Source organism: Coregonus lavaretus, assembly GCF_964263955.1.
Source record: "Coregonus lavaretus genome assembly, chromosome: 15".
Taxonomy (NCBI): Eukaryota; Metazoa; Chordata; class Actinopteri; order Salmoniformes; family Salmonidae; genus Coregonus; species Coregonus lavaretus.
Genome location: NC_140002.1, coordinates 43780382 through 43924560, shown reverse-complemented (window position 1 = coordinate 43924560; position 144179 = coordinate 43780382). Strand labels below are relative to the sequence as shown.

Here is a 144179-nt window from a genome sequence, read left to right as displayed (position 1 = left end):
AATCCTGGGATGTTTCTTCTCACCTATTGTCTTTTTCACACTGTAATGCTACCACCTAGTGGTCAAGTCTGATACTAAAGTAATGTGAACATGGGTATGATACAATATCAAAATACAGGTAAAAAAACAACAACACTATATCTCTCCTCTCTAGTCTCTACTATTAACTATTTGTATTAAAAAAGAAATATACCACAAAATATTATACTATCATTGCATAAACACAACATCATTAATTGTTGATTATGATCAGTCAATATGGTACATAATTGCATATTTCATATTGTAAAATAGATGCTATTGAAATATAATGCCATAAACACATTCGGAATTTCTCAATGATACCATGTTCTTCATACATAGATATCATTATCTTCCAAATCCAGTGATAGTCTTCGCCTTCTCTGGCTTGAAGCGGGTGCAATAGGTCTGCAGAATACTGTTGTGAGACAATTTCACAATCTTACAAAATATACTTTTAGAATCTTCAAGTGGTGATACTTATTACTGTGCACTTAAAATATGATGGCAATGTACTGTGTGTCATTCTCTGCTGTGAGTTACCATATTGGGAGGTGTCTTGGTCTGGGTTGGTCTTGGTCTCCTCCTGCGGCGGTAAATACGTGTGCATCTCAACATAGTTGTTATCCTCCACATCTAAAAACACATCAGTGCAGTTTGGGAAATAGAATGTTTAATGTGAACGTTCCATAGTTTTGCAACAAAAATACAAACGTTTGATGAGATTAATTGTACCTTTTTTCTTTGTAACCTGACACCTCTTTTTCAACTTCAGAATGGCGACAGCCAGTGTCATCAGTGCAAGTGCAAAGAGTCCAAATGCAGCTACAGTTGAAATGTGACCTCTTTCTAAAACAAATGCCACAGTTGATTTGTGCATACAGTGCCTTCAGAAAGTATTCACACCCCTTGACTTTTTTCACATTTTATTGTGTTACAGCCTGAATTTAAAATGGATACAATTTAGTTTTTTTTTTGTCACTTTTTGTCACATTTAGGTTTTAATGTCAAAGTGGAATTATGTTTTTTTAACATTTGTAAAAATTAATTAAAAATGAAAAGCTAAAATGTCAATAAGTATTCAACCCATTTGTTATGGCAAGCATAAATAAGTTCAGGACTAAAAATGTGCTTAATAAGTCACATAATAAGTTGCATGGACTCACTCTGTGTGCAATAATAGTGTTTAACATGATTGGTGCTTCTCAGGGGTGTGAATACCTATGTAAATGATATATTTCTGTATTTCATTTTCAATAAATTAGCCAAAATGTCTAAAAACATGTTTTCACATTGTCATTATGGGGTGTGTAGATGGGTGAGAAGAAAAAAAGTATTTATAAATGTTGAATTCAGACTGTAACACAACAAAATGTGGAATAAGTCAAGGGGTATGAATACTTTCTGAAGGCACTCATGAATATTACAAGGTACTTTGTTCTGTACCCTATCCCCTTATTGATATTTGAGCCCTCAAAGCTTGTCTCAATACATACTGTGCTACCCGGACAAGTATTGGGCAGGTCTACTTTACGGAGAGTGGTTCTGGATCAATATTATGCAGAAAGTGCATGAGAAAGTTACTGTACCTCCGCCTGTAAAAAAAATGTAAACTGATCAAAATCATTCACTTAAATCATCATAGACAGGTACACTCATGCTAAAACTTCTATGTCAAATCGAAAAAAAATGTCAATGTAGATTATAGAGCAGATTATGTCAAATATGCAACAATTGCAAACTACTCACCTAGAATACTTAGCTCAATGTGCCGCTTGGATATAAGTTCTCCATCATCATTAAATAGTTCCACTGTGTAATATCCACTGTCTGTTTTCAGTCCTTCATAAAACTTCAGTGAACCATTTAGAAATAACTTACACCTATCCATTAAATTAGTTAATTTGCCCTTTTTAGCTATATACATATTTGCATGTTTCCATGTCATGTCAGGGATCTTGGCTTGTAAGTCAATTTCAGGGTGAAGGAATATAGAGTCTCCTATGCGTCCAACCACTCTGGTGATGTCCTCTGCAACAACTGAAATTAAAGATTTGCAATGCTTTAGAATAGATTAGCAGTAATTATATTGTGTTAGACTTAAAAAGATATACAAATACTATTAACATATTCAACCTACCATAGCTTATGTAAAGATGTATCATCCATATTGGAAGCCCACCACTAGATGTTAAAACTCTCAGAGTCTGAGGAGAGGACATGTTTGTAAACTAGAAAGTTTGTCAAGACATTATGGTTTAGTTTTCATTACACCCATACAGTTATGTTTCCTGTTTTGGGGAAATGGCCCCTCTCTAATGTGATTAACTTCAGAAGCACATGAAACCACAGCATATGGGTTTGACATGTGCCATTTGTCAAACAGTGATGCATGGTCTTTGCATTGTACAAGATTGACACACTGAACAGAGAAATAGAAAATAAATGTGTGCATTAGCAAATGGATGATGCATTAGCATCATCCATATTGGAAGCCCACCACTAGATGTTAAAACTCTCAGAGTCTGAGGAGAGGACATGTTTGTAAACTAGAAAGTTTGTCAAGACATTATGGTTTAGTTTTCATTACACCCATACAGTTATGTTTCCTGTTTTGGGGAAATGGCCCCTCTCTAATGTGATTAACTTCAGAAGCACATGAAACCACAGCATATGGGTTTGACATGTGCCATTTGTCAAACAGTGATGCATGGTCTTTGCATTGTACAAGATTGACACACTGAACAGAGAAATAGAAAATAAATGTGTGCATTAGCAAATCTACAACCTCAACTGGCTACGAGACGAGCACTGCATAGTCCGACAACCCACAGTGTAAACCACCTCCACTCACAACCAACATTTCCTCTAATCTTTTTCAGCACTGAGAAAATTTCAGGTCTGCTGAGCGCAAACGTGAAAGTTGTGAAAAGTCTGTGCAACTTCCAGCGTGCATTTACTGTGAACACTGAGGCTGTACCCGCTTTAAGTTACAGTTTTAACAGTGGCCATGTAGGCCACTGTGGCTATTTGATCATAATGTAGGCCTACCAGAGTGGCCTACCATCTAAAACAATGGAGAAAATTCATCCCATAACATTTTAACATGGAAATAGCTGTTCTATCATTCATCCTACATTAGCAGCCAATGTGTGGTGTTACATTTTACATGTTAGTCATTTAGCAGACGCTCTTATCCAGAGCGACTTACAGTTAGTGAGTGCATACATTTTCAATGTAGTCCTACATTCCATGAGACTTAAAAATAAAAAACATGCAGGACTTGACATTAACCTGTTTATCCACTTGTCCTTCAGACAAGGAGGTGACTGAAGATGTTGTTGTGTTGTTTGATGCAAGAAGCCACTTTACAAAAATAAAATGCATTATTATACCCATACCATTTTTACAGAGAATCAGACAAATTATGCTACACTGCCTATTGGCTACTTATCTTATTCAAGCCTGACTCAAAATACAACACTGCCCCTTTAAGACAAAATAAAAAGCTCTTTACCTGACTCGCTTTTCAAAGATGCCTAGAAATGTACACGTTTTGTGCTCTTGTAGGAATCAATCACTCCCCTATTATGGACTACAAATGATCTATAACTGAGCTAATAACTCACTAACTAGCAAAGGATTTTAACAAAATGTGCACACGTGGCTACACGCAGCTCTCGCTTTGATCTCAAAACAAGCGCATCTAATCACGACCGCTCATGCTGTAAACACAGTCCAGTTCAAATATGGCAATGGTCTATTTGCATATTGGCCTACTGCAGCTCTGATTATTTATGCCGCACTGGTCTGTGTAGAGTACGGGCTGAGTAGTGCGTGTCAATGCAATAGAATCCTACTCCGATGCGTTCTGCCTATAAGAAAATCTCTTGCATAGTTAGTTTTGTTTCGGCATGTTGCGTATCCTTACTTCAGGTCCTGAGCTACAGGCAGTTAGATTTGGGTATGTCATTTTAGGTGAAAATTGAAAAAAAGGGTCAGATCCTTAAAAGGTTAAAGGGAAACGTTAGTAGTGTTAACAGGGAAAACTCTACAACAGTGGTCAGCATCCTTTTTTGAGTCAAGATAACTTTGAGTCAAAATGCAAGCCGAGATCTACCACTCAGATTTTTTAAAATATGAAAAACGTAAGCCTATACAACATTAACCAATTAAAAACAGTACTGCAGAAATGAGGTTTGTGCAGTAAGCTATAGGCCTAATACATTATCACCGCACACTGGCTTTGCTTGAATTGCCCTACCAATGCATTGTTGTTTGGGCCATTTTTTAAAATTATATAACAAATGTTGAGGTAGGCTATATGATCACATCGGTAATAGATCTGTTGCTGTATGACTTATTTTATTGGGGTGATGGTGCCTGCATCTGATGGTCAGTCTCAGCAGAGGGTGTAAGGATTGGTGTGAGGTGTGACCCAGGTGCGTTGCAGGATAGACAGTAGGCAAGGATGGTGAAACAAGGATCTTAACTGGTGGTCCAAAAGCCAGGATACAAAACAATGGACTATTCACGAAAACAAATGAGGAGCACATAGGTCTCCAAAAAACAGGCTGACAGCAAACAATACGAAATACTAACTCTGACTGGAAAACACAATGACACAGAGAGAACACTTCTCGAGTAACTGTAACTCCGTCACGTGATCCGACACTGATACGTACTGCTTGTCATCAAGGAACTAGCAGAGAAAACGGAGCAAGGGAACACAGGGAAGTGAGGGCATAAATACACAGGTGAATCAGATAGACACAGGTGACACCAATAGGCAGATAATTAGTCCCGACTGTGAGTGAGGAGGTGCCTAAGGTTGTCGGAGGATGACACCTAGTGGGTCGCTCCGGAACTGCGACCCACTCCTGTAACAAAGGCAGAGAGCAGCAGACTGAGGGTCCGCCTCTCAACATCCCTCCGCTCTCCCTTTCCTCCGCTGACACTGACCACAAAGGGACACCGTCCTCCAGATGACGGCAAAACTCGAGTCGCACCAAATTATTTCATATCATGCACAAATTCATGTTGTAACTCCTATGAACAGAGAAAGTGAAATATTCCTTGATATTAAAAAAGACCCAAGCCGCTAATAATAACAACAACGCAAGCTTGTTGTAGCACTGAGTGGAAATAGGAAGAACGCGCATTTTATGGCTTATATATGTGTTGAATACAAACTGTTGACAGTGCTGAGTAAGAACTTAAACATGAACTCACTAATAAAAACAGCATCTCTTTGCAGTATGTGTTGACAGTCTCTCTCTGGTCATGGTTTTAAACGGTTTGAAATCTCACAGTATCAACTTTGCTGTAGCTTTCTTTCCTGCTTGCTACATTACTGCAGACACGGTCATCTGAGCAATCCGATTGGCCAGCGGTACGCCTATAGTGCACTTGATTTGGTCTTTGGGCCCGCAGGGAAGGCAGAGTTTGTACCTTCAGACACATGAAAGGGTTCAAAATGACAACAGTTCACCTACCCAGCACACAGGGCAGCTGAATCGGATGCACCTACTGTCAAGAGAGAGGAATAACAAAAAATAGGAACACAAGCCTTTATCGTTGGGTTTTGTACAGAAACGTTTGGCGATCGACTAGGAATGACTTGGAGATCGACTAGTCGACCGCGATCGACTGGTTGGTGACCACTCCTCTAGAAAGTTGAGTGAAGTTCAACCTTGTTTTTCTCTCTGTGGGCTGATATTTCTGCCCTGCCCGCACAGTTTAGAGAGAACATTGCTCAGAACCATGTCCTGCTCACCAGGGCCGGATTAAGAAATCATAGGCCACCATCATTTTCTGTATGTAAATCTGTGCACCAAGATGTAATTCGATACGTGGTAAATTTACAGTTGAAGAAAAAGCCCCTTTATAATAAAACCATAATAACATTTGCGATGAGGCATAAACTACAGTTGAGGATTTCCCCCAGTGGCTGTCGGTGCCATTTAAGATGAGGGAGGACGATTTTTTTTTTTTATGAGCATGGCCTTATTTCTATTGCAGCATATTGTATGACTGTCAATCATATTCCATTCACCCAGTTCAATGTAACAGCGATAGGTTTAGGCTACTACATGATACTCAAATTGTCCATACACCCATCATGAGGTTGCTACAACCTAGCCTATGATTGAAAGTTTACAACGTAGGTGCATACAGGTCAAGAGAAAGATTTGAGGTGACAGACAGTGACACATGGACAGACAGTGGCACATTCAATACCGCCTTGCACACTCTTGTCTGCATCTAGCTGATATACTGTGTAATTATTAGTCCAACAGTTGCAAACGAGAGTTTCTATTGGTATTCAGGTATGTTTATCCCCGTTTCATTCCTTTTGCTTCCGTTTAAGAAACCTTTTTTCAACAGAATCGGCAGAATGAATACACCCCGATCACGCGTAAACACAGTTCACTTTCATAGCAGCCACGTTGTATTCCTTCTCGCATCTATGCGCTCTCCTCCTCTCACCTTTTCCCTTCGCTTGTGGACTTCAATGCACAACACATCAGCTGTATGTGACCAGGCGAAAAAACCTTTACAAGTCAAACCATATCATAACCGCTACACATAGCCTACATCGTCACCACATTAGCTAAAGTAACGTCATAGTCAACATAGCTAATAGAACTAACGCATTAGTAAACCCTCTACAATCATGCAGTAACGTTACAGTGTACAGTCAGTAAGCAGTTTAGCACTTACACCGGCGGGCCAGGTGGCAATAAATTTATAAAACCAAAAGCTTACCTTGACTTGGAAGAGTGCCAGTGTTGTGATGGATAGTCATAGCCAGCTAGCTAACATAGTTGAGCAGGGTGTTTGAGTAGGCTAAACTAGCTAGCTGCATTTGCTAGCTAAGTAAGTGAAACTGAAAGTGAAAAAAAAATGACGAAATCTCTCTATCGATTTTTCTATTGCTTCTCCTTCATTTTGGAATAAATTAATTTGTTCAGAACTGTTCAAATATTGTCTCTCTCTCTTTGAGTCAACTACTCACCAGATTTTATGCACTGCAGTGCTAGCTAGCTGTAACTTATGCTTTCAGTACTAGATTAATTCTCTGATTGTGGTGATGTGATTTGTCAAGCGCAGGAGGGTAAATCACAGAATAACAGGTTTATTCCGTTGACACAGCGGTACGCAGCAATGCGTCAAATGGCTACACCATGGTGTTACCCTACAGAGTGCTGTTGAGGCTACTGTAGCCCTTCATTGCAAAACAATGTGTTTTAATCAATTATTTGGTGACGTGAATATATTTTGTATAGTTTTATCTAAAAAGCATAACTTTTGAAATGTTTTACAATTTACATTTTTATGAAATTCAGTGAGGAGGATGTTCCTCCCCTTCCTCATTTAGGGAGGCTCCACTGGTTTCATTTACAGAGGGACTTTACAGTTAGTGCATACATATATATACACAGTGGGGAGAACAAGTATTTGATACACTGCCGATTTTGCAGGTTTTCCTACTTACAAAGCATGTAGAGGTCTGTACTTTTTATCATAGGTACACTTCAACTGTGAGAGATGGAATCTAAAACAAAAATCCAGAAAATCACATTGTATGATTTTTAAGTAATTAATTTGCATTTTATTGCATGACATAAGTATTTGATCACCTACCAACCAGTAAGAATTCCGGCTCTCACAGACCTGTTAGTTTTTCTATAAGAAGCCCTCCTGTTCTCCACTCATTACCTGTATTAACTGCACCTGTTTGAACTCGTTACCTGTATAAAAGACACCTGTCCACACACTCAATCAAACAGACTCCAACCTCTCCACAATGGCCAAGACCAGAGAGCTGTGTAAGGACATCAGGGATAAAATTATTAGAAAATGGAAGAAGTTCAAGAGGACGGTCAATCACCCTCGGTCTGGGGCTCCATGCAAGATCTCACCTCGTGGGGCATCAATGATCATGAGGAAGGTGAGGGATCAGCCCAGAACTACACGGCAGGACCTGGTCAATGACCTGAAGAGAGCTGGGACCACAGTCTCAAAGAAAACCATTAGTAACACACTACGCCATCATGGATTCAAATCCTGCAATGCACGCAAGGTCCCCCTGCTCAAGCCAGCGCATGTCCAGGCCCGTCTGAAGTTTGCCAATGACCATCTGGATGATCCAGAGGAGGAATGGGAGAAGGTAATGTGGTCTGATGAGACAAAAATATAGCTTTTTGGTCTAAACTCCACTCAACGTGTTTGGAGGAAGAAGAAGGATGAGTACAACCCCAAGAACACCATCCCAACCGTGAAGCACTGAGGTGAAAACATCATTCTTTGGGGATGCTTTTCTGCAAAGGGGACAGGACGACTGCACCGTATTGAGGGGAGGATGGATGGGGCCATGTATCGCAAGATCTTGGCCAACAACCTCCTTCCCTCAGTAAGAGCATTGAAGATGGGTCGTGGCTGGGTCTTCCAGCATGACAACGACCCGAAACACACAGCCAGGGCAACTAAGGAGTGGCTCCATAAGAAGCATCTCAAGGTCCTGGAGTGGCCTAGCCAGTCTCCAGACCTGAACCCAATAGAAAATCTTTGGAGGGAGCTGAAAGTCCGTATTGCCCAGCGACAGCCCCGAAACCTGAAGGATCTGGAGAAAGTCTGTATGGAGGAGTGGGCCAAAATCCCTGCTGCAGTGTGTGCAAACCTGCTCAAGACCTACAGGAAACGTATGATCTCTGTAATTACAAACAAAGGTTTCTGTACCAAATATTAAGTTCTGCTTTTCTGATGTATCAAATACTTATGTCATGCAATAAAATGCAAATTAATTACTTAAAAATCATACAATGTGATTTTCTGGATTTTTGTTTAAGATTCCGTCTCTCACAGTTGAAGTGTACCTATGATAAAAATTACAGACCTCTACATGCTTTGTAAGTAGGAAAACCTGCAAAATCGGCAGTGTATCAAATACTTGTTCTCCCCACTGTATATATATATATATATATATATATATATATATATATATATATATTAATACTTTCCACACAGGGGGAACATTTGTTAGCATTCCTGAAAAAAACTATGCCTTTTAAAAAGGCATTTCATGCAATTCTAAGTCATTTACATGATAGAAGACATTAGCTTAATCTTTTTTAATACCAAACAAATGACTGAAATAAATGGCTACTCTGACACTGACAACCTGAGATCAATCTGGTCTTGAATTCAAATAAACAATAGCTCAGGCCATATATATATATATATATATATATATATATAAATATATACAGAGTGAGGGAAAAAAGCATTTGATCCCCTGCTGATTTTGTACGTTTACCCACTGACAAAGAAATGATCAGTCTATAATTTTAATGGTAGGTTTATTTGAACAGTAACAGACAGAATAACAACAAAAAAATCCAGGATAACGCATGTCAAAAATGTTATAAATTGATTTGCATTTTAATGAGGGAAATAAGTATTTGACCCCCTCTCAATCAGAAAGATTTCTGGCTCCCAGGTGTCTTTTATACAGGTAATGAGCTGAGATTAGGAGCACACTCTTAAAGGGAGTGCTCCGAATCTCAGCTTGTTACCTGTATAAAAGACACCTGTCCACAGAAGTAATCAATCAATCAGATTCCAAACTCTCCACCATGGCCAAGACCAAAGAGCTCTCCAAGGATGTCAGGGACAAGATTGTAGACCTACACAAGGCTGGAATGGGCTACAAGACAATCGCCAAGCAGCTTGGTGAGAAGGTGACAACCGTTGGTGCGATTATTCGCAAATGGAAGAAACACAAAATAACTGTCAATCTCCCTCGGCCTGGGGCTCCATTGAAGATCTCACCTCGTGGAGTTGCAATGATCATGAGAACAGTGAGGAATCAGCCCAGAACTACATGGGAGGATCTTGTCAATGATCTCAAGGCAGCTGGGACCATAGTCACCAAGAAAACAATTGGTAACACACTACGCCGTGAAGGACTGAAATCCTGCAGCGCCCGCAAGGTCCCCCTGCTCAAGAAAGCACATATACAGGGCCGTCTGAAGTTTGCCAATGAACATCTGAATGATTCATAGGAGAACTGGGTGAAAGTTTTGTGGTCAGATGAGACCAAAATCGAGCTCTTTGGCATCAACTCAACTCGTCGTGTTTGGAGGAGGAGGAATGCTGCCAATGACCCCAAGAACACCATCCCCACCGTCAAACATGGAGGTGGAAACATTATGCTTTGGGGGTGTTTTTCTGCTAAGGGGACAGGACAACTTCACCGCATCAAAGGGACATCAAATCTTGGGTGAGAACCTCCTTCCCTCAGCCAGGGCATTGAAAATGGGTCGTGGATGGGTATTCCAGCATGACAATGACCCAAAACACACGGCCAAGGCAACAAAGGAGTGGCACAAGAAGAAGCACATTAAGGTCCTGGAGTGGCCTAGCCAGTCTCCAGACCTTAATCCCATAGAAAATCTGAGGAGGGAGCTGAAGGTTCGGATTGCCAAACGTCAGGCTCGAAACCTTAATGACTTGGATAAGATCTGCAAAGAGGAGTGGGACAAAATCCCTCCTGAGATGTGTGCAAACCTGGTGGCCAACTACAAGAAACGTCTGACCTCTGTGATTGCCAACAAGGGTTTTGCCACCAAGTACTAAGTCATGTTTTGCAGAGGGGTCAAATACTTATTTCCCTCATTAAAATGCAAATCAATTCATAACATTTTTGACATACGTTTTTCTGGATTTTTTTGTTGCTATTCTGTCTCTCACTGTTCAAATAAACCTACCATTAAAATTATAGACTGATCATGTCTTTGTCAGTGGGCAAACCTACAAAATCAGCAGGGCATCAAATACTTTTTTCCCTCACTGTATATATAAAAATTGGAATTTGAACATATGGAATCATGTAGTAACCAAAAAAGTGTTAAACATATCAGAATATATTTTATATTTGAATTTCTTCAAAGTAGCCACCCTTTGCCTTGATGACAGCTTTGCACACTCTTGGCATTCTCACAACCAGCTTCATGAGGTAGTCACCTGGAATGTTCTTATTTTCCAAGATAATCCATCCACATGACAGGTGTGGCATATCAAGAAGCTGATTAAAAAGCACAATCATTACACAGGTGCACCTTGTGCTGGGGACAATAAAAGGCCACTCTAAAATGTGCAGTTTTGTCACACAACACAATGCCACAGATATTTCAAGTTTCAATTGGTATGCTGACTGCAGGAATGTCCACCAGAGCTGTTGCCAGATAATTGAATGTTAATTTCTCTACCATAAACAACCAATGTTGTTTTAGAGAATTTGGCAGTACGTCCAACTGGCCTCACAACCGCAGACCATGTGTATGGTGTTGTGTGGGTGTACAGTTTGCTGATGTCAACGTTGTGAACAGAGTGGCTCATGGTGGCAGTGGGGTTATGGTATGGACAGGCATAAGCTACGGACAACGAACACAAAGTACTGAGTAAAGGGTCTGAATACTTACGTAAATGTGATATTTCAGTTTTTTATTTTTAATACATTTGAAAACATTTCTAAAAACCTGTGTTTGCTTTGTCATTATGGGGTATTGTGTGTAGATTGATGAGGGAAAAAAAAACAATTTAATCAATTTTAGAATAAGGCTGTTATGTAACAAAATGTGGAAAAGGTCAAGGGATCTGAATACTTTCTGAATGCACTGTATGTCACCCTTTGAGCATGTTTGGGATGCTCTGAATCGACGTGTACAACAGCGTGTTCCAGTTCCTGCCAATATTCAGCAATTTCGCACAGCCATTAAAGAGGAGGGGGACAACATTCCACAGGCCACAACCAACAGCCTGATCAACTCTATGTGCAGGAGATGTGTCACACTGCATGAGGCAAATGGTGGTCACACCAGATACTGACTGGTTTTCTGATCCATGCCACTACCTTTTTTTGAAGGTATCTGTGACCAACAGATCTGTATTCCCAGTCTTGTGAAATCCATAGATTAGGGCCTAATGAATTTATTTCAATTGACTGATTTCCTTATACTTACATTTTAGTCATTTAGCAGACGCTCTTATCCAGAGCAACTTACAGTTAGTGAGTGCATACATTTTTCATACTGGCCCCCCGTGGGAATCGAACCCACAACCCTGGCGTTGCAAGCGCCATGCTCTACCAACTGAGCTACAGGAGGGCCAGTATAAACTGTTATATAAACTGTAACTCTGTAAAATCTTTGAAATTGTTGCATGTTGTGTTTATAATTTTGTTCAGTATATTATAGGCTACAATAGGCTACTAAATAACATTTCCAGTGGCACACTGACTCACCTAATAATGAAGATGAAGCCATAGGCTACTACTCACGGTGATGGCCGATGCACGGGTCTTGGCAGTAGCCTATCTCAATATGAGTTAGGCTACTTTGAAAAACAGTGCTGCTGTTCACAAAAAAATGGGAGTTGTTGAGAAATTGTTTTTCTATTGGTTCTATAGACAGATTAGCCTTCTCTTTTCAGCAGTAGGCATTTGCTTTCCGAACTGTACGTTTTACCCGCGATTGTATTTTGACAATTGCAAAAGGCAAAAAGACAGCAGCAACCAACCCTAGAAATATAATCCATAGATGGCAGTTCCCATTCACGTCAGGACTGGCAGCCATTGCTAGCTACCTAGGGTAAGAGGTTCCAAAACCCTTCTATGGATTATATGTCCATGGCCACAACGCAACAAGCTGTATATTTGGCACACATGCTGGCCAAATTGCAGCCTTCCCGACTGTAGGTAACCGGTAACTGCCAAAATAAAGGAAACACTTGAGTAAAGGAGGGATACAAATAGTGTGTTATGGCAGGGTTCTTCAATTCCGGTCCTGGAGGGGCGAAACACTTCAGTTTTTTATTTCTACCTGGTAGTTAATTGCACTCACCTGGTGTCCCAGGTCTGAATTAGCCCCTGATTAGAAGGAGAGGATGAAAAACAGAGGTGTTTCGGCCCTCCAGGACCGGAATTGAAGAACCCTGTGTTATGGTGTGGGGTGCATTTTCCTGGGATGGTTTAGGTCCACTTGTAGAATCTATCCCGAGGCGCATTGAAGCTGTTCTGGCAGCTCGTGGTGGCCAAACACCCTTTTAAGACACTATGTTGGTGTTTCCCTTATTTTGGCAGTTACCTGTATGTGGTTGTGATAAACTTTTATCCACAGTTATTTTTTATAAACTATTGATCCTCTGTGGCTAAATTATGCTTTCTGGTTTATTTTGAACATTGAGAGCGGGCTCCTGTGGTTGGACAAATTTATTTTTTATTATGTATTATCTTTTTCTATTTCTTGCCTCTTGGGCCCTCTATGTGCTTGGGCCAAGCCCCAGACTCACACAATTGATCAGTCACATTTATTTATTATGCAGTTAATGTATTTATTTTTTATTAATCAGTTACCCAATTACGGCAGGGCCCCCCAGTTACCCAAGTGGGCCCCCTACCTCCTCTCCTCCCCCCATCTGATGATTAGCACAGCGGCAGCAGGCAGCAGCAGGCTGTCTACACTCATTGAGAGCGGGCTCCTGAATCCTCCTGTGGTTGGCAGTTGCAGTAAAAAATATATATATATATATATAATGGGACCCATGTCGTCCAAAAAGTTATACTTTTGAATCATTTGTCCATAGAACATTCTTCCAAGAGTCTTGATGATCATCCAGGTGCTTCCAGGTGCTTTTGACAAACTTGAGTCAACCTTTTGGACATGGGTCCCATTATACCTGGCGAAAACCAAAGACTGCATTCTACAGTAAGAACCTCATGCCAACGGTCAAGCATGGTGGTGGTGTGATGGTTTGGGGGATGCTTTGCTGCCTCAGGACCTGGATGACTTGCCTTCATAGAAGGAACCATGAATTCTGCTCTGTATCAGAGAATTCTACTGGAGAATGTCACGCCACCCATCTGTGAGCTGAAGCTGAAACGCAGCTGGGTCATGCAGCAAGTCAATGATCCAAAACACACAATCAAGTCTACAAGAAAATGGCTAAAAAGCAACATTTGAAGTTCTGGAATGGCCCAGTCAAGGTCCAGACCTAATCCCAATTGAGATGTTGTGGCAGGACTTGAAACGAGCAGTTCATGCTTGAAAACCCACAAATGTCTCTGAGTTAAAGCAGTTCTGCATGCAAGAGTGGGCCAAAATTCCTCCACAGCGATGTTTGAGACTGATCAACAACTACAGGAAATATTTGGTTGCAGTCATTGCAGCTAAAGGTGGCACAACCAGTTATTGAGTGTAAGCAGGAAATTACTTTTTCACACAGGGGAATTGTGTTGCATAACTTTGTTAATTAAGGCCTTCCGAGTGGCGCAGCGGTCTAACTCACTGCATTGCAGTGCTTGAGGCGTCAATACAGCCCTGGGTTCAATCCCAGGCAGTGTCACAGCCAGCTGTGACGGGGAGACCGATGAGGCGGCGCACAATTGGCCCAGCATCGTTCGGGTTAGGGGAGGGTTTGGCAGGCCAGGATGTCCTTGTCCCATTGCGCTGTAGCAACTCATTGTGGCGGGCCGGGCGCCTGCAAGCTGACTTTGGCTCCAGCTGTACAGTGTTTCCTCTGACACATTGGTGTGGCTGGCTTCTGGGTTAAGCAAGCAGGGTTGTGCGTACAGGAGCTACAGTGATGGGACAAGACTGTAACTACCAATTGGATATTACGAAAAACGTCTTAATTAAATAAGTATATATATTTTTTGTTATTTGTAAACTCAGGTTACCTTTATCTAATATTAGGTTTTGGTTGAAGATCTGATAACATTGAGTATCAATAATTTGCAAAAATAGAGAAAATCAGAAAGGGGGCAAATACTGTATATATTTCCTTTTTTTGATTCCTCTTGGGCCCCCACACAGGCCTGGGCCCAGGAGTTTCAGCCCCGGTAAGCCCCTGCATAAGCCTGCCCTGCTGCTCAGCTCACCTTTCACTTCTTCTCTCCATAATGAGCAGGCTGACCACAAGCCAGGCCTAGCTGAGCTTCTGAGCTTTAGAAACAGCTATATTAAAAGCTGTGGTGTGGCAGAGGGACACTGCTCATGTAGTTCTGTTTCGTTTTGAGTCACTCTGCAAAACATTAACTCATTAACCACTCAAATATAGAATAACCTGCTAAGCCATGCAATGCATTTTACACTCTGGGCCTAGTTTAGCTAGTGTGGTTTCCCTTGCACTGATGAAGCGCATCAGATGTTTAATTTTTACATCAGAAGTGAATCACCTCGGACACTTTTACAACATCTTGCTATAACAGTGAACTTGCAGTGCAAAGTATCGTTACCTTTTTCTGATGCATATGATTCAAAATGAAAGTCATTTCTGAAAAGACAATTAACGGTGCAATGGAAGGCATTTTATTTTCTTAAACGTAATAGTCTGGCTACTGTACAACTGAGGTGCAACCAAACTGTTTACAGCAATGGGTTGCAAACTGGTAAAGTGTATTAAGCAATTATAGTAGCCAATATGCTGTGAGACATGAGGTAACCTGTATATGTGTTTTTCGGAGGTTATGAGGTCATGATGATTCATTACTGAAGGAAACACTTCTCCTTCTAACTTTACTGTAACCTGACTAATGTATTTCCAGTACAATAGCAGGATGTGTGAACATGGTAGCTTAGTGGTTAAGAGCGTTGTGCCAGTAACCGAAAGGTCGCTGGTTCTAATCCACCGAGCCGACTAGGTGAAAAATCTGTCGATGTGCCCTTGAGCAAGGCACTTAACCCTAATTGCTCCTGTAAGTCGCTCTGGATAAGAGCGTCTGCTAAATGACTTAAATGTAAAACAGAACTGCGTTGTTATTCATAGAGAAACTGAGGGAGACGATTTATAAAGCAACAGTATTTATTAAAGTATATGTACATATGAATCATGTAAAAAGGGTTTTCAAGTTGAAAAAGTTTGATATGTTAGAAAATATTACAGCAATTTTGAAAATGTCATACTTATGCTATTTTGACAATCATCTGATACAGCGTTTGAACAAAGTAATTTTCACAATCTCAAAACATGGTTCTTGCAAAAAAAAGATAATGCAAAATTCATGCAAAGTTGGAAAGAGACAGATTTCTGTAAGGATAATTAAATGTGTGTATGAAAAGTTGGGCTCATGTAAATATACAAATTATCATTAAAATGATCTAATCAGGCAAGTCGCAAAATAGGAATGAAGTCAACTGTGTTGACATGTTAAATCAAAGTGCTTTGTAACATTATAACTAGTGGCAACTGAGCTGCTACCACCTTAAAGGAGACGAAACCTTAACTTTGCTGGAGTATTGAAACATGGTTGTGAGGATATTGGGACAGATTTAAAGTGTACTGAAATATTCATCCTGAGGTGTTCTGAAACATATGGTTTGTTGTAACACCACTGAAGAGTTGCGCACTAACCTGGAAAAGGTTGAAAACACTATTATAGTTTTGAGTCCTGTGTAGTGCAGAATTAATCACTTCTCTTTTGGTGTTGCCACTCAAAAGCTGCTAAACACTATGATGGTGTTTTGAATCCTGTCTAGTGCAGAATTAGATCCCTTCTTCTGGAGTTTCCAAATACTGTAAATGGGAGTCCCTCTTATTGTATATTCCCTGTTCTTATGTGGTGTGTTGATTAACCCATCATTGGACAAATGTACAGTATTATGCTCAAACAAAGGACACAAGAAAATATAGTTTTGTAAAAGTAAGTTAATAAATTTGTCCAGGATAGTACAAAATTACTTTTTCAAGACATGATTAAAGCTTCAAATACTTTATTTTATTTGCAAATTATTAAATAACAAAACATTAACAGGTCTTTAACATATTTATATTGATAAAGACATTTCAAAGATCAATAAGGTATTTATATTATTCTGAAAAATCAACAGAAATGTGGCGTTATATTTCACATTCATGGGGGAAAAAATGGAGGCAATGACTGCTAATGTAAGAAGTAGCACTCATAAATAACTGGTACAAAACTTCAGCCCAGGGCTCAATGCGATCCACCAGTCATCATTATGCTAATGTCCTGACCTGAGTCTTTACATTCATATGATGGTACAGTATATGGCATTGCAGATTCATCAGATTAATTGAATCACAGTACAGTTGAGTTGGCATTAGTCTGTGATCCTGGCGCCGACGAAGATGGCGGCCTCGCGACTAGCTCTTAGGAAACTTTGCAGTATTTTGTTTTTTTATGTAAATGTTTTTACATTATTAGCTCAGAAAGTGTTTTGCATCATTACATACAGCCAGGAAAAACTATTGGATATCAGAGCGGCGGTAACTCACCAGCATTACGACCAGGAATACGACTTTCCCGAAGCAGATCCTTTGTTTGCTCTCCCCAGGGCAACTGAACTGATTCCAGCGGCTGACCCAAAACATCGCCGGCGGAGGAGAGGCACTCGGAGCGGCCTGCTGGTTCGACTTAGGAGGCGCGCACACCACCCACCGCTTCCGAGTATATTGTTCAATCTTTGGTAAACAAACTCGATGAACTCCGGGCAAGGATTTCTTTCCAGAGAGACATCAAGGCCTGTAACATACTCTGTTTCACGGAAACATGGCTTTCTTGGGATATTCTGTTGGAATCGGTCTAGCCAGACGGGTTCTCAGTTCATCGCGCAGACAGGAATAAATATTTCTCCGGGAAGCAGAAGGGCGAAGGTGTGTGCTTCATGATTAACGACTCATGGTGTAATTGTAGCAACATACAGGAACTCGAGTCCTTCTGTTCACCCGACCTAGAATATCTCACAATGAAATGCCGACCATATTATCTCCCAAGATAATTTTCTTCGGTTATAGTCACGGCCGTGTATATCCCCCCTCAAGCTGATACCACGACGGCCCTCAAAGAACTTCACTGGACCTTATGCAAACTGGAAACCACATATCCTGAGGCTGCATTTATTGTTGCCAGGGATTTTAGCAAAGCAAATTTGAGGACTAGGCTGCCGAAGTTTATCAACATATCGACTGTTGCACTCGCGCTGCCAAAATCCTCGACCATTGCTATTCGAACTTCCGGGATTGTTATAAGGCCCTCCCCCGCCCTCTTTTCGGCAAATCTGACCATGACTCCATTTTGCTTCTCCCTTCCTATAGGCAGAAACTCAAACAGGAAGTACCCATGCTAAGGACTACTCAACGCTGGTCAATGAAGTGCTTTGAGAGACTAGTCAAGGATCATATCACCTCTACCTTACCTGTCACCCTAGACCCACTCCAATTTGCTTACCGCCCCCAATAGATCCACAGACGATGCAATCGCCATCACACTGCACACTGCCCTATCCCATCTGGACAAGAGGAATACCTATGTAAGAATGCTGTTCATTGACTACAGCTCAGCATTCAACACAATAGTACCCTCCAAGCTCATCATTAAGCTAGAGGCCCTGGGTCTGAACCCCGCCCTATGCAACTGGGTCCTGGACTTCCTGATGGGCTGCCCCCAGGTGGTGAAGGTAGGAATCAACATCTCCACTTCGCTGATCCTCAACACTGGGGCCCCACAAGGGTGCGTGCTCAGCCCCCTCCTGTACTCTCTGTTCACCCATGACTGCGTGGCAAAGCACGCCTCCAACTCAATCCTCAAGTTTGCAGACGACACAACAGTAGTAGGCTTGATTACCAACAATGACGAGACCGCCTACAGGGAGGAGGTGAGGGATCTGGGAGTGTGGTGCTAGGAAACTAACCTCTCACTCAACATTAACAAAACAAAGGAGATGATCGTGGACTTCAGGAAACAGCAGAGGGTGCACCCCCTATCCTCATCGACAGGACCACAGTGGAGAAGGTGGAAAGCTTCAACTTACTTGGCGCACACATCACCGACAAACTGAAATGGTCCACCCACGCAGACAGTGTGGTGAAGAAGGCGCAACAGAGCCTCTTCAACCTCAGGAGGCTGAAGAAATTCGGCTTAGCACCTATAACCCTCACAAACTTTTACAGATGCACAATTGAGAGCATCCTGTCGGGCTGTGTCACCGCCTAGTACGGCAACTGCACCACCCGCAACCGCAGGGCTCTCCAGAGGGTGGTGCGGTCTGCCGAACGCATTACCGGGGGCAAACTACCCGCCCTCCAAGACACATACAGCACCCAATGTCACTTGAAGGCCAAAAAGATAATCAAGGACATCAACCACCCGAGCCACTGCCTGTTCACCCCGCTATCATCCAGAAGGCGAGGTCAGTACAGGTGCATCAAAGCTGGGACCGAGAGAATGAAAAACAGCTTCTATCTCAAGGCCATCAGACTGTTAAATAGCCATCACTAGCACATTAGAGGCTATTGAATCACTGGCCACTTTAAGAAATGGAACACTAGTCACTTTAATCATGTTTACATATCTTGCACTACTCATCTCATATGTATATACTGTATTCTATTCTATAATATTCTACTGTATCTTAGTCCATGCCACTCTGTCATTGTTTGTCCATATATGTATATATTCTGAAATTCCATTCCTTACTAGTTTTGTGTGTTTTAGGTATATGTTGTGAAATTGTTAGATATTACTTGTTAGATATTACTGCACTGTCGGAGCTAGAAGCACAAGCATTTCGCTACACCCGCTATAACATCTGCTAAACACATGTATGTGACAAATAACATTTGATTTGATTTGATTCTATTTGATCCCGGTCGGCTTTGGTTAGGATTGGCCAGCCTATGGGTAATGTAGTATGCATGTATTTTTTTCTGCAGGGAGACAGAAATTGCTAATAATAACAAGCAATAATGATAGTACATAAGTGCATAATTACATTATCAAAAGCTATAACATTAATACATTGCAATATGAATAGAATTACTAAACATATCAATACCAATATGCAAAAAGCATACACGTGATTAAGCTATGCAAATATAGCATCAAGATAACAAAATTAATCTCAAAAGTGGGATGCAATAACATGTGGTGTGGTAGGCCAATGCTAGAGCAGGCTAAAATGGCAGTGGCTATTTAGTGTAGCATATAGCATGTGGGGTATGCATCAAACAGTAGATAAAACATATATAATTAGGAGGCAAACAAGCCAGCAGTATTAACTAAAAAGCAGGCCTTCATTTGCATAAAAGTGCACGAAGGTGCACACAATGAAGTGTCAATTAACTACAGTAAATGTAGCATCAAGAAAACTGATCAATGAATAAAAATGGCTGTTTTGGTTGGACTATTAGCATTAGCGTCCAAAATGCTACACAAAAGAAATGTTCTTATTGAGTGAATTCCATTTCCTTCAATCTGATAACATTTTGCAGTGTTTTCATTGACGCATACCTTCTTTCATCTGACGTTTGGTGTGATCTCATCTGTCTGAGTTCATGAAGGACCCGAATACAGGGAAGAGTTTGCTAGAGGGTACACCTGCCACGAATAGGGCATCCACCTCCATGCCGCAGACTGGGGGGATTATGAACAGTACAGGAGCACAATGTTTGAAGTTCACATTTTGCCTTTAATCTAAACATGTGTCTTCTGATATGAAGGTATGAAAAAATAAAGGTGGAATTTCACAGAATAACATTCTCCTTAGGCCCTATTCAGACTTGAAATAAGTTGATTTAACATGGACATAATAAGTAACTTTTTGGATGACCGACCAAATTCACATAGAATGTGAATTATAGATCTGTCATTCTCATTGAAAGCAAGTCTAAGAAGCGGTAGATCTGTTCTATGTGCACTATTTATGTGCTTCCCGTTCTTAAGTTTAGTTTTTGCTTCTTTTACTTTCGGTTTTGTACACCAGCTTCAAAAAGCTGAAATTACAATATTTTTGGTTATGGAAAAGATATTTCACAACGGTTTAGATGGTACAATGATTCTCTACACTATACTTGCTTGTTTTGTCACATAAACTGAAATTACGCGAACTATTAGAATTTTAGCACCCAGGAAATGGCGGTGTGATTTCTGCTTAGTGCATCTTTAAGTCTACTTATCTCAAATCGAAATGGTGCCCCATGTGATCAGCGTAACAAGGGTGGTTCAGCACAACACTTTAGTCCTAAAGAATGACTGAGTGGACTGAGGCAGTGTTTTGACAAGCAGGAAACCCGGGTTCACATCCACCTCACATGAATACTAGTGATAATGGCCCACTTTATAAATGTGACCTCTGCCATAACTTACATAGCCCTAAACATTTTGATTGTAACATTATTTATAAATGCTTGGCAACTGTAGCCTATAATTAGCGCCAAAGTCTACCCTAGGAAAAGTATTCAATTCCCAGCACCTTCTTTAAAATGTTCATCAAAATATTGACAGAAAATGTAATCAATATTTATAACCAATCAATATTTATGCTATAAATCATTTGCAATTACAAATAATTGATTTTATGAGAGACACAGTCTGCCAAAATATTATTTTTGTGTTTTGATGCTGCCTTTTACATGCACTGAAACACCAGAAGTTGTTTCCACAACACTCTCTTAAAAAACACAATTATTCAGATTGAAGAGCCACTTTGGGTGTTTCAGAGTACTTCCATTCTGTTTTGAAATACATTCAGTGTATCATAACACTTACATTGGGTTTACATTCAAACACCCTCCAAACACTATATCTCAGCTAAGGTGCATTACCTTTCATGGTTTTACTACACAATGATGGTGTTTTGTGTCTTTCTATTTTAATAGTTTACCTGGGCAGGCCAGGAGTTGAATAGGGGAGTTGCTGCTGCTAACTTCGTTCTGAACCTTACTGGTCAGCTCCTGTCGTATCACTCTTCGGTGTGATGACACTGCTCTGGTAGTGGTCATCATAGGTTACACTCCTGGTCAGTGTCAAATACACTTATGGTATTTTAATACTGTAGATATAATACTGGCAGTTAAGTTTTAATTATCTCCCTCACTAGGATGCATGAGATTTTGTATATCAAAGGTTCTGTACCTTGTATCTCAAGTTGCAATATCTGGTGAGCTAGTCCCAGACTGTTTGTGTGTGGTGGAGAGTGGAGGGCGGATTTGAAAGTGAAGATTGAACGTTATTGCTGTAGCGCTAGTGGTGTAGTTGCTGGTGTTTGTGTGTGTGTGTGTGTGTGTCTGTGTGTGTGTGTGTGTTTGGCTAGTGAGTGAGCACTGTGAGCGATAGTGTTAGGCTGGTTTTGAGGGTTATTCGTCGACACCCTTATTGGACATTATAGCCTGTTAAACAATTGTTGTTGAGTGATTGTGGAACGCCATTGTCACGCCCTGACTCTGAGGACTTGTATTTGTTGAGTCAGGGTGTGTATTTTCCGTGTTGTGTGTATCTATGTTGATTTCTATGTTTTAGATCTAGTATGTGCAGATTTATGTTGGCCAGGGTGGTTCCCAATCAGAGGCAGCTGTGGCTCGTTGTCTCTGATTGGGGACCATACTTAGGCAGCCTTTTGGCACCTGTTAGTTGTGGGATCTTGTTCCATGTGAGGTATGTTTGTGTGCTGCCTTGGACTTCACGTTTCGTTTGTTGTTTTTGTTGTGGGTTTATTTGTGTAAATAAACATGTATGCTTATCACGCTGCGCCTTGGTCCTTCTCGTTCGTAAACGATCGTGACAGCCATACTGTCACCAGTTCTCTCTGTCTTGCAGTTCTTATGTGGACGTTTCCGTGTGGAATTGACGCTACTCCCCTACATGCTTAGAAAAAAGGGCTCGAAAAGGGTTCTGCAGCTGTCCCTATAGAAAAACCCTTTTTGGTTCCAGGTAGAATATTTTGGGTTCCATGTAGAACCCTCTGTGGAAGATAGCACCTTTTTTTCAAAGAGTTTAGAAGTCTGAACCAGTGCCACAGCCCATTCCTGGACTGAGTAAACCAACCTGGGCCTACAGATTACAGTGGGGGTGTCATAAAGGGGGTGTCGTTATATTGTTCTTTTTCTGTGTTTCTTTGTTCAAATACTTGGATTATTTGCAACTATTTTATAAGAGACAAGTGTCCACAATACAATTAGTAACCTGGTTCTGTGTGAACCAGGTTGCAAGCTCCCACCAAATTGTAAAGTACCTGTGTGCTGTTATTGTATGGAAAGAGTTCCTAACTCTTGGCAAACTTAAGTGGCGTAGTGTTGGCTACACTTATTTCTCTACCGCCTCACATTCTGCTGATTTAAAATGTTACATTTGATTAACTTATAGTAGGTTAGATTTTGTAAACTTTTTTTTAACAACTAAAATATAGTTTTGTCTTAACTTTTATTATCATACGAATATAATCTTGTACCGTTATCACTGCAAAAATATACGTAAGAAAACACAAATGATATGAATAGCTCTAAAAACGTTAAACACTGTAAAAGATGTACAATGTATTTATTTATCTACAGCCCCTCATTAACAATATATTATATAACAATTGTAAATAAGTGTTTTAACACAAATAAACGTTGGTACAACAATGTGGTTGCCTCAAAATAAGTAAAGGATTACATTTACAGTATTATGTTGCGGCTCAGTTTACAAGAAATGTTCAGATGCTTTCTCTCAAGCAATGAAGCTCTCCAGCACCCTAGTCGGGATCCATTCAAACATTGAAATACAGGCAAATTGATAGCATGGTTTTAAGGAAACATTTCTAAATACTTAAAAATTGGCATACCATTGTACCATACAATAGAAAAGTTTATACTTATTCATCTTAACAAACTCACAAAATGACATGCAGTGCGTCTTTCTGGTTGACGTCTCTTTATGTTCACTAGTTCAATGGTCTGTCTGATCAACTCAACCAGGGCATGCATGCACAGAATGTTCAGTCAACCCTTGTCTTAGTTCTGCTTTATAAAGTTACGTGTGGTTAAAATGTCTACCCTTGAGTCTATGGGCTGCCTGCCACATCCGGGTTCCCAGCCATTTCGATCTGTCCACACTCCACCATCTCTGTGGCAGGGGGCTTCTGCTTCCTTTGCTTGTCTATTGTCACATTAGCGTATACAAGATCCTCAGCCTCGTTAATGCTTTCTGAAAAATGGAAGGAAGAGGAAAGCTGTTGTACAATCTGGACATGTTGTATGTTCTGCACAAAAGTACAACTTTTTTTTATTTTACCTGAAGTATCATATCTGGATCGTAGTTTCTTGCATAGATGGTTAATACCGACATACAGTGCAAGAAGTAGTGTGAGAGTTCCAACAGTCAAAGCCACAGCCACTTTCACAGCTACAAAAGGAAACTGTGAAGAGACAACTAGAAAGAAAACATCAGTACATGTTTGCATGATTCATGCAAATGAAATGATTTGTACTCTTAATTCAAAAGGTGGGAATGAAGTCAATTGTCCTGACATTACCTGGGCAGGCCGGGAGATCAATTGTAGAGTTGCTTCTGCTAACATTATTATGAACAATGCAGGTCAATTCTGCCATATCACTGCTCTTCAGTGTGACAGCATTGTAGGCTACACTCAGAGTCTGGCTGTTCATGGTCCAGCTGTACTGAAGACCATCTCCTTCTGAGGAGCATGTGACCATGGTCTCTCCATGAGGCAGACAGTAGTGAGACAACACTGGCACTGACACTGGGGCTGACAGACACAAACACAGAGACACTATATAATCTACTGATTCATACAAAATGTATATCTAAAGCAGTACAGTATATGTCTTAACAATATCCTCTTCTGTGTAGTATTACTGCTGCCAAGTATGCAGTATAAACCTATTGAAGTACTGACATCCTGGCGACCTTTCAGAAATCCCCCTCACCAGGAAAAGGATGCATTAAGTATTTAGGCCTAACTAAAAAACAAAAAGGTTTTGTACCTTGTATCTGAAGTCGAATGTTGAACCAACGCAACAGTGATCCCCTTGAGTTATATATTTCCATTTGGTAATCTCCAGAGTCATTTTCCAAGACTCTGTCCAGCCTCAATGTTCCATTATTAAAGAACTCAGTGCGATTCACAAACTCCGAGTGCAATTTTGATTTCCAGCCTTTACCAATATTGTATTGCAGAATGAGTTTATCACCTTTCTTCAATCGTATTTCTTCAATACTACAGTCTACAGCCAGGTGAAAGGACAAAGCTTCTCCCAAAGCCCCATAGCATTGATGAGTTCCATTCCCGTGAGAGACATTACAGGCCGTGGCACCAACTGTGGAGTAATTATTTTAGGTCAGCATGTTAGTGCATGTCTGTTTGCATGAATGTACTGTAAGTCTGAAGGTAAATTTAAGTGGAAAATATTTAAAAATATATAAAAATCAAAATATAACAATAGCACAATACAAAATATTCATATTTATGTTAAGCAAATATTTTATACACAGTGCCTTCAGAAAGTATTCACACCCCTTGACTTTTTCCACATTTTGTTGAGTTACAGTCTGAATTTAAAATGGATTAAATTTAGATTTTGTGCCTACACACAACACTCCATAACGTCAAGGTGGAATTATGTTTTTAGACATTTTTACAAATTAATTAAAATGAAAAGCTGAAAAGTCTTAAGTCAATAAGTATTCAACCGTCACACCCTGATCTGTTTTTGTGCTTGTCTCCACCCTCCACCAGGTGTCTCCTATTTCCCCCATTATCCCCTGTGTATTTATACCTGCGTTTTCTGTTTGTCTGTTGCCAGTTCGTCTTGTCCTGTCAAGTCCTACCAGCGTGTTTCCCGTGTTTCCAGTGCTCTAGTTTTGGTTTTTCCTAGTCTTCCCAGTTCTAACCTTTCTGCCTGTCCTGACCCTGATCCTGCCTGCTGTCCTGTACCTGCCTGACTCTGATTTGGATTACGACTCTTTGCCTGCCTTGACTTACCTTTTTGCCTGCCCCTTGTACTATAATAAACTCTGAGACTCGTACTATCCGCCTCCTGTGTCTGCATCTGGGTCTTAGCCTGAGCCTTGATATTCAACCCCTTTTTTATGGCAAGCCTAAATAAGTTCAGGAGTAAAAATGTGCTTAACAAGTCACATAATAAGTTGCATGGACTCACTCTGTGTGCAATAATAGGCTTTAAGCTTTAACATGATTTTTGAATGACTACCCCTTCTCTGTACCCCACACATACAATTATACGTAAGGTCCCTCAGTCAAGAAGTTAATTTCAAACACAGATTCAACCACAAAGACCAGGGAGGTTTTCCAATGCCTCGCAAAGAAGGGCACCAATTGGTAGATGGGTAAACATTTAAAAAGCAGATATTGAATATCCCTTTGAGTATGGTGAAGTTATTAATTACATTATGGATGGTGTATCAATACACCCAGTCACTGCAAAAATACGGGCGTCCTTCCTAACTCACTTGCCGGAGAGGAAGGAAACCACTCAGGGATTTCACCATGAGGCCAATGGTGACTTTAAAACAGTTACGGAGTTTAACGGCTGTGATAGGAGAAAGCTGTAGTTACTCCACAATACTAACCTAAATGTCCGAGTGAAAAGAAGGAAGCATGTACAGAATCAAAATATTCCAAAACATGCATCCTGTTTGCAATAAGGCACTAAAGAAAAACTGCAAAAAAAAACGTGGCAATAAATTAACTTTATGTCCTGAATACAAAGTGTTATGTTTGGGGCAAATCTAATACAACACATCATTGAGTACCACTCTTCATATTTTCAAGACTGGTGGTGGCTGCATCATGTTATGGGTATGCTGGTCATCGGCAAGGAGTAGGGAGTTTTTAAGGATAAAAAGAAACGGAATAGAGCTAAGCACAGGCCAAATCCTAGAGGAAAACCTGGTTCAGTCTGCTGCTTTCCAACAGACACTAGGAGACAAATTCACATATTAGCAGGACAATAACCTTAAACACATGGCCAAATATACACTGGAGTTGCTTACCAAGACGACATTGAATGTTTCTGAGTGTCCTAGTTTTGACTTACATTGGCTTGAAAATCTATTGCAAGACTTGAAAATGACTGTCTAGCAATGATCAACAATCAACATGACAGAGATTTGATAATTTTTTTAAAGAATAATGTTCAAATATTGTACAATCCAGATGTGCAAAGCTCTTAGCGACTTACCCAGAAAGAGTCGCAGCTGTAATCGCTGCCAAAGGTGATTGATTCAGGGGTGTGAATACTTATGTAAATGACATATTTCTGTATTTAATTTCCAATAAATTTGCAAAAATGTCTAATAACATGTTTTCACTTTGTCATTATGGGGTATTGTGTGTAGATGGGTGAGGAATTCAGGCTGTAACATAACAAAATGTGGAATAAGTCAAGGGGTATGAATACTTTCTGAAGACACACAGTTATTGATTATTTATTTAACAGTGAACCCACTCTTATAGATATGTGCTGCTTTTTCTTTTATATATATTTTTAAATTTGGTAATCATAGAAACTGGATTAGCAGAACATTGGATTAGCAGAACATTTTCAACAATTAGCATAATTTGCAGATTGTTTTGGTTTGTTTGATTGTTATTATGGCTTGGCTAGGCCTTATACTCTGTTCTGTAATATAATGTCTTACCTTGTGTTGCTGCTGTCACTACCAGAACTATAATTATCAGGGGATCCATTTCTCTTTTGCCTGCACGAAATTAAGAGGAGTGAAATTAAGCATAAATCTCAGAGGAGAAATTAGCTTCAGAAAGGTGTCATTTGACTTAAACTGATCAACATGTGATGAAACTCTACAAATCAAAGACAGGCTTGTAGACAAGACAACGTGCTTGTTTGTCAGGGCGACAGACAGACTTTGCCCGTGCACATGCATGCTTGATGTGAATAGCAAACCATAAGTAGCCTACTGTGCTTGCTTGCAAACTTTGTATTTTATTCCACTTAACATGGTTAGGCATTTATAACATATTCTTTAATGCCGATTGTCTAAAACATAATCCAAGGAACACAATCACTGTGCTGCCATATTTATAGACCTATCGAAGGCCTTTGATATTGTCGACCATTCACTACTCATTCGAAGGTTGTCTGAAATGGGCCTCAACCAGGAGTCTTGCAAGTGGTTTGGGAACTATCTGTCAGACAGGACACAGTGTGTGCTTTCTGATGGTTTCAAGTCAAGTTACCTTAAGTTATATTTCTAAAGGTGTCCCGCAGGGGTCGATTTTTTACTATTAATATTAATAATATTGATCTATCTGCAAAAACTGCTGACCAGGCTATGTTAGACCTGCAATGTGATTTTGTTGCCTTGCAGAAAGCCCTTATTGATTTAAAATTGGTACTTAATGCGGGACAAACTAAATGTATGTTGTTTTCTAATTCTCATAGAAATATTTCAGATGGTTTACACATTTATGCATTGGATGGTTTTCTCATTGAGCAGGTTCCCTCCTCTAAATATCTGGGCTTTTTGATTGACAAAAATGTGACATTTAAAAAACATACGGATAAGCTAGTTAAGAAGCTGAGATTTAAAGTAGGCTTCTTTTATAGCAATAGATCATGCCTCTCCCTAAACAGCAGGAAGCAGGTTGTACAGGCAGCCTTCCTGCCAGCTCTTGATTATGGTGACACCATTTATCAGAATGCAGAAGCCACTACTCTAAAACCCTTGGATGCAGTGTACCATAGTGTGCTACGCTTAATCACAGGTGACAGGTGTAATACTCATCACTGCATCCTTTATCAGTCGGTCGGCTGGACCGCTCTAAATTCCCGTAGATCACTTAACTTCTCCCTTTTTGTTTACAAAGCTCTGCTGCGCAAGCATCCAACATGTCTCACTTCTCTGTTAAATTAGAAAAATACGAGGCACCAAACCTGCTCACAGGGTTGGTTAACTCTTGAGGTCCCGTGTGTCTCTACCAACCTAGGTAAATCAGCCTTTAGCGTCAATGCTCCTATGTTTGGAATCATTTACAAACCTCATTACATTTTGAATCCCTTGTGCCAATAGGGCAATTTAGAACGTGGATGATGGATGAATTCACTGAGGTTTGTGTGGAAACTATACATAGAAAATGTTTCAGCTGCCCACGAGGCCTTAAGACATACAGGCAACAATCTGGTCACTGGCTAGTATGAGCGGATGTCAAGCATCACACACTGTTGCTGTATCTTGTAGTTTATTTTTGCTGTTTTATTGCATTATCAAGTTGATTTGTGAATTGTTTGTTCTCAGGGCACAATTGAGAATGAGACCCTGGTCTCAGTTGGGCTCCCCTGAATAAATACAAGTTACTTAATTTCTAGGCAAATGGTCCAGCATCGGCTGCCAAACTTTAGTATAAATGTTTTAATTTCCTTTCATCCTAGCGCAAAATCCATAGCCAAAACCTTAAAAATCTCCTGATACCACTGTGTAATCCCAGATTTTTAAAACATGGTCTATATTGTGTTTTTCCCAAGTGCATTGGTTGGTTTTTTAATCCAAATTAAATAACTGTTACTGTTTTTTCTTAATAAAGATTTTTTAAATTAGCAATGGTACCTTGGGAAGGTTAATTCTGTATGGGACAGTTTCCTGAACCGAGAGTAATCCTAGTCCAAAGCATTATCAATAAAGAATGTCCATTGAAATAGCTTTTCAGTCCAGGACTAATGTGTCCGGAAAACCGGGAAAGCATTCATATATATATTCAACCAAATAATGTCCCATTGTATTTGCAAATTATGATTAATTGCATGCATTTTATAGTAGCCTGGATCCTACATTATCATAGATTTCAGATAGACCAGTCTTTTTCCTCAAGTTTCAACTGACATATCCATATAACTCATGCAGTAACTGTATAACTCATTAGATAGAGAAAATGCATACACATTTACTGACCAGAATACCTTACCAAAGTCAAAATGGCAAAAAGTCCTGGAGAAAGTGAGCAAAATGTATGGTACCATAGAGAATTGTTATGCTCTTTGAATAGCTATCATCTCTTCTACAGTGTGAAAATAAATGTGTGACGCTTGACATCCGCTCATACTAGCCAGTGACCAGATTGTGGCCAAATTTGCTGCCTGTATGTCTAAAGGCCTAATGGGCAGCTGAAACATTTTCTATGTATAGTTTCCACACAAAAAAGAGATCATAAAAGTCCAAATATACAGTTAAACAGATCTTTCCATTTGTAAGGTGTTTCTTAAGTTAAGTTAGGTGTCCTCAGGATTATTTTGAGTTAGACAAAACACAAATGAAACAAAACGTTAATGAAACTAGTTTCATGCAAGGTAACAATACATCTTCATGCAAGCCTATGTCAAGCACACAGTTAGATTTAGTGGTATCCTGGTCTTTTGGGGAAAAAAGACTGGGATTCCACAAAAAGACCGGGATACCACATATAAATGATTAGACAGACTTTGTGGATTACAGATGGAATAGCATGCTTTGATTAATATTGTGCTTTGTTGAAAAACACCATTAAAGTTAAAGTGAATAAAATCTGGACTAGTTCTGTGTTAGATGTGCAGTCCTATACACAACAAGGACTCTAATGTACGCATGTAATAACAAGATGCTCTACTTTATGGCGCTTCATTCAAAAACAACATTAACTTTCATCTGGCTCTCAATAGAGGAAGGAAACCAGATACCGTAGGCCTAAACATGAAAACAGAGTGGGAGGAGCACCAAAGTGTAACTGGAGTGATGGGTCTCATTTTCCATCTCTCAGAAGTGGTTTCATAAAACTCGCCCTGCTCAAAGCGTGGAGCAGTTTGAAAAGAAATGGCATCCTGCTTTGAGAAAATAGGTCACACTCAATCGCCTTAAGGTCAAAGTTTCTAAGAAAGATCAAAGAAAGTAACATTATTCCACAGCAACAGGAAAGTGTCTTGATAATCAAATCAATGAAATTCATTAAAATAATACTATGATTGAAGGCCTATAGATCACATTACTAAAACGCTGATCACTTAAAACACTGTAAAAGATGTGCAATACATTTACATTATAATATGCTTTTATTTACAGCCCCACATTCACAATATATTATATAACAATTGCAAATTACTACTTTGACCCTTTAGAAAATGTATTTTTCTAAACACACACATCAACTTCAGTACATTTCAAACTTGCATGCCTCAAAAGAATGAAAGTGTCACTTATCCAGAATAATAAAAAGCATACTAATATGGCGTGCTCCTATACAGTGCTCCTGTCAATGGTGCGAGGAAAGAAACAACAGCAACATCAGAGCAACAGTGTGATGGAAGTTCTTATGCTGTATTAAAGCGGCAGTAGGCCTGGCCATTATCACAATAAGAATAAACTACTGTATAAAACAAGTATACAATCTGTAGAATCAGTTCTAGAAAAGACACAGAGAATTTGGCTTTTGGGGTTCTTGGAGTATCCAAATATTTTGAGGAAAACGTGTCATATTCAGCAAATTTGTTCACAAATTGCTTTACAGTACAAAGTGTGATATAAATCTATATTGAACTGCCAATAGTATACAACTTTGAAAAAAATTATCAAAATTCAATTCTGGCAGTTTTTCACAGCACTATCAAACATTCTGTGAGGAATTCATTATTAGCACATAGGGAAACAAATACTGTAGCTTATAGAGTTTATATAACTTTCAAAATTGTCCAATTTTTACATTCTTCTGACAGTAAAAAGATAAAATAATTGTAAAATCTCTGAGAGTACATCTGAAATGTCACATTTAACAAATTTGAGGACTAGATACCCAAGCAGAGAGAACCAATGCTCATTTTACACTTGCATGCAATATACTGTGATATTAACACTGGAGAGTAAAGACATAGAAGGAATGGAACACATCAACAAAACAAAGTCACTTAAAATCATCGCCATTTTAAAATCCACACCAAATCTTTATCAGAACACGCTATTCAGTATTTTAAAAAACAATCTAACTTATTGCAGAAAATCCTGGGGTAGTGTTAGTGGTCTTTTGCAAATTGCTTCTTACTTTGGACTGTAGTAGGCAGAATACTGTACTTTACACTGTCCGTTGCAAGTAAGTTAAACTGCTCTAACAAGCAAGAGGGTTTGTATTGATAACACTAAAAGGTATGGGAAGATCTATATACCCACAGTCCTCATTGGAAGAACCTAAAGAAGTGCTTTGATATTACTTCCACATACAGTACTCTACCCATGTTAAATATAGCTGTTTCTGTAGATGTGAAGATGTGTTTGTGTATAGTATTGAAGCACAGAAATTGCAGTTTGTTGCCCTAGTAATATAATCACATGAGGTGAGTGGCTATTCAGACCAGCGGTCCACCATTTAACCATTTAAACCTGTGAGGGGAAAGTATGGTTTCCTCTGTTGTCTACGTTAGATGTGGTCGAGGCACCATGATCATGGGGTGGTGGATTATCAACTGTGGAATACACCATGAGACATTCATAATCTAAAGGAACATTTCACTGTCTGTGAACGCTTGCCCACTACTCATAATCCAATCCATGTCAAGTTAACAAACATATACAGTAGATATTTTGGCTTCAATGATACAGGGTACATCTTTAATGTTTCCATCATAGCTTTCAAGTCTGGGTTCAGAGAATTGCATTGCTGTGGGTAACGGTATGGTGTAAGTGCAACTGCATTGAAAAGGTCAAGTCACGTGTAAAAAAATCTAGGTGGCGATTACGGCAACTGCTTTAGAGATTCAATCCTACTCATATATCCATTTGTACTAATTGTGCCTCTGCCAAGAAATATGACAAGAAAAAAAGAAAGTCAGAGCAGAGACAGAATTACAAGGGCTGAGATGTTCCTGAAACGCACAGCATATATACATACATGAGAGCCTGACATGGTGTGACATTTATGCGATTTGCTTGTGACGAAGTTGAGAGGAGTAAACTGATTTCAAGTAAAGAGATGAGATGCAGTGGGCTCGTGGTTCCTCAGGCCGGTCAGTGGGCGTCCCTCTGTGTCCCCACGCAGCCAGCTGGTTCCCCACCAGTGTCACTCAGAGAGACGTCTCACTCAAACCCTCCCTCTCTGGAGCTCAGCTGGGCACAAGGGGATAGACAGATAAATGAGAGGTTAAACTTACCTCATTCAAAAACAAATAGGAGGGAATAGAATATATGAAAAAGAAACATTGAAAACATATTACAGTAGTCTATGCCTGTCTAGCTAACGTATCTCTGACATTGAGTAATAGTAGGCCTGCATGAAATTGCTACAGCTCCCACCAGATGGCAGGCACTGATCTGAGATGAGTGTCTCCAGTACAGACAGTAGACACTCACCAGACTGACTTACTTGGTGATGGCGGAGGGTGATCCGGAGCGGTGGAAGTGGACTATCTGCCACTTGCCATCGCGGCGGTGCCAGATGCGTGTCTCCTCAGACTGGGCCGTGCGAGGCATGCCGTTGGTGTCGATGTACTGGGTGATGCGGATGTAGGCGATGCAGGCAGCTTCCTCCCCTATCAGGTGGATGTGGGGGTTCAGGATGGTGGTGTGGACAGGCTTGCTGTTCTTAGACCACACTGGGGGAGGAGTAGCAAACACATAAGACAATGGTTAGTCAATGAATAAGTCATTCTATGACTACAGGAATGTTCACAGTGGTTTATGACTTGGTGTGCTATATTCTCTCTCACACTGATGATGTCGCTGTTCCATTATCAATGCTTTATGGAATTTATATTTGAGAGGGTTCATTAATGTCTCTCTCAGCCTGCCACGCTCTCATTATGTTTCTATCCCTTTCTCTCCAGTTCTCTCTTCGTCACGTTCTCTCTTCCTCTTTCTCGCTCTGTCATTTTCCCAATTAGCCAATCAAGCCCATTAGAGCCGTTTCCACTGCCCGAGAGAACAGTGGCTGATATGAGAGGATTAGAGCGGAGCAGGGTTGGTCCATTACTCATCACAAATGAGAAATCAGGGAGCAAATGAACCAAAAGCGTGCTGTCGGCAGCCACGGCTGGCTACAGCCACTGCATCGGCTAATGAGCACTATATTCACTTACAGAAACTGGCCCCAAGGTTCTGTTCTCCACAACTTCCTGTAATCCTGTAATTGCCACCTTGGTAGTTTACTCCTGCAAATGTCTTTATAATTATTTGTTTTAAGTGTTTTTTATGTGCATTGTTTTTTATAAAAAACTTCATAAAGCCTTCATAAATACTACATAAATGTGTCACAAATCACACATTTATGTCATGCTCTATAAAGGGCATAACTGTGTGACATAACCACCTATGTCAAATGTGATATAACCATGTGTTTTATAAAGGGTGACATAAGCAACGCTTTATAAATCATATTAAATAGGCTTCACAAAGCATTTATAACCTTGTCATGCATCTTGGAAGAGCATTGCAACGCCAGGATAGTGGGTTCTATTCCCGGGATCATCCATACGTAAAAATGTATGCATGCGGGCCTGCCGAGTGTCGCAGTGGTCTAGGGTCCCCTGTAGCTCAGTTGATAGAGCATGGCGCTTGCAACGCCAGGGTTGTGGGTTCGTTTCCCACGGAGGGCCAGTATGAACATGTATGCACTCACTAACTGTAAGTCGCTCTGGATAAGAGCGTCTGCTAAATGACTTAAATGTAAATGTAAATGTAAGGCACTGCATCGCAGTGCTAGCTGTGCCACTAGAGATCCTGGTTTGAGTCCAGGCTCTATCGCGACCGGGAGAACCATGGGGCGGCGCACAATTGGCCCAGCGTCATCCAGGGTAAGGGAGGGTTTGGCCGACAGGGAGGTTCTTGTCCCATCGTGCACTAGCGACTCCTGTGGCAGGCTCGGTCGCCAGGTGTACGGTGTTTCCTCCGAAACATTGGTGCGGCTGCCTTCCGGGTTAAGCAGGCACTATGTCAAGAAGCAGTGCGGCTCGGTTGGGTTGTGTTTCGGAGGACTCTCTCCCGTGTCCGTACGGGAGGTGCAGCGATGGGACAAGACTAACTATTAATTGGATACCACGAAATTGGGGAGAAAAAGGGGGTAAAATACCAAAAAAATTAAAAATGCATGACTGTAAGTTGCTTTGGATAAAAGCATCTGGTAAATTGTATCTACTATATTATATTACTCCAAAACATTTCTAGGATTGCCCAACCTCTTTCCCTCTTGGGTGCATAGCCGATATTGAATGTGACCTCAACTTCCCCCCAAAATGCTGTGCTGCAGGATGACACACGCTCTAAAGTGCAGTCATGCATAGCAAAAAACATTTGTAGGACCTTTTAAAATCTGTTTTAATTTTTTGCCTAATTCCATTTTGTTTCCCAAATTTTGTTTTCTCAGTTTTGTTTTTCCAGGTTTCGGATTTCCCCCATTTATTTCTGGTTGGCCCAATGTTTTTCACACTTTTTAAGTAGAACAACTAAATTATATTTTCTTTGTTCACAACAGTGAACAGTGCCCGAAATCGGGCACTAGAATTACATAAAATAATAGTTACAGTGCATCCGAAAAGTATTCAGACCCCTTGACCTTTTCCACATTTTATTACGTTACAGCCTTATTCTAAAATTGATTAAATAAATGTTTTGCCTCATCAATCTACACACAATACCCCATAATGACAAAGCAAAAACTGTTTTTTAGAAATGTTTTAAATGTTTTAAAAATAAAGAACAGAAATACCTTATTTACATAAGTATTCAGACCCTTTGCTATGAGACTCGAAGTTGAGCTCAGGTGCATCCTGTTTCCATTGATCATCCTTGAGATGTTTGTACAACTTGATTGGAGTCCATCTGTGGTACATTCAATTGATTGGACATGATTTGGAAAGGCACACACCTGTATATATAAGGTCCCAGAGTTGACAGAGCAAAAACCAAGCCATGAGATCAAAGGAATTGTCCGTAGAGCTCCGAGACAGGATTGTGTCGAGGTACAAAAAATGTCTGTGGCATTGAAGGTCCGTAAGAACACAGTGGCCTCCATCATTCTGAAATGGAAGAAGTTTGGAACCACCAAGACACTTCCTAGAGCTGGCCTCCTGGCCAAAATGAGCAATCGGGGGAGAAGGGTCCAAGATTGAAATCTTGGCCTGAATACCAAGCGTCACGTCTAGAGGAAACCTGGCACCATCCCTAAGGTGAAGCATGGTGGTGGCAGCATCATGCTGTGGGGATATTTTTCAGCGGCAGGGACTGGGAGACTATCGGGGAGGGGGATAAATGGAAGATGGCCTTCAGTATGATGTCTGGGCCCTACGAGTACTTGGTGAAGCCTTATGGATTAGCCAATGCTCTGTCGGTATTCCAAGCGACCGGGAGCTCCTGGCGGTGATGTTGGCAGTAGAGTGGTGACACTGGCTGGAGGGCGTCACGGACCCATCCTCACAGACCATCAGAACCTGGAATACATACGGAGAGTGAGGCGGCTGAACCCGTGCCAGGCAAGGTGGTCCCTTTTCTTTCTAGATTCAACTTCACCCTGTCATACCGCCTCGGTTCAAAGAACATCAAAGCCGATGCCATGTCCCGTCTCCATGATTCGGGAGAGGTTCCTGTCCTGAGTGCACCCATCATACCGCCCTCCCGGATCTTTGCCCCCATGCTTTGGGACATAGATGTGGACATCCACCAGGCTTTGGAGAGGGAACCCGCGCCTGCTACCTGTCCTACGCACCTACGTTCCCACGGAGGTAAGGGATCGGCTATTGACCTGGGCACACACATCCCTTGCCGCTGGACACCCAGTTATCACCCGCACCACTCAATCCATCTCCATTAAGTACTGATGGCCCACCTTGGCGCAGGACGTCACCCGCTATGTCAACTCCTGCTCCGTATGTGCCCAAACCAAATCTCCCCGGCACGCTCCAGCAGGGAAACTCTTTCCCCTCCCGGTGCCTCAGCGGCTTTGGTCCCATCTGTCCATAGATTTTGTTACTGATCTTCCCATCTGAAGGCTTCACCACTGTTATGGTTGTTGTGGACAGGTTCTCCAAATTCTGCCGTTTTATCCCTCTCTCTGGTTTCCCTACTGCTCTCCAGGTTGCTGAGACACTGTTGCAGCTGGTCTTCCGGCACTATGGTCTTCCGGAGGAGATCGTCTCCAACCGTGGTCCCCAATTCATGTCGCGGGTATGGAGAGCCTTCATGGAGAAGCTGGGGATCATGGTCAGCTTCATATCCGGGTACCGGCCTCAGTCCAACGGGCAGGTGGAGAGGACCAACCAGGAACTGGGGAGGTTCCTGAGGAGTCACTGTCAGGACCAGCAGGGGGAGTGGGCCTGGTTCCTTAACTGGGCGGAGTATGCCCAGAACACACTTCATCACACCTCCACCGGGCTGTCTCCCTTCCAGTGTGTACTGGGGTACCAGCCGGCCCTGGCCCTGTGGACCCCGAGCCAGACCGAAGCCCCTGCGGTGGACGAGTGGTTCCGGCTCGTAGAGATTTGGGATGCTGCCCACGTGAGGCTCCAACGCGCTGTCCACCGCCAGAAGGAGCAGGCGGACCGCCACCACAGTGCTACTACTGCTCCCTCTATCCAGCGCTCGACGTTGCCGGTCTACTAACCACCGGCCCTGGCAACCCATCATTACGCACACCTGGCAACCTTCATTACGCACACCTGTGCCTCATCATTAGGCACACCTGGACTTCATCACTTCCCTGATTACTCCCCCTTTATCTAGCACTCCGTTGATATCACCCATCAGGCAGTATTGTTTCTGTGTTCATGTTCAGACGCTACTCTTATTCTTGTATTCACTCTATGTTCGTTCTTATTAAACTCACTGACTGCACCTGCTTCCTGACTACCTGCGTCTTCGTTACAGTATAGAATACAGAAATCTAGTTTTTTTTTTTATCAACTAGCTAGCTGTTTTGATTTGAAATACCAGCCTAGATCTTCCTAGATCATCTCATCGCCTGGAGCCATGTGTGTAGTTATCTGTACATTGCTTCGGAATGGTTGCTTCAACTGCTGGACTGAGGGTTTTTTTCAATCAGAGGACTTTCAGCTGCATTTCTGCTGCTTTTGATGTGCTTCTCACCTGTGGTAACCATGGAAACTAAAGATGCAACTAGACACTGGTACACACGGGAGAGCCTGCTTCTTCTAAGACATCAATTCTACTCTCCACCAGGACTGAATGGGATGATGGATATAGTCAAGTCACAACAGCAATCCCATGTTTGGATAGGAAAGCCCAGGAAGCGAGGGAGAAGAGGGGGAGTGAGGCAGAGGCTAAGGAGACTCGCTGTGACTAACTCTGGCGGGTGCCAGGTGGAGGGGGTGGTCGCTCCACCATCCGAGGCGGAGGCCCAATGCTGCGTGAAGATGGACAGTGTTGAACCCCTTGTGGGAGAGCGGACAGAGGACCAATCAATTGAGTCAGCAGCCTTCCTTGGTGAAAAGGAGAACTCAGGGGGTGAACTCAACCAATTGCCCCAAACGGATCTTCCTGAGGTAGACTCTTTCAAGCCCCTCGCCTCCAGAGGTTTGCATTGTTTACATCTTAATGTACGTAGTCTACTGCCAAAAATAGATGAGATTCTGGACTGGATAACATCCCAGCTAGATTCAAGAGTGATGCTGCTGATCGTATTGGACCTTACGTAACCCTCAAAATCAAGAGGTGAAACATGCAAGAGTTGTTCCTTTGTGCAAGAAAGGAAGCAAAGTTGAACAAGGGTACTACAGACCAGTGTCAATCTTGAGTGTGTAGTCAAAGGTTTTAAAAAGAGCATTCCATGAACAGATCCTAAAGTCCATTGATGACCATAACATTTTACATGACCTTCAGTCCAGTTATATATTCTACCGACACTTCTTTACTATACTTGACAGATTTTATCAAGCAATAAATTGACAAGGGCAACTTCTTTGTAATGCTGTGAACCATGATATGTTGTTGTACAAACTGAAAGCAATTGGTTTTGGCACCAACTCCTTATGATGGGTGAATCCATACCAAACGGATCGGGTCCAAAGGGTGGATGTGGGCAGGACATTGTCTGATGCTAAGGAGATCAAATGTGGTGTCCCCCCAGGGGACCATTTTGGGGCCTTTGCTTTTTTTGTTCTACATAAATGACATGGACTCCGCCTATCCATGCCCTCTGTTCCTGTATGTTGATGATTCTGCCCTCTTGGTTTCACATAAGAATAAGGAGACCCTAAGCAGCGAACTGACTAAAGTCAGTAAGTGGTTATCTGACAACAAACTGTCTTTGCATTTAGGCAAGACAGAATGTATCCTGTTTGGTTCCAAACACAAAGAGCTAAACTCTTCCAACTTCTCAGTCAAGTGTAATGGTGTAGCGGTGAAGGAAAAATGCTCTGTTACACACTTGGGATGTGAACTGGACCACCACATGATAGGTGAACTCATGGCTCTGAAGGTCATTGGGAAGGTTCACTCCAGGACAAAGTTCCTGGCAAGGGTAGCCAAGTTCTTGCATACAGAGACTATGTGGACCCTGGCAACATCTCTGATACAGTGCCACTTTGACTATGCTTGTATCTCATGGTTCAGTGGCATAACAAAAAATCTGAAAGACAAATTTCAAACGTCCCAAAATAAACGAATGAAAATTATACTCAAGCTCAGCCATAGGACGCACATTTGTCCTAATAATTTCATGGAACTGAACTGGCTTCCAGTTGATCTGGTGGTGCAGATCAAACTGTTGATGTTTTTTAAAGTTATAAATTATCTTGCCCCCAGTTACCTGTCTGGTTATTTTAATTTCATTAGAGACTCTCATAGCCATCACACCAGAGCCAGTGTTGCCTATATCAGACCACTGCGATATAGGAGCATGGCTGGAAAAAGCTATTTCATTAACACTGCTGCAAAGGAATGGAATGGTGTACCAAACCATATAAAATCCATCCCTACGCTAGGGAATTTTAAGATCAACTTTAAGAAATGGTTTATGGGCAAAATGCTTTAAAACTGCACAGGCTTAGAGAAAGTATAATTGTTTCAATGAATGTTACTTGGCAATCAATTTTATATTGATTAGATGTATTTGAGATATTTTGTTTTCATGTTATAATCTTGTGTATATTTTGTTTTCATGTATTTTCATCAAGCATTTTGTGGTTGTATTGTGTTTAAAATGGTAAAATAAAATAAAATAAAAGTCTTAACCACATCTAATGAAATATAAATTGCATTTTGTCACTTATTATGGATACTGTTAGCTAGAGGTTATGGGCACAAAGGGGTTATTAAAGTGCATTCCAAAGATAAATTATACTATAGTGTCACTCTCTCCCTCACTGGGACAATAAATGGGTTGTTACTGCTGTATAGCAATAGTTTTATAGTCCTCCTGTGTACAGCCTTGGGATTTGATTACATATCCTTTCAAATTCAACACAGTTTTCCTATAGCGTGAAACTGTCTGTGTATAATGTAAAATGTATATGTATAATTTCAAAAGATATATGGTAGGAATGAAGGGGAGGCAGGGAGGGAGCAGAGCAGCTTACAGTTCTCAAAGTAGAAGCGATGGAAGTCCAGGCCCTCCACCAGGTTACCCAGAGCCTCTGGCTCAAACGCTGTCACACTGGGGTCACACATCTTCCTACAGGAGGAAGAGACGAGAGAGAGAGAAAGAAAGAGAGAAAGAAAGAGAGAGAGAGAGAGAGAGAGAGAGAGAGAGAGAGAGAGAGAGAGAGAGAGAGAGAGAGAGAGAGAGAGAGAGAGAGAGAGAGAGGGGGGGGGAGAAAGAGGAAAAAAGTGAGACAAAGAAATAGAGAGACAGAAGCAGACAGACAGAGTCAGGGATAGAGACAGTAAGACAACGGGAGAGAAATAGAGCAAGGGTTATCTTCTGTTCTGCTCTTTGAAATGCTTCAGTGAAGCGATGAGACTGACCCTCCAGTCAGAGCTGCTCATGCAGTATTTTGGGGCATGTGACTCACTCGACACAGTGTAAAAAAGTGCAGTGTTTTCCATTTCCATGGCAGATCGCCTCCTGCCCTGGATGGGAATTTTATACCCTCGGTTTTGAACAGGTGCTCTGATGACCCCCTGGCTGCAAGTTGTGACAGACATGCGAGGGACAGGCTGGGGGGTTGTTACTTCACTCAGAATGCCAAGTTTGGAGAAAAACATGCTGCTGAAGAAATCTATATCTGGCACTGCGCAGTGGGCTGGGGGAGAGTCACACTACTCAGGCACTTCAAGATGGGATATTGGGATATTGAATTGATCACTTTTACCATTTACACATTTCTAGAGCTGCATATACTGAAATAAAACGTTATTCATATGGTTCACATGGAATATCTTACCATGCAGCATATGTACATCAAACTATTCATGATCAAGGGATCAGCTTGTTTAGCCTCCAAATGGCCTTGATTGGCAGACAGTTTTTTCCCCTCCTTGATTAGAGGAAAAGACAAATGCACTGGGACTGATGCTCTATCTCTAAATCAGTAAGGACATAGACCTAAGCAGTTTCCCCTCACAACCACCTTAATGCCATCTTAGATTAACGTCTAAACCCTGAGTTATCAATTACACTGTTACAATTGAGCTAATCAGACTCTATCAGTGGAATTGCACTGAAACAGATTGTTACTAACATATGTTTCTATTCCATCTATGTTACTTATCTGCACTCTTAGAAAAAATGGGTTATCTGTAACCTAAAGGGTTTCTTTGACTGTCCCCATAGGATAACTCTTTGAAGAACCCTTTTTGGTTCCAGGTAGAACCTTTTTGGGTTCCAGGTAGAACCCTTTCCACAGAGGGTTCTACATGGAACCCAAAAGGGTTCTATCTGGAACCAAAAAGGGTGCTCCTGTGGGGACTGCTGAAGAACCCTTTTGGAAACCTTTTTTCTAAGAATGTACAGCAAGACTGTGAGTGAACAGCAATGGGAAGGTACAGTATATGGTTTGTTTACTTACGTGTAGCTCTCGAAGTCTCCGTTGCTGATGGCTTCTATAAGCTGCTCTGTCACCTTGATGATCTCCTGTTTCCTCACTGTGAAACACAGACACACAGCTCAGACACACAGCTCAAACGCATGGCACAAACACACAGCTCAAACACACGGCACAAACACACAGCTCAAACACACAGCACTAACGTACAGCTCTGCACTGAAACTACTGACAACAATCACCATGATGAATGGGACTGCAGTAAAATTCATTACTTTCCAATATGCCTGGCACTAGAAGAAATAAATTTGATCCCTCCTTCGTAAAGCCCTGGGATTTGATTATATATCCTCTAAAATTCAACACAGTTTCCCTGTAGCATGAGACAATCTGTGAGGTACCATTTCAAATATACAGTATATAGTAGGAGTAAAGTGTGTGTGTGTGAGTGTGTGTGTGTACATGCATGCATGTGTGTGGCCGTGTGTGTGTCCGTGCCCGTGTGTGTGTCCGTGTGTGTCCACGTGTGTGTCCGTGTGTGTGTGTGTGTGTGCTGCCTGCTGCCTCCCAGTGCTTTGCTGAGTGTGAGGGGGAATGTTCTCTGCCCACACGGAGAGCTGCTTCTGCCGCGAGAGCTTTACTCCCACCAGCTCTGGGTCATAGCTCAGAGTTTGGAAAGCAAGGTCACGCCTTGCATATGGTAAAGAGGGGACGCTAACAGGGGTTACATCCTCACAGTTTGCCCTCCTAACTCACTTTTCCTCTTCAGTAAATACAGAACTGATAGAATTATATTTTGCTCTCTTTCTCTATAGCCTTCCTTCAGCCCCCTAACACCTCCTCCAACCACTGCAGAGAACACTGTTCTATCTCTCGTCTCACCCACTCCGCCCACACAGTTTCTCTCCATCACCCGAATCGCAGCTCTGCCACATGTATCTCCCTCCTCCCTGGAGAAATCACAATGCAATTTTCTGGAACTACTCTTGTGGGAGGAGATAAAGTGTTGAAATGTATACATTTGTTTCCAAAAAAATCAATGAGCTTCTCTAGTCAAAGAGGAGCATTAACTCACAGGCCCTTCTATTCTACACTCTTAATAATAAAGGTGCAAGTTGGAACCAAATAAGGTTCTTGAGAGCGATGCCAGAAGGGAACCATTTTAGGGTCTCTGAAGAATCATAAATGGGATGGTTCTTTGAAGATCCATACAAAAATCTAAAACCAGAAATGTTTCAGCCCTCCAGGACCAGAATTGAATAGCCCTGCTGTACGGCTTTAAGCCTTATTTGCATATCTCCCAGGGTGCCTTTCGAGTTTATCTTAGAGTTACCAGTACCACACATGTCTATGTTTGCTAGCGACAGAGACATGGTGGTTGCATTCACTCATTTTCAGTCCTGTGGCCTTCACCAAGTGAGATCCTAAGTGAATATGTTGTCATTAAAATGTTATTATTTAAGACAATACAATACATATTTCATAAGGCCTTCTTTTGAGGGTCTAGTTTTACCCTAATACAGTGGCCTGAAACTCATAGTTTACAAGCCACATCAGATCTGCAAGTCACAATATGCTGTCTTGCAAAGTGATGTGTAATTCTTATTGGAATCCAGCCAGAGTGGGGATATCTAACATTTAGATTTTTTATTCAACCGCAACCAATTCAGAATGACTGCCATTGTTTGGAAGACTAATATATGAGACTACCTTAAACATCTAAACTGGAACAATCATTTCAGCAATGGGTGCGATAAATCCAAGTAACAGATTGGAATATTTTAGAAAAATGTATGTTATATATATTTGAGTAGCATAAGATTAATTAATCAATCAATGTTCATGCAAAAACATAGATACTAAAACAAACAATTGCAAAAATCTATCTGCAATAGAGCATGCTGGGAAATGAATGTATTGTAATATATGTATGAATGTGTTGTAATGTTTTTAAAATTGTATAACTACCTTAATTTTGCCGGACCCCAGGAAGAGTAGCTGCTGCCTTGGCAGCAGCTAATGGGGATCCATAATAAATACAAATACAAATATGATAATGATGGGCATGGTTTTGGTTAAACTCTGGTCATAGAGAGCAATAGTAATGGCGTATTTTTGTAGGCACTAACTCCGTCATGGCTTGTTGGCCAAAGCCTATGGTAAAAGTCATGGAGTTTTTGTACAGTTTTTGGAGAAACACCGAAAATAAGATCTGTGGTAAACACAGGCTTAGGAGATCTTATACGTTTTGTTCTATGAGATAATCTTCATCAGCTAACGTAACTTTTTGTGAATTTTGAAGCATTTATGTAATAAAAAAAAAGCACATAAATGCTGAATAATTCATAAAGGTCATGTTAACTGACTGATATTATCTCACAGAATATTCAATATCTCCCTATCCCAGTCTGCTGTCCCCACATGCTTCAAGATAGCCACCATTGTTCCTGTACCCAAGAAAGCAAAGGTAACTGAACTAAACGACTATCACCCCGTAGAACTCACCTCTGTCATCATGATGTGCTTTGAGAGTCAAGGATCATATCACCTCTACCTTACCTGCCACCCTATACCCACTTCAATTTGCTTACCGCCCCAATATCTTGGGGTCTGGGAGGGAGAGAGAGAGGGATGAGGTTGGGGAAGGGAGGCTATTATTACCCCTCCAGATTACAAGTAAGTCAATTTCAGCCCCTGGATACCAGATAACTAATTTACCCTGGGAATCAGCTGGATCAGCTAATATAACAAGGAAAACCTGGTCTGGTCTGGTCGGGTGAGGTTGTGTCTTCTCTAGCGGGAGGTAAGCTTGGCTCCTTATATGGTGTCGAGTAAAGCTTAAACCATGTATTTAGATTGTAGGTAGTTATTGTAGTTAGGTATTGTAGGTAGTTTATCTAGGTAGTTATTGTAGGTAATTATTGTAGGTAAGTATTTTTATTCGGCTGAGCCCGGTGAAGTACGAGGCTAGCTAACCCACTACCTGGACCAATAAGCTAGCTAGCTAGCGGGTAGCTACTGGTAACTATTAGCAACTGTGGATAGTTGTTTCCAATGTTATTTCACGCTTAAGAGTACCTGTATTATGCCAGCTAGTTACCTACCATTCAGCTGTTTTTCTAACCTCATTATCTGAAGCGTTAACGTTAGGTAGTTAGTAGCTACTATACTCGAAATGTAGCTAGCTTGTTGCTACCTGGATAGCTAACTAAACAATAGCTGGAACGACCTAGCTGTAATATTTGGAGATGCTTTCTCTCCGTCGGGACAGACATGAACTGGCTGAATCAATTCAGTGGCTAGCTTTGCACTTAACTGGCTAACAGTAGCTACTAAGGGTAAGTTATAACCTACATTTATTTTTGTTTTGTTTTTACATACTGGTAACAAGAGTTGTTCAAGGGAATTCGGGACATGGGTGACTAGTTAACGTTAGCTTGGCTCTCTCTGTGTGTTTCGTGCCGTCGGAGGAGGGGTGGTTCGTTGGCAGAGAGCAATGGCTAGCTAGTATGCTAACTATTCTAGCTAACAAACTGGCTGAATAAGTTGACGATGTACTCACTCAAACTGTCAAAACTATCCCAAAACTTTACACAACGTTAGACACGGACACGAATGATCTGTTTGGCGTGTTAACACACTGGTTTGTTGTAACCGAGTATTGGTGCTAAACCGTGTTATTGGAGGCTGGCATGCTAGTTGGCTATGGCATCATAGAATTCGGTGCCCTGGACGGTTTTCACGGAAGAATACTGTACCAAGTTAGCTAGCTGAATAAACTAAGTTAGAGTCTATTCCTAGAAAACATTGAACCGCTGTAGTTTACAACAATTATAATTTCTAAAGTGGAAGTTGGGAGAGTTATTGTCACGATCGTCGAAAGGAGGAGACCAAAGCGCAGCGTGTTGAGCGAACATCGTAGACTTTATTAATAAGAAACCACGATCAAAAACAACAAACCAAATATGACGAAAGTGAAGTCCAATACTGATATAGACTAACAGCAACAAGGAAACAAAAACCCACAAAACCAAGGTGAAACCACACAGTATAAATATGGCTCCCAATCAGAGATAACGAGCCGACAGCTGACACTCGTTACCTCCGATTGGGAGTCATATGACTAATCAACATAAAACCCAAACATAGAAATGAAACAACTAGATCCCACATAGAAATACACCCAAAAGAAAATGACAACCCTGGCTCACAACTAAGAGTCCCGGAGCCAGAACGTCACAGTACCCCCCGCTAAAGGCGCGGACTGCGACCGCGCCTCACAACCCCACAATAGGGGAGGGCTGGGTGGGTGTTGCTCCCCGGAGGCGGTTCCGGCTCCGGGCTTGACCACCACCCCACTATAGTTACTACCCGCTTTCTTAACCTCTTCCCAATGACCACCCTCCACTTAAACCCACCTGGATTAATGGGCAGCACCGGACTAAGAGGCAGCACCAGGCTAAGGGACAGCACCGGACTAAGGGGCAGCACTGGACTAAGGGGCAGCACTGGACTAAGGGGCAGCACCTGACTAAATGGCGGATCCTGGCTGGCTGGCTCTGGCGGATCCTGGCTGGACGGCTCTGGCGGATCCTGGCTGGACGGCTCTGGCGGATCCTGGCTGGACGGCTCATGGCTGGCTGACGGATCTGGCTGCTCATGGCTGGCTGACGGATCTGGCTGCTCATGGCTGGCTGACGGATCTGGCCACTCATGGCTGGCGGAAGGCTCTGGCTGATCCCGTCTGGCGGAAGGCTCTGGCTGCTCCTGTCTGGCGGAAGGCTCTGGCTGATCCGGTCTGACGGAAGGCTCTGGCTGCTCCTGTCTGGCGGAAGGCTCTGGCTGATCCTGTCTGGCGGAAGGCTCTGGCTGATCCTGTCTGGCGGAAGGCTCTGGCTGATCCTGTCTGGCGGAAGGCTCTGGCTGATCCTGTCTGGCGGAAGGCTCTGGCTGATCCTGTCTGGCGGAGAGCTCTAGCGGCTCCGGTCTGGCGGACGGCTCTGAAGGCTCATGGCAGACGGGCGGCTTTGCAGGCTCAGTACAGACGGGCAGTTCAGACGGCGTTGGGCAGACGGACAGTTCAGACGGCGTTGGGCAGACGGGCAGTTCAGACGCCGTTGGGCAGACGGGCAGTTCAGACGGCGTTGGGCAGACGGGCAGTTCAGGCGCCGTTGGGCAGACGGGCAGTTCAGGCGCCGTTGGGCAGACGGGCAGTTCAGGCGCCGTTGGGCAGACGGGCAGTTCAGACGCCGTTGGGCAGACGGGCAGTTCAGACGGCGTTGGGCAGACGGGCAGTTAAGGCGCCGTTGGGCAGACGGGCAGTTCAGACGGCGTTGGGCAGACGGACAGTTCAGGCCCCGTTGGGCAGACGGCAGACACTGGCCGTCGGAGGCGCATCGTAGGCCTGGTGCGTGGTGCCGGAACTGGAGGTACCGGGCTGAGGACACGCATCTCAGGGCTAGTGCGGGGAGAAGCAACAGGGCATGCTTGGCCCTGGGGACGCACCGTAGGCCTGATGCGTGGTGCCGGAACAGGCCGGGCCGGGCTGGCGAAGCGCACCGTATCCCTGGTGCGTGGAGTAGGAACAGGCCGGGCTGGGCTGGCGACGCGCACCGTATCCCTGGTGCGAGTGGCCGGAACAGGCCGGGCCGGGCTGGCGAAGCGCACCGTATCCCTGGTGCGTGGAGTAGGAACAGGCCGGGCTGAGCTGGCGACGCGCACCGTATCCCTGGTGCGAGTGGCCGGAACAGGCCGGGCCGGGCTGGCGAAGCGCACCCTATCCCTGGTGCGTGGAGCAGGAACAGGCCGGGCTGGGCTGGCGACGCGCACCGCATCCCTGGTGCGAGTGGCCGGAACAGGCCGGGTCGGGCTGGCGTAGCACACCGTGGACCTGGTGCTTGGAGTAGGAACAGGCCGGTCCGTACCGGGAACACACACCACTGGCCTCAACCGAGGATCAGGAACGGGCCGGACCGGACTGGCAACACACATCAGTCCTTCACGCCGTGCCACAAACACTTCCCTCCCTCTACTCGCCAATGGCTCCCGTACTCCGTTAGCCTTCTCTCCTTTTCTCCCTGTGGCAGCCTCCTGCTGCCCAGCCGCCCAAGCCATGTGCCCCCCCCAAAAAACTTTTTGGGGTTGCCTCCCGTCCTTCCGACGATGGCCCTGCCGATGCCGTTGCTCCTCTCCTGCCAGGTTCTCCCCCTTCATCGCCCTCCGGTACCGGACGGCCTCCTCCTGGGTAATATGTCCCCAGCCGAGGAGGACATCCACCAACGTTCTCTCCTGACCCGGCGCCTCCTCCCATGTCCAGACCCTTTGCTCCTGGACGCGCTGCTTGGTCCTTTTGTGGTGGGTTTTTCTGTCACGATCGTCGAAAGGAGGAGACCAAAGCGCAGCGTGTTGAGCGAACATCGTAGACTTTATTAATAAGAAACCACGATCAAAAACAACAAACCAAATATGACGAAAGTGAAGTCCAATACTGATATAGACTAACAGCAACAAGGAAACAAAAACCCACAAAACCAAGGTGAAACCACACAGTATAAATATGGCTCCCAATCAGAGATAACGAGCCGACAGCTGACACTCGTTACCTCCGATTGGGAGTCATATGACTAATCAACATAAAACCCAAACATAGAAATGAAACAACTAGATCCCACATAGAAATACACCCAAAAGAAAATGACAACCCTGGCTCACAACTAAGAGTCCCGGAGCCAGAACGTCACAGTTATATTTGAGTGTTTCAGTGAAACATAAGTGAGGGAGGCCCCGCTCTCTCGCTTTCCCAGATGTTTAGTTAATTGCATTCCAATCTCCTTTGCATTATTGTAGCCTTTTTCTGTAGCCTGTCAACTACGTGTCTGTCTATCCCTGTTCTCTCCTCTCCGCACAGGCCATACAAACGCTTCACACCGCGTGGCTGCTGCCACTCTAATCTGGTGGTCCCTGCGTGCACGGCCCACGTGGAGTTCCAGGTCTCCGGCAGCCTCTGGAACTGCCGTTCTACTGCCAACAAGGCAGAGTTCATCACAGCCTATGCTACCCTCCAGTCCCTCGACTTCTTGGCGCTGACGGAAACATGGATTACCACAGAAAACACTGATACTCCTACTGCTCTTTCCTCGTCTGACCATGTGTTCTCGCATACCCCAAGAGCATCTGGTCAGCGCGGCGGTGGCACAGGAATCCTCATCTCTCCCAAGTGGACATTCTCTCTTTTCCCCCTGACCCATCTGTCTATCTCCTCATTTGAATTCCATGCTGTAACAGTCACTAGCCCATTCAAGCTTAACATCCTTGGAATTTATCACCCTCCAGGTTCCCTTGGAGAGTTCATCAATGAGCTTGACAAGTTCCTTTCCTGAGGATGGCTCACCCCTCACAGTTCTGGGTGACTTTAACCTCCCTACGTCTGCCTTTGACTCATTTCTCTCTGCCTCCTTCTTTCCACTCCTTTCCTCTTTTGACCTCACCCTCTCACCGTCCCCCCCTACTCACAAGGCAGGCAATACGCTTGACCTCATCTTTACTAGATGCTGTTCTTCTACTAATCTCACTGCAACTCCCCTCCAAGTCTCTGACCACTACTTTGTATCCTTTTCTCTCTCGCTCTCCTCCAACACTACTCACTCTGCCCCTACTCCGATGGTAATGTGCTGTCGCAACCTTTGCTCTCTCTCTCCCGCTACTCTCTCCTCTTCCATCCTATCATCTCTTCCCTCTGCTAAATCCTTCTCCCTCCGATCTCCTGATTCAGCCTCCTCAACCCTCCTCTCCTCCCTTTCTGCATCGTTTGACTCTCTATGTCCCCTATACTCCCGGCCGGCTCGGTCCTCCCCTCCTGCTCCATGGCTTGACAACTCATTGCGAGCTCACAGAAGAGGGCTCCGGGCAGCCGAGCGGAAATGGAGGAAAACTAGACTCCCTGCGGACCTGTCATCTTTTCACTCCCTCCTCTCTACATTCTCTTCCTCTGTTTCCGCTGATAAAACCACTTTCTACCACTCTAAATTTCAAGCCTCTAACCCTAGGAAGCTCTTTGCCACCTTCTCCTCCCTGCTGAATCCCCCTCCTCCTCCCCCTCCCTCATCCCTCTCTGTGGATGACTTCGTCAACCATTTTGAAAAGAAGGTTGACGACATCCAATCCTCATTTATTAAGTCAAATGACATCGCTGGTCCTGCTCACACTGCCCTACCCTATGCTTTGACTTCTTTCTCCCCTCTCTCCAGATGAAATCTTGCGACTTGTGACGGCCGGCCGCCCAACAACCTGCCTGCTTGACCCTATCCCCTCCTCTCTTCTCCAGACCCTTTCCGGAGACCTTCTCCCTTACCTCACCACGCTCATCAACTCATCCTTGACCGCTGGCCATGTCCCTTCCGTCTTCAAGAGAGCGAGAGTTGCACCCCTCCTCAAAAAACCTACACTCAATCCCTCCGATGTCAACAACTACAGACCAGTATCCCCTCTTTTCTCTCCAAAACTCTTGAGCGTGCTGTCTCTAGCCAACTCTCCTGCTATCTCTCTCAGAATGACCTTCTTGATCCAAACCAGTCAGGTTTCAAGACTGGTCATTCAACTGAGACTGCTCTTCTGTGTGTCACGGAGGCTCTCCGCACTGCTAAAGCTAACTCTCTCTCCTCTGCTCTTATCCTTCTAGACCTATCCGCTGCCTTTGATACTGTGAACCATCAGATCCTCCTCTCCACACTCTCCGAGTTGGGCATCTCCGGCACTGGTCACTCTTGGATTGCGTCCTACCTGACAGGTCGCTCCTACCAGGTGGCGTGGCGAGAATCTGTCTCCACACCACGTGCTCTCACCACTCGTGTCCCCCAGGGCTCAGTTCTAGGCCCTCTCCTATTCTCTCTATACACCAAGTCACTAGGCTCTGTCATATCCTCACATGATCTCTCCTATCATTGCTACGCAGACGACACACAATTAATTTTCTCCTTTCCCCCTTCTGATAACCAGATGGCGAATCACATCTCTGCATGTCTGGCAGACATATCAGTGTGGATGTCGGTTCACCACCTCAAGCTGAACCTCGGCAAGACGGAGCTGCTCTTCCTCCTGGGGAAGGACTGCCCGCTCCATGATCTCGCCATCACGGTTGACAACTCCACTGTATACTATACTATTCTACTGTATCTTAGTCCATGCCGCTCTAACATCGCTTGTCTATATATGTATATATTCTTAATTAATTCCTTTGTTTGTGTGTTTTGGTTATATGTTGTGAAATTCAAATTCTAATCAAATCAATTCACATTTTATTTGCCACATGCGCCGAATACAACAGGTGTAGACATTACCGCGAAATGCTTACTTACAGCCCTTAACCAACAATGCATTTATTTTTTTATAAAGAAGTAAAATAAAACAACAACAACAAAGTGTTGAGAAAAAAAGAGCAGAAGTAAAATAATCCGGGTAGCCATGATTAGCTGTTCAGGAGTTTTATGGCTTGGGGGTAGACAAACTTAATGATGGTGTTGGAGTCGTGCCTGGCCATGCAGTCATGGGTGAACAGGGAGTACAGGAGGGGACTGAGCACATAACATTTTTAGATATTACTTGTTAGATATTACTGCACTGTCGGAGCAAGAAGCACAAGCATTTCGCTACACCCGCAATAACATCTGCTAAACACGTGTATGTGACCAATACAATTTGATTTGATTTGATTTAGAACAAAATATATAAGATCTCCTAAGACTGTGTTAACCTGAGACGTCATTTTAGGCTTCATCCCAAAACATTATTCTTTCCCCATTAATTTTCCCCATAGGAATGGCTGAACGAACCTGAGGTAACTCATTTCCTGTTTTTAGGACTACAAGCTGGCGAGCTCTATTAACACCAACACTGGGGTTATTTTACACCACTGAATCAACACTAGAAATGTTACACTGAAAAATAAACACTAGTCAACACTGGCCAATTTGCTGTGTGCTAGGAAAGGGACACTTCTGCAGGCTTCCATACATTTCAAGAACCTTCTAAACAAATCAAATGTTGTTTGTCACATGCTTCATAAACAAGAGGTGTAGACTAACAGCGAAATGCTTACTTACGGGCCCTTCCCAACTACACACACCAAAAAAATCTTTTTAGAATTCTGAAGAATTAAAGGTTCTTTATTGGGCAAGAGTTCTCCAAGGAACCTTAAGAGCTGAGGAAGAACCATTGAATAACTTGTATTAATTGTTTCAGTGTAGTTGGTAAGAGGTGGAGGTTTACTGAGAGAGAAGATACTCTTTTTATCTACTTATTCCCATTCCCTAGAATACGGAGGCTCAAACTAATGACATAAGCAAAAGCAATGCAACTCCCCCACCAACCGTTATCTAACAGACTTACTCATATTCATTCATGAGGGTACTGCCTCAGTCAATATATAAAATGGGAGTCAATACAGTAGCTATTTGTATTGCTTTATGAACTGAAATGTTTTCACAGTAGTCAGTCGTCATGGTAGACCTGTCTCAAAAAACATACAGCAGACATTTTTTAATATGCTCGCCCTCTCTGTCAGTCAGTAACCATGTACAGGACATTGGGAAAATATTCAGACCCCTTCCCTTTTTCCACATTTTGTTACGTTACAGCCTAATTCTAAAATTGATAAAAAAATATTCCTCATCAATCTACACACAATACCGCATAATGACAAAGCGAAAACTGTTTTTTATAAATGTTAACCAATTTCTTAAAAATTTAAACAGAAATACTTTTTTTACATAAGTATTCAGACCCTTTGCTTTGAGACTCAGGTGCATCCTGTTTCCATTGATCATCCTTGAGATGTTTCTACAACTTGATTCAAGTCCACCTGTGGTAAATTAAATTGATTGGACATGATTTGGAAAGGCACACACCTGTCTATATAAGGTCCCACAATTGACAGTGCATGTCAGTGCAAAAACGAAGTCATGAGGTTGAAGGAATTGTCCGTAGAGCTCCGAGACAGGATTGTGTCGAGGCATAGATCTAGGGAGGGGTACCAAAAAATGTCTGCAGCATTGAAGGTCCCCAAGGACACAGTGGCTTCCATCATTCTTAAATGGAAGAAGTTTGGAATCACCAAGACTCTCCGTAGAGCTGGCCGCCCGGCCAAACTGAGCAATCGGGGGAGAAGGGCCTTGGTCAGGGAGGTGACCAAGAAGCCGATGGTCACTCTGACAGAACTCCAGAGTTCCTCTGTGGAGATGGGAGAACCTTCCAGAAGGACAACCATCTCTACAGCACTCCACCAATCAGGCCTTATGGTAGAGTGGCCAGACGGAAGCCACTCCTCAGTAAAAGGCACATGACAGCCCGCTTGGAGTTTGCCAAAATACACCTAAAGGACTCTCAGACCATGAGAAACAAGATTCTCTGGTCTGATGAAACCAAGATTTAACTCTTCGGCCTGAATGCCAAGCGTCAAGTCTGGAGGAAACCTGGCACCATCCCTACGGTGAAGCATGATGGTGGCAGCATCATACTGTGGGGATGTTTTTCAGCGGCAGGGACTGGGAGACTAGTCAGGATCGAGGGAAAGATGAACGGAGCAAAGTAGAGAGAAATCCTTAATGAACCTGCTCCAGAGCGCTCAGGACCTCAGACTGGGGCGAAAGTTCACCTTCCAACAGGACAACGACCCTAAGCACACACCCAAGACAACGCAGGAGTGGCTTCGGGACAAGTCTCTGAATGTCCTTGAGTGGCTCAGCCAGAACCCGGACTTGAACCCGATCGAACATCTCTGGAGAGACCTGAAAATACCTGTGCAGCGACGCTCCCCATCCAATCTGACAGAGCTTGAGAGGATCTGCAGAGAAGAATGGTAGAAACTCCACAAATACAGGTGTGCCAAGCTTGTAGCGTCATACCCAAGAAGACTTGAGGCTGTAATCACTGCCAAAGGTGCTTCAATAAAGTTCTGAGTTAAGGGTCTGAATACTTATGTAAATGTGATATTTCTGTTCTGTAGTTTTAATAAATGTGCAAAAAATTATAAAAACCTGTTTATGCTTTGTCATTATGGCATATTGTGTGTAAATTGATGAGGGGAAAAAACTATTCTATCCATTTTGGAATAAAGGCTGTAACGTAACAAAATGTGGAAAAAGTCAAGGGGTCTGAATTCTTTCCGAATGCACTGTAAGTGGACTATAACTGAAGTAAGAGTGAACCTATTCATAGCTGAGTTATGCTGTTGTTAGGGTTATTTATAGCATTTTTGAATGTCACTTTCTGAGCCAGAGAAAGTCATATCTCAACAGCTATTTGTGTGTGAGTGAGTGTGCGTAACATACAGTACATGATGCTCGTAGGGTATCTGTTTAGTTTAGCAGAGATACTGTATATTCCTCCTGAAAGCTGTCACCCTGTCCTATTAACACGTCTAGACTGCTAGTGGTGTGGCTGTGAGAGTTGAGAGGAGGGGATAACCTTACCTCTGGTGTCTTCGTCCTCAATAGTGGTGTTGGTACTTTCAGAGGATTCCTAGAAACAACACACAGACAGGTTCAGAGATTCACACGCAATTACAGCAGCTGTTGTTCTCTCCACACAAGGGTGAGTGGAAGATCCGAGTCAACACACCACACACACACACACACCTCAGACAGACAACCATCCTCCTCCCTGTCTGCACCTTTAAGAGAGAGAGAACAGGCTATTTGGTTAATCAGAGGTCTGGGTGGTAAGAGGAGTAGGGAGAGAAATGGGAGGGAGGAACAGGTGGGAGGGAAACACCTAGAGAAGGAGATGGGTTACCCCACGATGACCTCCACCCCAAGAGCATATAAAAAAGCAGCGGGATTAGGCAACGTTAGAGATGGGATGTTCACACACAAAAATAAAAAAAGAAAGTCCAGCTCCATTTTGAATGACAGCTTTATTCGCTTGTTCTTTGGTTCGTTTGGATTTTTAAAAGCTATTATCACTTTCCCTGTTAGGCGGAAAGCCGAGCGCGGCAGAGACGCGCGGTCAAGAGGGTGGGGGGATATCACACTCACCATCAGCTGGACGCTGGAACTGGACTTCCTTTTCTGGAAGAGAAATGAGAAGAGGTTAGACAGGAACACACAGAATGAGATGGAGACGGAAGCCAGGGAGCAACAGAGGGAGGAGAAGGAAACCTCCATGCTGCAGAGGGATGACGTGTGTGTGTGTGGGTTTGAGGCTGAAGGTGTTTGTGTGTGTTTGGGGTTCGTATTGCCACGGTGCCCTTGTCGTCTCCCCCGGACACCTCGCTGAGCCGTCTGGTTGGCAGGCCGTGTGGCGGTGTGCCAGTGTGTCATGTAGGAAACCTCCGGGCCAGGCAGGGCTGTGGTCAGAGAGGAATGCCTTTGATAAGGCAGAGGTGGCAGGTCTGAGTGGCCAGCACCATGCCTCACTAATCCCAGTATCAGACACCCTGGAATGGACTGGCTGCTCCTTAAGGTCCCCGGGGGAACTGGGGGATTACCACAGGTGGAGCGTATCCCTGATACATGTACAGTATCAGTCAAAAGTCTTGACACACCTACTCATTCCAGGGTTTTTCTTTATTTTTTACTATTTTCTACATTATAGAATAATAGTGAAGACATCAAACCTATGAAATAACACATATGGAATCATGAAGTAACCACAAAAGTGTTTGTGACAGCAACTTTGCCTTGATGACAGCTTTGCACACTCTTGGCATTCTCTCAACCAGCTTCATGAGGTAGTCACCTGGAATGCATTTCAATTAACAGGTGTGCCTTGTTAAAAGTAAATTTGTGGAATTTCTTTCCTTCTTAATGCATTAGAGCCAATTGTTGTCTTGTGACAATGTAGTTGTGGTATACAGAATATAGCCCTATTTGGTAAAATACCAAGTCCATATTATGGCAAGAACAGCTCAAATAAGCAAAGAGAAACAACAGTCCATCATTACTTTAAGACATGAAGGTCAGTCAATCCAGGACATTTCAAGAACTTTGAAAGTTTCTTCAAGTGGAGTCGCAAAAACCATCAAGGGCTATGATGAAACTGGCACTCATGAGGACCGCCACAGGAAAGGAAGACCCAGAGTTACCTCTGCTGCAGAGGATAAGTTCATTAGAGTTACCAGCCTCAGTAATTGCAGCCCAAATAAATGCTTCACAGAGTTCAAGTAACAGACACATCTCAACAACTGTTCAGCGGAGACTGCGTGAATCAGGCCTTCATGGTCGAATTGCTGCAAAGACACCACTACTAAAGGACACCAATAAGAAGAAGAAACTTTCTTGGGCCAAGAAACACAAGCAATGGACATTAGAACATTGGAAATCTGTCCTTTGGTCTGATGAGTCCAAATTTGAGATTTTTGGTTCCAACCGCCGTGTCTTTGTGAGACGCAGAGTAGGTGAACAGATGATCTCTGCATGTGTGGTTCCCACCGTGAAGCATGGAGGAGGACGTGTGATGGTGTGGGGGTGCTTTGCTGGTGACTGTCTGTGATTTATTTAGAATTCAAGGCACACTTAACCAGCATGGCTACCACAGCATTCTGCAGCGATACGCCATCCCATCTGGTTTGCGCTTAGTGGGACTATCATTTCTTTTTCAGCAGGACAATGACCCAACACACCTCCAGGCTGTGTAAGGGCTATTTGACCAAGAAGGAGAGTGATGGAGTGCTGCATCAAGTGATCTGGACTCCACAATCCCCCGACCTCAACCCAATTGAGATGGTTTGGGATGAGTTGGACCACAGAGTGAAGGAAAAGCAGCCAACAAGTGCTCAGCATATGTGGGAACTCCTTCAAGACTGTTCGAAAAGCATTCCAGGTGAAGCTGGTTGAGAGAATGCCAAGAGTGTGCAAAGCTGTCATCAAGGCAAAGGGTGGCTACTTTGAAGAATCTAAAATCTATTTTCATTTGTTGAACACTTTTCTGGTTACTACATGATTCCATATGTGTTATTTCATAGTTTTGATGTCTTCACTATTGTTCCACAATGTAGAAAATAGTAAAAAAAATAAAGAAAAACCCTTGAATGAGTAGGTGTGTCCAAACTTTGGACTGTTACTGTATATAGTAACTCACACACACTAACTCACAGAGACACACTGATAATACTGGAACAGACAAACAACACCAACAAATAGACAAACTCTCCTTTTGGCTCTCAGACAGATAAGATGTCCAAGCACTAATCTCATTAGCTACCTATCTAATTGACAATATGCTGAACATTGAATTATGTTGCAGCAAATCATGTTGTTGAACAGAGTTGATATGAATCTTCTGTTCCCCGGTGTACTACTGCATATGTTGGTAGGGGAAATAGTCAGGAAATGTGTGCGTTTACATCTTTGTAAACATAAGGACTCATGTCAAGAAAGATGACTGAACTTGGACTGCTTCTCCGCCAGCTGTCTCTGTGCATCTGAACCGTGTGGCATGAGGTCAAAACTAAACATAACACCTCTCCACTCCACCTCCCAGTCTCACTCCAAGGCATGGGGCCGAGACAATAGACTGTGTACAGGGGCAAACACACAGGGAAGCGGGGGCTATTAGCAGCTCCAGTTCTGCACACTGGGACTGTACTGGAGGAGATCAGGGCTTTGGGTGGGGCCAGCATGTTCAGAGAGAATGGAGCAGACAGTCAAACTCCCATAATCCTATATTGTACTTGGATCTGTGTTCACACGTTTTCAAAGAGCATGTTTGATTATTCCGTTTTGCAGTGAAGGTTTGATGTGAAAATATCTTTCACCTTTCACAAAATGTTGAATAACGTCCAGATTTTGAAATGACAATGGTCTATCGATAGCGTGTGATATATACACTAAAAGGCTAGCCTCCAAAAGTCCTCCTCCAGGTCAGGTTTATTCCACTGTGAGAAGAGAACCCTGTGGAGCTGGAGTCCTACCTTCACACCATCCGTCTTCTTGTTGGCCTTGTTACCTCCTGCGCGGGACACAAAGAGAAACAGGGACAGGGCGATCAAACAGGGCACAAAAGCCCAGAAGAGGAGGGCGAAGGGCATGGCCAACACTCTCAGTCAAATGCAAAGAGTTAGAAGAAAACGGAGTAAATCAGATCCATATGTCTCCTGGGAAATAAAATGTGATATTTTCTTCAAATCAAGCCCTCTTCCTGATCTCCACAGATCATAAACTCGATGAGACAGTCATATTGCCAAAGAGTCAATAGGAGTATCCAAACCAAGCGGGTTGTTGAAGATTCTCTCAGGTCATTCAACTGGTCAAACAAGAGTATTTAGGGAAATAAAGCACAAAAAAAATAAAATAATAATAATAATCCAACGGTTTACTCTATTGTGTAACACCAGAGGTTCTGGCGATCCAGACTGGGCTCTGCTACAGAGCCTGGCCGGGTGGCTGAGAGGGATCCCTGATATAGGAGCACTTGAGATCGGGAGATAGCATGGGCACATTCCAGCCCCACTCCCTCACTCTCTAAAGTTTGGCTGTGACCAATAAAGGACACCACGTCCTGTTGTTCCTAGTGCTCTGGTCCAGTTTGTTACCCGCTCCCTCTACCTATCCTCTTCCCCTCCTCCTCCTCCTCGTCTCTGAGCTGGAATCATGTATTTTATGTCCTCTTCCTGAGAGCTGAGCCAGGGTGTTTCCCCCACTTTATTTTCATCAACATGGCTACTAATTTTAGCCCTGGAGTGGGCCTGGGCCATGTGGAGCATAGCCTCTCGTCAGCTGGGGCGTAGCCTGATCCCCAGCCTCGCAGCCCGCTGGCACTGTGACCCCACTCTCTCCTGCTGCTGGGGGGTGTGGCTGTATGCCGATGGGATTTCCCCCTGGTCTGCTCCCGTCTGCAGTGGAATGGCTCTGGTAACCCCAAGCACTGGCCTGAGATCCGCTTTCCGTACCCTAATCCAAATCGCAGTAATTATCATCTTAAAAGCAAATCTGGCCTTGGACCAGCGTTTATACAGCACTTCCGACCCACCCCAAGCATAATAGGAGAAGTTAATAGGCTCGGAAAAAAAGCTATTAAAAGCTTAAAGGGGAGATTTGGCTCCAGCCACAATATCTGGATAGCGGGGGCTTTGTAAATAGGCATGAAGCTGTAATCTTGCCGTATGCAGTATCTGTGGACTGTAGTTCTCAACAGCTATCTGGAGGGTAAAGATAGACTGGGAAAAAGGGAAAGATGAATGGTAGTGCTTAGAGGTGCTGAGATGGTTTTAAGTCCACAAGGCATCTAGGGTCAGTGCTGTGGGGGTTGGCTTTCAGACAGAATTTCCTGGCAGGTGGGAGATATGGGGTGGGGGTCTATTCCTGACTGGTATGAGAATGCGACCCATGTAAAGATGGCCCCTCACTGCTATTACTTTCCCCTGTTGTCCCCTTCAGGTCCATGTATTTAATATAAGAATGGTTATGTGGAGCTATGAGGGGAGATAAACTCTGCTGGATGGAGATTGGTAGAGATGTGTAAACTGTGAGATTGGAAGGGGATCCCTCCATCTCTACGTCGGTGAAGGTGCCTACATTGATCCTGGGATTGTATGGCCTTATGTTGTAAGGGGAGCCTGCCAAAGACACATACAGTAAGGCTACATGCCAGATGGAACTCCATCCACGTTATTTCGAAACAATGTTCAACTGTGACTCCTTCATTAGAGGATTTTGACAAAATATTGCAGATTACAGTAACATAGGGATGGTAAATAGTCACATTATGTTCCACTAGTTCAGTGGTGGATTCCATGGCACAGAACCATCTGATTGAAGTCATGGAGGGACTGAGGACCCAAAAGCAGATGGCTCAGCCACAGTAAGTGGGTTGTGATGACAACAACACATGCACCTTTGTCAATCAACAATCTACATTGTGATAACAACTAGCCTTTTAGTTAACAGATGGACAGCCTCTTCTAGCCTCCCTATTATCATTAAGCTATTGCTTTACAGACTTAACACAAACTGTCCTTGAATGATTTTAGTCTCTGGAGAAAATTAAATGTCCTACAATGTGTCCGTTTTGAACAGAAATCACAGACATCATTCCAATGAATGTGACAGGGAATGTGTTGGTATATCCGGACCTAAGTGTCTGACAGGGGAGTGTCAATTGGCATGGGGAAGTGTCCTGATGCATGACCAGTGAGTTCCACAAGCTGTCATCATCTCCTCCCTGCTCTATGGGCTTGGAGCCCCCCAGTCTAGGAGCAGCCATCTGAGACCATGTCACTCCCCTAGGATAGTGACCTCCCTAGGGACACCGTTAAGCTGTCCTCTAGTCTGTAGCTCAGTTGGTAGAGCATGGCACTTGCAATGCCAGGGTAGTGGGTTTGATTCCCAGGACCACCCGTACGTAAAATAAAAAGGAAGCATGCATGACTGTATGTTGCTTTGGATGAAAGCGTCCGCTAAATGGCATATTATTATTATTAAGCCCACTCTCACTCAGGAATGGAGAGGAGGAACGTTCTGACAAGGCACCTCTACATGACTTACCAGAGAAGTTCCGGGTCGCCAACATGGTGGTGAGAATGGCACCCTTTAAACAAAGAGAGATGGATCGTTACATAAGATGAAAAAACAAAAGGATTCCTAAAAAATTACAGTTTATAATGCCACAGTGTTCTTGTTGCCAACCAAGCTTGGCGAGAATATATTGTTAACATCTTGAGTAGGTTGCTTACATGTAATATCAACAGCTTGGATTGCTGCTTACTGTCAAGGTAATGACCTAGAGTACTTCAACAGTTGCTATGTCTTAACAGCACCAAATAAAATGTGCATTGGCAAACTCTATTCAAAAAGCAGTGGGTATTACTGCATGAATGATATCACAATTCAGTAGTTTTAAGGTGTAGGTTGTTCAGATTTTCTAAGTGGAAGCTGAATGTATTACAATTAAATGGATCTGCCTAAAAGGGGTTGTGTAAAAGGGCAAACACAAAAACTGTACTGACAAAACCAAATGCATTAGACAGTTTCCATGTGAAACAAATGAAACAAAGAGACGTCCTCTCATCTTGACTCGTTTAATGAAAGCCATTTTGCCTCAATAGATCGCGCCACGAAGGCCATTTTGCCTTGATAACATTTCCGTCCTCATTCAAACCGTCCTATTGGACTGAAACCCCCATCACTAGTGGCATAGTATGTCTGATATTTTTTCCCTACTCTGGACAATACAGAGATTACCATGTCATGTTCCAGTATCATATCTACACTTCATTTTGCTCCCAAAGCTCTACTATACCTTCAGCTTCCTTCTGGCGTTGAACTTTTTAAGGCATTCCACCGTCTCCTGTCTGTGCATGCAGGAGGCCACAGTGGAGCGGTGCTGTAGACAGAGAGAAAACGAGAAACAAAAGTCTGGTTAGACACAGGGCCGAATCTTACTGCACATTGTGATCATTGTGAGAATGTACGGATGTGCATGCTCTGTACTCACTGAGATCCACGGGTGCTTGAGGACCTCAGAGGCTGTGATGCGCTTGGCAGGGTTGATGGTCAACATCTTGTTAATGAGATCCTTGGCCTCTGGTGTAACAGTGTCCCACTCCGGCGAGGGGAACTACAGTATATATATAAGAGGAGACATAGCACAGAGCTGATGGCCTTTACATATACATAAATCATGGGAATTAAAGCTGGTGATTATATTCGAATGAGCGAAAATCCATTTTCCAAACGATTTTCCAAAGTCTGTAGGCAGAGTAGATGAATAAGAAAGGGTGCCATGGGATACTATGACTGTAATTGAAGAAGAAAAAACATGCAGATCTTTTTTTCCTACCAGCAGAAAGCCACCATTATACCAGGCACTGAATTTAAGATGATTAATCTCCTTGGAAACTGGTGCGTTACACAATCCTGGAGAGACACTGCATTTCAACTGTTCCCCAGCAGCCGTGAGCAGTAGAGTAATGGAGGGGTATCGTATTGTTAAGAACAGGAGCTAGGAGGGATGTGACTCACATCGTAGGCCCCAGCCTTGATCTGCTGGTACAGTCTGTGTTGGTCCTCATCCCAGAATGGAGGGTAGCCCACCAGCAAGATATACAGGATCACACCTGGCACAGACATCATACATCACTATACAATAGGAGACTGTTCATCACTCTAGTTACTCAAGAATGAACTAGCATATATCACATACATCTCTCTATCTTTGGTGAAAATAAAAGGTTCTGCAGAAATCGATACTTCTGAACCTTGATCCCTCACATATGTATGCATGTACAGTATGTGTGTGTGTGTGTATGTGGTTACATTAATATCTCTGAGCAATTCTATTAGTATAAAATAATATAATTTCCCCATTTATTTAAGCTGAAAAGATTTGGTATGAAAAGATCTTCAAAAAGTTCTACAGCTGCACCATTGAGAGCATCTTGACTGGCTGCATCACCGCTTGGTATGGCAACTGCTTGGCATCCAACCGCAAGGCGCTAAAGAGGGTAGTTCATTCGGCCCAGCACATCACTTAGGCCGAGCTCCCTGCCATCCAGGACCTCTATATCTGGCGGTGTCAGATGAAGGCCCTAAAAAAGACTCCAGCCACCCAAGTCACAAACTGTTCTCTATGCTACCGCATGGCAAGCGGTACCAGTGTACCAAGTCTGGAACCAACAGGACCCTGAACAGCTTCTACCCCAAGCCATAAGACTACTAAATAGTTAACCAAATAGCTACCCAAACTATCTGCATTGACCCTCTTTGCACTAACTACTTTGACTCATCACATACATTGCTGCTAATGTTTATTATTTATCCTGTAGCCTAGTCATTTTACCCCTACTTATATGTCAGTGGAGGCTCCTCAGGGGAGGAAGGGGAGGACCATTGGAAATGTGTCCACTATAAACTCTCGTTTGCAACTGTTGGACTAATGATTACACCCTATATCAGCTAGATGCAGGCAAGAGTGTGCAAGGCGGTATTGAATGTCACCGTCAGCCCATGTGTCACAAAAAAAAACATCCTCCCTCATCTTAAACGTCACTGACCGCCACTGCTATATGTACAGTACATAGCTAGCTCAATTACCTCGTACCCCAGCACATTGACTCGGTACTGGTACCTCGTGTATATAGTTAGTGTTACTCATTGTCTCTTTTTTCTATATTTTTCTCTCTGCATTGTTGGGAAGTGCCTGTAAGTAAGCATTTCACTGTTAGTCTCCACCACAGGAGGCTGCTGAAGGGAAAACATCTCATAATAATGGCTGGAACGGTGCAAATGGAATGGCATCAAACACCTGGAAACCATGTTTTTGATGTGTTTGATACCATTCCAGTGATTCCGCTCCAGTCATTACCACGAGCATGTTCTCCCCAATTAAGGGGCCACCAACCTCCTGTGGTCTACACCTGTTTTTTACAAAGCATGTGACAAGTTTAGCTGCTCAGCTCAATGTGAAAAGTCCCAGTACCACTACATATTGTCAATGTTTATATATGATTCATTTGATATTGATATATACATTCAAGGTAAAAGTTGTCCACACATCGGGAATAATTTAGATCGTCTATCTAAATAGACCAAAGGATGGCCAATTGGAGCGTGAATTCTGCCACCTTGATGACACAGAGGCCTGTGGTACAGTATGTACATAGACATACACTCTTAGGAAAAAAAGGTGCTATCTAGAACCAAAAAGGGTTCTTTGGCTGTTCCAGGGAGAACCCTTTGGTTCTAGGTAGAACCTTTTTGGGTTCCATGTAGCACCCTTCCCACAGAGGGTTCTACATGTAACCCAAAAGAGTTCTACCTGGAACTAAAAAGTACCCTTTTGGAACCCAAAGAGTGGAGAGAGAGCTCAGATCAGATCAACGCACTGCTGCCTTCTCTCCTCTGCTCTGACAGAGAGCATATCTCTGAACCTTGGGATGAAACCGACAGACCCCCATAAATAAACTGGTGCACTAAATCATAGGTTTAGTAGGTTAGAATATGAAGCAATCCCCAGTCTGGCCAACTGAGATAACATAAAGCTTGAGATGTATAAATGAGGAAACTCATCACACCAGGTGTGAAGTCTTTTCTGTAGGGAGTAGCAACTCAGACGTAGACAAAAACAAACAAGGAAAGAGGTGGATATCTGAAAGTCGTCCTGCTTACCGCATGCCCACAGGTCCACAGCTTTGCCATATGGGTCCTTCCTCAGGACCTCAGGAGACAGGTAGCCAGGTGTCCCTGCAAAGCCTGCATCACATCCAGACAGAGGCAGTGAGTCACAGATAATACAGCTCAGTTGAAAATCAAATGCTAGTCAATAAGCAATGGGAAAACATGTCGAGATGCTTTTTCCCAGTGGAGATAAAGTTTATGAATTGCCTGGATGGGCTGTGAGACAGTGGATGCTGTGAGACAGGCACATGTTGTTTTATGTGTGAAGTGACACTAACCATATCAATCCATTATATACTGTAATACAGTACAGTAAAGTGATGAGAGATAAGCACCTTAACATTCTTGAATGCATAGAATACTTCAACCTTCGGAGCAATATAACAAAGAAAAGACAGAAGTCTTCCTGGAGCCCTCAACAATGGATAGAAAATCCATTGAGCACAGTGTTAAAGAGATATGCTCTGATAATTATCTTCTCCGGAATGTAAGAGAGAGTAATTAACTTAATAACATCATCCACAGGTTCCTGGGGCCACCTGCCTCACATTTCTCTCAACAGGGCTTCATTTGTGGTATGCAGTCCATATCCTTATTACCTACCCTAACCAGACAGGTTTCTAACGTTCTAGTGTAAGTCTGGTCATTAACTCTTTCTGAGGGGTGATGAGACCTTTATTTCACTCTTGTTTTAATGATTCACATCGTCTTCTCATGTTCCAGCCTTGTTTTGTTCCAGACATTGTGACACAGCAGATTCACTAAACTAAATAAATTTGCCCATGGGAGAGACTATGGATTGCAAAGCATGTGAAATGATTATCACTGACAATTAACAAGGTTGCTTGCTACTTGGATAGATTATGGATTATATATCAATCATCAAACAGAGAAGAAGAATACATTCTTCCATTTATTCTCCAGACCCATGGAACCAGCCTGGGGTTTGACACACTGTCAGCAAATTAAAGGTTGAAATATCGAGACTCATTTCCATGAATGTGTATGTGTTGGGTTGGGTAAGTTACTTTCTAAATGTAATTCGTTACAGTTACTAGTTAGCTGTCCAAAATTGTAATCAGTAACATTACTTTTGGATTACTTTCAGTTACTTTCCCCTTAAGAGGCATTAGAAAAAGACAAAGGATCCAAAGGATCCATCATAGGCATGTGTTGTGTCATCATAGTGGTCTCTGACTTGTGGTCAGACTCGCTCAGGTGGAACAAACATAAAGCTGCACCATTTTCTTCAATTCTGAATTGAATTTCATTGAGAAAACAGAAAGGTTTCATAATGTATATTTCTGCAAAAGTAATCCAAGAAGTAATCATTTAGTTTTTCAAAAGTATCTGTAATCTGACCACAATATTTTTGCTAGTAACATAACTGATTACAGTTAAAACAAGTTTTTTTAATCAAATTACATGTAACTCCTTCCATGTAATCACTTACTCCCCAACCCTGATTATAATGAGCAGCAGAGCTGGATGTGACAGCTCCACCAGGCCCCCAAAGGATTTAGAACATCATCCTGATCTAAGAGAGGTGTGTCTTTAAAAATGAATTGTGGGTATTGGATAAGTGTCCTCTGGTTCATTAAAAATGAACTGAATTCTAAAAGACATTCCTAGTTCCTAGTTTTAAAACATTTATGGGTTGTTCAACCAAATGAGTGCCTTTTGCGTCTGTTTAATATTTTAAGTAGAAATTGTGCACCAATGTTTAATTTTAAAAGGCTGATATATTCAATGATGTGCCCTTTATTATAGACCACAAAGAGAATTCGATAAATCAGATTTGTAATATGAAAAAATACTTGCTAAAGTACCAAAAATCAGCATTTTCAGTATTCGTGCACCCTCTGTGACTTCCAGGAAGAGTTTAACCCACTTAACCCTAAAGTTTGTAAAGATCTAGTTATATTGTTGCTTTGACAAAGTCATTTCTAAAGAATATTATTTATATATGTGATTAGTGATTTCAATTTTTTTTATTCATTTTAAGTCAACCCTGTTACATGAACTGAACTCTCGTTTTAATATGGTGAAACTATACCTTTTTAAATATTTTTTTCAAAAGAAACATTGAATGTCTAATAGTGAAATCATAGTGTGAAAGCAGGTGAGCTGGTTCTACTCTTTTTGGCCATTTGTTTTGGTGGTGGAAAACTAGTGGGTTGAGCATAACACGTCACAATCCTGTTACCCATAGATAAACAGAAATGAAATGATTTTAAAGTTGTTGTTTTTTTTAAGCTTGCAGTCAATTGCCCCTCCCTGTTGCACACAACAAGTTTCCATTTACCCTGTCACAAGGGGATTTATGTCTGATTTAATAAAGATGCACTATGCTGAAATCCCTCCACCATTACCTGGTTGCTAAAATTCTAATAGTTCAATTAATTTCAGTTTATGTGACAAAACAAGCAAGTATAGTGTAGAGAATCATTGTCCCTCTAAACAGCTGTGAAATGTATTTTCCATAACCAAAAATATTGTATTTTCAACTTTTTGAAGCTGGTGTACAAAACCAAAAGTAAAAGACACAAAAATGAAACTTAAGAACGGGAAGCATAGAAATATCGCACATAGAACAGATCTACCGCTTCTTAGACTTGCTTTCAATGAGAATGACAGATCTATAACTCACATTTCTATGTGAACTTGGTCGGGTCGCCCAAAAAGTTACATATTGCAGCTTTAAGATTAAATCATCAACCCTGTTACGGTCAACGCTGTTACGGTCAACCCTTATACAGTGGTTTGCAAAAGTATTCACCCCACTTGGCATTTTTCCTATTTTGTTGCCTTACAACCTGGAATTAAAATGGATTTTTGGGGGGTTTGTATCATAAAATTTACACAACATGCCTACCACTTTGAAGATGCAAAATATTTTTATTGTGAAACTAACAAGAAATAAGACAAAAAAAAAACAGAAAACTTGAGCGTGCATAACTATTCACCCAGACCCCCCCCCCCCCCCCCCCCCCCCCCTCCAGCTCCTTCAAGTTGGATGGGTTCCGCTGGTGGACAGCAATCTTTAAATCATACCAGGGATTGTCAATTGGATTAAGGTCTGGGCTTTGACTAGGCCATTCCAAGACATTCCCCTTAAACCACTTAAGTGTTGCTTTAGCAGTATGCTTAGGGTTATTGTCCTGCTGGAAGGTGAACCTCTGTCCCAGTCTCAATTCTCTGGAAGACTGAAACAGGTTTCCCTCAAGAATTTCCCTGTATTTAGCGCCATCCATCATTCCTTCAATTATGACCAGTTTCCCAGTCCCTGCCGATGAAAAACATCCCCACAGCATGATGCTGCCACCACCACACTTCACTGTAGGGATGGTGTTCTCGGGGGGATGAGAGGTGTTGGGTTGATGGACAAAAAGCTTAATTTGAGTCTCATCTGACCAGAGTACCTTCTTCCATATGTTTGGGGAGTCTCCCACATGCCTTTTGGCGAACACCAAACGTGTTTGCTTATTTATTTCTTTAAACAATGGCTTTTTTTCTGGCCACTCTTCCGTAAAGCCCAGCTCTGTGAAGTGTACGGCTTAACGTGGTCCTATGGACAGATACTCCAATCTCCGCTGTGGAGCTGTGCAGCTCCTTCAGGGTTATCTTTGGTCTCTGTTGCCTCTCTGATTAATGCCCTCCTTGCCTGGTCCATGAGTTTTGGTGGGCGGCCCTCTCTTGGCAGGTTTGTTGTGGTGCCATATTCTTTCCATTTTTTAATAATGGATTTAATGGTGCTCCGTGGGATGTTCAAAGATTCAGATATATTTTTTCAACCCAACCCTGATCTGTACTTCTCCACAACTTTGTCCCTGACCTGTTTGGAGAGCTCCTCGGTCTTCATGGTGCCTCTTGCTTGGTAGTGCCCCTTGCTTAGTGGTGTTGCAGACTCTGGGGCCTTTCAGAACAGGTGTATATATGCTGAGATCATGTGACACTTAGATTGCACACAGGTGGACTTTATTTAACTAATTATGTGACTTCTGAAGGCAAAGGGGTGAATACATATGCACACACCTCTTTTCCGTTATTTATTTTGTATAATTTTTTGAAACAAGTTATTCTTTTCATTTCACTTCACCAAGTTTGACTATTTTGTGTATGTCCATTACATGAAATCCAAATAAAAATCAATTTAAATTACAGGTTGTAATGCAACAAAATAGGAAAAATGCCAAGGGGGATAAATACTTTTGCAAGGCACTGTACTTTATTTGGCACTTAATAGGCACTTACTAAAGTCATTGTTTAATTAAACCTCTTGAGATGGGATTTTTTTGTATTAAGTTGCACATGATGATGATAGAATGAAACCAGTTCAAAGTAGGGTGACCCAAATATGACAAATGACTGTAGTTGGTACATTGATAAAGTTTGATCATAAAGTTACTGGTCCCCTCCCCTGTGTCAAACACTTGGATTCAGGAGGCAGGCATTAGGATTTACTTTTGGCTTCATGCAACGTCACAAAATAGGTCTGGCTGTACAGGTCTGGCTGTACAACCGATTGGCAAACATACTGCAAATTGAGAAATTATGTGACTAAACTGAATAAAAAGAAGAAGAAACTACACAATGAAACAAAGATAAATGACCATAATTATGGTAAAAAGCTTTGGAGCACCTTAAATGAAATTTTGGGCAAAAAGGCAAACTCTGCTCCATCAGTCATTGAATCAGATGGCTCATTCATCACAAAATCCACTGATATTCCCAACTACTTTAATGATTTTTTCATTGGCAAGACTAGCAAACTTAGGCATGACATGCCAGCAACAAACGCTGACACTACACATTCAAGTATATCTGACCAAATTATGAAAGACAAGCATTGTAATTTTGAATTCCGTAAAGTAAGTGTGGAAGAGGTGAAAAAAGTATTATTGTCGATCAACATTGACAAGCCTCCGGGGTCTGACAACTTGGATGGAAAATTACTGAGGATAATAGCAGACGATATTGCCACTCCTATTTGCCATATCTTTAAGCCTACTAAAAAGTTTTATTTTTATTTTTATTTAACCTTTATTTAACCAGGTAAACCAGTTGAGAACAAGTTCTCATTTACAACTGCGACCTGGCCAAGATAAAGCAAAGCAGTGCAATAAAAACAACAACACAGAGTTAAATATGGGGTAAAACAAAAAATAAAGTCAAAAATACAACAGAAAATATATATATAGTATGTGCAAATGTAGCAAGTTATGGAGGTAAAGCAATAAATAGGATATAGTGCAAAATAATTACAATTAGTATTAACACTGGAATGATAGATGTGCAAGAGATGATGTGCAAATAGAGATACTGGGGTGCAAATGAGCAAAATAAATAACAATATGGGGATGAGGTAGTTGGGTGGGCTAATTTCAGATGGGCTGTGTACAGGTAAGCTGCTCTGACAACTGATGCTTAAAGTTAGTGAGGGAGATAAGAGTCTCCAGCTTCAGAGATTTTTGCAATTTGTTCCAGTCATTGGCAGCAGAGAACTGGAAGGAATGGCGGCCAAAGGAGGTGTTAGCTTTGGGGATGACCAGTGAGATATACCTGCTGGAGCGAATACTACGGGTGGGTGTTGCTATGGTGACCTATGAGCTAAGATAAGGCGGGGATTTGCCTAGCAGTGATTTATAGATGGCCTGGAGCCAGTGGGTTTGGCAACGAATATGTAGTGAGGACCAGCCAACAAGAGCGTACAGGTCACAGTGGTGGGTAGTATATGGGACTATGGTGACAAAACGGATGGCACTGTGATAGACTACATCCAATTTGCTGAGTAGAGTGTTGGAGGCTATTTTGTAAATTACATCGCCGAAGTCAAGGATCGGTAGGATAGTCAGTATTATGAGGGCATGTTTGGCAGCATGAGTGAAGGAGGCTTTGTTGCGAAATAGGAAGCCGATTCTAGATTTAACTTTGGATTGGAGATGCTTAATGTGAGTCTGGAAGGAGAGTTTACAGTCTAACCAGACACCTAGGTATTTGTAGTTGTCCACATACTCTAGGTCAGACCCATCGAGAGTAGTGATTCTAGTCGGGTGGGCGGGTGCCAGCAGCGTTCGATTGAAGGGCATGCATTTAGTTTTACTAGTGTTTAAGAGCAGTTGGAGGCTACTGAAGGAGTGTTGTATGGCATTGAAGGTCATTTGGAGGTTTGTTAACACAGTGTCCAATGAAGGGCCAGATGTATACAAAATGGTGTCATCTGCGTAGAGGTGGATCTGAGAGTCACCAGCAGCAAGAGCGACATCATTGATATACACGGAGAAAAGAGTCGGCCCAAGAATTGAACCCTGTGGCACCCCCATAGAGACTGCCATAGGTCCAGACAACAGGCCCTCCGATTTGACACATTGAACTCTATCTGAGAAGTAGTTGGTGAACCAGGCGAGGCAGTCATTTGAGAAACCAAGGCCATTTAGTCTGCCAATAAGAATGCGGTGGTTGACATACACAGAGAGCTAACATTAATAATATGCATTACAATCTCTGCTGGCTCAAAGTGGAGGAGAGATTGACTTCATTACTACTTGTATTTGTGAGAGATATTGACATGTTGAATGCACCGAGCTGTCTGTTTGAACTACTGGCACACAACTCGGACACCCATGCATACCCCACAAGTTATGTTACCAGAGGTCTCTTCACAGTCCCCAAGTCCAGAACAGACTATAGGAGGCGCACAGTACTACATAGAGCCATGACTACATGGAACTCTATTCCACATCAAGTAACTCATGCCAGCAGTAAAATTAGATTTAAAAAACAGATAAAAATACACCTTATGGAACAACGGGGACTGTGAAGTAACACAAACATAGACACATGCATACAAACACACGATAACATACACACTATACACACATGTACACATGGATTTTGTGTTATATATATGTGGTAGTAGAATAGAGGCCTGAGGGCACACACTTAATATGTTGTGAAATCTGTTATGAATATATTGTAAAGTTTTTAAAATGTATAACTGCCTTAATGTTACTGGACCCCAGGAAGAGTAGCTGCTGCCTTGGAGATCCATAATAAATACAAATACAAATACATAATGCCGGAAATGTAATACACCAATGGTTTGATAATTTCAATATGTACCATCAACACATGTCTGCCTATAACTTGCTTTGGCTTTGTTTACAATCCGTAAGCTCAAGCAGAACATACTCCCAAAGATACTGGTAACCTTTCATCTGTGGTGTGACTGTTAGCTAGCAAGCTACTTGCTAGCATGCCAGCAAAAGCACACTGTGTTGTGACTGGATGCCATAGTGTAACTTTATTTTCTGAAGAATGAAGACATCCGACAGCAGTGGCTGCTTTTCATTTCGGGTGGACAGGCTGAACGGAAAATTACGATCTGGTCACGCATGTGCAGTGCACATTTCGAGTGAAGTTGCTTTATCAATTGGGGAGAGCATTTGACGGGTCTTGCCAGGAAGCTTATCCTGAAGACGGTGGATCTTGCAAGCGGTGACCATAATGTAAGTATCAAAGTTTGATAATTTTTCAGGGGGTTCTGCAACATCCTCAGCACCCCTACTTCCCGCGGCTATCATAAAGCCTCTCGTGTAAAAGCCAAACCTTGACCCAGATTTTTTTTGTTCACCGGACATTTACAACTATCGGCCTATGTCAAATCTCCCATTCCTCTCAGCATTTAAAAAAAGCTTTTGCTCAGCAACTCAATGCTTTCCTGAAGAGAGTCTGGTTTTAGACCCCATCATACTACTGAGACCACACTCGTGAAGTTGGTAATTGTCCTTTTAACGGCGTTAGACCAAGGCTCTGTGTCTGTCCTTGTGCTCCTAGACCTTAGTGCCGCTTTTGACACCATTGATCCCCACATTCTTTTGGAGAGATTGGAAATCCAAATTGGTCTACGTGGACAAGTTCTTGCCTGGTTTAGATCTTATCTGTCGGAAAGATATCAGTTAGTCTCTGTGGTTGGTTTGTCCTCTGACAAATCAATGGTAAATTTCAGTGTTCCTCAAGGTTCTGTTTTAGGACCACTATTGTTTTCACTATACAGTATATGCTACCTCTTGGTGATGTCATTCGAAAACACAATGATAACTTTCACTGCTATGCAGACGACACACAGCTGTACATTTCGGTGAAGTCCCAAAATTGCGTACTCTGGAAGCCAGTATTTCAGACATAAGGAAGTGGATGGAGGCAAATGTTGTACTTTTAAACTCGGACAAAACAGAGATGCTAGTTCTAGGTCCCTAGAAACAAAGAGATCTGCTGTTTGATCTGAAAATTAATCTCAATGGTTGTACAGTTGTCTGAAATAAAATGGGAAGGACCTTGGCGTTACTCTGGACCCTGATCTCTCTTTTGATGAACATATCAAAAATATTACAAGAGCAGCTTTTTCCATCTTCGTAACATTGCAAAAAATCAGAACGTTTATTGTCACTTCAAGATTAGACTACTGCAATGCTCTACTCTACGGCTACCCAGATAAAGCACTAAATAAGCTTCATCTAGTGCTAAAAATGGCTGCTAGAATCTTGACTAGAACCCAAAAAAAAAGATCATATTTCTCCAGTGCTAACCTCTGGCTTTCTGTTAAGGCTACGGCTGATTTCAAGGTTTTAATGCTAACCTACAAACTATTACATGGACTTGCTCTTACCTATCTCTCCAATTTGGTCCTGCCGTATATACCTACACGTACTCTACGATCACAAGACGCAGGCCTGCTTATTCCTAGAATTTCTAAGCAAACAGCTGCAGGCAGGGCTTTCTCCTACAGAGCTAAATTTTTATGGAATGGTCTGCCAATCCATGTGAGAGACACAGACTCGGTCTCGACCTTTAAGTCTTTACTGAATAATCATCTCTTCATCAGGTCCAATGAATGAGTGTAGTATGGCCCAGGGGTGCGAAGGTGAACAGCAAGACAATGGAGTGACAAACCCCCCTTGCTGTCTTTGCCTGGCTGGCTCCCCTCTCTCCACTGGGATTCTCTGCCTCTGACCCCATTACGGGAACTGTCACTGGCTTGCTAGTGCTCTCCCATGCCATTTCTAGGAGGCGTGCATCATGTCTTGCCAGGCTTTTTTTGTTGCTATACTCGACTTGAGTGGGTTGAGTCACTGACGTTATCTTCCTGTACGGTCTTGCGCCTCCTCGGGTTCTTGTGGTGGGGGAGATCTTTGTGGGCTATACTCCGCCTTGTCTCAGGGTAGTGGGTTGATATCCCTCTGGTGATGTGGGGGTTGTGCTTTGGCAAAGCGGGTGGGGTTATATCCTGCCTGGTTGGCCCTGTCTGGGGGTATTGTCGGACGAGGCCACAGTGTCCCCCGATCCACCCTGTCTCAGTACTCAGTATCTATGCTGCATTCATTTATGTGCCGTGGGGGCTAGGGTCAGACTGTCCTATCTGGTGCATTTCTCCTGTCTTATCTGGTGTCCTGTGTGATCTTAAGTATGCTCCCTCTAATTCTCCCATCTCTCTCTCTCACTCTCTCCCCTCCCGGAGGACTTGAGCCCTAGAACAATGCCTCAGGACTACCTGGCCTAACGACTCCTGGCTGTCTCCGTCCCCAGTCCACCTGGTTGTGCTGCTGATAGAGTTTCTGCTGTTTTGCCTGCGGCTATGGAACCCTGACCTGTTCACCAGACATTCTGCTCCATGCGTCTTTGAACACAGCACAGTGCCAAGCGGCAGGCTGATGAAACATCTGAAAGAGAGACACTGTGAGAAATGACAGAGGACATCCTCAGACAGACATAGAAAACCACAGCATTGGGTCAGCAGAGAGAGACTTCCATCCTGGTTTAGACAGAGCTCCTATCCCAGGGGCTCATGGGATTGGCTGGATTAAAAATCATAGATTTTCTGTGACCTTCATGTCTTTAGGAGGCACTGTAACTAGCTTTCTTACAATTTGTGATGAATGAGTGTGTTGTTGCAGAAATAAATAGGCCTATGAGCACCAGCCCCTGGAAAGGTCTGTGCACGGCCCTGTTCTTGACCTAAGGGCACCAATCATAAGGCAGCACCAGTCAGTCAGTTAGGTTATTTAGAGCAGAGTGATGAAAAATGAGCTGTGCCTAACCTATTCTGACAAGATGGTTTTACACAGCAGGCCTCACTACTAATGAGTCAGGATGGCGCTGTGGTGACATTTCTACTTCTGGATGGCAATTCATAAATAAAACAAGCAGAAAGCAGCCCGTTTTCTCTTTCCCCTGTGGTAGTCATGACGCTGCGGAAGTTGTTTTTTCCTAACCTTGATCGTGTTCTTTTATGATATGTTTCCCTTTGTTTTTAGTTGTTGGTATTTCTCCAGAGTAGCTGTTTCTTTTTTTGAGGATGTTCGAGGCAAAGAGTTGTTTGATTGGATTCCACAGGAGTCTTTTAATTATTTATTTCCCTCTGAAGGTTCAGACTGGAATTCTTTGTGCTCAGAAAACTAATTATTCTTCATTCATGACTCTATGTGTCCCCCTATGCAGTTTCCCGGCTGATTATACATCCTAAATCTTGCATAAGTAGACATGCTTTAGAAGCCAGTCCATATTTGCATTTCAGTTTTTGTGTGTGTGTGTGTGTAATTACGATTCATATCAGCCATTAGCCATTACCGAACCAGGCTTGTTGTTCCCCCTCAACCTCGATGGCCAGGCCGAAGTCTGCCAGCTTCACTGCAGCTCCCTTGGACTTGGAGGCAAGCAGAAGGTTCTCAGGCTGGGTACAAAGAGAGAATAGCCAATCAGTCAGTGAGAGGAGACAAGAGACCTGAGCACAAGCAGGAATACGGTGGCAGACAGACATGATTGTGGGCCTAATTGAATAGTGTTTGTGGTTGCAGCATTACAGAGCTCTGATGAATCCCCCCCCCCACACACACACACACTCTGCTACTGCTATGAGATGTTATCTACCCTCTGATACACATAGACATACACCACACACACACACGTACACACACGCACAAACACACACACACACTTAACATCCCAGCCCACACAAATCCATTTTAGCACTCCACCTTCCCTCGGGGAGATGTAAAACGATGTGAATGGAACATTTATCTCTGGGGCAGGAGGAGGGTATCTTTGTACAGGAATGTGTTAGTGGATGTTAATAACAGTGTGAGTGTTGAAGCAGTCTGTAAGAAATATAAAAAAGATGGAATAAACAAAAATGTACCTTTGAAAGATTGAACAAGAAGGCTGCGTTTACACAGGCAGCCCAACTTTGATATTTTTTTCATTAATTGGTCTTCAGATCAGCTCTGAAAAAGATCTGATGTGAAAAGATCTGATGTGATTGGTCAAAAGACCAATGAGTTGAAAAATGATCAGAATCAGGCTGCCTGTGTAAATTCTTAAACTGTATTGATATTTTCTCATGATGACTTTGTGCTTTATTGATTTAAAGTCCAGGCAAAAAGAGTGTGGGGTTGTGGATAGCGGCACTTGAACATGTGTGATAATAAATGGGACAGTACTGGAACCAACCCTGTGCTTTATCTGTCCCTCATTGACACTACTGTAAGGTTCTGTATTTATTTTCATAGTCAACCTTGTGTTCTTGAACGTAGTCCTGTTTCTTTGTGTTCTTGAACATAGCCCTCTTTCATTTCACCTGTGTTTGTTACTCACCTGGTCTCATTAGCTCCTTATTTAGTTCAGTTCATTCTGTTTGTGCCTTGTGAGGTATTGTTCGTTTTGACTCTACTAAGCCTTTTCATAGCTCGTTTGTGAGAACCAGTTATAGCCTTCAGTCCTAGTTTTGATTCTCCTGCTTGTTTGCCTACCTGTGTATGACCATTGCCTGCCTGTGATCACGATTCCTGCCTTTTGCGAAGGCGTAACAAACACCTTCCGCGCTCTGTGCGTGAATCTACACCTTTTTCTCCCTGAATATTCATTACAACTACAACATTGCAGATACTGTATCACACACCAATGCTTTCTGATATGATGGAGATGGTGTGAGGGTTTGTTGCCGCTTTTACTGTAAATGAGAAACCACACTCTTTTAAGGGTCCCTCGAGCTGACATTGAGATATGAAGTACATGTACTGTACATGATAAGTTGACAACAGAACAATGGATTGATGTTTGTTGCATTGTAAGTGAATGCCTATTCAATCAGGTCAGCAGTGACATCCAGACTCCAGACATATGGAACAGACAGGACCAAACAGAGTGTTATCACGGTCACACAACCCCAGTCATGACTTTGAGTTGCAATCACCATCTCAGGTGATTGTGGCCTTTAAGCTAATCAGGCTTAATGGGACATGATGATGAGAAAATAAATATGTATACTGATTGACCGCTACAGCACGTTGTATTATCAAAATCGGTTTTAATAAATGTTTTGCCTGGACTATAAATCATGAGAAAATATAAATACAGTTTAAGAATGCAGTTGAGACTGTAGAGAGTTATGGCACACAAGAGGACGAAGTCATGAGGTGAGGCAGGTCAGGAGTCTTTAGTAACACCTGACTCAATGTGGGGACCAGAGGAGGTGACAGGTGGATTCTCTAATCAACCACCCATCAAGTCCCAGCTCCACCTGGACTGACCTGCTATGAACTTGTGGTGCTGAACCTCCCAAAATAAATGTCCCTGAATTGAATAAAGTATGACTTGAGCACTACAGAGGTATTGACAAAGTTATTATTTGCCCATATGCTGCCGACTAAACCTTATGTTGTATGACTAGTTCTCCCTCTTCCTCTCCTCCTCCTCCTCTTCCCATCAGACCTCTGTGAGAACAGCGTGGGGGTGTGATGGCTAGAAACAGATTTGCTAACATCCCATCCCATCTCATCCCACGCTCCCTCCCCACTGTAACCACAGTGCAATTATGTCACACATTTCACAGAGGTGGTCCTCTCAGAACCATTCAGTAGCAACAAAGCTTCTAATCACAGCCCAAATGGCCTGTTGTCCGCTGCCTGAGCAAACATTGAATACATAGATGTGTCCTTAAAGGGGTAATCTGCAGTTGCTACATCCATTTTTGGACTAACAAATTAATGATATACTGTATACCCATTGATTCTTGAAGAATATAACTTATAAATGCCTCATATGAGCTTAGTTCAACTGTCGTACCCCACCAGAACCCAAAATATAAGCTTGTTTTACTCCAACGTTTGCAAAGTAAACGTAAACAAACCCTGTATAGCTTCAAAACATGGTTCAAACTATACTTTTGATATCATGGATGGTGACTCCTTGCATCCATAGCTCCCTCTATGAATTTGAGAGTGGCTACGTCTCTCCATCCGCATCCCTCAGCTTTTTACCGAAACAGCGGCAGGCAGACCGCTTTGTTATTGTTTCAACTGCTGATTGTCGCTTTAAGGTTCAAATTAAAGAGTCTGGATGACTAAAATGAATGGTTGAAATGTATTTCAATTAATGAAAATATCAAACAAATATATAATCTAAAGATTCTGGGTATAGTTTCTTTAAATTCAAATCCAATGTTTTTAACGGAATTTTGATACACAATCAAATGACAACAATGTCATCAAAGTTAGTATATTGCAGTGGATAAACAGTCTGTGACTGTGCCAAATACCGTCTGTGTCTTTTAATTTATTCCTTATTAAATCTTACCTTGAGGTCCCTGTGAACGACTCCCATCTGATGACAATGAAGCACTGCCTCCAGAATCTGCTGAATACAATGACTATGAAAGGAGAGAGAGAGAAAACAGAAAGACTGAGTGGGCTGGGAGTTCGGCGGCGCTAAATTGAGTGCTATTGAAAATGGGCTTTAATTCAGCATTAATCCACACAGAATTTTGGGAGAAAATTGTTTATGCACCTCTAAAACGATACAAGACACACCGAGACGTAAGATATGTTCATTCATTTTTCTAAAGCTGTCGATCAACACAGTAGCATGGGCCAAAGCCTGTCTGATGAGTTTCTGCATGTTGGGCTGGGCGTCAGTGGGAGGCTAATTAGCCACTACACTCAGCTGTCAATCAAGCAGTGGAGCAGCGAGAGCCCGGTCCGCAGAAACCCGGAGTGAAACGTGTACATTGATTGGAGGTCGCTCCGACACCTCCGACACCTCCACAACCATCTGTTTCCATTTGATTCTATTCATTAATTTGTTTTGTAGCCCTGTCGCTCTGTCACTGCAAATCAATGGCCCAGTCAGTATCTTTCACTGGTTAGGTGAAGTGGGAAGACGCTCTATCCATGAATGGGCTTATACAGGTAAAGCTGTTCAATCCAAATGAACAGTCCAATAATTAAAGAAAAGAAAGAAAGGCCTCTGACTGACTACATCACAAAAAAGGGTTGTAAAGCCTTGAATGTACAGCATATCAGGGTTTTCTATCTATGCCTTTAGGTCCTCTCTAATCTCTCTGGTTTGGGAGTGCTGTGACCTCTGTATAATTCACTTAATTTAATACATGTTACACTTCAAGTTATTATGTTGAAGTCTCTAAATTGCTTTTCTCACAGATCTGATTTTGGGTGTATGCTGTGTGTTGTGAGGTGGTTTCACTGACCTGGCGTCGGCCTCGCTGTAGTACTCTCGAGCAACAATGTCTTCAAAGAGCTCCCCGCCCGTGACTCTGAGGAAGAGAGGGGATTGTTAGGCTGCCTGTCTCAAGAGGATGCAGGTGACCTGGAGCATGGAGCCAACGTGAGATAAATACACCCTTCCCTGTACCCTTCATATCAGCCACTAAGACACATTGACAACTGAGTGTTGACATGGAACCTAACAGGCACCTCAATGGTACCTTTCTGACGTGAGAAAAGGCACAAGCAGTTGTCTCACTGTTGCAAAGTACAGACTATGTACCCTTTAAAATATGAATTTTATGTGTTCACGGCAACACATACCAGCTTGTGTAATGTATTGCAATGAGTGCAAGGGTGTGGGTGCTGACATTTCAAAGTTCAAAGCAGCCTTCAGTGTGGGAAAATTGCCTTGTCAATTTGTCAGTATGATGAACTCCATGCTCCCATTTAATAGGTGGGTGTGAGGCCATCCATCCATCAGACAGCCTCCACTAAGAGAGAGCCTGTGAATCCCAGAGCAGAGCTGCTGCTGCTGCATGGGAGAAATGTTGCACCTGGGAGCTGGGAGCTGGTTCCTGCGGTGCTGGTGAGTCACTGTCGCCCTGGGACACAGCCAAATGCTACCCAGTCATGCCTTCATAGGATACACACATAGACTGGCACACACTGACCAAGTATCGCCAAATATATGAATGTGGTACAGCATGTAAGCATACACAACATTATCGATAATAATAAGTAGATAAAGTTAGATATTTGTGGACCTATTTTGTAAACCTGCTAGTACAAAATGATTGGGCTCTGACAAAGCAGTTTGCTCCAAAATGTGTCAGCTTTAAAGAATATCCAAGATGACTTAGTTTGTATTTTCATAGTCTCTCATTTGTGTCCTTTTGAAACCTTCAGTAAGTATCTGTGTCTGATCTCATAGAATTAAAGGCCCAATGCAGCCATTTTTATCTCAATATTAAAACATTTCTGGGTAACAGTTAAGTACCTTACTGTGATTGTTTTCAATCAAAATGATCAAAAAGAAACAAAAATAGCTTCTTAGCAAGAGCAATTTCTCAAGCAAAAATTTTTCTAGGACTGTCTGGGAGTGGTATGAGTGGGGAGGGGAAAACTGAAAATTAGCTGTTATTGGCAGAAAGGTTTGGAACTCTCTTTCTTATTGGTCTATTAACAAATTCACTGCATGGTGATGTCACCAGGCAGGCCAAAACTCCATCCCACCACAACAGGCTGAAATTTCAGACAGTCTTTTCAAACAGCTCTTACTCTAAAAGGGCATTATCATCATTTTCACAATTTCACAGCATTTTTCCAACCTCATAGTGTGGAAATATATATAAAACAGGGAAATCACATGTTGGACTGCACTGGGACTTTAAGCAAATGTGATCTCTCTGATAGGGCACAATAATCAAAGAGAATATATGGAGTTGTGCTTATGGGACTGCTTCTTAACAATACCTTGCTGTTTCAAATCAGTTAAGAACAACTTGCATTGTCATCTTCTTATGCAACACTTTGTCCTGCTGCTCACTGTCTCACACGTACAAAGCTGTTTTTCATTCAGAGACATTAACAGGGAAGAGGCAGGTAAAAGAAGATACCTCGTAACAGATGCAAGAAGAATTCTCTTAAAGTTACAATACTGTAGTACTTTTCCAATGTTAACATTTCCAGTTTCTGTAATGAAAAGCATTCAACACCTCCAGGGGACTGTAATCAATGTTTTGCAGACTGAAATCAACAGTTCTTTGAAAGGCATTGAAAGGTATTACAACATTAGAGTGTTTAAAATGCTTCTAGTAGTGACTTTTACAGAACTATGATGGAGCACTCAAACGGAGTACACTCAGCACTACTGGGCTCTTTAGCCATAATTAGCGGTTAGAAACCACAGCCTATAGTGTATAGCTTACTGAGGAGCTTATTGAATTCAGGACCTCTACTTATATTAATGGTTCCGTCTTACACAGGCTGCTCTGATCAGTGTGAGTAGGACACACATCAAGACTCACATCAAGCTACCTTCCAGACTAGAAGAATCATTGTGCCATTAATGTCAAGCCTCCCCGCTGTGTGTGTGAGAGCAGATGGAACAGTGCTGCAGATAGATTCACTGCAGTGCATTACTCACAGGTCAAAGATCAGGTAGTGATGCCCCTCCTCCGAGATGCTGTCATGGAGACGCACTGGATGGAGATAAAGAGAGAAAATAAGTCAACGTGCGGGGATTGAAAGCGTTAATATTTCCCACATAGACTGCATAGTCAATAAACTTCAAATGTCTAAATCACACATCTTAATCACCCAGTCCACTGCATATGTCAAATCACAGTGTCCCACATTCCCCAAAATAAACTATATGGCCAAAAGTATGTGTACACATTGTTCAGCCACACCCATTGTTGACAGGTGTATAAAATCGAACACACAGCCATGCAATTTCCATAGACAAACATTGTCAGTAGAATGGTCCGTACTGAAGAGCTCAGTGACTTTCAATGTGGCACTGTTATACAATAACACATTTTAGTCATTTAGCAGACGCTCTTATCCAGAGCGACTTACAGGAGCAAGTAGGGTTAAGTGCCTTGCTCAAGGGCACATCAACAGATTTTTCACCTAGTTGGCTCGGGGATTAGAACCAGCAACCTTCCGATTACTGGCACAACGCTCTTAACCACTAAGCTACCTGCTACCTTTCCAACAAGTCAGTTCGTCACTGCCCTGCTAGACCTGCCCCGATCAACTGTAAGTGCTGTTATTGTGAAGTGGAAACGCCTAGGAGCAACAACAGCTCAGCCGCGAAGTGATGGGCCACACAAGCTCATAGAACGGGACCGCAGAGTGCTGAAGCACGTTGCGTGTAAAAATCGTCTGTCCTCTGTTACCGAGTTCCAAACTGCCTCTGGAAGCAACGTCAGCACAAGAACTGTTCTTCGGGAGCTTAATGAAATGGGTTTCCATGGCCGAGCAGCCTCACACAAGCCTGAGATCACCATGCACATTGCCAAGCGTCGGCTCGAGTGGTGTAAAGCTCGCCGCCAATGGATTCTGGAGCAGTGGAAAAGCGTTCTCTGGAGTGATTAATCACGCTTCACCATCTGGCAGTCCGACGGACTAATCTGGGTTTGGCGGATGCCAGGAGAACGCTACCTGCCTGAATGCATAGTGCCAATTGTAAAGTTTGGTGGAGGAGGAATAATGGTCTGGGGCTGTTTTTTATGGTTCGGTCTAGGCACCTTAGTGAAGGGAAATCTTAACACTACAGCATACAATTACATTCTAGACGATTCTGTGCTTCCAACTTTGTGGCAACAGTTTGGGGAAGGCCCATTCCTGTTTCAGCATGACAATGCCCCGTGCACAAAGTGAGGTCCATACAGAAATGGTTTGTCTAGATCGGTGTGGAAGAACTTGACCGGCTTGCACAGAGCCCTGACCTCAACCCCATCGAACACCTTTGGGATGAATTGGAACGCTGACTAAGAGCCAGGCCTAATCGCCCAACATCAGTGCCAGACCTCACTAATGCTCTTGTGGCTGAATGGAAGCAAGTCCCTGCAGCAATGTTCCAACATTGAGTGGAAAGCCTTCCCAGAAGAGTGGCAGGGAAGGGGGGACCAACTCCATATTAATGTCCATGATTTTGGAATGAGATGTTCGACGAGCCGGTGTCCACATACTGTTTTCAAGAATATCTAGGTTTTGATTATAAGTAGGCCTAACTGAAGTGATGTGGTACACACTGTTCATTAATTACTTTAGTCAAGCTTAGATAGTGCTTCTGGTGTCCTGTTGCTGTCCCTATGTTATCTCCATGATGGAGAGAATCTCTCTCTCTCTCTCTCTCTCTCTCTCTCTCTCTCTCTCTCTCTCTCTCTCTCTCTCTCTCTCTCTCTCTCTCTCTCTCTCTCTCTCTCTCTCTCTCTCTCTCTCTCTCTCTCTCTCTCTCTCTCTCTCTCTCTCCCCCCTACCCACCAGTGCCCAACACACTCCTCCCCTCCCCCAGCAGGCAGCGTGTTGTGCTGCTCTGTGTGCCTGTGTGTGGGCGTGTATGCACTGAGAGATGGAGAGGGAGAGGACACGTGTGCGTTTGTGTGTGGGTGCTGAGATAGAAAGGATAACAAGTGGAAGACTGCGGTTTGGATACCTTCACCTGCCAACACCAATGCATAGCAACCGTCTCACCATTACATAAGCCTGAAACAGCAATCTCACTTCATTCTCCTTAACATTCCCTGAAAATACTTTGATTTGCATTCGCCACTATCAACATTGCTAAACAACACCCCCACTAGTTTTTGTCTACACTTAAAGCATGTTTTATTTCCTAAAAACGGCAGAAATCCTATGCTAAACAGAGGTATAGAGAGGGAACTTTTTAAAAGAGGTAATGGAAGTAGCGACATCCTAAATGTCCTCATCCATTTTGATAGCCTTGTGATCCTGAGCTGCTGTTTTGTATGAGTGCACAGAGAGGATCTCGCGGAGGAAAAGGCCAATCTGGTGTTACTGACTGATGGTGGTGCTTTTGGCCTGTCACTGTCTGTGTTTGGTTCCCTTGGCAGGGCTTTCCATATCAGCAGAGAGAACACTCTTCCCTCTGTTATGGGATGTGACTAGGTTAAGTCACTAAAGAGTATATTTCTTGAGAGCTCTTGATGGAAATCTTTGATCTCAGCCTCCTTAAGAGTCTTTCCTTTACAAATCACTTGTCCAGGCTGTTGTTATCAATCTATCCCTACAGGAAAGGTTAAATGAATAGAGATGTGTTTGGGTTGTTCTAGAATTACGGTGGCATTTGGGCATGGCATTTATTGTATTTTACCATAATGATAACCAGTAGAAGTAGTAACACCAACGAGACATTTTTGGTAAATTAGGATTTTCTGAAATCTAAAGTCATGAAACCTTTAAAAATAATTTACAAAAGTGATATGATTAATTATTTTGCTCACAATGTTATTTCCCTTCATTTAATTTGAAACACCAAATTATCAATGACATTTTTTCAGATGTATGAAAATTAAAAGGGTTTGATTAGCTAATAATGTATTTAATATAGACCCCTCACCTTATAACAGTTTGCCACTGGAGAGAATGCTCAAGGTCCTTGTATATCTTTGTAATCAGGCAGTAACACCAATGACATAAAACTGAAGGACACACATTATACTAGTAAAAATAGGTATTTTAAAAGCCTTTGTTTCTATTGATCTATACAATATATTAAATAATTTTGTCATAGATAGATTTCTCTAAATCCCAAAAACATATCACTACACCTCTACACATCACCAGTCGGGCAAGCCAATTTACTAGCCCCCAGTAGTTTCTACAATGCATACAAATAGATGTTTTGCGGTATAACGGACTTACATATGCTTTCTTATTAAATAACAGTTAAATAAAATGGAAATGTATGCTTTGTCAATTTTTTGTCATTTTAAAGTGTTTTTACATGGTGTCAAAGTCAAAGGACAGCATTTACCACCACAATTCAAGAAGGAATTCTAGCTTAATGGGATGGGATAGTAAAGTACTTTGTCTCTCCCACAAAGCATTATGACAACACAACAAGGAAAGCTTTATTACACGGTTGAGAGCCTCTACACTGATACATTTACATGTTAGTCATTTAGCAGACGCTCTTATCCAGAGCGACTTACAGTTAGTGAGTGCATACATTTTTTTCATACTGCTCCCCCGTGGGAAACGAACCCACAACTCTGGCGTTGCAAACGCCATGCTCTACCAACTGAGCTACACAGGACTGATACGTCAATTATCCCTAGCAGTAAACAATACCTTCACATGTGGCGACATCATCGTATAGGTAGGGACTGCTGTCAATCCACCAAGCATGATAAGCATGAGCCTTTAGGAAATCTCCAAACCATTATATGGGTGTCACTGGCATAATGGGTTTGAGTGGTTCTTCTACAAAATCCATTCCCAGGAATCGCACTATTTACAAAGAACAGGCGTATTCTGTGACTATTGAGAACCAAACGTACCAAACTTGGCCCCTAGCCCTTGGCGTGTTGAGCCTGAATTATGAGTATCAGAGCCAATTCATCCAACACGTTGGTTCTCTCCTCTCCTGGATCTATGTGGGCGGACTTCGGCTCTTTGACGAATAACCGCCCCCGGTTACTGCAGAGGAAGGCTGCCATGTAAAGAATGTGCCGATAAACAAAACGAGTCACTCTCAAAGCTGCAAAGTCAATTTGGAGGATCTAACTGCTGCTCTGCACCGTCTCAACCAGCATGGTGGATGTAGGAGCACATGAAGATCGCTGGATATGGGCCAGTTCTTTAATAGCCTGTGATGGTCGGTTAGGCTCAGGGATAGAGAGCACAGGATGAGGGCAGTGTGTCTCAGTGCATCCAGTTGATTCAGAAAAAGGCAGCTAGCTTACGTCAGAGCCTATACTTTACAGAACTGGGAACTTGACTTCTACATTGACAGGGGAGAGCTTGACGCTGATGATCTTTATCCTATTGAGCTGCAGTCTGCGCAGGCAAATTTCCCACAAGGGCTTTAAAATGCATACACGGCCACAGGGGCAAATCTTCAGCGAGATGACAGCAGATAATGTATTCCTTTCCTCACAGTCTGTCTGTTGAGGAGCAGGAGGAATCCTGTTCGTGTTGATAGAAGGCTGGATGTTTCAGCTTCCCCCTGTCTCTATCCCTCTCCCTATCCCTGACAGATCACAAAACAGCATACAAACTTATCTGAGGGCATCCACAGGTCACACTCGTGTTGATTCTCTCTCTGACCACTCAGAGGCTGGGTTAGACATACAGTACAGTCGAGTCGTACTCCCTCTCTTCCTCTGTCATTTTCTCTCTCTCTCTCTCTCTCTCTCTCTCTCTCTCTCTCTCTCTCTCTCTCTCTCTCTCTCTCACACTTCAAACAGATGAAAATATATTTGGATTAATAATGCAGATATATTTACAATTTAGTAATTTAGCAAAGCAACTTACAAGTATTGTATTCATCTTTAAATAGCTATTTTTCCTCAATAAAGAAGTTATCAACAAAGTCAGTGCTATTAGGAAAAGACAAGTGAAACCTTTTTTCGGGGGGGGGGGGGGATAAGACTGAGATGTCTTATTTAAGATACTTTTTGAAGAGGTGGAGTTTCAGACGTTTTCGGAAGATGGGCAGGGACTCTGCTGTCCTAGTGTCAGGAGGAAGCTCGTTCCACCATTGGGGTGCCAGGACAGAAAAGAGCTTGGACTGGGCTGATCGGGAGCTGACCCCCGTAAGGGGTGGGACGGCCAAAAGTCTAGAGGTGGCAGAACGGAGTGCTTGGTTGGGGTGTAGGGTTTGAGCATAGCCTGAAGGTAGGGAGTGGCAGTTCCTCTTGCTGCTCCGTAGGTAAGCACCATGGTCTTGTCGTGATGCGAGCTTCAACTGGAAGCCAGTGGAGTGTGCAGAGGAGCGGGATGACATGGGAGAACTTCGGAAGGTTGAACATCAGGCGGGCTGCGGCATTGTAGATAAGTTGCAGGGGTTTGATAGCACAAGTGGGGAGCCCAGCCAACAGAGAGTTGCAGTAGTCCAGACGGAAGCAGGCGGGATGCATTACTAAACACGAATGGGTGTCTATTCATCAGTAAATTACACATTGTGGTTCTTAGTCGGCTCTGACGGTGCCACGCCTCAGGCTGTCACAGAGTGAACCACAACAGTCAGCTAGCTGTCTGTCTCTCTGGATGACTGTCACACTTTCACTGGGTGCATGATTCTGCTCAATGGAGGCAGATTACATCAATGCTATACTATAGTGAACTATAAGTTTACTATGCTCCCAAAAGAATCTGACCCAAGGTTAGTGACTTATCTTTTTGAAATGTCCCAATCTGAACTACTTAATATTAGGTAGTGTGAAAGAATGTATATAATGTAACACATTGGAAAACGAATATCGTGGAATCAGCCAATCAATGAGACAGAATAACGAAAAATAATTTGAATGGATCATAGCGCTTCTGAGATACACTGAAAGAGTGGGAGTAGGATGAAGAAGCCAGCATGACCTGATTGGCCTCCAGAACTAAAGAACTCACCAATGTTTGAGTGCTTCAGCAGTCGGCAGATCCTGGCCTCTCTGTCCAGCTTCTGGTGATCTGAAACCAAGCACACAGACATGTTCATAATGCAGAATACAGTATGTCTCTTTCCCAGAAATTGGCCTTTTGTCAGGTTCCTTGTCAAATACAATGTACAGAACTGTGTAATAATTCAACTGTCAGGCCAGGGCTGGTCTGGCTCTGGTGCAGCAGCTCTGTGATGATGGAATGTCTATGGAGCTGGTTATCTGCAGATAGATGGCTAAGATGGCGCCGACAGAGGGTGCCTCGACTCGAGCTCCATAGACAGTCCAGCTGTTTTTTCTAGTGTTTTTCTCTAATTTTCTTAATCAGTTTGTTTCGTGATTACCATTTTCATTCTTTTATTTCACTAGTCCTGCATGTTGGAGCTCGAAGCCTAAGATTTTCACTGTACCCTACAATAACACCTGCAACCCTGTACATGTGACTATTCAACACTCTGTTTCTCTGAATCTGAAATCATTCTAGACCTCAGCTGAATCTGATAATGAATAATGTGGCTGATGAGCAAGTTGAGACAAAATTACTTGGTGTTACCTTGGATTGTAAACTGTCATGGTCAAAACATATTGATTCAATGATTGTAAAGATGGGGAGAGGTCTGTCCGTAATAAAGAGATGCTCTGCTTTTTTGACACCACACTCCACAAAGCAAGTCCTGTAGGCTGTATTTCTATCTAATCTTGATTATTGCCCAGTCACATGGTCAAATGCTGCAAAGAAGGACCTAAAAAAGCTGCAGCTGGCCCAGAACAGAGTGGCACGTCTTGCTCTTCATTGTAATCAGAGGGCTAATATGAATACTATGCATGCCAGTCTCTCTTGGCAAAAAGTAGAGGAGAGACTGACTGCGTCACTTCTTATTTTTATAAGAAACATTCATATGTTGAAAATTCCAAATTGTTTGCATAGTCAACTTACACACAGCTCTGACACACACACTTACCCCACCAGACATTTTCACAGTCTCCAAATAGTATTATATAGAGCCATGATTGCATGGAACTCCCTTCCATCTCAGATGCTCAAGTGAACAGCAAACCTGAATTCAAAAAACAGATAAAGCAACACCTCTAAGCAAAGCAAATGTATGTAGTTCTGTCCTTGAGGTGTTCTTGTCTATTAATGTTCTGTATTATGTCATGTTTCATGTTTAGTGTGGACTGCAGCAAGAGCAGCTGCTGCTTTGACAACAGCTTTGACAATAAAATTATCTGTATGGTCCTTCAGTCAAGCAGTGCATTTCAAACACAGATTCAACCACAAAGACCAGGGAGGTTTTCCAATGCCTCGCAAATGAAGAGCACCAATTGGTAGATGGGGTAAACGTTTTAAAAAGCAGACATTGAATATCCCTTTGAGCATGGTGAAGTTATTAATTAAACTTTGGATGGTGCATCAATACACCCGCTCAGGGATTTCACCATGATGCCAGTGGTGACTTTAAAACAGTTACAACGGCTGTGATAGGAGAAAACTGAGGATGGATCAACAACATTGTAGTTACTCCACAATACTAACCTAATTGACAGAGTGAAAAGAAGCAAGCCTGTACAGAATAAAAAATATTCCAAAACATGCATCCTGTTTGCAGTAAGGCACTAAAGTAAAACTGCAAACAATTTGGCAAAGAAATTAACTTTATGTCCTAAATACAAAGCGTTATGTTTGCGGCAAATCCAACACAACACAATACTCTTCATGTTTTCAAGCATGGTGGTGGCTGCATCATGTTATGGGTATGCTTGTCATCGACAAGGACTGAGGAGTTTTTTAGGATAAAAAGAAAGGGAATACAGCTAAGCACAGGCCAAACCTGGTTTGACTTAAATCGGCTTGGAAATCTATGGCAAGACTTGAAAATAGCTGTCCAGCAATGATCAACAACCAACTAGACAGAGCTTGAAGAATTTAAAAAATAACAATGTACAATCCAGCTGTGCAAAGCTCTTAGAGACAAACCCAGAAAGACTCACAGCTGTAATCACTACCAAATGTGATTCTAACATTTATTGACTCAGGGGGTTGAAGGCACTGTAGATGCTGATGGTTAACAGTGCTGGTAATGGTGTGGGGTGGTGTATAATGAGGGTGTGGTTGGCAGGGTGGGAGGAAGGGGGTGATGGTGGGCATGGTGCAAAGGAGGACGTTCGGGAAGAGAGAGAGGTCACATCGCTACGAGCCACTTTCCCCACTAATGAAAGTGAGGGGGAGGGCAGCCAGCGAGATAACAATGCCGCTTTGCCAAATAAATGCTACCTTCCTGTCCGAGAGTGGGGGGCTTTCTGCAGTATTAATGAGCAATCCAAATTGGCAGATGAGGAAGAGGAGACCCCCTTTTCCCTCCTAATTTCTACCCCTCTGTTCATACAGCCCTTCACTGTCTGCACAATCTGTAGAGCTCAATCAGGGATGGAGAAGGGCTGTATCAGTCCTAAAGTTGTGCAAAAGCATTGCCCCTTTATCAAGTTCATGATCGAATCGGAGATGAGATAAACCAAGCCTCCTCCATAATCCAGGATTTTCTTGTGTGAGCAGGAGCTTCACAAAATCCCATGTGCTGTGTAGCAGCTACATTTATCATTATCAATAAGTAATGTTTCAGTAATTCCACAATTAGACATATAAGATATGAAACAAATATAATCGAATTATTTAATTCTATAATATTTGCTGTTGTACCAGGGTTTTAATAAGTGTATGACAATCATCCCTCTAACTGACCTCCTGTACTGTATCCACTGTAATGTATAAGCAAAGATATGCTCTGGACTTGGTGTTGCTAAGCAACCCTGCGCAATATACCAAAAATAGAATTATAAGATATATGAGTTTTAAAAAACTACAGAGGGAAAACTCACAGCAAATTCAGTTATCTAACCCTGTACAAATCCTCTAATAGGGAAGAATTCAAATAAAAGCTTCAACAGCACTGAGCACAAATCAATGGCAATATACGAAAGTGTGAGACTACAATGAACCTTACAAAACAATTTCCCAATAATTTTTTACCCAACAACAATCAAACAGCAAATGACATAAGCCATAGAAAATGATATGTCCAATACACTATGCCAGTGGAACTTTGTACAGTATTATTGGTGTTCACTGTTTAGTGAATGGATTTACAACGTAACATACAGTACCAGTCAAAAGTTTGGACACACCTACTCATTCAAGGGGTTTTCTTTATTTTTACTATTTTCTACATTGTAGAATAATAGTGAAGACATCAAAACTATGAAATATCACATATGGAATCATGTAGTAACCAACAAAGTGTTAAACAAATAAAAATATATTTTATATTTGAGATTCTTCAAATAGCCACAGTTTGCCTTGATGAGAGCATTGCACACTCTTAGCATTCTCTCAACAAGCTTCACCTGGAATGCTTTTCCGACAGTCTTGAAGGAGTTCCCACATATGCTGAGCACTTGTTGGCTGCTTTTCCTTCAATCTGCCGTCTGACTCATCCCAAACCATCTCAATTGGGTTGAGGTCAGGGGATTGTGGAGGCCAGGTCATCTGATGCAGCACTCTATCACTCTCCTTCTTGGTAAAATAGCCCTTACAGAGCCTGGAGGTGTGTTGGGTCATTGTCCTGTTGAAAAACAAATGATAGTCCCACTAAGCCCAAACCAGATGGGATGGTGTATTGCTGCAGAATGCTGTGGTAGCCATGCTGGTTAAGTGTGCCTTGAATTCTAAATAAATCACAGACAGTGTCACCAGCAAAGCACCCCCACACCATAACACCTCCTCATCCATGCTTTACGGTAGGAACTACACATGCAGAGAGACTCCAGACCAAAGGACACATTTCCACCGGTCTAATGTCCATTGCTCATGTTTCTTGGCCCAAGCAAGTCTCTTCTTCTTATTGGTGTCCTTTAGTAGTGGTTTCTTTGCAGAAATTCGACCATGAAGGCCTGATTCACATAGTGACTTGAACTCAGTGAAGCATTTATTTGGGCTACAATTTCTGAGGTTGGTAACTCTAATGAACTTATCCTCTTCAGGAGAGGCAACTCTGGGTCTTCCATTAATGGTGGCGGTCCTCATGGGAGCCAGTTTCATCATAGCGCTAGATGGTTTTTGCGACTGCACTTGAAGAAACTTTCAAAGTTCTTAAAATGTTCTGTTTTGACTGACCTTCATGTCTTGAAGTAATGATGGATTGTCATTTCTCTTTGCTTATTTGAGCTGTTCTTGCCATAATATGGACTTGGTCTTTTACCAAATAGGGCTATCTTCTGTATACCCCCCCTACCTTTTCAAAACACAAATGCATTCCAGGTGACTACCTCATGAAGCTGGTTGAGAGAATGCCAAGACTGTGCAAAGCTGTCATCAAGGCAAAGGATGGCTATTTGAAGAATCTAAAATATAAAATATATTTTGATTTAAAAACATAAAAAACATTGTTACTACATGATTGCATACGTGTTCATTCATAGTTTTGATGTACAGTGCCTTGCAAAAGTATTCCCCTTGGCGTTTGTCCTACTTTGTTGCATTAAAACCTGTAATTTAAATGGTTATTTATTTGGATTTCATGTAATGGACATAAACAAAATAGTCCAAATTGGTTAAGTGAAATGAAAAAAATTACTTGTTTCAAAAAATTCAAAAACACAAATAACGGACAAGTGGTGCGTGCATATGTATTCACTCCCTTTGCTATGAAGCCCCTAAATAAGATCTGGTGCAACCAATTACCTTCAGAAGTCACATAATTAGTTAAATAAAGTCCACCTGTGTGCAATCTAAGTGTCACATGATCTCAGTATATATACACCTGTTCTGAAAGGTCCCAGAGTCTGCAACACCAATAAGCAAGGGGCACCACCAAGCAAGCGGCACCATGAAGACCAAGGAGCTCTCCAAACATGTCAGGGACAAAGTTGTGGAGAAGTACAGATCAGGGTTGGGTTATAAAGAAATATCAGAAACTTTGAACATCCCACGGAGCACCATTAAATCCATTATAAAAAAATTGAAAGAATATGGCACCACAACAAACCTGCCAAGAGAGGGCCGCCCACCAAAACTCACAGACCAGGCAAGGAGGGAATTAATCAGAGAGGCAACAAAGAGACAAAAGATAACCCTGAAGGAGCTGCAAAGCTCCACAGCGGAGATTGGAGTATCTGTCCATAGGACCACTTTAAGCCATACACTCCACAGAGCTGGGCTTTACGGAAGAGTGGCCAGATAAAAGCCATTGCTTAAAGAAAAAAATAAGCAAACACATTTGGTGTTCGCCCTAAGGCATGTGGGAGACTCCCCAAACATATGTAAGAAGGTACTCTGGTCAGATGAAACAAAAATTGAACTTTTTGGCCATCAAGGAAAACGCTATGTCTGGCACAAACCCTACACCTCTTATCACCCTGAGAACACCAGTGAAGCATAGTGGTGGCAGCATCACGTTGTGGGGATGTTTTTCATTGGCAGGGACTGGGAAACTGGTCACAATTGAAGGAATGATGGATGGCGCTAAATACAGGGAAATTCTTGAGGGAAACCTGTTTCAGTCTTCCAGAGATTTGAGACTGGGACGGAGGTTCACCTTCCAGCAGGACAATGACCCTAAGCATACTGCTAAAGCAGCACTTGAGTGGTTTAAGGGGAAACATTTAAATGTCTTGGAATGGCCTAGTCAAAGCCCAGACCTCAATCCAATTGAGAATCTGTGGTATGACTTAAAGATTGCTGTACACCAGCGGAACCCATCCAACTTGAAGGAGCTGGAGCAGTTTTGCCTTGATGAATGGGCAAAAATCCCAGTGGCTAGATGTGCCAAGCTTATATAGACATACCCCAAGAGACTTGCAGTTGTAATTGCTGCAAAAGGTGGCTCTACAAAGTATTTACTTTGTGGGGGTGAATAGTTATGTACGCTCAAGTTTTCTGTTTTTTCTTGTCTTATTTCTTGTTTGTTTCACAATAAAAAAAAAATGCATCTTCAAAGTGGTAGGCATGTTGTGTAAATCAAATGATACAAACACCCAAAAAATCTATTTTAATTCCAGGTTGTTAGGCAACAAAATAGGAAAATGTCCAAGGGGGTGAATACTTTTGAAAGCCACTGTATTCACTATTATTCTACAATGTAAAAAATAGTAAAAATAAAGATAAACCCTTGAATGAGTAGCTGTGTCCAAACTTTTGACTGGTAGTGTATGTACAGTATTGATTAAGACATCGACACTGACACCATGCCAATTGCTGATCTTATTTTGAAGTGCTGCATGCACTTCAACCTGTAAGGCTAATATCTAGGCAAACATGGACTTGACCCTGGATTTAAACCTACACAGTTTGTCTCCATGTAGACACACAATAAATACACTTTTGGATAGTTTGATGCCTTGAGTGATTTTCCCAGAGCTAATACACATTTTGGTGTGATGCCTTTTTTTTAAAATCTAAAGCCAGAATAACAGCTCATTCACAGCTGATTTGGGTTAAATGTTCCTCCTGGCCTAGCGGTACATTATCAGAACGCTAATGAGCCTCCTCTGCTACTCAGCCAGATGTCTTTCCCAGCTCCATGCAATCCATTCTGTTCACCATTACACCTGTGGGTCCCCAACCCAAAAGTCAGTCTCCACATAGCAAGTAGAGATGCAGGCTTTGTGTAAATAGTAAATAGTAAATGTAAAATCCTCACAAATCATTTTGGAGCAAAGCATTTGCATGTATATTATCTCCAGAAGAAATGTCTGCCAAGTTTGCCATAGCCAATTACAGAGGCACACCAAATTATTAGACAGTAACTTCATTATGTGCATCATATTATTGTGATGTGATTTTATGCATGAGGAGGTCATATTAAAGGAGTGGGTTACTTTTTTTAACCAAATCTCTATTTTTGATGTAAAAGGCACGTTATAGAAGTGTCCAGAAGCTTGTTTTTCAAGATTTCATTTGGTTTTGAGAAACTTACCGCACCAGCAATAGACTTCCTATTGCTCGTTCTGCAGTATGGGGGCCATCGGTAAATATGACTAAAGTCTCCATAAAATACCCAAATACGTCCTTTTAAGAAACGGCAAATGTTGTACCTTTCATACTAAGATGTTTTTCCGTCAACTTTACCATACCACCAACTTTTCTTCCGCCTTTTCTTTATATCTGAAAGGTATTGCCAGTATCAAAGCCAAAACTTATAATTCTGCCAAACAACCTAGCAATAATTTCAGTAAAGTTTTGTCTACAGCTTAGTATGAAACGTAGCCGCAATGTTGAGGCGGCATTGGCACCACTACGCTCCTAAAGAGTAACTTGAATGAAAAAAAAATGTTTTCTCGAAAACCAACTGTTTTTGGCTTAGTTATAGTGAAACACGTAAATTCTGACAGTTCGTTGTCATTTTGACAGTTCGTTGCAAAAGTGATATCTTCTGGTATTTTAGTAGTACATCTATCTCTTTTTGCCCCTAGCAGTTCAACTCTACCATTGAAATCGTGATGTAGGTGCCTCTTCGTCATCTCAAAGGAGGGGTTCGGTATTTAATACAGTCCCTTCTGGTAAATGCTGCTCATGATCATCTTGTCTAGTTGTCTCATTTATTAGAACATTTTGCCATAGTATGTAGTTTAACAAGTGGATTATTTTGCTCCCAGTCGCTTAGTAGCCTAGGCCTGCTCCCGACCAAAAGCCTGTGACTCAATTTGAGATTTTGTTTCACTGAATCTCTATTTGTTTAATTGGTTACTGTCTGTGCAAATTAGTGAAGGTGGTATAGCTAATCTATTTGTTTGCTCATCTGTCACTCATCAGAAACATTTAGCATGCAATAATGTAGCCTAAATCAAGAATATTATTTGTATTTTATTTTGTTATATTCCATTATAATTTTACTATAAAATATATGTCTGTTAACTGTGATTGGGTAGGTGTGTCTTGTCTGTTTAATGAACCAAATAATGAACTATTGATTTCATTTGGATGGCAGCCATGGCAAAACAGACCCGTAACATAGGCCTAATTATACTCAAAATATGCTATTCTATTCTTTTGAAAATACATTTTATTAGTCTTATGTTTCTTAGGACCTGCCTAAACGAATGAATAATGACATTTATTTTTGATGGTGTATATTCTCAATGGATTTATTAAAATAGACACCCACCCACATCGGCACACCACTACTACCACGCTTTCCCGGCATGCCTGCATGCGCACGGGAGGTATAAAAAGTGTATGCAGGCAAAAAATGTGATAAAAATGGGCTTGCTTGTAAGGGGTCATATAAACATTGGGCCAAAAAGATTTACAGGCAAAATACCGGAAATCCTATGCGAAAGCAGTAATAGAGAGTCAAACATGGCAGGTAGACAGTCAGTAGGTAGAGAGTCAGTAGGGAGAGTCAGTAGGTAGAGAGTCAGTAGGGAGAGTCAGTAGGTAGAGAGTCAGCAGGTAGAGAGTCAGTAGGTAGAGAGTCAGTAGGGAGAGTCAGTAGGTAGAGAGTCAGTAGGGAGAGTCAGTAGGTAGAGAGTCAGTAGGGAGAGTCAGTAGGTAGAGAGTCAGCAGGTAGAGAGTCAGTAGGTAGAGAGTCAGTAGGGAGAATCAGTAGGGAGAGTCAGTAGGTAGAGAGTCAGTAGGGAGAGTCAGTAGGTAGAGAGTCAGTAGGGCGAGTCAGTAGGTAGAGAGTCAGTAGGTAGAGAGTCAGTAGGTAGAGAGTCAGTAGGGAGAGTCAGCAGGTAGAGAGTCAGTAGGGAGAGTCAGTAGGTAGAGAGTCAGTAGGGAGAGTCAGCAGGTAGAGAGTCAGTAGGGAGTCAGCAGGGAGAGTCAGTAGGTAGAGAGTCAGTAGGTAGAGAGTCAGTAGGTAGAGAGTCAGTAGGGAGAGTCAGTAGGTAGAGAGTCAGTAGGGAGAGTCAGCAGGTAGAGAGTCAGTAGGGAGTCAGCAGGGAGAGTCAGTAGGTAGAGAGTCAGTAGGTAGAGAGTCAGTAGGTAGAGAGTCAGTAGGGAGAGTCAGTAGGTAGAGAGTCAGTAGGGAGAGTCAGCAGGTAGAGAGTCAGTAGGGAGAGTCAGTAGGGAGAGTCAGTAGGTAGAGAGTCAGTGGGGAGAGTCAGTAGGGAGAGTCAGTAGGGAGAGTCAGTAGGGAGAGTCAGTAGGTAGAGAGTCAGTAGGGAGAGTCAGTAGGGATAGTCAGTAGGTAGAGAGTCAGTAGGGAGAGTCAGTAGGTAGAGAGTCAGTAGGGAGAGTCAGTAGGTAGAGAGTCAGTAGGTAGAGAGTCAGTAGGTAGAGAGTCAGTAGGTAGAGAGTCAGTAGGGAGAGAGTCAGTAGGGAGAGTCAGTAGGTAGAGAGTCAGTAGGGAGAGTCAGTAGCTAGAGAGTCAGTAGGGAGAGTCAGTAGGGAGAGTCAGTAGGTAGAGAGTCAGTAGGGAGAGTCAGTAGCTAGAGAGTCAGTAGGGAGAGTCAGTAGGTAGAGAGTCAGTAGGGAGAGTCAGTAGGTAGAGAGTCAGTAGGTAGAGAGTCAGTAGGTAGAGAGTCAGTAGGTAGAGAGTCAGTAGGTAGAGAGTCAGTAGGGAGAGTCAGTAGGTAGAGAGTCAGTAGGGAGAGTCAGCAAGTAGAGAGTCAGTAGGGAGTCAGCAGGGAGAGTCAGTAGGTAGAGAGTCAGTAGGTAGAGAGTCAGTAGGTAGAGAGTCAGTAGGGAGAGTCAGTAGGTAGAGAGTCAGTAGGGAGAGTCAGTAGGTAGAGAGTCAGTAGGGAGAGTCAGTAGGGAGAGTCAGTAGGTAGAGAGTCAGTAGGGAGAGTCAGTAGGTAGAGAGTCAGTAGGGAGAGAGTCAGTAGGGAGAGTCAGTAGGTAGAGAGTCAGCAGGTAGAGAGTCAGTAGGTAGAGAGTCAGTAGGGAGAGTCAGTAGGTAGAGAGTCAGTAGGGAGAGTCAGTAGGTAGAGAGTCAGTAGGGAGAGTCAGTAGCTAGAGAGTCAGTAGGGAGAGTCAGTAGGGAGAGTCAGTAGGTAGAGAGTCAGTAGGGAGAGTCAGTAGCTAGAGAGTCAGTAGGGAGAGTCAGTAGGGAGAGTCAGTAGGGAGAGTCAGTAGGGAGAGTCAGTAGCTACAGAGTCAGCATGTGCTGAGTCTGCCACCCTCCCCTTCCCCTCCTTCCCCTACCCTTCCTACTGCCTATACCTCCACTTCCTACTCCCTCTTCACTCCCTCCCTCCCCTCGCTCCCTCCTCTCTCTTCCCTCCCTCCTTCCTCGCTTTTCCCTCCTTCCCTCCTCTCTTCCCTCCACCTCCTCCCTCTCAGGTGAATCAGCAGGTCCACGCCAGGTCCTCTGAGGGCCCTTCAATCAGGCTGCACACAGCAGTCCAACACGGCCTCTCCTTGTTGTTTAAATGATGTGTCACCGTTCGCCCTTCACATGAGAGCCCAGTAGGAGGACATGGTCAGAACATCGAGCCAATGTCAGAATCTTCTGGTGGTCAATGTCAGTGTCACAATGCTCTGGTACTAGTGATGAGATATGTAGTGTAGCTCTCATACAATAGAATGGTTTTGAAATATTGATACTTCAATACAATACACAACACTACCTATTTAAACTCACCAAATGGCATTGTAAATATCAAGCAAGTGGTGCTTATCTGGAAGAGCAGTATCTCAGGTAAACTCTGGAAATATCAAAGACCATTTAAAATGTACAATATACATTCCTCCTAGCAATACAAGTACATTTCACCCATTTTAAGCACATGTATTAGCATTGATGTTGTCTTCCATTGAGCCATCAGTTGGCTCAGGAGCCTTTCCTTCAGCAGCTCAGGTGGTTGTTATATGGGCTGTCTCACAACCAATTGAAGAAAAACCTTTGATGACTCTCAAAGGCAGGAATTGTTACCTCATTAATATTAATGCATCAGAACGTTTGATTCATCACAGTCTTTCTCAGTAAAGTCTCCCACGCAAGACACAAAGTGACTTGGTATTACAAAGAATGTGCACATTTCACAAACTCCCACCACGGGGAAGGTATACAATTGTGTAACTCTCCCACCTTGGTGACTAATGCTGTTCAGAAATACTTCAACAAATGTGAAGCAAAAGACCTGGAAAGCCAAGTTTACAGTCAATGCTTCATCATGACACTTAACAAAGTCTGAATCATGGCCACATAAAATGCATCGTCTTGAACAGACAGTGACCCTTAAAATCCCCTAATAGGACTGATGGTGCTGGGCTTTAGTGGAAAAGGAATGGATAAAATAAGAATCTATTGTGCAGAGGAGAGATGGGAGACCGGGTGAAATGGGAGATGTGTGTCAGAGATAAAGGACAGGAGAGGAGGATGATACAGTACAGCAACCTGGACTGGTAGACGTAACATAGTAAACATAAATCCAGAGCACTCCAATTAGTATTATATGCTACGTTTCGTATGTATGTATTAGTTTGTGGATGTCCATCATCCATTTTGTATGATATGTTACGAATTCCATTGTTATCTAGGTGGCTAGGTGGCTCACGCTAACGTTAGCTAGGTGGCTTTGGGGTCAAGGTTTAGGATTCAGTTTAGGGTTAAGGTTAGGGTTAGGAGTTAGGTTAAGGGCTTTGGGGAAGGCTTACCTAACATGCTAAGTACTTGCAAAGTAGCTAAAAAGTAGTAAGTAGTTTCAAAGTTGCTAATTAGCTAAAATGCTAAAGTTGTCCGTGATGAGATTCAAACATGCAACCTTAGGGTTGCTATTTGCATTATACGCATACCCATCCACCCCACTTCAGTTTTTGTTTTAAGTAACCTTCTCTCTTATGTAACATACCAAACGTAACATATCATGGTAATTTGAGTGTCCCGGATTTACATTTTACTATCTTACGTCTATGAGACCAGACTATGTACAGAGGTGGGACAGGGTGAGGTAGAATAAGGCAGCAGTGGAGGCTCCTCAGTGGAGGAAGGGGAACATTTTAAAAAGTGATCCTTTTTAGACAAAACTATACTAAATATAATCACATCACCAAATAATTGATTAAAACACACTATTTTGTAAAGAAGGTCTACAGTAGCCTCAACAGCACTCTGTAGGGTAGCACTATTGTGTAGCCAGAGGACAGCTAGCTTCCGTCCTCCTCTGGGTACATTGACTTCAATACAAAACCTAGGAGGCTCATGGTTCTCACCCCGTTCCATAGACTTACACAGTAATTATGACAACTTCCGGAGGACGTCCTCCAACCTATCAGAACTCTTTCAGCATGAACTGACATGTTGTCTACCCAATCAAAGGATGAGATAATTAATCTAGTACTGAAAGCATAAGCTACAGCTATCTAGCACTGCAGTGCATAACATGTGGTGAGTAGTTGACCCAAAGAGAGAGAAAGACAGTAGTTGAACAGTTTTGAACAAATTAATTTCTTCCAAAATGAAGGAGAAGCAAGAGCGAAATAGTGAGAGAGAAAGATTTTGTCATTTTTTTCACTTTCAGTTTCACTTAATGTTACTTAACTAGCAAATGCAGCTAGCTAGTTTGATCTACTCAAACACCCTGCTCAAACAGAGGGATGCTATGGTAGCTAGCTGGCTATGACTTTCCAACTCTTCCATGTCAAGGTAAGCTTTTGTTTTTACTAATTTATTGCCACCGGGGCCCACCGGAATAACTGCTTACTGACGTTACTGCATGATTGTAGCCGGTTTACTAACGCGTTAGATCTATTAGCTATGCTGACTATGATGTTACTTTAGCTAATATGGCCTTCCTAATTGACCTGGCCCAGGTATCCTGGATGGATATAGATCTCATTCCGTCAGTAGAGGATGCCTGGTTGTTCCTTAAAAGTAATTTCCTCTCAATCTTAAATAAACATGCCCCATTCAAAAAATACAGAACTAAGAACCGATATAGCCCCTGGTTCTCCTCAGACTTGACTGCCCTTGACCAGCACAAAAACATCCTGTGGCGTACAGCATTAGCATCAAATAGCCCCCGCGATATGCAACTTTTCAGGGAAGTTAGGAACCAATATACACAAGCAGTCAGGAAAGCAAAGGCTAACTTTTTCAAACAGAAATTTGCATCCTGTAGCACTAACTCCAAAAAGTTTTGGGACACTGTAAAGTCCATGGAGAATAAGAGCACTTCCTCCCAGCTGCCCACTGCACTGAGGCTAGGAAACACTATCACCTCCGATAAATCTACAATAATCGAGAATTTCAACAAGCATTTTGCTACAGCTGGCCATGCTTTCCATCTGGCTACCACTAACCCGGCCACCAACTCTGCACCCTCTGCTGCAACTTGCCCATGCCCCCCCCGCTTCTCCTTCACACAAATTCAGACAGCTGATGTTTTGAAAGCGCTGCAAAATCTGGACCCCTACAAATCAGCTGGGCTAGACAATCTGGACCCTTTCTTCCTAAAACTAGCCGCCGAAATTGTCGCAACCCCTATTACTAGTCTGTTCAACCTCTCTTTCATAACGTCTGAGATCCCCAGAGATTGGAAAGCTGCCGCGGTCATCCCCCTCTTCAAAGGGGGTGACACTCTAGATCCAAACTGCTACAGACCTATATCCATCCTGCCCTGCCTTTCGAAAGTATTTGAAAGCCAAGTTAACAAACAGATCACCGACCATTTCGAATACCACCGTACCTTCTCCGCTATGCAATCCGGTTTCCGAGCTGGTCATGGGTGCACTTCAGCCACGCTCAAGGTCCTAAACGATATTATAACCGCGATTGATAATAGACAGTACTGTGCAGCCGTCTTCATCGACCTGGCCAAGGCTTTCGACTCTGTCAACCACCGCATTCTTATTGGCAGACTAAATAGCCTTGGTTTCTCAAATGACTGCCTCGCCTGGTTCACCAACTACTTCTCAGATAGAGTTCAGTGTGTCAAATCGGAGGGCCTGTTGTCTGGACCTATGGCAGTCTCTATGGGGGTGACACAGGGTTCAATTCTTGGGCCGACACTTTTCTCCGTGTATATCAATGATGTCGCTCTTGCTGCTGGTGACTCTCAGATCCACCTCTACGCAGACGACACCATTTTGTATACATCTGGCCCTTCATTGGACACTGTGTTAACAAACCTCCAAACGAGCTTCAATGCCATACAACACTCCTTCAGTAGCCTCCAACTGCTCTTAAACACTAGTAAAACTAAATGCATGCTTTTCAATCGAACGCTGCTGGCACCCGCCCACCCGACTAGAATCACCACTCTCGACGGGTCTGACCTAGAGTATGTGGACAACTACAAATACCTAGGTGTCTGGTTAGACTGTAAACTCAACTTCCAGACTCACATAAAGAATCTCCAATCCAAAGTTAAATCTAGAATCGGCTTCCTATTTCGCAACAAAGCCTCCTTCACTCATGCTGCCAAACATGCCCTCGTAAAACTGACTATCCTACCGATCCTTGACTTCGGCGATGTAATTTACAAAATAGCCTCCAACACTCTACTCAGCAAATTGGATGTAGTCTATCACAGTGCCATCCGTTTTGTCTCCAAAGCCCCATACACTACCCACCACTGTGACCTGTACGCTCTTGTTGGCTGGTCCTCACTACATGTTCGTCGTCAAACCCACTGGCTCCAGGCCATCTATAAATCACTGCTAGGCAAATCCCCGCCTTATCTTAGCTCATTGGTCACCATAGCAGCACCCACCCGTAGTCTGCGCTCCAGCAGGTATATCTCACTGGTCATTCCCAAAGCCAACACCTCCTTTGGCCGCCATTCCTTACAGTTCTCTGCTGCCAATGACTGGAACGAATTGCAAAAATCTCTGAAGCTGGAGACTCTTATCTCCCTCAATAACTTTAAGCATCAGTTGTCAGAGCACCTTACCGATCACTGCACCTGTACACAGCCCATCTGAAATTAGCCCACCCAACTACCTCATCCCTATATTGTTATTTAATTTGCTCTTTTGCACCCCAGTATCTCTATTTGCACATAATCTCTTGCACATCTAGCATTCCAGTGTTAATACTATTGTAATTATTCTGCACTATAGCCTATTTATTGCCTTACCTCCATAACTTGCTACATTTGCACACACTGTATATATATTTTCTGTTGTATTTCTGACTTTATGTTTTTTTTTTTTTACCCCATATGTAACTCTGTGTTGTTTTTGTTGCACTACTTTGCTTTGTCTTGGCCAGGTCGCAGTTGTAAATGAGAACCTGTTCTCAACTGGCTTACCTGGTTAAATAAAGGTGAAATAAAAAAATAAAAAAATAATAATATGGTGACAACGATGTAGGATTTGTGTAGCGGTTTGCCTTGGAACGTTTTTTTTGCCTGGTCACATACAGCTGATGTGTTGTGCATTGAAGTCCACAAGCGAAGCAAAAAGGTGAGAGGAGGAGAGCGCATAGATGCGAGAAGAAATACAACGTGGCTGCTATGAAAGTGAACTGGTGGTCCTCTGTAGCTCAATTGGTAGAGCATGGTGCTTGTAACACCAGGGTAGTGGGTTCGATCCCCGGGACCACCCATACGTAAAAATGTATGCACACATGACTGTAAGTTGCTTTGGATAAAAGCGTCTGCTAAATGGCATATTATATTAACTGTGTTTTCGCGTGATCAGGGGTGTATTCATTCCACCGATTCTGTTGAAAAATGTTTTCTTAAACGGAAGCAAACAGAACAAAACGGGATAAACATACCTGAATTTGTCCAATAGAAACTTATTTACAACTGTTGGACTAATGATTATACCCAATATTAGCTAGATGCAGGCAAGAGTGTGCAAGGCTGTATTGAATGTCACTGTCTGTTCATGTGTTACTGTCTGTCACCTCAAATTTGTCTCTCGACCTGTGTGCACCTACATTGTAAACTGTCATTCATAGGCTAGGTTGTAGCAACCTCATGATGGGTATAGGGAAAATTTGAGTATCGTGTAGCAGCCTAAACCTATCGTGGTTACATTGAACTGGGTGAATGGAATATGAATGACAGTCATCCAATATGCTGTAATAGAAATAAGGCCATGCTCATGAAAAGAAAATCGGCCTCCCTAATCTTAAACGGCACTGACCGCCACTGTAAGGCAGTGGGCTTCACAGCTGAAGTGAGGGGGCCAAGGAAGCTGTTCTTCTTAGAATCAATCTTTAACCAGGGGATGAGGACCCAACAACATGCTCAAACCAGTTGGATTCTGCTGACATTGTAGCTAGCTAATTAAAACTGGATCAGTGTTTGCCCCTTGTTTGAGAGGAGTGAACCTGGGCCCAAGCTGTTACCCTGTTACCCTGCTGAACTGTAGGAATGTATAGGGGAGATTGTCAGATTACACTTGTCGTCATGGCTGTGCTTCCATTCCCTGACAGTCTGCCACAGCCTAATGACTTCAGATGTGAGTTGCTGCCGAACAAAGGAGGCGCTGACGCTTTCATGCCTCCGCAGGCAACAGTGTTCTGTGTGTCGACACACAGGCAGTGAGTGGGTGTGCGTGGCTGTGGTACACAGTCACTTCTCTCTCACTGATGATGACCTTGTCTTTGTCAACTCTGAATTTACTTTTTGTTCAGTTGTTGACTACAGCAGTAGTTGACTTAGCTAACTTAACAGTCATGGATTTTGGCCGGGGTCACAAGAGTTCAGGGCTTGCTGCCGTGATCTGTTCAGGAATCGTAACGATGATTAGGGAATTTCTTTAATTTGTATTGTTATTTTTATTTTAGCATGGAGTCCCATTGAGACCAAGGTCTCTTTTGCAAGGGAGCCCTGCATTACAAGATCAGCAGCAATTACATATTAAAAGTTAGACACACAAATACTTAAATCAAGGCAGAGCATAGGAAACACCAAAAAATACAGAAATACAATTATAAAAAACAAGCACATTCCTCTGTTAATCTGAATGGCCAAAAAGCCATTAAATGCCCAAATTAAGATGAACAGTTTACAACACACGGCCATGATGTTTACATTTCATGTGGCTGTTAGCAATGTAAAAAGTGTAGAATTGTAATTCAGAAATCTTACATCAAAAACATTGTATGTTTGTTTTCAAGTTTAAAAAAACTCATACATAATGAAATATTGTGACGCAGATTAAAATATATCACATAAAACTGTAGGTACAGTACAGATCTAAGTGAAGAGATGGAGGAGATCCCCATTGCCTATTTATTGTTCATTTCATTCTCAGAAGTAAGAAGTTACCTCAGGCTAGAATATCCTCCATCCGGTTAATACAAGACCCACTCACTCTCTCTCTCTCTCTCTCTCTCTCTCTCTCTCTCTCTCTCTCTCTCTCTCTCTCTCTCTCTCTCTCTCTCTCTCTCTCTCTCTCTCTCTCTCTCTCTCTCTCTCTCTCTCTCTCTCTCTCTCTCTCTCTCTCTCCCTCTCCCTCTCTCTCTCTTAATAGGCCGACAGAGAGGGAGGAGAGGAGAGGAAATCTTTCATGAATAGCTCTGCTTGTCTTTTGTCTCTTTCTCTGCTGCACTCCTCTGGTTCAGTGCACTTTCTCTGCCAGTCTGCCCGCCAGCAGCTCAGTGATACAGTGCAGCTACATGGGTTCGATGTGGAGTCATGCTCCCTGCACTCCACCACCTACACACTCTGTAACATGCTTGTAAAAGGAGATTCAGCCAAATCAAAAATGTATTTCACCCAATACTGCTTTTGAATTGATTGATCAGCCTAACAGCCAAGGCCCACTATATAGAGCTTGACAACATAGGTCTACCACCACTCCATGGATTTCCCTCAGTAATGCTAATGCTATGCTGTAGCTACTCTAAGTATAAACCCAAATACTGGCTCACCAGGTCAAAAGACCATAGGTGGCAGTAAGATTATGTAAATATGTAATTTGCATAAACTCATTCCTGCATACTCCCTGCCCTTGTTATGTACTACTTGTGTATTCTTTCACAGTCTCTTTGTAGCAGAGATGTCAACATGTTTCAGTTGAGTGGTATCACTCAACTGCTGCTGCTGCTCCGGCTCAACCCCAGAAAGCCAATTCAGCTCAGCACCACGCAAAATTACTGCAAGTGGATGCAGTCTGACAGACGTCAAGTGCTTGACAGCCTTACAGTGTTTCCCAAGGAGACATGATGAGTCTTGATTTTTTTTGTTTTTTTTGTTTTTATTAACCCATCCACCACCACCCCTCTCCGGAGGACACATATCTTGTTTGTTTTTTTTACAGCTTTTCTGCTACATATACACTACCAGTCAAAAGTTTGGACACACCTACTCTTTCAAGGGTTTTTCTTTATTTTTGCTATTTTCTACATTGTAGAATAATAGTGAAGACATCAAAACTATGATATAACACATATGGAATCATGTTATAACCCAAAAAGTGTTCAACAAATCAAAATATATATTTTATATTTGAGATTCTTCAAAGTAGCCACCCTTTCCCTTGATGACAGCTTTGCACACTCTTGGCATTCTCTCAACCAGCTTCACCTGGAATGCTTTTCCAACAGTCTTAAAGGATTTCCCACATATGCTGAGCACTTGTTGGCTGCTTTTCCTTCATTCTGCGTTCCGACTCATCCCAAACCAACTCAATTTGGTTGAGGTCGTGGATTGTGGAGGCCAGGTCATCTGATGCAGTACTCCATCACTCTCCTTCTTGGTCAAACGCCCTTACACAGCCTGGAGGTGTGTTGGGTCGTTGTCCTGTTGAAAAACAAATGATAGCCCCACTAAGCGCAAACCAGATGGGATGGCGTATCGCTGCAGAATGCTGTGGTAGCCATGCTGGTTAAGTCTGCCTTGAATTCTAAATTAATCACAGACAGTGTCACCAGCAAAGCACCCCCACACCATAACATCTCCTCCTCCATGCTTTACGGTGGGAAATACACATGCGGAGATCATCCGTTCACCCACACTGTGTCTCACAAAGACACGGCGGTTGGAACCAAAAATCTCCAATCTGGACTCCAGACCAAAGGACACATTTCCACCAGTCTAATGTCTATTGCTCGTGTTTCTTGGCCCAAGCAAGTCTCTTCTTCTTATTGGTGTCCTTTAGTCGTGGTTTCTTTGCAGCAATTCGACCATGAAGGCCTGATTCACACAGTCTCCTCTGAACAGTTGATGTTGAGATGTGTCTGTTACTTGAACTCTGTGAAGCATTTATTTGGGCTGCAATTTCTGAGGCTGGTATCCTCTGCAGCAGAGGTAACTCTGGGTCCATTCCTGTGGCAGTCCTCATGAGAGCCAGTTTCATCATAGCCCTTGATGGTTTTGGCGACTGCACTCGAAGAAACTTTCAAAGTTCTTGAAATGTTCCGTATTGACTGACCTTCATGTCTTAAAGTATTGATGGACTGTCGTTTCTCTTTGCTTATTTGAGTTGTTCTTGCCATAACATGGACTTGGTCTTTTACCAAATAGGGCTATCTTCTGTATACCACCCCTACCTTGTCAAAACACAACTGATTGGCTCGAACGCATTAAGAAGGCAAACATTTACTTTTAAGAAGGCACACCTGTTATTTGAAATGCATTCCAGGTGACTACCTCATGAAGCTGGTTGAGAGAATGCCAAGATTATGCAAAGCTGTCATCAAGGCAAAGGGTGACTATTTGAAGAATCTCAAATATATCATATATTTTGATTTGTTTAACATTTTTTTGATTACTACATGATTCTATATGTGTTATTTCATAGTTTTGATGTCTTCACTATTATTCTACAATGTAGAAAATAGTAAAAATAAAGAAAAAACGTTGAATGAGTAGGTGTTCTAAAACTTTTGACCGGTAGTGTATATACATTTTACATATACATTTTACATACACATTTTACATACATGGTGCTTTTATATAAAGTAATCACATAACAATAATACATTACCAAACATAAGCTCTTTAATCCCACACTTCAGCCACTCTCAACCCATCTCAATATCACCATAGACCACCCTCGTTTGGTTTCCATGTGCCATACATCTTTCAATTGTGCTGTGATGTTTTAAATACATTTTGAACCTTTCTAATCATATAACTTGCTGAAGGTCGTCGGGTGCGGTTGTGTCTCTCTCTGGCGGGAGGTAAGCTTGGCTTATATGGTGTCGAGTAAAGCTTAAACCATGTATTTAGATTGTAGTTAGGTATTGTAGATAGTTTATCTAGGTAGTTATCGTAGATTATCGTAGGTTATTGTAGGTAATTATTGTAGGTAAGTATTGTATTCGGCTGAGCCCGGTGAAGCATGAGGCTAGCTAACCCACTACCTGGACTAGGTAGCGGGTAGCTACTGGTAACTATTAGCAACTGTGGATAGTTGTTTCCAATGTTATTTCACGCTTTAGAGTACCTGTAATTATGCCAGCTAGCTGCCTACCATTCAGCTGTTTTTCTAACCTCATTATCTGAAGCGTTAACGTTAGGTAGTTAGTAGCTACTGTACTCGAAATGTAGCTAGCTTGTTGCTACCTGGATAGCTAACTAGACAATAGCTGGAACGACCTAGCGAACAGACGCGAACTGGCTGAATCGATTCAGTGGCTAGCTTTGCACTTAACTGGCTAACAGTAGCTACTAAGGGTAAGTTATAACCTACATTTGTGTTTCGTTTTTACATACTGATAACCAGAGTCGTTCAAGGGAATTCGGGACATGGGTGACTAGTTAACGTTAGCTTGGCTCTCTCTGTGTGTTCGTGCCTTGGGAGGATGGGTTTTTTCGTTGGCAGAGAGCAATGGCTAGCTACTATGCTAACTATTCTAGCTAACTAACTGGCTGAATACATTGACGACGGACTCACTCAAACTGTCAAAACTAACCCAAAACTTTACACAACGTTAGACACGGACACGAATGATCTGCTTGGCGTGTTAACACACTGGTGGTTTATTGTAACCGAGTCTTGGTGCTAAACCGTGTTATTGGAGCCTGGCATGCTAGTTGGCTATGGCGTCATAGGATTCGGTGCCCTGGACAGTTTTCACGGAAGAATACTGTACCAAGTTAAATTCCTGAATAAACTAAGTTAGTCTATTCCTAGAAAACATTGAACCGCTGTAGTTTACAACAATTATAATTTCTAAAGTGGAAGTTGGGAAAGTTATATTTGAGTGTTTCAGTGAAACGTAAGTGAGGGATGCCCCGCTCTCTCGCTTTCCCAGATGTTTAGTTCATTTCATTCCGATCTCCGTTGCATTATTGTAGCCATTTTCTGTAGCCTGTCAACTATGCGTCTGTCTATCCCTGTTCTCTCCTCTCCGCACAGGATATACAAACGCCTCACACCGCGTGGCTGCTGCCACTCTAATCTGGTGGTCCCTGCACGCATGACCCACGTGGAGTTCCAGGTCTCCGGCAGCCTCTGGAACTGCCGTTCTGCGGCCAACAAGGCAGAGTTCATCTCAGCCTATGCTACCCTCCAGTCTCTCGACTTCTTGGCGCTGACGGAAACATGGATTACCACAGAAAACACTGCAACTCCTACTGCTCTCTCCTCGTCTGACCATGTGTTCTCGCATAACCCAAGAGCATCTGGTCAGCGGGGTGGTGGCACAGGAGTCCTCATCTCTCCCAAGTGGACATTCTCTCTTTCTCCCCTGACCCATCTGTCTATCTCCTCATTTGAATTCCATGCTGTCACAGTCACTAGCCCATTCAAGCTTAACATCCTTATCATTTATCGCCCTCCAGGTTCCCTTGGAGAGTTCATCAATGAGCTTGACGCCTTGATAAGTTCCATTCCTGAGGATGGCTCACCCCTCACAGTTCTGGGTGACTTTAACCTCCCTATGTCTACCTTTGACTCATTTCTCTCTGCCTCCTTCTTTCCACTCCTCTCCTCTTTTGACCTCACCCTCTCACCGTCCCCCCCTACTCACAAGGCAGGCAATACGCTTGACCTCATCTTTACTAGATGCTGTTCTTCTACTAATCTCAATGCAACTCCCCTCCAAGTCTCCGACCACTACTTTGTATCCTTTTCTCTCTCGCTCTCCTCCAACACTACTCACTCTCCCCTACGCCGTCGCAACCTTCGCTCTCTCTCTCCCGCTACTCTCTCCTCTTCCATCCTATCATCTCTTCCCTCTGCTCAATCCTTCTCCCTCCAATCTCCTGATTCTGCCTCCTCAACCCTCCTCTACTCCCTTTCTGCATCCTTTGACTCTCTATGTCCCCTGTCCTCCCGGCCGGCTCGGTCCTCCCCTCCTGGTCCGTGGCTTGATGACTCATTGCGAGCTCACAGAACAGGGCTCCGGGCAGCCGAGCGGAAATGGAGGAAAACTAGACTCCCTGCGGACCTGGCATCTTTTCACTCCCTTCTCTCTACATTTTCTTCCTCTGTTTCTGCTGTAAAGCCACTTTCTACCACTCTAAATTCCAAACATCTGCCTCTAACCCTAGGAAGCTCTTTGCCACCTTCTCCTCCCTGCTGAATCCTCCTCCCCCCCACCCCCCCTCTCTGTGGATGACTTCGTCAACCATTTTGAAAAGAAGGTTGATGACATCCAATCCTCATTTGTTAAGTCAAATGACACCACTGGTCCTGCTCACACTGCCCTACCCTATGCTTTGACTTCTTTCTCCCCTCTCTCTCCAGATGAAATCTTGCGACTTGTGACGGCCGGCCGCCCAACAACCTGCCCGCTTGACCCTATCCCCTTCTCTCTTCTCCAGACCATTTCCGGAGACCTTCTCCCTTACCTCACCTCTCTCATCAACTCATCCTTGACCGCTGGCTATGTCCCTTCCATCTTCAAGAGAGCGAGAGTTGCACCCCTTCTCAAAAAACCTACACTCGATCCGTCTGATGTCAACAACTACAGACCAGTATCCCTTCTTTCTTTTCTCTCCAAAACTCTTGAGCGTGCCGTCTTTAGCCAACTCTCTTGCTATCTCTCTCAGAATGACCGTCTTGATCCAAACCAGTCAGGTTTCAAGACTGGTCATTCAACTGAGACTGTTCTTCTCTGTGTCACGGAGGCTCTCCGCACTGCTAAAGCTAACTCTCTCTCCTCTGCTCTTGTCCTTCTAGACCTATATGCTGCCTTTGATACTGTGAACCATCAGATCCTCCCCTCCACACTCTCCGAGTTGGGCATCTCCGGCACTGGTCACTCTTGGATTGTGTCCTACCTAAAATTTTTTACATTTACGCCATTTAGCAGACGCTCTTATCCAGAGCGACTTACAGTTAGTGAATACATATTTTTTTTTTTATACTGGCCCCCCGACCTGACAGGTCGCTCCTACCAGGTGGCATGGCGAGAATCTGTCTCCGCACCACGTGCTTTCACCACTGGTGTCCCCCAGGGCTCAGTTCTAGGCCCTCTCCTATTCTCGCTATACACCAAGTCACTTTGCTCTGTCATATCCTCACATGGCCTCTCCTATCATTGCTACGCAGACGACACACAATTAATCTTCTCCTTTCCCCCTTCTGATAACCAGGTGGCGAATCGCATCTCTGCATGTCTGGCAGACATATCAGTGTGGATGACGGATCACCACCTCAAGCCAGAGTGCAAAGAGCCTTGGCGTGACCCTGGACAACACCCTGTCGTTCTCCACTAACATCAAGGCGGTGACCCGATCCTGTAGGTTCATGCTCTACAACATTCGCAAAGTACGACCCTGCCTTACACAGGAAGCGGCACAGGTCCTAATCCAGGCACTTGTTATCTCCCGTCTGGATTACTGCAACTCGCTGTTGGCTGGGCTCCCTGCTTGTGCCATTAAACCCCTACAACTCATCCAGAACGCTGCAGCCCGTCTGGTGTTCAAACTTCCCAAGTTCTCTCACGTCACCCCTCTCCTCCGCACACTCCACTGGCTTCCAGTTGAAGCTCGCATCTGCTACAAGACCATGATGCTTGCCTACAGAGCTGTGAGGGGAACGGCACCTCCGTACCTTCAGGCTCTGATCAGTCCATACACCCAAACGAGGGCATTGCGTTCATCCACCTCTGGCCTGCTGGCCCCCCTACCTCTGCGGAAGCACAGTTCCCGCTCAGCCCAGACAAAACTGTTCGCTGTTCTGGCACCCCAATGGTGGAACAAGCTCCCTCACGACGCCAGGACAGCGGAGTCACTCACCACCTTCCGGAGACACTTGAAACCCCACCTCTTTAAGGAATACCTGGGATAGGATAAAGTAATCCTTCTACCCCCCCTTACCCCACCCCCCAAAAAAACAAAAAATAAAAATAATAATAATTGTAAAGTGGTTGTCCCACTGGCTATCATAAGGTGAATGCACCAATTTGTACGTCGCTCTGGATAAGAGCGTCTGTAAATGACGAAAATATAAATGTAAATGTATGGTATCCACAGATTGTTAGCTAAAGATGAAAACCTTTCCTACGAGTATTATTATATTATTTATTGACTGACTATGGCTTTCCAAATCGCCCAACACTGCTACTTGTAATGTTAATTTTAAGTGAATAATGTGATTTTTTTAACATTCCTGAACCTGTGACCAGAAACAAGCTACATAGGGGCAATACCAGAATAAATGATCTAGTATTTCTGTCTCTTCGCAGCAAAATCTACAGAGCTGAGATTGTTGTATGCCCCATGTACAGTGGGGAAAAAAAGTATTTAGTCAGCTACCAATTGTGCAAGTTCTCCCACTTAAAAGATGAGAGATGCCTGTAATTTGCATCATAGGTACATGTCAACTATGACAGACAAAATTAGGAAAAAAAATCCAGAAAATCACATTGTAGGATTTTTAATGAATTTATTTGCAAATTATGGTGGAAAATAAGTATTTGGTCAATAACAAAAGTTTCTCAATACTTTGTTATATACCCTTCGTTGGCAATGACACATGTCAAACGTTTTCTGTAAGTCTTCACAAGGTTTTCACACACTGTTGCTGGTATTTTGGCCCATTCCTCCATGCAGATCTCCTCTAGAGCAGTGATGTTTTGGGGCTGTCGCTGGGCAACACAGACTTTCAACTCCCTCCAAAGATTTTCTATGGGGTTGTGATCTGGAGACTGGCTAAGCCACTCCAGGACCTTGAAATGCTTCTTACGAAGCCACTCCTTCGTTGCCCGGGCGGTGTGTTTGGGATCATTGTCATGCTGAAAGACCCAGCCACGTTTCATCTTCAATGCCCTTGCTGATGGAAGGAGGTTTTCACTCAAAATCTCACGATACATGGCCCCATTCATTCTTTCCTTTACACGGATCAGTCGTCCTGGTCCCATTGCAGAAAAACAGCCCCAAAGCATGATGTTTCCACCCCCATGCTTCACAGTAGGTATGGTGTTCTTTGGATGCAACTCATCATTCTTTGTCCTTCAAACACGACAAGTTGAGTTTTTACCAAAAAGTTATATTTTGGTTTCATCTGACCATATGACATTCTCCCAATCCTCTTCTGGATCATCCAAATGCACTCTAGCAAACTTCAGATGGGCCTGGACATGTACTGGCTTAAGCAGGGGGACACATCTAGCACTGCAGGATTTGAGTCCCTGGCGGCGTAGTGTTTTACTGATGGTAGGCTTTGTTACTTTGGTCCCAGCTCTCTGCAGGTCATTCACTAGGTTCCCCCGTGTGGTTCTGGGATTTTTGCTCACCGTTCTTGTGATCATTTTGACCCCACGGGGTGAGATCTTGCGTGGAGCCCCAGATCGAGGGAGATTATCAGTGGTCTTGTATGTCTTCCATTTCCTAATAATTGCTCCCACAGTTGATTTCTTCAAACCAAGCTGCTTACCTATTGCAGATTCAGTCTTCCCAGCCTGGTGCAGGTCTACAATTTTGTTTATGGTGTTCTTTGACAGCTCTTTGATCTTGGCCATAGTGGAGTTTGGAGTGTGACTGTTTGAGGATGTGGACAGGTGTATTTTATACTGATAACAAGTTCAAACAGGTGCCATTAATACAGGTAATGAGTGGAGGACAGAGGAGCCTCTTAAAGAAGAAGTTACAGGTCTGTGAGAGCCAGAAATCTTGCTTGTTTGTAGGTGACCAAATACTTATTTTCCACCATAATTTGCAAATAAATTCATAAAAAATCCTACAATGTGATTTTCTGGAATTTTTTTTCTAATTTTGTCTGTCATAATTGACGTGTACCTATGATGAGAATTACAGGCCTCTCTCATCTTTTTAAGTGGGAGAACTTGCACAATTGGTGGCTGACTAAATACTTTTTTCCCCCACTGTATATAGCATTCTGTTGGTAGCAATAATTTTGTATAATGAGTTAAATTGAAAACTCGAAGTGTTGAATCAAGTGTTGTTTTTTGTACCAGTTCATAAACCATGTGCCATGGAATCGGTACATCGAAAATCTCTTCCCATTTATTTTGCAACCTGTATGGTGCAGCTGTCAACATTTTTGTCCTCAAATGAAACTGGTATATTTTTCTATTTATGCCTATTCCTTTCAGCCAATTTGTATCTTTAATATATGGCAGGCAAACAAGTTCCCTACCTTCTCCCTTTTCCACTTGCCTCCTCCATTTTTGTGGTAATGCTGCAATCAGTTGGGTATACAGTTGAAGTCGGAAGTTTGCATACACTTAGGTAGGAGTCATTAAAACTTGTTTTTTAACCACTCCACAAAATTCTTGTTAACCAACTATCGTTTTGGCAAGTTGGTTAGGACATCTACTTTGTGCATGACACAAGTAATTTTTCCAACAATTGTTTACAGACAGATTATTTCACTTATAATTCACTGTATCACAATTCCAGTGGGTCAGAAGTTTACATACACTAAGTTGACTGTGCCTTTAAACAGCTTGGAAAATTCAGGGAAATAATGTCATGGCTTTAGAAGCTTCTGATAGGCTAATTGAGATCATTTGAGTCAATTGGAGGTGTACCTGTGGATGTATTTCAAGGCCTACCTTCAAACTCAGTGCCTCTTTGCTTGACATCATGGGAAAATCAAAAGAAATCAGCCAAGACCTCAGAAACAAAATTGTAGACCTCCACAAGTCTGGTTCATCCTTGGTAGCAATTTCCAACCGCCTGAAGGTACCACATTCATCTGTATAAACAATAGTACGCAAGTATAAACACAATGGGACCACACAGCCGTCATACCGCTCAGGAAGGAGACACATTCTGTCTCCTAGAGATTAACGTACTTTGGTGCGAAAAGTGCAAAACAATCCCAGAACAACAGCAAAGGACCGTGTGCAGATGCTGGAGGAAACAGGTACAAAAGTATCTATATCTACAGTAAAACGAGTCCTATATCGACATAACTTGAAAGGCCGCTCAGCAAGGAAGAAGCCACTGCTCCAAAAGTGCCATAAAAAAGCCAGACTACGGTTTGCAACTGCACATGGGGACAAAGATCATACTTTTTGGAGAAATGTCCTCTGGTCTGATGAAACAAAAATAGAACTGTTTGGCCATAATGACCATCGTTATGTTTGGAGGAAAAAGGGGAAGGCTTGCAAGCCGAAGAACACCATCCCAACCGTGAAGCACGGGGGTGGCAGCATCATGCTGTGGGGTTGCTTTGCTGCAGGAGGGACTGGTGCTCTTCACAAAATAGATGGCATCATGAGGAAGGAAAATTATGTGGAGATATTGAAGCAAAATCTCAAGACATCAGTCAGGAAGTTAAAGCTTGCTCGCAAATGGGTCTTCCAAATGGACAATGACCCCAAGCATACTTCCAAAGTTGTGGCAAAATGGCTTAAGGACAACAAAGTTAAGGTATTGGAGTGGCCATCACAAAGCCCTGACCTCAATCCTATAGAAAGAAGAACCGACTTATTGTAGGAAGCTTGTGGAAGGCTACCCGAAACGTTTGACCCAAGTTAAACAATTTAGAAGCAATGCTACCAAATACTAATTGAGTGTATGTAAACTTCTGACCCACTGGGAATGTGATTAAATAAATAAAAGCTGAAATAAATCATTCTCTCTACTATTGTTCTGACATTTCACATTCTTAAAATAAAGTGGTGATCCTAACTGACCTAAGACAGGTAATTGTTACTAGGATTAAATGTCAGGAATTGTGAAAAACTGAGTTGAAATGTATTTGGCTAAGGTGTATGTAAACTTCCGACTTCAACTGTAAGTATGGATTGAGCAGCCATTCCCATATATTTTTGATAGCTGCATATGTGACATAACTCCACTGTTTATATTCATAATATCAATAATAAATATAATACAATTTTTAAACATTATTTCCATCGATTGAGTTAGGATGGATTCCTTTGACTTGAGTGAGTGCGTGTGGCGTGCGTGTGGCGTGCGTGCCATGCATGTGTATATTATCTATAGATTTTTATACAAGATATATATCGATTTCTATACTTTTATATCATACGGTACATACATTGATGAACAGCATATCAAATACAAATTGTGTAGGGGGTGTGAGTTGCTGATAACTAACGTACCTGTGGGGCATTCTGGTTCCTCCCACACTCCTACCAGACAGTAGGGCTGCATCCGAAATGCCATCCTATTTCCTATATAGGGCCCTAGCGCCCTAGGACCCTGGTAAAAAGTAGTGAATAGGATGCCATTTTAGACACAGCATAGGTTTTTCATCTCAACAGAGGAAAACTTTGGCTGGTGTGTGGTCCCTCAAAATGCCTTGGTATATGCCAACCTGTTAATTAACGTTAAAGACGGAATACGCATTAGGGGAAACAGAACCACTGTCCTCCCTCAGCATCTCTATCATTGTTTTTGTTTAGCGGACGAAACGGAGGCGAGGAGCGTCGAGCAGTGTGGTAAACAAATAGCAGTACATATTCTGCTGTTCTATCGCACGTGCAATGATGTCTGGGGGAAACAACTGTGCTTGTTGTTGTAATACCCCAAACGGACGTGGCAGTTTCATCATTAAGGATTCCAGTTTTAAGGCACCTTGTTGCCACTGACTATTATGAACTATTATGAACTATTATGAACTCAATGCTACTTGTTTGTCTCAAATTGTTTTAAGGTTATTAATTTCAATGGACCAGCAATACTAAGATTAAAGGCCATAGCAATTTGGTGTCTATGGAGAAGTATTTTACACAATAACAATCTTCTGAACAAAAACCCTCCTGTCTGCACCATAAGGTCTGTTAAAACATATTTAGGGGAGTTGGAGTGGGAGAAGGGAGACTTACCCCTGGCAGAGAGCTTCTTGGTGTTGATGATCTTAGCAGCATATTCTTGCCCTGAGAGGACCTTGACGCATCTACGCACCACTGAGAAAGCTCCCCTGGGAAAAAGCAGGAGACAAAAATGCATATTGAACTGCACAGTTATGGTGAATATTCATTTAGTTTTCCAATTAACTTGAATGTAATGTTTTTGCACCTAAAATGGTTAATGCCTCATTAATTTCATGGTCAAAATTTAAACTGCAAGCTAAATGCTGACCAAGGCTATAGCACTCTTTAACAGTTTGATTGGAAAATGGGCCTTCTTGATTGGACTGTGGGCCTTCTTTTGGAAAATGTGTCAAATACTGTGGTTGAAATCTGAACTGGCATTTTGCCATTATGCATGAAACACTTCTGAGTTGTACAATAAAAAGATTGCAACAAAATCAGGTATTGACTGACAATCCCAGATAGATCAGGTTTGAATTTAAAAGACACCACCACCTTTCAAACTGAAGACAGAGACATGCTTCTGTTCCAAACCAAACCTAATCTGCCACCTCTTTTATTCAACCATTGTGGCCTTTTCCCTTTGTGTGCGTAGCTCAAGTGGCCTTGAGGAAGGGATCAAAGGAGCCTTGTGGATTGGCTGTGTGTGTGTGTGTGTGTGTGTGTGTGTGTGTGTGTGTGTGTGTGTGTGTGTGTGTGTGCGTTTGTGTGTGTGTGTGTGGGTGCCTGCGTGCGTGCGTGTATGTAGAGGGCAGACAAGACAGTTCATTCTGCCCAAACCAGATGAAACAGACAGCATCGTCTCTCTCTCTCTCTCTCTCTCTCTCTCTCTCTCTCTCTCTCTCTCTCTCTCTCTCTCTCTCTCTCTCTCTCTCTCTCTCTCTCTCTCTTTCTCTCTCTCTCAGAAGCACTTCCTCAAGGTAATCCTGTGGCTCTGCTCTGGAAGGATTGGTTAATTGAGTTACTGTGTTAGGAATTGCTTGTTAGTCTCGAAACGACACATGAACTTGATTGTGTGCTGCCAACTGTAATGGATCCAGATTGAGACAGGGTTTCACCCTGGCCTCTGTAACATCATGTATTTCCTCAGTACTACTGTCAGTACACATCAGGGAAAAGGCCGGTATTGGTCAGAAACAGAAGGGACACAGCCATAGATCTGTCAGTGCCATAATCATCATTGTCACTTTCATTGTCCAGATCTGTTCTGATCTGGACAATTGCACTCACATTACATTTATTATGTCAAAATGTCGGCTCTGATCAGTCATCAGACATGATGTGTGCCCAGCACAACCATCACCTGTGAGAGTAAAGCGTTAATAATATATATATATATATATATATATTACATTATGGAATATGTCCATGTCAAACTATTGGATTGCCACTCCCAAATTAAATTATGTAAGCAGCTTTGGCTGTGTGTGTGTGTGTGTGTGTGTGCGTGTGTGCGTGCATGAGTGTGAGAGAGACAGAGAGAGAGTGAGAGAGCGAGTGAGAGAGAGCGAGTGAGAGAGAGAGAGAGAGAGAGAGAGAGAGAGAGAGAGAGAGAGAGAGAGAGAGAGAGAGAGGAGAAGAGAGAGAGAGAGAGAGAGAGAGAGAGAGAGAGAGAGAGAGAGAGAGAGAGAGAGAGAGAGAGAGAGAGAGAGAGAGAGAGAGAGAGAGAGAGAGAGAGAGAGAGAGAGAGAGAGAGAGAGAGAGAGAGAGAGAGTGGGAGTAGCAGTGTGGGTGGGGGCCAGTAAGGGTCTGGAGACCCTTTCTGTAGATGTGTCACAACTCTCAGATGGTTGAGCACTCTGTGTTCCTTAGCATACATACTGTACTGTATACATCAAGGTACAGTATAATGCTCTAAACATAAGGGGCACATCAAGCATTTCATGTAGCACCATCAAGCATTTCATGTAGCACCATCAAGAATTTCATGTAGCACCATCAAGCATTTCATATAGCACTATCAATAATTTCATGTAGCACCGTCAAGCATTTTATGTAGCACCATCAAGCATTTCAATCCAGCACAATTTAACATCTCAAGCACAAACACCTACACCCCTAAGGACTATCTGAAATAGTGAACTAACAATTAACACAATACACATAGAATAAGCTAATTCAATGTGTCCTCTTTCCATTTCGATTGGTAGAGAACAATTCGATATTCTTTGACTTGGTGTGAATTCTTTGAGAACTGTCAGACGATCGACATCAATGAGCTGTCTCGTAGCAGCAGATAATGGGAAAGAAGGAGAATGTGTGTTTTGTGTGAGTGTGCAGGCATGTGTGTGTATGTGTGTATTACCACCAGAGGATGAATGTGAACCACCGAGCACTGATATAAAATATTAAAGCCTCGTCTTCTCGCCTCATTCCGCTGAATCTCCAATAAGACACTCAGTGACATCATCCAGCTTCCTGCGATAACAGTTAGCTACTTACAGTTGTGTCTTCTGACTGATGATGCTCCTCTCTCAAGATGCACTCCATTAAGCTAAATTGAATTTGTCAAGAGTTCTGAAATAATTATCAGGCGAGAAATGTATTTCGTGTCACATTGTTCCATCAGAACTGAGACCTTTCTCCCTGAGTTTCCACTTCCACCTGTTCCTTCTTAAACTCTCAGCACCAAGCCACTCTCTCTCTCTCTCTCTCACTCTGTTTTATCCCTTCATCATTCTCTTCATTCTTTCTCTCCCCTTCTCTCATAAAAATTCAATTTTGTCAGCTAAAATACCTTTCCCCTCTCCTACCATAAAGTGATCCCTCAGAAGCGTAATGTTATTCAGTTCTGCCACCAGATATTTAATCAACCCTGCCTCCCTCACTGGCGGTAAACATATGCCTCTGACTCAAACTGAACAAATAGGTCATCTTTCATTGTCACACAAGCCCGAAATGCAATTCCAGATACCACTTTGGATGAGTTAAAAATTGTCAAATCTCCGGTGGAACTTACTTGCCCAGTTCCTCAAACATCTGGAATTCCTCAGTGAAGCGGGTGCAGGTAATGGTGGCCATGTTGGATCTGAGGTGATGGGTTTCAGGTGGTCCTTGCCTTTAGTCGAATGTTTTGTGGAAGCGGCAGATAGAGGATGGTTGGAATCCTTGATGAGAGCCAAGCGTCTATCACTTTCCTGATCTACGGAGTGGAAGTGAATGGGGGATGCTGGCTGACAGGTTTGCTCCAGCATTTCACCCGCCCGCTTCGCTTGGTTCCTCCAATCGCAGCTCTGACTGCACTCCTGAATACACAGCCCCATTGTCATGGCAACTGCATCCCCATCCTCTCCAAGCGCACTTCACAAACAGACAGGCAGGCAGGAGAGGAGGTAGCTACACACGCTGGCGTTCAAACAGTGCACACATATGGAAAAGCACACACACGAGCACAAACACATATAAACACGTGCATACACTCAAATACTTACCAAAGTGTAATATTAATGCAATCATCAATTCCATATACAGCCATTTCAATCCACTAATGTAACTAATCAAGCAATCAATCAAAGCCCCAAAGATATTAAGATATCAATAATTAACTTTTGATTAAGGAATAATTGATCTTTCTATTGCTTTAGCTTGAATATATTTCCCTGATGTACAATTATGAAAATAATGGCAAAGCTTGGAAGAAACTCTATGACCCAACAATGAATACAGAATAAGACAGAATAGAGGAATCATCTACTTTAGTTATAGCCTACAAATTAATGCATTACACATCATGGCAAAGTGACCAGACGCTATTCGAGAGCAAACCATGTCACATACAGCCTAAAGGGATATAATTATCCATGAAGTAGTGTATTTGTCATTGATGATTCCTTAATACCCCCTTTGTCAATCACAACCTATTGAGTCACTAACACATTAAGGCCACTGTGAACCTGCAGACCCCATAGGGAACAGATTAAAAACAAAAAACTTAGGGCCTCCCAAGTGGCGCAGCGGTCTAAGACACTACAGACCTGGGTTTGATCCCAGGCTGTGTCGCAGTCGGCCGTGCCCGGGAGACCCATGAGGCGGTGCACAATTGGTCCGGGTTTGGCCGGCCGGGATGTCCTTGTTCCATCGCGCTCTAGCGACTCCTTGTGGCGGGCTGGACACATGCACGCTGACTTTGGTCGCCAGCTGTACAGTGTTTCCTCCGACACGTTGGTGCGGCTGGCTTCCGGGTTAAGCAAGCAGTGTGGCTTGGCAGGGTCGTGTTTCGGAGGACGCATGGCTCTTGACCTTCGCCTCTCCCGAGTCCGTACAGGAGTTGCAGCGATGGGACAAGACTGTAACTACCGATTGGATATCACAAAAAATGGTTGTTTAAATGTTTGTTTTTTAAAATCTACAAACAGCTTGACTAGGTTGTTTCTTGTTGGTGACATACACAGTCGGTCTCTGACACATTTAGGAGATTCATTGAGATTTCATCACTGCCCAGACCCCCTCCACCCCCTACCATCCAGGGGCTCAGTTGGTAGAGCATGATGCTTGCAACACCAGGGTTGTGGATTCAATTCCCACGGGGGAACAGTATGAAAAATGTAAGTCACTCTGGATAAGAGTGTCTGCTAAAATGTTAAATACTGACACTCCTGCTAAACAGAACCCTGGGGGGATACAACAACAAGGTTCCACTCTAGTCCCCTCTTCTAACTCCAGCAGATCGCTGGAGGGCTTTGTGAGTGAATCACTTCTGTTACAGGCCACGGCCACGTGTCAGCGACACAGCTTTGTTCCAGCTACTGCCTTCTTTGTTCTGCCTGGAGTGAAAGCATTTCTGTCAAGCCTGGACAAGGCTGAGCATTCATGGTCTGCTGGGTGGGAGAGCATCTCCTCAGAAAGCAGGGGATGAGAAGGAGGGGGGGGGGGGGGGGGGGGCAGTGTTGGGAATACAGTCTCAAGGTGGAATACAGTCTCAAGCTGCACAATCTCAACTTACAACCTGTACAACCTCAACCTTCAACCATATGGTTGAAAGTTGAGATTGTACAGCATGAGACTGTATTACACCATGTTCATTATTGAGATAGAACGTTTACTGTGCCTTCAGAAAGTATTCGTAACCCTTGGCTTATTCCACATGTTGTTGTGTTACAGCCTGAATTCAAAACAGAGGAAAGATAATTTTTTCTCACCCATCTACACACAATATCCCATAATGACAAAGTGAAACATGTTTTTAGAAATGTTTGCTAACTTATTGACAGGCGCACTGGAACAAACATGCACACGGGGAAAATACCCCGGCAATACAAAATACTGAGCTCAACCGAGCTACTAATCCTCACAATGAACAATCACCCACAAAGACAAGGGGGCAGAGGGAACACTTAAACACGTACTAATGAGGGGAATATGAACCAGATGTGTGTAATGACAAGACAAGACAAATGGAATGATGAGATATGGAGCGGCAGTGGCTAGAAGGCCGGTGACGACGAACGCCGAAGCCTGCCTGAACAAGGAGGGGAGGAAGCTTCGGAGGAAGTCGTGACAGCATGTTAGAATCCCATTTGCCAGCAATTACAGCTGTGAGTCTTTCTGGGCAAGTCTCTAAGAGCTTTGCAAACTTGGATTGTACAATATTTGCACAATATTCTTTTAAAAAGTATTCCAGCTCTGTCAAGTTGGTTGTTGAACATTGCTAGACAGCCACTTTCAAGTCTTGCCATGGATTTTCAAGCCGATTTAAGTCAAAACTGTAACTAAGCCACTCAGAAACATTCAATGTTGTTTTGTTAAGCAACTCCAGTGTAGATTTGGCCTTATGTTTTAGGTTATTGTCCTGCTGAAAGGTGAATTTGTTTTCCAGTGTCCGGTGGAAAGCAGACTGAACCAGGATTTCTTCTAGGATTTTGCCTGTGCTTAACTCCATTCCGTAAATGTTTATCCTGAAAAACTCCCCAGTCCTTAACAATTACAAGCATACCCATAATAGTTGTATGTACAGAGATGAGGTAGTCATTAAAAAATCATGTTAAACACTACTATTGCACTCAGTGAGTCCATGCAACTTATTATGTAACTTGTTAAGCACATTTTTACTCCTGAACTTACACTATATATTTAAAAGTATGTGGACACCCCTTCAAATAAGTAGATTCAGCTATTTCAGCCACACCCGTTGCTGACAGGTGTATAAAATCGAGCACACAGCCATGCAATCTGCATAGACAAACATTGGTAGTGGAATGACCTTTCTGAAGAGCTCAGTGACTTTCAACGTGGCACCGTCATAGGATGCCACCTTTCCAACAAGTCAGTTTGTCAAATTTCTGCCCTGCTAGAGCTGCCCCGGTCAACTGTAAGTGCTGTTATTGTGAAGTGGAAACTTCTAGGAGCAACAACGGCTCAGCCGCGAAGTGGTAGGCCATGAGCGGGATCGCCAAGTGCCGTAGCGCGTTGCACGTAAAATTAATCTGTCCTCGGTTGCAACCCTCACTACCGAGTTCCAAACTGCCAGCAACGTCAGCACAATAACTGTTCATTGGGAGCTTCATGAAATGGGTTTCCATGGCCAAGCAGCCGCACACAAGCCTAAGATCACCATGCGCAATGCCAAGCGTTGGCTGGAGTGGTGTAAAGCTCGCCGCCATTGGACTCTGGAGCAGTGGAAATGCGTTCTCTGGAGTGATAAATTCCGCTTCACCATCTGGCAGTCTGACAGACCTGCCCCAATGCATAGTGCCAACTGTAAAGTTTGGTGGAGGAGGAATAATGGTCTGGGGCTGTTTTTCATGGTTCGGGCTAGGCCCCTTAGTTCCAGTGAAGGGAAATCTTAACGCTACAGCATATAATGACATTCTAGACGATTCTGTGCATCCAACTTCATGGCAACAGTTTGGGGAGGCCCTTTCCTGTTTCAGCATGACAATGCCCCGTGCCCAAAGCGAGGTCCATACAGAAATGGGTTGTCGAGATTGGTGTAGAAGAACTTGACTGGCCTGCACAGAGCCCTGACCTCAACCCCATCGAACACCTTTGGGATGAATTGGAACGCCGAATGCCAGCCAGGCCTAATCGCTCAACATCAGTGCCCGACCTCACTAATGCTCTTGTTGCTGAATGGAAGCAAGTCCCCGCAGCAATGTTCCAACATCTAGTGGAAAGCCTTCCCAGAAGAGTGGAGGCTGTTATAGCAGCAAATGGGGGACCAACTCCATATTAATGCTCATGATTTTGGAATGAGATGTTCCACATACTTTTGGTAATGTAGTGTATTTATTTATAACAAAGGGGTTCAATACTTATTGACTCAAGACATATCAGATTTTCATTTTTTATGAATTTGTAAAGATTTCTAAAAACATAATTCCACTTTGACATTATGGGGTATTGTGTGTAGGCCAATGACAAAACATCGCAATTGAAGACATTTTTTATTCAGGCTGTAACAAAGCAAAATGTGGAAAAAGTCGCCAGTTGGTCGCTAGTTGCGGAATTCTGCTCTAGAGAATGGAAAGGGTTTGGATCTAAAAATATGGAGAAAATTTACTCAAAAACTTTCTCTCTGCTGTCAAGAATGGTGCCGCTAAAAGGTTTTGCTCACAAGGTGGGGGGAGCCCCCCAACAAGGATAGGGCCAGCTCTGACCCTGAGTTGCCCATCCCTGATCTAGATGGATATAACCCATTTTAGCATGGCATTGCCATTAAGGGCTTTCACCATTTTAAAGTAGTCAACTGGGTGGGGATTCCTATGGGTTGGGAGCAATCAGCCAATGCACAGAGCATTATATCCTTCTTCAATTTGGGTTGCCTATGGTTAGTAAATTACTACTTTAAAATGGAGATAGCCTGAATGGCACTGCCTGTGCTGTAACAGATGCCATAATAGCACAGATACAAAGATGAGTCCTCTATCTAACTCTATGGATGAAGTCAGACCGAGCATCTCTATCTGTGCAGCTAAGGACAGAGCTAACCCACAGATGGATTGATACAGGCTGGTCAGTGTTGATCCTCATCTGCAAATCCCAATCTCATGAAAGCCTTTGCCAGGGCATATGGGATTAATGTTAGGTTCAGTCCCTCAAATCATGTTCAAACACACCTCTTCTCAACAGCCATCTCAAAGACATTAGGCCTAGATTTGGAGTGTGCCAAAGACTCTTTAAAAGCTCCTCTTGGACAGGAGTTCTGGCATTGTGGATCTGGAATGTTTTTATAGTTATTTCCATCCTTCTTTACCAAATAGAGTAGGTTTAAATAAAGAGGCTCTGGCGATGCACATTGGATTGATAAAATAATTTCATATTATTTGATGTCTTCATTAAGAAGAATTGTTTGGAATATTTCCTCATGGCAAATCTACTCAATGAACTCAGATCCACCATTGGTTTCTGGCAGGCGGCCTATCACCTCAATCAGAGCAACCTGCTCATGTTGATATTTGTTTATAATGTGCCTAGAACACACGTCTATTCAGGCAACTCACAGAGCTGCTAATTTGCCTCGTGGTGAGAAGAGGGGCTTTCAAGGACTCTCAAGGTGCATTAATCAGGGTTTCCCAAACTCGGTCCTGTGTAGTGCTACGGCACAAACAAAACATGCACCAGGGGGGGGGGGGGGGGGGGGGTCAGGACCAAGTTTGGCAAACCCTGCATTAAGTCACCAAACATCATAATTGCCCCCTGTTGAAGACGAGGCACTAATGGAGTGGGGCATAACGCAAGATCATTACTGTCCCCAAGTGTTGACAGGAGGTATGACACACATCAATGAGTTGAATCTATACTGAACCAAAATATAAACACAGCATGCAACAATTTCAACTATTTTACTGAGTTACAGTTCATGTAAGGAAATCCGTCAATTGAAATGAATTCACTAGGCACTAATCTATGGATTTCACATGATTGGGCCTCCTGTAGCTCAGTTGGTAGAGCATGGCGCTTGCAACACCAGGGTTGTGGGTTCGTTTCCCACGGGGGGCCAGTATGAAAAATGTATGCACTGTAAGTCGCTCTGGATAAGAGCATCTGCTAAATTACTTAAATGTAATTGGGCACGGGTGCAGCCATGGGAGGGCATGGGCCCACCCACTTGGGAGCCCAGTCATTTGGATTGAGTTTTTCACCACAAAAGGGCTTTATTACAGACAGAAATACTCCTCAGTTTCATCAGCTGTCCGGGTGGCTGGTCTCAGACGATCCCGCAGGTGAAGAAGCCGGATGTGGAGGTCCTGGGCTGGCGTGGTTACACGTGGTCTGCGATTGTGAGGCCGGTTGGACGTACTTCCAAATTCTCTAAAATAACGTTGGAGGCGGCTTATGGTAGAGAAATTAACATTCAATTCTCTGGCAACAGCTCTGGCGGACATTCCTGCAGTCAGCTTGCCAATTGCAAGCTCCCTCAAAACTTGAGACATCTGTGGCACTGTGTTGTGTGACAAAACTGCACATGGTGGATGGATTATCTTGGCAAAGGAGAAATGCTCACTAACAGGGATGTAAACAAATGTGTGCACAAAATTGGAGAGAAATAAGCTTTTTGTACGTACAGAACATTTCAGGGATATTCTATTTCAGCTCATGAAACATGGGACCAACACTTTACATATTGCGTTTATATTTTTGGTCATGTGAATCAAGGTTCACATATCTAATTTGATGACAGGTTTTCTTAGGCCTAATTAATGTCTTACAAATTGTAATTTAAACAGAAACAGCTTTAGATCACAAGGTCTACACTCTTAGAAAAAAAGGTGCTATCTAAAACCTAAAAGGGTTCTTCGGCTGTCCCCATAGGATAATCCTTTGTAGAACCCTTTTTGGTACTAGGTAGAACCCTTTTGGTTCCAGGTAGAACCCTTTTGGGTTCCAGGTAGAACCCTTTTCACAGAGTCATGGTCCTGCACACCACTTATACAACTACAACTGTTAAATACACACTATATATTCTCACTTGTCCTGGTTTTGCCTTGAATAATAGGAGAGGTAAAGATAGAAGTGAGGACATAGACTGCAATGAGTGTGAGCTCATAGAGGGTGAATCATATAACAATCCTGGAAGGAACAAACAAATGTCTTGCAATTTATCAGTGATACGAAGATGCATTTCTATGCCCCATTTCTGGCCTCCCTAAGGGAGATGAGTAGCTGAATCTATTGCCTACATAGGTGTGTGTGTTTCGGCTGCCTCCTAACAAGTTGTGCTATTGTTGTATGTTCACGAGCTTCACTCAGTCAGTACCTCTACCAGGAAAATTCCAACATTTCCATGGCAACGCAAAGGTATGAGTCATCATCACTTGATCTCTGGAGCACAGCTGGCCCTTCTCTCTCTCCCTGTCTTTCTTTCTCTGTTTATGTATTCTGTGTGTGTGTGTGTGTGTGTGTGTGTGGGTGTGTGTGTGTGTGTGTGTGTGAAATTAAATCTAAAAAGGGATTCAATTAGATTTTTTCACTATAGATCTACACAACCTACTCCACATTTTCAAAGGGAAAGAAAATTAAAGAAATACAAATAAAAGACGTTGGCGAGTGGGTAACCCGCCTCTACCATCCGTTCTATTGGCCAACGTGCAATCACTGGAGAATAAACTGGATGAGCTCCATTCGAGACTATCCTACCAACAGGACATTAAAAACGACGACACTGATAATATACAGTTTTTTTTTTACCCCTTTTTCTCCCCAATTGGTAGTTACAATCTTGTCCCATCGCTCCAACTCCCTTGCGGACTCGGGAGAGGCGAAGTTCGAGAGCCATGCGTCCTCCAAAACACGACCCTGCCAAGCCGCACTGCTTCTTGACACACTGCTCACTTAACTAGCCGCACCAATGTGTCAGAGGAAACACTGTACAGCTGGCGACCGAAGTCAGCGTGCATGCTCCCGGCAAGGAATATACAGTTGGCTGGGTTTTCCGTACATCGGCAGGACAGAACAGCTACATCCGGTAAGGTGGTGGTGTGTGTCTATTTGTCAATAACAGCTGGTGCGTGATGTCTAATATTAAGGAAGTCTCGAGGTATTGCTCGGCTGAGGTAGAGTACCTCATGATAAGCTGTAGACCACACAATCTACCAAGAGAGTTTTAATCTGTATTTTTCATAGACGTCAAACCGATGCTGGTACTAAGACCGCACTCAACGAGCTGTATAAGGCCATAAGCAAACAAGAAAATGCTCATCCAGAAGCGGCGCTCCTAGTGGCCGGGGACTTTAATGCAGGCAAACTTAAATCCGTTTTACCTCATTTCTACCAGCATGTCACATGTGCAACCAGAGGAAAAAAACTCTGGAACACCTTTACTCAACACACAGAGACATGTACAAAGCTCTCCCTCGCCCTCCATTTGGCAAATCTGACCATAATACTATCCTCCTGATTCCTGCTTGCAAGCAAAAACTAAAGCAGGAAATACCAGTGACTCACTCCATATGGAAGTCGTCAGATGACGCGGATGCTACGCTACAGGACTGTTTTGTTAGCATAGACTGGAATATGTTCCAGGATTCTTTCGATGGCATTGAGTAGTTTACCACCTCAGTCATTGGCTTCATCAATAAGTGCATCAACAACGTTGTCCCCACAGTGACTGTACGTACATATCCCAACCAGAAGCATTGGATTACAGGCAACATCCGCATCGAGCTTAAGGCTAGAGCTGCCGCTTTCAAACAGGCAAAGCGTCAATACAGGACTAAGATTGCTCTGACTTTTGTCGGATGTGGCATGGCTTGCAAACTATTACGGACTATAAAGGGAAACCCAGCCGCGAGCTGCCCAGTGACGCAAGCCTACCAGATGGGCTAAATGCCTTTTATGCTAACTTCGAGGCAAGCAACACTGAAGCATGCATGAGTGCACCAGCTGTTCCGGACGACTGTGTGATCACACTCTCCGTAGCCAATGTGAGCAAGACCTTTAAACAGGTCAACATTCACAAGGTCGCAGGGCCAGACTGATTACCAAGACGTGTACTCAGAGCATGCGTGGATCAACTGGCAAGTATCTTCACTGACATTTTCAACCTCTCCCTGACCGAGTCTGTAATACCTACATGTTTCAAGCAGACCACCATAGTTCCTGTGCCCAAGAAAGCGAAGGTAACCTGCCTAAATGACTACAGCCCCATAGCACTCACCTTGGTAGCCATGAAGTGTTTTGAAAGGCTGGTCATCGCTCACAGCAACAGCATCATCCCGGAAACCGTAGACCAACTCCAATTCACATACTGCCCCAACAGATCCACAGATGACGCAATCTCAATCGCACTCCACACTGCCCTTTCCCACCTGGACAAAAGGAACACCTATGTGAGAATGCTATTCATTGACTACAGCTCAGCGTTCAACACCATAGTGCCCACAAAGCTCATCACTAAGCTAAGGACCCTGGAACTAAACACCTCTGCAACTGGATCCTGGACTTCCTGACGGGCCGCCCCCAGGTGGAAAGGGCAGGCAAAAGCACATATGCCACGCTGATCCTCAACATGGGGGCCCCTCAGGGGTACATGCTTAGTCCGCTTCTGTACTCCCTGTTCACCCACAACTGCGTGGCCAAGCACGACTCCAACACCATCATTAAGTTTGCTGACGACACAACGGTGGTAGGCCTGATCACCGACAATGACGAGACAGCCTACAGGGAGGAGGTCAGAGGCAACAACAACCTCTCCCTCAACGTGAGCAAGACAAAGGAGCTGATCGTGGACTACAGGAAAAGGAGGGCCGAGCACACCCCCATTCACATCGACGGGGCTGTAGTGGAGCAGGTCGAGAGTTTCAAGTTCCTTGGTGTCCACATCACCAACAAACTATCATGGTCCAAACACACGAAGACAGTTGTGAAGAGGGCACGACAACGCCTTTTCCCCCTCAGGAGACTGAAAAGATATGCCATGGGTCCCCAGATCCTCAAAAAGTTATAGAGCTCCACCATCGAGAGTATTCTGACCGGTTGCATCACCGCCTGGTATGGCAACTGCTCAGCATCCGACCGTAAGGCACTACAGAGGGTAGTGTGTAAAGCCCAGTTCACCACTGGGGCCAAGCTTCCTGCCATCCTGGACCTAGGCGGTGTCAAAAAAATTGTCAAAGACTCCAGTCACCCAATTCATAGACTGTTCTCTCTGCTACCGTATGGCAAGCAGTACCGGAGCGCCAAGTCTAGGTCCCCAAGGCTCCTTAACAGCTTCTACCCCCAAGCCATAAGACTGCTGAACAATTAATCAAATGGCCACCCAGACTGTTTGCATTCACGGTAAGGTCTACACCTGTTGTATTCGGCGCATGTGACAAATAAAATTTGATTTTATTACTTGGTGGAACCATTTTTGGCAGCCATTACAGCTGTGAATCATTTTGAATACGATTTTAACTTTGCAACTTTGCAAAACTCTTAGGGCATATCCATTGTTAGTGTCAAAGTCTCTCATGCTCAGTAGATGTGTTTGGGAATCATTGATGGACAGCAATATTCAATTTAAGTCAGGACTGAGACTGGAACATTCAGGAACACTCAACACCTCTTGGTAAGCCATTCTGATGAGTCTTTGGCATTAACATTTGTGTAATTGTCCTGTTGAAAAATTAAACTCAAGACTACGGTGGGTTTTCCTATAACTTCTTACCTGGGATTTGCTTCTAAAATATTTGTTTTTATCCTAACAAACTCCCCAGTCCCTGCTGGTGACAAGCATACCCATAACATGATGCTGCCGCCAACATTCTTGAAAATACAGAGGAATACAGAGGATAAATACAAAGGATGTACTGTATGTCCAGTCAGTTGTGTAGATCGGTAGCAAAGAAATCAAATTGAATCCCAAAATCTGAAGGCTGTGCAAGGGGTGTGTAGACATTCACTAGCGACTGTAACTTGACACATGTACAAGTGATTACACAGATAACTGTAGTTTCTGCTTTAACAGTCTTCTAGTTCCACCGCATCAAGAGCAAAACCCCACAACAAGTCCTAAATAACTTCCTCCACCCTTTAATTGAATGACATTCACTGGCCTATCTAATCACCCCATTTTAGAACTGAATGCCATGAGTTCCCCAGGGAGTCCCGAGGCTCCTTCCTGCAGTTCTGCTCCTGTGGAGCTTGGCTACCTGACAGACAGGATCAGCATCAGTGGTACCTCTGCGATGCTAGGCTCAGTGTCTCCAAGAGAGCTGCCCATTGACATTTATTCCTGATCGGGGCCTCCAGTGGAGACTTGTTCCCTCACTGCCTACTCAATGGAGAGTTGTCACACTGTCAACACAGTGGACGTAGATGTTAGAAGACTTTAGAATAAAAAGTATGAAGATTTCATTTCATATAATAGAAATACACTGAGTATACAAAACATTAAGAACACCTGCTCTTTCCATGACATAGACTAACCAGGTGAATCCAGGTGAAATGTATGATCCCTAATTGATGTAACTTGTTAAATCCACTTCAATCAGAGTAGATGAAGGGGAGGAGACAGATTAAAGAAGGATTTTTAAGCCTTGAAACAATTGAGACATGGATTGTGTATGTGTGCCATTCAGAGGGTGACTGGGCATGACAAACAATTTAAGTGCATTTGAACGGGGTATGGTAGTAGGTGCCAGGCGCACCGGTTTGTGTCAGGAACGGCACTGCTGCTGGGTTTTTCACACTTAACTGATTCCCATGTGTATCAAGAGTGGTCCACCATCCACAGGACATCCAGCCAACTTGACACAACCGTGGGAAGCATTGGAGTCAAAATGGGCCAGCATCCCTGTGGAACACTTTCGTCACCTTGTAGTCCATGCCCAGACGAATTGAGGCTGTTCTGAGGGCAAAAGGGTGGGAGGGTAGAACTCAATATTAGGAAGGTGTTCCTAATGTTTGGTATACTCAGTGTATGTGGCTAGGGCAGTTGCGGTGACCACATTACCGCCACACTTGCGGTCACAAGTCACGAAGGCAGTCAAATTCCAGGTGACCTTTTAGTCACGGTAATTAGGCTTCTCCAAGCTCTGATGCTGCTGATGGTCATTAGTAGCCTACCAAACTTGCTAACTTCCTGGTAATCAGCACTCTATTGTCCCTCTAATCACTCTAACATCAATGCAAATGTATTCAAAAATCGAATCAAATATTTCTATAGGCTATGCTATTGCGCGAGAGTGATGGCCTCTATTAAAAAGAGGAGGATCCCATCAGCTTTCTATAGATTAGGCCTACTATATTTATTTCTCAACTTTCCTAATATTAAGCACATTGTTTATCTTTACAACAGGAGTATAGCCTACCTGGCTGGCATGAAAGTGAACCATAGGAAAAGCATCCTCCATTCGCTATTTAAGTACATACAGTTGAAGTCGGAACTTTACATACACCTTAGCCAAATACATTTCAATTCTGTTTTTCACAATTCCTGACATTTAATCCTAGTAAAAATTCCCTGTTTTAGGTCAGTTAGGATCACCACTTTATTTTAAGAATGTGAATTGTCAGAATAATAGTAGAGAGAATGATTTATTTCAGCTTTTATTTCTTTCATCACATTCCCAGTGGGTCAGAAGTTTACATACACTCAATTAGTATTTGGTAGCATTGCCTTTAAATTGTTTAACTTGGGTCAAATGTTTTGGGTAGCCTTCCACGAGCTTCCCACAATAAGTTGGGTGAATTTTGGCCCATTCCTCCTGACAGAGCTGACAAAGCTGGTGTAACTGTGTCAGGTTTGTAGGCTTCCTTGCTCGCACACGCTTTTTCAGTTCTGCCCTCACATTTTCTATAGGTTTGAAGGCAGGGCTTTGTGATGGCCACTCCAATACCTTAACTTTATTGTCCTTAAGCCATTTTGCCACAACTTTGGAAGTATGCTTGGGGTCATTGTCCATTTGGAAGAACCATTTGCGACCAAGCTTTAACTTCCTGACTAATGTCTTGAGATGTTGCTTCAATATATCCACATCATTTTCCTTCCTCATGATGCCATCTATTTTGTGATGTGCACCAGTCCCTCCTGCAGCAAAGCACCCCCACAGCATGATGCTGCCACCCCCGTGCTTCACGGTTGGGATGGTGTTCTTCAGCTTGCAAGCATTCCCCTTTTTCCTCCAAACATAACGATGGTCATTATGGCCAAACAGTTCTATTTTTGTTTCATCAGACCAGAGGACATTTCTCCAAAAAGTACGATCTTTGTCCCCATGTGCAGTTGCAAACCGTAGGCTGGTTTTGGAGCAGTGGCTTCTTCCTTGCTGAGCGGCCTTTCAGGTTATGTTGATATAGGACTCGTTTTACTGTGGATATAGATACTTTTGTACCTGTTTCCCCCAGCATCTTCACAAGGTTCTTTGCTGTTGTTCTGGGATTGATTTGCACTTTTCGCACCAAAGTACGTTCATCTCTAGGAGACAAAATGCGTCTCCTTCCTGAGCGGTATGACGACTGTGTGGTCCCTTGGTGTTTATAATTGTGTACCATTGTTTGTACCGATGAACGTGGTACCTTCAGGCGTTTGGAAATTGCTCCCAAGGATAAACCAGACTTGTGGAAGTCAACAACAAAAAAAATCTGAGGTCTTGGCTGATTTATTTTGATTTTCCCATGATGTCAAGCAAAGAGGCACTGAGTTTGAAGGTAGGCCTTGAAATACATCCACAGGTACACCTCCAATTGACTCAAATGATGTCAATTAGCCTATCAGAGGCTTCTAAAGCCATGACATCATTTTCCTGAATTTTCCAAGCTGTTTAAAGGCACAGTCAACTTAGTGTATGTAAACTTCTGACCCACTGGAATTGTGATAGAGTGAATTATACAGTGAGGGAAAAAAGTATTTGATCCCCTGCTGATTTTGTACGTTTGCCCACTGACAAAGAAATGATCAGTCTATCATTTTTATGGTAGGTTTATTTGAACAGTGAGAGACAGAATAACAAAAAAATATCAAGAAAAACACATCAAACATTTTATAAATTGAATTGCATTTTAATGAGGGAAATAAGTATTTGACCCCTCTGCAAAACATGACTTAGTACTTGGTGGCAAAACCCTTGTTGGCAATCACAGAGGTCAGACTTTTCTTGTAGTTGGCCACCAGGTTTGCACACATCTCAGGAGGGATTTTGTCCCACTCCTCTTTGCAGATCTTCTCCAAGTCATTAAGGTTTCGAGACTGACGTTTGGCAACTCAAACCCTCAGCTCCCTCCACAGATGTTCTATGGGATTAAGGTCTGGAGACTGGCTAGGCCACTCCAGGACCTTAATGTGCTTCTTCTTGAGCCACTCCTTTGTTGCCTTGGCCGTGTGTTTTGGGTCATTGTCATGCTGGAATACCCATCCACGACCCATTTTCAATGCCCTGGCTGAGGGAAGGAGGTTCTCACCCAAGATTTGACGGTACATGGCCCCGTCCATCGTCCCTTTGATGCGGTGAAGTTGTCCTGTCCCCTTAGCAGAAAAACACCCCCAAAGCATAATGTTTCCACCTCCATGTTTGACAGTGGGGATGGTGTTCTTGGGGTCATAGGCAGCATTCCTCCTCCTCCAAACACGGCGAGTTGAGTTGATGCCAAAGAGCTCGATTTTGGTCTCATCTGACCACAACACTTTCACCCAGTTCTCCTCTGATTCATTCAGATGTTCATTGGCAAACTTCAAACTCCACGAGGTGAGATCTTGCATGGAGCCCCAGGCCGAGGGAGATTGACAGTTATTTTGTGTTTCTTCCATTTGCGAATAATCGCACTAACTGTTGTCACCTACTTACCAAGCTGCTTGGCGATGGTCTTGTAGCCCATTCCAGCCTTGTGTAGGTCTACAATCTTGTCCCTGACATCCTTGGAGAGCTCTTTGGTCTTGGCCATGGTGGAGAGTTTGGAATCTGATTGATTGATTGCTTCTGTGGACAGGTGTCTTTTATACAGGTAACAAGCTGAGATTAGGAGCACTCCCTTTAAGAGTGTGCTCCTAATCTCAGCTCGTTACCTGTATAAAAGACACCTGGGAGCCAGAAATCTTTCTGATTGAGAGGGGGTCAAATACTTATTTCCCTCATTAAAATGCAAATCAATTTATAACATTTTTGACATGCGTTTTTCTGGATTTTTTTGTTGTTATTCTGTCTCTCACTGTTCAAATAAACCTACCATTAAAATTATAGACTGATCATTTCTTTGTCAGTGGGCAAACGTACAAAATCAGCAGGGGATCAAATACTTTTTTCAGTCACTGTAAGTGAAATGATTCCCAAGTCCTAACCGACTTGCCAAAACGATAGTTTGTTAACAAGAAATTTGTGGAGTGGTTGAAAAACAAGTTTTTATGACTCCAACCTAAGTGTATGTAAACTTCCGACTTCAACTGTAGATGACATGTATTTTTTCCCGCTACCCCTGTTTCGAGACAGCTGCATGACAATGGTCCATTCTAAATCAAAACAAATTTCATACATATCCTATTTATTATGAACTGGGTGGTTCGAGCCCTGAATACTTATTGGCTGACAGCCATGGTATATCAGACCATATACCATGGGTATGACAAACAATTTATTTGTACTGCTCTAATTACGTTGGTAACCAGTTTATAATAGCAATAAGGCACCTCAGGGGTTTGTGATATGTGGCCAATATAGCACGGCTAAGGGCTGTGTCCAGGCACTCCGCGTTACGTAGTGCCTAAGAACAGCCCTTAGCCGTGGTATATTGGCCATATACCACACCTCTTCGGGCCTTATTGCTTAAGTATATGTAAAGACAAGATTAAATCAAGAATAGTCTGATGGGTGACAATATTAGCCTATCACTTGTGAATTATATAGTATCACTTGTGAATGATGTCCAGCATAAGAAACTGCCTTTTCTATTGCGACTTTTTCGAATCAGAGTCACACACCTCATGTAGCCTAGCCCATATGCCTATATGTTTTGATAAGGTTTGTATCACAACCAAAGTGGCAAAATATCTTCTTAAAATTAAGCACATTAATCTGCTTTACAAGGGGTTTAGAGCCTAACTGGCATACCTAAGCAGCGCGTGAGTTTCAAGTTTGGGGAAGATAATTTTCACCATAAAAATACACCTTTATAATAAAAGCATTACATGCATAATCGCATTTGCGGGCCACTTTTGATAATGGTGTTTTCCCGCTAATGGAACATTTGTGCTTATAGCCTACTGCCATGTGCACATTGCTGCATTTATAATGTGAAGAAATAGCCTAATAGTTTGTCAACATTTTAAGCTAAACGTTCTGATCTGTTGCGTCAGCCACATTGTGTATTTTTTTTATGCTAGTGGTTGTATTAATTTGGGATCTATTGCATCCCACAACTGTCCCAGACTATGTTTGGAATATTTATTTCTCGCACATAATAGAATAGGTCGGCTTTTGATTGACATAGTGCTTTTGCTGTTCGTTAGGCCTACTCATCTTGTTACTGACGAAAAGTAAATGTGGACAGTTCTTCCAATATCTTCAATTTGCACCTCGGAATTGGATAAGGACGTGCAGTTGCGTCCCCGATGTGTCTGTCTTCACTTGTAGCCTGTGAGAAAGACCCGATCAAGTGATGGAGAGCCATGTGAGTGAGAGGCGCTTCGGATTGCGCAGCACTCCGGGAAAAGGGCACAACACAGCACTCCCGGGCCAAGGGCAGAACGGCCACTGGCCGCAAAAGGCATGGATTTGTTTTGAGTGCATTACGGCCACAAAGGGGATGGCGCTGTGAAATTCGAGGCATTATAAAGTGCTTGTCAAATTGTGAATGAGAGACTAATGAAGTGTGTACAGCCTGTGCAAAAAACAAAGGAACTTTTTTCAAATCATCATTAGAGTCGCATCATGCAGCCTTACAATGTATTAAAAATCTAAACATATAGCCCAACATTTGAAGAACAACTAAAGTTAAATTAATAACTCTAAATTAAACATATACAGTTTTAGAACACCTACTCATTCAAGGGTTTTTCTTTATTTTTACTATTTTCTACATTGTAGAATAATAGTGAAGACATCAAAACTATGAAATAACATATATGGAATCATGTTGTAACCAAAAAAAGTGTTAAACAAATCAAAATAGATTCTTCAAATAGCCACCCTTTGCCTTGATGACAGCTTTGCACACTCCACTTCATGAGGTAGTCACCTGGAATGCATTCTTAATGCGTTTGAGCCAATCAGTTGTATTGTGACAAGGTAAGGGGTATACAGTCGATATTAGAATCTGCTAAATGAAGTAATGTAGCCCACAGCCATTTGGCATAGCCACATCAGGAGCTAACATAAGGACAACTCAGAGTATGCTATTATGTTCTTCTGAAATAGACTACATTTTCTTCATATCATGCTTCTTTAGACCTGTCTAAAATAAATAATGGATTTATTGTGAAGGTGTAGGCTATATTAAATGGATTTATTAGACTTTTTTAAATGTAGATGTTCCAAAGGTCTGCATCAGTGGCTTGTAGGCTATGTGTGGAAGCCAGGAGATGCTAAATGTGTTTATGTTAATGAATGGTCAATTACCGTGAGACCGACAGTTATTTGCTTGACAATCACCGGCTGACGCAATTTTGTGACCGCCACAGCCCAATATGTGGCTATTTATTAGATTTACTGTACTATTATTGGCGAGGAATGCTCTGTAGACAAAAGTCAAGCTGAGGTCTAACAAGTCTGAGCAGATCTTTCCACTCCAATCGTACTATGATTGAAAAGGCTGTGCGTTATGTAGAGGAAAATGCAGAGGTGCGTGAGAGCGAGTCAAGGCATAGGTCAAGTCTGACTATCCCCCAGGCTCCATGATGCTAATGATGCTGAAGAGTGTAAATCACATGAACATCAACTTTGTTGACAGCCTCAGTTATGTACTGTATGTTTCTACATTGCAGTGGACCATAACCTTGTTCCCCCACTATTGCATGTTGCCACTCGCATGAGAAACTGCTGGTGTGCAAGATGAAGTGCACTACAATCCAGAAGCTAGGAGCCTGTAGGATCTGCTAGTCCAAATTATTAGATTACCTCTGGATGAGATCATTAGCTATGATTACTGACAGGAAACCTACCTACTACTGAACCAATGACGTAGTAAGCAGGTCAATATAACGCTAACATGTAGGCAGTCTGTGTGTGTGTGTGTGTGTGTGTGTGTGTGTGTGTGTGTGTGTGTGTGTGTGTGTGTGTGTGTGTGTGTGTGTGTGTGAGCGAGAGAGAGAGAGATGTCAGAAGCCAGTAGTACACAGGTAGCAACAGGGGTTGATGTGACTGTGTAACTGAAGTCAATAGTCCAAACCCAGTCTCCAGACCACCAGTGAGCAGAGAACATTCTTTGGCAGTTCTAGTCAATAAAGCATGGTAATCTGAGATGAGGCTGAGGCATGACAGTACGGCAGAGTGCTGGATCGGATTAGGAGACTTTGAGGTTGAGTTTGTCTGCAGGGCCTGTGAGTGCAGCCAGGGCTACAGCATACCATAGAATCAAGTTATAAAAGAGAACTGGCAGGCAATGAGCTAGCAGTGTAAAACCTGTTCTTGACTGAAATGTCCTGAAATAAATCTGCCTCAGTCATAAGGAGTGAACCACAATGATGAGAACTAGGAAGTTACAGTCCTAAACAAAGAACATAGAGAGTGAAAGAGGCATGAGTCACTCAGCACAGTCCTCCCCACTGGGCACACACTGGTTGAATCAACATTGTTTCCACGTCATTTCAATTAAATTACGTTGAACCAACGTGGAGTAGACGTTGAATTGACTGACGTCTGTGCTCAGTAGGTCTACTGACAAGTTAAGAACTGCACTGAGCTAAGAACTTCAACAAGCATATTTTCTGAGAGCTCACTAATAGAAATGTTCCATCATTCTGGAAAAAAATCATAAATCATCCTCTACCACATCCATCCATTTCCCTTTAGATGTGTCTAATATTCCAAGCAAGGAATTGACAATAACAATTAACAATTTTCTATGAAGATATTCTAGAGGGCTGTTAGGAGTATTATCATCATGGCTGGTGTTTAAAGAGCCACTGAACAGGTGTGTTTATCTGTTGCTCATTTAAAAAAACAAGATTTCAGTCTTGGAGGTGTGTTTCCTGACCGATGTCAAATTTGGTTAATGATGTTTGTCCCCTATGAGACACTGTAGACGCGGAAGCCTATTTCACTTCGTCAAAACCCCCGAATGAATCTAAGATACTGTAACTCAAGAAATATGTAATTAATTTAGACGTTTTTGCCAAGGATGTTTTTGTTGCGCAATTTTCCATCTAACTAAGGTGTTTGGTTCAGTATTTCTCAATTTAAAAAAAATTGTAAACGAAGTCGGAGCTGCTGGGCAGGTCTCTCTCACTGTCTATGCTATTGGATAGAGAGCAATCACCGCAACTATTCACCCCATGTTAGTGGGCAAATGGACATCGTGAAATCAAAACCCAACCTTCATTTACCAGTTGTGATGCACGGAGGTTCCAAACTCTGTTTAAGACCAAAATTATCTTATTTACACTTTGTACTACATTTTGTCATTAGAATAACTGTTTCTGACTTATATCGATGCCACATACTGTAGGTCGTTTTCAAAGGGATTCTTTACTTTTTAAAGGCAGTCGCTCTTTAATGCCACTGAATGGGGGACAGCCATTATTGTGTCATTGTGGAGATTACTTCTCTGAGGGGATTATTAATAGGAGGTGGTGAGATGTACAAATACACCTGTCTAACAAATCCCTAATAGGAAGTGGATAGCACAGGAGAGATAGTGTCTGAAATACACTCTTGTCATTATGTGAATCATGCAAATTTTACACCGTCCAAGCTCCTTTTCATACTGGTAAAGGTCATAGGAGGATTGTAGCTCAAATAGTAAAAGCTCTTCACATTGTAAAAGATGACATATGGAATTGTTTTAAGATGGTCATACTATGGATCATTTAGCTATTTGATTTTGAATTTTAGGACCCTTTTAGGTATCAAAAAAACCTTTACTACTATAGCCCAGATAAACTCATTGCATAACACATTCAGACATCGCAAAAAAGACAGTAAAAAACGAAATCAGAAGAATCAAGGTTTTGAAGTGTTTTTCGTATATCTAGGAGATATAAGAAAGCTCAGGAAATATTTAACCCCTTTTTTGGGTAGGCACAAAACTACCAAATACAGGTATTTGTTTGTTTGTGTGTGTATGTGTGTGTTAGATAGATCCCTGGGAGGAAGCGATGAGGGGGATATAATTAAAAAACCTTAACCAGCTGCCTGCTTGGCCCCCTGCCAGGAAACTCTGCTGAAACCATAACATTATTTATTGTAAATATATGCCCTAGCAGCCCTACCCTCCCTAGGCTACTTGCGCTCTAGAAGAGCTGAATAAATTAAAACGGTATTCTCCTTTCGCACTTTGTTGTAGACGACAATCACCTCTTCCATTACATCCTGTCTAGTTGGCCAATAAAAAGGAATAAACCCACTTTTGTAGATGTTGTACACGTGAAATTGGGTACAACTGATGTGGTGGATTGCGACACATCCAATGCAAAAAAAACTAAAGACAGACCTCCACAAGTCTGGTTCATCCTTGGGAGCAATTTCCAAATGCCTGAAGGTACCACATTCATCTGTACAAACAATAGTACGCAAGTATAAACACCATGGGACCACGCAGCCTTCATACCGCTCAGGAAGGAGACGCGTTCTGTCTCCTAGAGATGAACGTACTTTGGTGCGAAAAGTGCAAATCAATCCCAGAACAACAGCAAAGGACCTTGTGAAGATGCTGGAGGAAACAGGTACAAATGTATCTATATCTACAGTAAAACAAGTCATATATCGACATAACCTGAAAGGCCGCTCAGCAAGGAAGAAGCCACTGCTCCAAAACCGCCATAAAAAAGACAGACTACGGTTTGGAACTGCACATAGGGACAAAGATCATACTTTTTGGAGAAATGTCCTCTGGTCTGATGAAACAAAAATAGAACTGTTTGGCAATAATGACCATCGTTATGTTTGGAGGAAAAAGGGGAATGCTTGCAAGCCGAAGAACACCATCCCAACCGTGAAGCACAGGGGTGGCAGCATCATGCTGTGGGGGTGCTTTTCTGCAGGAGGGACTGGTGCACTTCACAAAATAGATGGCATCATGAGGAAGGAAAATTATGTGGATATATTCAAGCAACATCTCAAGACATCAGTCAGGAAGTTAAAGCTTGGTCGCAAAGGGGTCTTCCAAATGGACAATGACCCCAAGCATACTTCCAAAGTTGTGGCAAAATGGCTTAAGGACAACAAAGTCAATGTATTGGAGTGGCCATCGCAAAGCCATGACCTCAATCCTATAGAACATTTGTGGGCAGAACTGAAAAAAGCGTGTGCGAGCAAGGAGGCCTACAAACCTGACTCAGTTACACCAGCTCTGTCAGTAGGATTGGGCCAAAATTCCCCCAACTTATTGTGGGAAGCTTGTGGAAGGCTACCCGAAACGTTTGACCCAAGTTAAACAATTTAGAAGCAATGCTACCAAATACTAATTAAGTGTATGTAAACTTCTGACCCACTGGGAATGTGATGAAAGAAATAAAAGCTTAAATAAATCATTCTCTCTACTATTTTTCTGACATTTCACATTCTTAAAATAAAGTGGTGATCCTAACTGGGATTAAATGTCAGGAATTGTGAAAAACTGAGTTGAAATGTATTTGGCTAAGGTGTATGTAAACTTCCGACTTCAACTGTATCCCTTTTCTGGGCATGAGCCCAATGATATTAAATGGATAAATCAATTTCTGATAGAAAAACCGAAAATATTTAATAAGTTGCCAGATTCAACCAAGAACGTTGTCAGCTATCCCAAGCCATTAAACTATCAATTTACATCTACTTTACTGAACAGTTGCAGATAAGAGATAATGGCCCGAGTATTCTTCCTGGACATTTTGTTTTTCTTGGATGCCTCTGATTAGGTCAGGAGATACCGGTAATTACTTTTGGAGATGACGAGTCTTTCTGTATCCACTCCTCTAACGCTCTTGAGTCTTTTTGAAAGCCACAGTAAATACTTTGATTTACTACTACAGTTGAGTTGTTTACTTGGTTAGCTTCCTGAAAGCTTGTGTCATGCTGTTCTTAGGGAAATTGGAAGACGGAGAGCAGAGTCAGTCTAAAACTGTAGTGTTTTGGTGAATACATTATTTATAGTGTGTAGAAGGAGTAGGCCTCAGCTGTGTTTAACCTTTAACTGCAGTGGGCTAAATCAGGGTCACACAGAGTGTTTCTTGGTAGTCTTAAACAAATCTACTTTGAAACAAAAGTATACACCTCACACACATGGTTATGGGCTTAGAAAAAAGAAGACACCTGTACCATGTCAGATATAGAGTTGAAATGTATTCCGTTTTTGAGTTTGCATCCCAATATTACACTTTATATACAGTGAGGGAAAAACGTATTTGATCCCCTGCTGATTTTGTACGTTTGCCCACTGACAAAGAAATGATCAGTCTATAATTTTAATGGTAGGTTTATTTGAACAGTGAGAGACAGAATAACAACAAAAAATTCCAAAAATGTTATAAATTGATTTGCATTTTAATGAGGGAAATAAGTATTTGACCCCCTCTCAATCAGAAAGATTTCTGGCTCCCAGGTATTTTTATACTAATAACGAGCTGAGATTAGGAGCACACACTTAAAGGGAGTGCTCCTAATCTCAGTTTGTTACCTGTATAAAAGACACCTGTCTACAGAAGCAATCAATCAATCAGATTCCAAACTCTCCACCATGGCCAAGACCAAAGAGCTCTCCAAGGATGTCGGGGACAAGATTGTAGACCTACACAAGGCTGGAATGGGCTACAAGACCATCGCCAAGCAGCTTGGTGAGAAGGTGACAACAGTTGGTGCGATTATTCGCAAATGGAAGAAACACAAAATAACTGTCAATCTCCCTCGGCCTGGGGCTCAATGCAAATACTTTTCCCCCTCACTGTACATCACAGAAGACTGAAATATAATAAAACCGTTTGACATAGAAACACCTGATTTTCGGCGGGTGTTTTAAAATAAAGTTTATTAATTATGAAATTATGAAAAATATGAATAACATTCCACCCATGAGGCCACTAGGTCATTTGACTGCAGGAAAGGGCTATGAGGGCCAGACAGACCTTTGTGTTTAAATTCACTGCTAAGAGCTCCGCTTACAGTACTTTCTTGGTAGACTTCTGAATAAATAATTAAAGATGCACTATGCCGAAATCGCTCCGCCATTTCCTGGTTGCTAAAATTCTAATAGTTCGCCTAATTTCAGTTTATGTCACAAAACAAGCAAGTAGAGAATCTTTGTACCATCTAAACCGCTGTGAAATATATTTTAAATAACCGAAAAGTTTGTATTTTCAGCTGTTTGAAGCTGGTGTACAAAACCAAAGTAAAAGATGCAAAAACGAAACTTAACAATGGGAAGCATAGAAATAGCGCACATAGAACAGATCTACTGCTTCTTAGACTTGCTTTCAATGAGAATCACAGATCTATAACTCACATTTCTATGTTAATTTGTTTGGGTCTCCCAAAAAGTTACATATTGCAGCTTTGAAGTGGTAGATCTGTTCAACCAGGAAATGGCTGAGCGATTTCTGCATAGTGCATCTTTAACTACAGAGTTTAATGGTTTCCATTGGAGACAAGACAATATCAGCACAGCCCCTTAACAACAACTTTTTCCAGACTGTTGTGACATTAAGAGAGCAATCGGAAAATAATAACTACGGACTAAGCATTTCACCAACACTCTTCTTTTCAGTTTTCATTAGGTTGTGCACAGTTGCCTACCCAACCTGGTCTCAGAGCATTTCATATCATTCTGTACTTAAATCTGTGACACTCCATTTAATATGATATGTTACATTTCGTATGGTATGTATTAATTTGTGGATGTCCATTACCCATTTCGTATTATATGTTACGAATTACAATTCATAATTTATGTTACGAATTTGCGAAACATACTAAATGTTACGAATTTGCAAAACATACTATATATTATGAATTTGCAAAAACGAATTATAGCTAGGTGGCTAACGTTAGCTAGCTGGCTAATGTTAGCTAGGCTAGGGTTAGGGTTAGGAGTTAAGGTTAGGGTTAAGTTTAGGAGTTAGGTTAAAGGGTTAAGGTTAGGGTTACGGGAAGGGTTAGCTAAAAGGGTTAAGGTTAGTGTTAGGGGAAGGGTTAGCTAACATGCTAAGTAAATTAGTTGCAAATAGCTAAAAAGTAGTAAGTAGTTGAAAGGTTTCTAATTAGCTAAAATGCTAAAGTTATCCGTGATGAGATTCGAACTTGCATCCTTTGGGTTGCTAGACATTCGCATTATACATCCACCCAACCACCCTACTTTAATTTTGTCCTTAAATATCCATCTGTCTAATGTAGCCATACCAAACGTAACATATCATACTAATTTCAGTGTCCCGGATTTATATTTATGATGTTACGTCTAGTCTATGCGACCAGGCTGGCCTACCAGCTGGTGTAGGATGACATACAGTCCCTTCAAGGAGGTGACTTGTATAACCCACCAATGGTCTGTGTCTGTTGTCAAGGTGAGGATGTCTGTGGTTTTCACAAAGAAGTGAAGAGGAATATGACATTAGGGTGATTCCTCACGAAACTAGAACAAAACAAGATCATGATATTGGGTATTTTCACGAAATGTAATCCATAGAAGAGTCCTTTGGAGGAAGGATTGTTCACATATATTTGACATTTGTATCATAAAGCATAATTGGGAAATAATTAATTGAAGTTGGAATAATTGTGACATTTTGGCCTTACCTAAATGTCTGTTACTCAATAATGTGTCATCTGTAGGTGCTACAAAGCAGAAATTGGTCTCATATGAAGCTTCACATCTTGCTCTGTAATATGAGTAGTATTTTCTTACATTCATTTATAATTATTGACCAAAAACATGTATTTGGCTTATTTTTCCAATATATTATTGAGCATAATATACTCTGGATGCATATCAAAGTTCTGGAGTGGATCTCTGCTACTTATAGAGAAATTATCCAATTTGTAAGCATTACCAAAAAAGTGAATGTGAAAATGGATTTAAAATGGTCACCCTCTGCTGGTGATTTGCAGGATGTGCAATGTAAAAGGAGGGCTGTGATTGGTTACACTAGCTACAGTTGAAGTCAGAAGTTTATATACACTTAGGTTGGAGTCATTAAAACTCGTTTTTCAACAACTCCACAAATGTTTTGTTAACAAACTATAGTTTTGGCAAGCCGGTTAGGACATCTACTTTGTGCATGACACAAGTAATTTTTCCAACAATTGTTTACAGACAGATTATTTCACTTATAATTCACTGTATCACAATTCCAGTGGGTCAGAAGTTTACATACACTAAGTTGACTGTGCCTTTAAACAGCTTGGAAAATTCAGGAAAGTGATGTCATGGCTTTAGAAGCTTCTGATAGGCTAATTGACATCATTTGAGTCAATTGGAGGTGTACATGTGGATGTATTTCAAGGCCTACCTTCAAACTCAGTGCCTCTTTGCTTGACATCATGGGAAAATCAAAAAACACCTCAGAATCAAAATTGTCCAAACGCCTGAAGGTACCACGTTCATCTATACAAAAAATAGTATGCA

At 42.7% G+C, this 144179-nt stretch overlaps 1 protein-coding gene across 1 annotated transcript; it reads right to left on the bottom strand.

Annotated features, from left to right (window-relative positions):
- Nucleotides 1-30864: 30864 nt before the first annotated feature.
- Nucleotides 30865-118601, bottom strand: LOC311143013 (calcium/calmodulin-dependent protein kinase type II subunit alpha-like; the record flags this gene model as incomplete). The annotated part of the gene is made up of 19 exons (XM_084178807.1): nucleotides 30865-32920; nucleotides 33177-33405; nucleotides 40336-40430; nucleotides 41767-41842; nucleotides 54207-54255; nucleotides 54771-54803; nucleotides 57647-57684; nucleotides 60219-60261; nucleotides 60973-61056; nucleotides 61168-61290; nucleotides 61695-61789; nucleotides 63840-63923; nucleotides 74475-74577; nucleotides 77478-77550; nucleotides 78388-78453; nucleotides 80553-80607; nucleotides 86504-86563; nucleotides 115593-115687; nucleotides 118540-118601. The coding sequence occupies 19 exons, from the start codon at nucleotides 118599-118601 to the stop codon at nucleotides 32917-32919; spliced, it is 1467 nt and encodes a 488-aa protein (XP_084034933.1). The 3' UTR covers nucleotides 30865-32916.
- Between the last annotated feature and the right edge of the window lie 25578 nt (nucleotides 118602-144179).